The following is a 143,039-nucleotide window of genomic DNA, read 5'->3' as shown; positions in this document are numbered from 1 at the left end:
TCAATGCTGCTTTCACGGAACCTGGCTTCCAGGACAAAAGTATGAGTGTGAGCAGGCACTGACTATTCTGCAGATCAGAAAAAATGTTTTTAATTGTGTGTGACCTATATAATTGTGTACGGACAGGCTGTGATTGCTGTGCTTGGATTTTTTCCCATTCCTCTACTGTCCCCCACATGTCCCTCCTACTTTTCCCTATCTGAGTACAGAAATTCTCTTCTTGGGTTTTTAAAATTTTTATTAATGTTTCATTTTATTTGAAAGGCAAAGAGACAGAGAGAGAGATCTTCCATCTACTAGTTCACTCCCCAAAAGCCTACAATGGCTGGGGCTGGGTCAGGCTGAAACTAGGAGGCTGGAACACCATCCAGGTCTCCCACATAGCTAGCAGAGACCTGAACTTGAGCCATCGTTTGCTGCTTCCCAGAGTGTGCAATAGCAGGAAGCTGGAATCAGAAGCAGAGTCAGGATTCAAGCCAGGCACTCCAGTTTGGGATATGAGCTTTCTATGCAGTGTGTTAACCACTCCACTGAATGCCCACCACTAGGATTTGCTTAACAGCAATTAAAGAATGCTGAAACAAAACCAGAAGTATAGGAAGAACAAATGAAAAATTGTCTGACAAGAGCCAGCTTCCAAAATATGAAAAATATAGGTGAAGCCAAATGACATCAATGCTGTCCTTTAGTGAAACAAGGTGAGGTATCCATACTGGCTAGAAATGAGGTCGTACCGTTAGAGTGAATTTGAAGCATCCTGAAATGCCATATACAACTGTATAAACACAGGATTGAGGGACTGCACAGGTCGGACCCAAGGATGTACATCCATGGATAAGAAACAGTGGTTAGCACTAGAATGTGACGGCCTTTGTCATCTCTAATTTTATTGATTTGGGTCTCTTTTTTTTGTTGTTGTTTTTTGTTTTTTTTGGGCCAATGATGTGCCATTTTTGTTTGTTTGTTTTTCCAAAAGCCAGCTCTTCATTTTGCTGATCTTTTGTATTATTTTTGGCTTCAATTTTGTTTATTTCTTCTCTAATTTATTTCATTTCTCCTACTAGTTTTGGGTTTGGTTTGCTGTTGTTTTTCTAGATCCTTGAGATGCATTGATAGCTCATTTATTTGGTGCCTTCCCAATTTCTTGATGTAGACATCAGTTGATATAAACTTTCCTCATTTTATTTTATTTTATTTTATTTTATTTTATTTTATTTTTTTGACAAGCAGAGTGGACAGTGAGAGAGAGACAGAGAGAAAGGTCTTCCTTTTGCTGTTGGTTCACCCTCCAATGGCTGTCATGGCCGGCGCACTGTGGCCGGTGCACTGCGCTGATCCGAAGGCAGGAGCCAGGTGCTTCTCCTGGTCTCCCATGCGGGTGCAGGGCCCAAGGACTTGGGCCATCCTCCACTGCCCTCCCGGGCCACAGCAGAGAGCTGGACTGGAAGAGGAGCATCTGGGACAGAATCTGGCGCCCTGACCAGGTCTAGAACCTGGTGTGCTGGTGCTGCAGGCAGAGGATTAGCCTATTGAGCCACGGTGCTGGCCATAAACTTTCCTCTTAACACTACTTTTGCTGTAACTCATAAGTTTTGATCTGTTGTGTTGTCATCTTCATTCGTTTCCAGAAATTTTTTCGATTTCTCTTTTGATTTCTTCTATGACCTGCTGTTCATTCAGGAGCATGTTGTTCAGTTTTCATGTGTTTGCATATGTTCTAGGGATTCCTGAGTTGCTGATTTCTAGCTTCATTGCATTGTGGTCCAAGAAGATGCGTGGTATGATTCTGTTTTTTTTTTTTTTTTTTTTTTTTTTTAATTTCTGAGACTTGTTTGAGGGTGTAGCATGTGGTCAAGCCTAGAGAAGTTTCCATGCACAGGTGAGAAGAATGTGTATTCTGCCACTGTGGGGTGAAAGGTTCTGTAGGTATTTGTTAGGTCCATTTGTTCCATAGTGTTGATTAATCCTGCTGTTTCCTAGCTGATTTTCTGTCTGGTTGATCAGTCCATTGCTGAAAGTGAAGCATTGAAATCAGCCATTACTACTGTAATGGAGTCTGTGTCTCCCTTTAGATCCCTTAACATTTCTTTTAAATAGCCAGGTTCCCTGTAATTAGCTGCATATACATTTATAGTAGTCACATCTTCCTGTTGAATTGATCCCTTATTCATTACATAGTGCTCTTCTTTGTCTCTTTTAACAGTTTTTGTGTTAAAGTCTATTTTGTCTGATATTAGGATGGCCACACCAGCTCTTTTTTGGTTTCTGTTTTCATGGAATATCTTTTCTATCCTTTCACTTTCAGTCTGCATGCATATTTGTTGGTGAGATGTTTTTCTTATAGGCAGCAAATAGATGGGTTTTGTTTTTTAATCCATTCAGCCAGTATGTGTCTTTTAACTGGAGAGTTAAGGCCCTTTACATTCCAGGTTATTATTGAAAAGAAATGACTTTGCCCTGCCATTTTCCCATAAATATTCCAATATTTTACTTTGGATATCCTTTGTACTTTTACTGGGAGAACTCCTTCATTTACCTTCTTCCATAGTGATGACCATGTTTCTGTGTTTCTTGGTGTAGCACAACCTTAAGCATCTTCCGCATGGCTGGACAGGTGGTGACAAATTCTTTTTTTTTTCCATGAAAGGTCTTTATTTCACCTTTGTTCATAATTGAGAGCTTTGTAGGTACAGTATTCTGGGTTGGCAGTTTTTTTCTTTTAAGATTTGGACTATATCTCACCATTCTCTCCTAGCCTGTAGGGTTTCTGATGAGAAGTTTGCTGTGAGTCTAGTTGGAGATCCTCTGAAAGTAATTTGGCATTTCTCTCATGCACATTTTAGAATCTTTTCTTATGTTTTACTGTGGAGAGTTTGACTACAATGTGTTGTGGTGAAGATCTTTTCTGGTCATATCTATTAGGAGTTCTATGTACTTCCTGTACTTAGACGTCCCTTTCTTTATCCAAATTGGGGGAATTTTCTGTAATTATTTCACTAGGAAGGCCTTCTGATACTTTCTCTCTCTCCATGCTTTCAGGAACTCCTGGAACCTGTATGTTGGGTCGTTTTATAGAGTCCTGTAGATTCCCAACAGTGTTTTTTAGTTTTCTAATTTCTTCTTGTATTTGTTCTGACTGTGTAATTTCCTGTGCTTTGTCTTCTAATTCTGATACTCTTTCTTCTGCTTCACCGATTCTGTTGATAAGGCTCTCCACTGTATTTTTCATTTGTTATATTGAATTCTTCATTGCCAAGATTTCATTTTAATTTCTCTTTAAAATCTCAATTTCATGGGGCAAATTTTCTTTCAGGTCATGTATGGATTTCATTGGTTCACGTATTTGCTTCTGATTACTTCTATGTAATCCTGTGATCAATTTTTTAAATTCCATTTCTGGCATTTCTTCAATCTCATCATCTTCACCATCTAGTATTGAGTGTTCTTTTGGGGATGGCAGTTGTCTTCCTTGTTTTTGTTTCTTGGATTGGTACATTTGTTATTTGGCATTTGTGGGGATCCTCGTTTATTTCTGATTTTTCGATGTGTCGACTTTTATCTTTGGACCATATCTGATTGGATTAGTGGAGTGTCTGCTTTCAGGGAATAACTAGAGAGGTGTGGTGGCAGTGGTCAAGGAGCTCAGTTCAGTGCTCCAGGGTGGAGGGCATGTCTGAGATGACACACCCAGGTTTGGTGTGGTAAATCTCTCTCTCTCTGTCTCTCTTTTTAATCAGAGGGGAGGTTTCTTCTTGTCTGTTGGTATAGACTCAGCTGAGCTTCTCTCCTTGAAGGAGACCTGTGCCTAGGTGGCAGCCCCAGTGAGTATATTATTCATCCGCCCTGCCACAGGGACCGCACAAAGGATCTGTGCAGTCCTCAATATAAGCACAGATTCCCCAGAAATGTCTCTCATCAGGTGACCAGGGAGGCCTGAGCGTGTGGAGCCTCCCACAGTGACTGCCCAATGTCCCAGCCACACCCTGAGTCCTCCCACGCATCCTCGGCATTTTCACAGTCCCAGCACACAAGCCTGCCACAATCAGGAGCACCCAGCCCCCGTCTGTTCTCCCCACTAGACTCAGGAGTTTCCACGTGGCTGGTTGCTGGGCACGGACATCAGCTGGCACAGCTGTTATGTATGTCCAAAATGGCACCTGCTCTCTGTCAGCTTGTTACAGGTCACATTTGCAGGATGATCAGGGAGAGAGAAAACATGCCCCCACTTTGTTTTTTTCTCCTCTAGTTTGGCAGGTACATTATCCCCCATGGGACTCCAAGCAGATTCCCTCTGGGGTCTTTCTGCAGCTGTTTTGCCAGTGGCTTGGGCTGCTACAGTCTGGTGTCACCCTGCTCGCCACTGCTGGTTCAGAGGATCTCAGCTGATGGGGTCCTAAGTTGTGCGCATCTTCGCCCTCCACGTGGGTCCACTGCATTGCTCCAGTTTACGTGGAGTTTCCCAATGTTTTCTCCCCAACCCCTTCCTGAGACTGCACTCGTTGCACTTGTTTAAACTATCGTCTCCTAGACTCGAGCAGCAAGCTCCTTCCCTACTCCGCCGTCTTCGTCCATGGATGCCAGGTTCTAAGCCAAATATCTCCTGCAAGATGATGAATCAGAAAACATTTATTTAATATGAAGATTCCCATTCCCCTTGAAAATGACTGTCAGATATTTTATTGGAAATTAGCAAAGTTATCGTTTATTTCAAGAGGCTAGTAGCAATATTAAAAAATCATCATCTGCATGAATGAACACATATAACTCATGCCGTCGTCTCATGAAGATTGATCAAGACAAGCCTCAGCATCAGTAGTGATGCAGAGCAAAGAGCCTGTTTCAAATAATGACCGTAGTTTTGGGGTTTTCCCAGCCCTTTAATTGTCTAAAAGCTTTATCTTTTTCATTTGAATTTGTTTAAACATTTTTTTAAAGATTTATTTATTTATTTGAAAGTCAGAGTTACACAGAGAGGAGAGGCAGAGAGAGAGAGATATTGGTCTTCCATCCACTGGTTCACTCCCCAATTGGCTGCAATGGCCAGAGCTGCACCAATCCAAAGCCAGGAGCCAGGAGCTTCTTCCAGGTCTCCCACGTGGGTGCAGGGGCCCAAGGACTTGGGCCATCTTCTACTGCTTTCCCAGACCACAGCAGAGAGCTGGATCGGAAGTAGAGCAGCTGGGACTTGAACCAGCGCCCCTATGGGATGCCGGCGCTTCAGGCCAGGGCATTAACCCACTGCGCCACAGCGCCAGCCCCTGTTTAAACATTTTGTATAAAATAGTTCTGGGCACTTTTCTTTCCAAGTGATTTTATTACACATGTAGTTCTTTAAAATAGACCTAACTGAAAACCTATAGAGTTGTCATTCCTTGTGTGTAATATCAAGACTTTTATTAGAAAATTAATTTGCTTTAGGGAAAAAGTAATCCCCCTGGACAAGACTCTGAACAAACTCCCTTCAGGGTGCTGTCTTCAGGTCTGGACCCTGGGTTCTTGGAGGCATCGTCCTCAGACCACAGCCTCTACAGCATTAGCCCACAAGCGTGGGAATCCAGGGCCATGATGTCTCGGTGTGGCCAAAAAGACTGAGGCCATTAACTCTGAGAAAGAAAAAGACTGAACAAACTTGGCTTTTATGATTTAAGAATGTATCACAGAGAACTGAAGGTGTCTCTTTCAACTTCCATCTTGGGTTTTGGAGGACACGAAGGGGGAGAAGGAGACTGCTATTTTTCACACATCTTATGCCTGGAAATTATCTTGGCAGATGCTCCCAGTCATCCCAATTTTACAGATGAAGAAACAGAGACACGGCAATGAAGAAGTCGCATTCTATTGTCTATAAACGAGTTACGTGGAGACCTATCAGCCCGGTTTACTTTCAAAGACGAGGAAAGGGACTCCCAGGTAGGGAGGAACTAGGGAAGTATTTGAAGTCAGGAAGAGCCTGATCAGAGGCGCCTTTGGAGCTGAGGGGAAGGCAGGAAGAGAATGGAGAAAGCAGCAGTCAGGAGATCTGCTAGGCACAGGTGAGAATGGAGCTGATGGCGACCTGAACTGGGCCAGAGGTGACCAGACTGCTAAGATGTGGGCTCCAGGGGAGTTTAGAAGGTGAGGACACAGTATGAGGGTACTTCAAAAAGTTTGTGGAAAATGGAATTAAAGGATGTTTACGTTAGTGCAAACACTTTTAGAATCCATGTATAGTTTTTTCAGAATACGTATTTTTATAGCCATACCAAGTACATCTTTTTTTCTATTTCATTTCCTGATGAACAAAAACTAACTACTGAGCTTGTGACTAATTAAAGTGCCTGCTCACCTCAACAGATAAGTAATGCTTCCGTAAGAATTCCAGAAACTGGCCAAGAGAAGGCAGCTAGCTGAAGCTGCAAGGTCATCTGGTCCTCCCCTCGGCATGACCAGAGGTTTGAATTTGTTCTAACAACTAAGGGCACATGGTAAGTGTGGGCTCCAAGCTCAGTGGGCTTCATCCCAATTAATGAAACACTGGAATATCTTAACACAACACTGTGCCTCTTTCAGATCTCAGCCAAATAGTATTTTGTAGCTACTTAGTTGTACAGAATATCCTGCCTTGTCCTCCTCATGATAAAGCCAATCCATGAAGCAAGTTTCTCAAGGAATTGCATCGATGTCTGGGATACTGTTATCAGACCTGCAACCAGCTTCAGCACCTGCCTCAGCAGCCCAAACTCTTTTTTTTTTTTTTAAGATTTATGTATTTATTTGAAAGGCAGAGTTACAGAGAGAGAAGGAGAGGCAGAGAGAGAGAGAGAGAGAGAGAGAGAGAGAGAGAGAGAGGTCTTCCATCCACTGGTTCACTCCCCTGTTGGCCGCAGTGGTCGAAGCTGCATTGATCTGGAGCCAGGATCTTCTTCCAGGTTTCCCACACAGATGCAGGGTCCCAAGGACTTGGGCCATCTTCTACTGCTTTCCCAGGCCATAGCAGAGAGCTGGATCGGAAGAGGAGCAGCCGGGACTAGAACCAGTGCCCATATGGGATGCCGGCGCTGCAGGTGGAGGCTTTACCTGCTATGCCACAGCACCCACCCCCCAAACTCTGTCTTACACTTCTTAAAAGCCCCAGGCCCTTCTCACTGAAGAGGGTGGAAGTTCTTGAGATCCCAAGGTCTGCTATTATACTCATCAACAGGTAGATTAAACTTTGTCTTTGCTTTAACCTCGTCCTCATTGTTTTGATGCGCACCATGACAAGAACAGAGCTTTCACTGACATTTCCCTGAAGTGTTTGGAGACCCCACATACGAGGGACATAGAATAAAAAGCAGGCATTCTGATCATCAGGGGTATGCATGCTGAGGCACTCCTACTAGATGGTTGAATGGAAATAAAGCAAGGAGCGTGCAGCAGACAAATATAATTGGAACAGGAGAAAATAGACCTGTAAACAAAATTCCTGATTTCCCATTTATCTAACATTGGTGATAGGAAATTTCCTAAGAATTGAGACCCTTTGTCTAAGCCATTTAGCCATTGTGGGCATTTGGTAACTATTAACTAAAACACTTTGCAACAAATTATTGGTCATCACCATGCACAGCAAAAGGCAGCACATTATAGCCCCACCTCTTTTTATACAGCATAGTTTTTACATTTTTCAATGGTTGGCAGAAAAGACTATTTAGTGACATGTGAAGATTATATGCAGACTTCATTATCTATAATAAATGTCCTGAATAAAGTTCTTTTTAAAGGTTTATTTTATTTATTTTGAAAGGCAGAGTTGCAGAGAGGGAGAGACAGAGAGAAAGGATCTTCCATCTGCTGGTTCACTCCTCAAATGTTCACAACGGCTGGGGCCGGGACTGGGGCTGAGGCTGGGCCAGGCCAAAGCCAGGAGTCAGGAGCTTCTTCCAGGTCTCCTACATGCATGCAGGGGCCCAAGGTCTTGGGCCATCTTCTGCTTTCCCAGGCCACAGCAGAGAGCTGAATCGGAAGTAGAGCAGCTGGAACTCAAACTGGTGCCCATATAGGACACTGGTGCTGCAGGCAGCAGCTTACTTAACCTGCCACATCACAGTGTCAGCCCCCCACCCAAACCCCGAATAAAGTTTTAATGAAACACAGCCAAGTTTGCTTATTCAGACGTCTACTGCTCCATTCCCAATACGATGACAAAGTTGTATGGCTGTGACAGAGACTTGCAAAGTCTAAAATATTTACTATCTGGCCTTCACAGTAAATATTTGCTTTATCTTGTGGTTGGCAGGATAAAATATTTGCTGCTTTCTCATTTGTCCCTTGCCTATTCTGATATTTGATATGGGTGACTTTCAAATTAGGTTTTAAGTATATAAAAGCCATTTAGAAATGAAAGAAATCTGGGGTGGGTATTTGGCATAGCAGTTAAGACATCGCTTGGGCCCCCCACATCTTATGTCAGAGTGCCTGTGTTGCTGTGCTGACTCTGCACTCCATTCTAGCTCCTGCTAGTGAGCACCCAGGGAAGCAGCAGGTGATGACTTGAGTACTTTGGTCCCTGTCACTCATGCCAGAGACGCAGATTAAGTTTTGGGCTCCTAGCTCCAGCCTTGCTATTGCTGGCATTTGGGAGGTGAAACAGTGGATGGGAGCTTAGTCTGTCCATGTCTCAAATTAAAAAAATAAGTAAATTTACAGTAAATGGATAAATCAGAACCAAGTGACATGGCTTTTTCCAGAGAAGGAATTTGTCAAGTGGCAACATGACCATAATTTCAAACCTGAGTAGAATTTCACACAGTACAAAGATGTGGGATTTTTTTCCCCTAAGATTTATTTATGTATTTACTTGGAGGGCTAGTGACAGAGACATGGTGGGGGGGGGAGGGGAGGAGAGAGAGAGAGAGAGAGAGAGAGAGAGAGAGAGAGAGAGAGAATGAGAGAATATCTTCCATTCACTGGTTAAATTGCTAAATGCTTACAATAGCTGTGGCTGGGCCAAGCTGAAGCAAACATCCAGGAATTCCATCCAGTTCTCCTTCCTTCTGCTGTTTCACTCCCCAAATGCCCATGGTGGCCTGGGCTGAGCCAATCTCTAACTCTGCCTTTCAAATAAATGAATAAATCTTTTTAAAAATTTTAATACCTCCACAATGGGGACAAAGCTTCCAACCCCTGAAACTATGGGAGATGGAATCAAGCCATATGCAAACCATTGCAACTACAAACAACCCAGATGTTCTTCAATGGATAAACTCTTAAGCAAACTCTAGTATGTCCATAACGTGGAATATGACTTAACAATCAAAAGAACTATTCATGCAACAATTTGGATGAATTACAAAGGAGTTACACTGGGTAAAAAAGAAAAACAAAAACAACAATCCCAAAATGGTTACATACCATTTATATATACTTCCATTTATATATTTAATATATTTATATTTAATATATTTATATATAATACATTATATAATATACATTATATAATATATAATGTATATAATAATATATAATATATATAATAATACATTCCATTTATATATACTTGTTTTTAAAAAAGATTTATTTATTTAAAAGGCAGAGCAACAGAGAGATGGAGACACAGAGACAGAGAGATCTTCCATCCACTCGTTCACTCCCCAAATGGTACAACATCCAGGGCTTGGCCAGGCCAAAACCAGGAGCCAAGAATTCCATTCTGGGGACCAGTGCTGTGGCATAGCAGGTGAAGCCACCACCTGCAGTGCCAGCATCCCATATGGGTGCCAGTTCAAGACCTGGCTGCTCCACTTCTGATCCAGCTCTCTGCTATGGCCTGGGAAAGCAGCAGAAGATGGCCCAGGTGCTCTTGCACCCACATGGAAGAACTGAAAGAAGCGGCTCCTGGCTTCTGGCTTCTGGCTTGAGATTGGTCCAGCTCTGGCCATTGTGGCCATTTGGGGAGTGAACCAGTGGATGAAGATCTTTCTCTGCCTCTGCCTTTCACATAAATAAATAAATCTTAAAAAAAATTCTATTCTGGTTTCCCATATGGGCAGCAGGGGCCCAGGAACCTGGACCATCCTCCACCACTTTCCCAGGTACATCAGCAGGCAGCTGCACTAGACAAGGAGCAGCTGGGACTCAAACCAGCACTCTAATTCGGGATGCAAGCAGCTGCCTAACTTGCTGCACCACACCACTGGCCTCATATATAATTCCTGAAATGACAAAATTATAGAAATGAGAAACAAACTGGTGAAGAGTAGAAATCACCCAGAGTTAGAGTAAAGGGCTACACAAGATCAACATGAGGTCCTTGGGTGATGGAAATACTCTGAATGTTGATTGTGTCTTCCCAGGCAGACGAATCAATTAATTCACAGGCTTTTATTGAGGTTCCGCTCCCGGGCGAGGTCCCCTGGTCCCAACAGAGCAACAGAGCAGGGGCCAGGGAAGTCGCGCGTCAGAGATTGGGAGAGCTCCTTTTATGGATTCAGGGCGTGGGGGTTAAAGGTTGAGGCAGGTCTGATCCTCATTGGTTGACCTTTAGGCACCTGCAGGGACCTTGACAACGACTTTCTTGCCCAGAAGTAGGCCTCTCCATTCCCGGAAGTGTAGGCCTTCCTTCCATGCAGATCCCAAAGCTATCAGTCAATACCCTGGTTGTGATATTGTGCTACCATTTAACTGGATGTTGTCATTGGGGAAAACTAGGTGAAGAGAGCTCAGATCTCTCTGAATGATTTCTTGCACTGGCAGGTGAGCACACAATTTGCTCCAGAAGATTAATTTTTTTAAAGATACAGTCTATTACAGGTGTATTACCTCACTCCTATTGTTTTACATACCCCAGCCCCCCCCCCCACATTTATGTTGTCCATAGGCATTTGAATTTCTGAACTCTTCTAAATCACAATTTAATGGCCAAATGATTAATTGCTTAAAAGACGACAGCTACTTGCTACTTTTAAAAGGACTTTCCTACTTTTATCCACTTCACCTAATTGAAGCACTCCCCTGTATACATACCACTGAGGACAAAGAGTGAGATGCTAAAGTTGCATAGAAGCAATTTTAATCATTGGAAGCCAGGATTCTGAAATGATTTTTGCTGCACATTTTATTATAGAATGACTAAGTAGGAGAAGTAGATGGAGCTGTGGTGATGAGACCCAGAGGATGGGAGAGAGGCTGCTGTCTAAATGAGGCAATGTCAGAAAATGAAATATTCCAAATGGGCAAGATTGCTCACAACGATGGGCCTACAATTTGCGGAAAGTACAGCTGAGGAATCCAGCGTCAGACAGTCTGCAGGGATGCGTGTAAAGGCTGTAAAGATTAGGAGCCGGGGCTGCGAGAAGGAGAATCGCAGCATAAAGTGCTATCTTCCATTTTCATCTCTCCTATGGAACATAAAAGACCCCAGTCAAAAATGAAACCCACAGCCCATGAATCCAGCGGAGCCATGGCTGTGGCTGAACAGACCTGAGGTGCTCTCAGTGAGTAACAAATGAATAATGAAACACTTGAAAGGCTAAGACATTTGTATAATTATGGATCCTGCTGAGGAAGGAACAGCCGTAATGAAGCCATGGGGATATGCGGCTCGGAGCATTATGGGTAATCCCCTAATCACATTTCTTAACGAGAGAAAAGCCCTTTCAGGCACGTACCTTTCATTCCTCTAGAAACTAAAACACTGAATTTCCAATGAGGAAAATTATTACAGCCAGTGACTGTTCTTTGGAATTTGTCTTTATTCATGTGGAAAGACAAATGGAGGATAAATAAAATTTATTTGGCCCAGAAAAATAATTAACTTCTACAGTTTTTCCTAAGGACCTTCCTTCTTGTTGCTTTGCTTTGGATGGGGTGTCCCCCAAGGGTTCATGTGTGGGAAGATTGATCCCCAGTGTGGTGACATCAACTAATGGGACCTTTAAGAGGTGGGGCCTAGCAGGAGGTCACAGGTATTGTGGGTGCTGCTCTTGGAACAACTTAACATCGTTTTTGTGGGAACCCTATTTTTTTAGATTTATTTATGAAAGTCAGAGTTATACAGAGAGAGAGAGAGAGAGAGAGAGAGAGAGAGAGAAATCCTCCATCTGCTGGGTCACTTCCCCAGGTGACCGCAAGTGGCAGGGCTGGAGTCCTGAGCTGCTTCTGAACCTCCCGTGTGGGTGCAGGGGCCATCTTCCTCTGCTTTCCCAGGCACTTTAGTGGGGAGCTGGGTCGGAAGAGGAGCAGCCTTCAGAAGGGTCTCGAACTGGCGCCCACCTGGGATGCTGTTGCTGCAGGCAGCAGCTTTACCTGTTACACCACAGTGCCGGCCCCCCGGCGGTTCTTGTGAGAGAGTTGTTATAAAAGAGCGAGACTTAGGGGCAGTTGTTCAGCCCAGTGGTTAACATACTGGTTAAGATGGCTGTGCCCCACGTTGGAGTACCTGGCTTCAATTCCTGGCTTTGGCTGTAGCTCCTGACTCTAGCTTTCTGTTAACACAGACACAGGGAAGCAGTAGTGATGACTCAAGTGACTGGGTTCCTGCCACCCATGAGACCTGAGGTGTGGGTGTACATGCAGGGCTGAGGGCTCCACAGGTACCCTGATGGTTGTAAGGTGTCTGGTGCGCAACAAATCTTCCCAGGCAGACGAATCAATTAATTCACAGGCTTTTATTGAGGTTCCGCTCCCGGGCGAGGTTCCCCGGTCCCAACAGAGCAACAGAGCAGGGGCTGGGGAAGTCGCGCGTCAGAGATTGGGAGAGCTCCTTTTATAGATTCAGGGCATGGGGGTTAAAGGTTGAGGCGGGTCTGATCCTCATTGGTTGACCTTTAGGCACCCGCAGGGACCTTGACAAGGACTTTCTTCCCCGGAAGTAGGCCTCTCCATTCCCGGAAGTGTAGGCCTTCCCTCCTTGCGGATCCCAAAGCTAACAATGGTGAGGGCAGAAGCGGCATGGCCTCTCCAGCCAAGGATCAGAAGTCACATAGGTTCACCCCCACCATACTTTGTTGCTCAGAGCAACAAAAGCCCACCAGATAGAAAGGGAGGGGACACAGACTTCATGCCTGATGGTAAGGGCTGCAGATAATTTCTGGCCAATTTTCAGGTTTTAGAACTGCCACCTGTCTTATATGGGCTCTTGATTTAACCTCCTGAGCACCTCTGGGCCCAGTTCTCTCTCTCTCCACCCAGACCACCTCAACACCCTGCTCACTACTGTTCCTGCACCTACCCTTACACATCACTCAGCCACAAGCTAATCACCCTGTACCCGGATGACTGCACAAACCCAAGTCTGCTTGTCACAGTCTTCTAGCCTTCGGGGATCGAGATACGGAGCGCTTAGCTTGGCCTGGAAGCCCCTGGTGAGTTATCCGGTTCCCCAGTGAGGCCCGAGGCCTCATTACCTTCCTGAATTCAGTGTGCTCTCTGGTGCCACAAGGCCTTGGCACATAACTATCCCTCTGCCTTGACTTCTTCTTGCAGGCCCCGCTGGCCTTCACCCAGAAAACTCCTATTCAAATGCCCCTGTGATGTGACTTTGCAAATCATCCTATCAAGAAGTAGTGTTTATGCATGGAAGTGACTGGGTGATTTGTTTTGTTCATGGGTCTAACACAAGAAGAGGGTTGAGGGTGCCTGTGCCTCAAGTTCAGAGTGCCTTGCTCTTTTACATGGACTAAAACTGCAAGACCACCAAGCCCAAATCAGCCCGCTGGATGATGGGAGTTCACGTGCAGAGGAGCTAAGACTTCCTGGCAAGCAGCTGACATGTTCAGGAGCCCATCCTCCATCAGCCAGCAGCCAACCTACTCCTGACTAACTGAGGACAGAGGAGGGAGTGACACCCGAGACCACCCAACCTAACGCAGCCTGGAAGACCAGGCCAGAAGATGACAGACTCATATGCCACCGCTCGAGGGTCCTTCACAAGGGCCATGGAAACCCATGGAATCATAAACTACTTTTTGAGTCAAAAAAATTTTGAAATTCATGCATAGTTTTTCTATAATATACAATTTTACAGGAACTTTTTAAAAAAAGATTTATTTATTGAAAGGCAGAGTTACAGAGAAGCAAAGGCAGAGAGAGAGAAAGACAAAGGTCTTCTATCCGCTAGTTTACGCCCTAAATGGCTGCAATGGCTGGAGCTGGGCCTATCCGAAGCCAGGAACCATGAGCTTCTTCCAGGTATCCCACGTGGGTACAGGGGCCCAAGGACTTGGGCCATCTTCCACTGCTTTCCCAGGCCATAGCAGAGAGCTAGATGGGAAGTGGAGCAGCCAGGACTTGAACCGGCTCCCAAGTGGGAGGCCAGCACTACAGGCAGCAGCACTGGCCCCTACAGGAACTTTTTTAAAAGCCCCTCTGTGTTGGGGAGCTGAGGAGTATGTGTGGATTTGGGTCAATACTTCATCACTGCTCTGTAGCTACATCATCAAACCGTGAGCTTCACAAAGGCAGGAGCCAGCCATAGGCTCAGCCAAGCCTCACTAAGGTTTAAAACAGTGCCTGACATACAAGCAGCTTCCCCACAATTATTTATTACTCAGTGAATTAAGTAAACAAATCTTAGTCTCCAATGTAGAGACAAAATTGGCCCTTGGTCAAAATTCCTTGTCTCATGAATGCAATGTTTTTCTCAGACTTTCTTGCCAAGCCAGGATTTTTCCAGGGTCACTTGCTGGGCTGTATGGACTATTCCTTTACAAACTGACCCCATTCTCTCTCCCTGCCAACTCTGAAGCCACTTCCTCCCCTGCCTCTCAAGGTGTTCTGTCTCTGTCTAAGTTTGAGTTTCCACTGTACGTTTCCAGTTCAGAGCCAGCCTGTGTGCGACACAGCAGTAAATGCGCCGATGTGGGCCTCCCTACAGGGAAAACACTCGTGCTAGAAGCCCTCAGGGCCTCCAAGGGAGCAAACAGGCTGGAGAACTGAGATCTTGTTGAAAGTGTCTCCCCCAGCCCAGCTTCTTTGACCTTGAGTAAAGTAAAACAAAGCACGAGGAATGGTGGGTGGCAGTGGCATTCTGTACACCTTAACAGTAGTGCACCTGTGGATGTCCTGTACGGCACTAGGGCACTTTCTGGGATGACTGAAACATTGTCCATGTCCACTGTGCTGCGATGACCCAAGTGCATGTATTTGTCCTAACTTAGCAACTGCACAATGGAACATTGGTACAATTTGCTGCTCACAAGCCATTCTTCAAAACAGTCGTTTCAGGGCCTGGTGTGGTGCAGCTGCCACTTGCAAGACCGGCATCCCATGTTGGAGCGCTGGTTCGAGTCCCAGCTTCTCTGCTTCCCATCTGGTTTCCTGCTGACGTGCTTGGGAAGACAGCAGATGATGGCCCAAGTGCTTGGGCCCCTGCCACCCACGTGGGAGAACTGGATGGAATTTCTGTCTCCTGGCTTTGGCCTGGCCCAACCCTGACTGTTGCAACCATTTGGGGAATGAACCAACTGTTGGAAGACCTCCCTCTCTCTCTGCCTTTCAAATAAATAAACCTTAAAAAAAAAAAAATAAGTGGTTTCACAGGCCACAAGTGTTCCTCTTTCCTGGCTCCTTCTCTGCTCGCCCACCAACTGCACTCCACAGATGACTGAGTGGAAAGGATGTGAGAGTCTTCTACTCACCCTGGTCCAGGAGGAAGCTGGGTCACCTTGAAGCCCAGAGACATGCCCCCAAGCCACAGCTTGCGACCCTCTGCCCTTAGGGTTCCAGGACCAGGAATTATGCCCCAGCCCACTGCACCCTTCAGAGTGCAATAGTTCAGTTGGGCTTGAGGCGAGAAGGCAAGCACCCTTACCCACACCCTCACACAACCCTGAAAGTCCCCCCCCACCCCCCTTCTGCAATGCACTTCTACATTGCGTAACTTCCCTCTCCTGGTCTGGCGGCTCTTACAGGCATGCACCCTCCTCGGGAGGCTCAACATTCACTTCCCACCCCAAATAGCAGCTGTGATGGTGACCGCTGGGACTTTTTAAATTTTTGCTGTTTTCTGCCACCCAGCATCCCCTGTGACAATGACAGCCTCATTTTGCTTTGGTGACAGATGTTGTCCCAATTCAACCCAGCTGGTTGTGGTAAAGATGACACCCTAGGTACATCAAAGACAGACACCTGACCCAGGGCCAGGGGCAAAGGGCTTGGCCTTGCAGATACCCAAGGGAGAGCATGCTGAGCAGAAGGGACTGTTAAGGACTGGATCCTCTACCCCGCACCCCAGATTCCCAAGCTGAAGCTGTAATTCCCAAAATGTATTTGGAGGCAGAACCTATAAGAGGTTATAAAGGCCATAAGGGTGAAGCCCTGCTCCCATGGGACTGCATGCATGTGGGAAGAGACAACACTGTCTCCACCATGGGAAGACAGCTGGAGGGCAGCTGTCCGAGGCTGCAGAATTCATCTACACTTTGACCTGGGTCTTCCAGCCTGCCGCACTGCCTGCGAGAAGCACGTTTCTTTCGTTTAAGCCGTGCAACCTGTGGGATTCTGTCATGGCAGCCCAAGCTGACCAACACAGGTCCCAGCAGGGCAAAGGCCCAAGGGTGGAGCTCAGGAGCCTTGAGTTAAGGCAGAAAGGTCTGGGCCAGAGGGGGCTTCACAGATGTGGTTTTACTTAGTGAGGCGGGTCGGGAGCAGAGCAGGCTGTTCGCTTGTTATTTAAACAGACACTGGGTCCTGGAGGGCTGGCGTAGTACAAACCTCCAACTATCTTGAGACGAGAGGCCGGTGGACAGGGTGTGAGGCGAAGGAAAAGAGTGGGCTCAGGGATGACCAGAGGACTCGTTCTGGGCACCAGCAAGGACAAGGGCAAGGACAAGGACCCGGGCAGGCGGCGCAGGCGCAGGTGAGGTTCCAGACGTCCAGGTTGGGGTGGGCCAGGAGGCTCACAGCGAAGGTGGCTGAGCCGGAGCAGCTAACCTAGGCAAGAGGGCGCCCAAGAGGGCGTCTGGACCACCCAAGAAGGGCCAGGTGCTGAGATGAAGCGCCTGATGGGGGCTGGCCTCCGCCGGTCCCGGGAGAGTGCGGCCAGACGGGATGGCCAGGCTAGGCGCGAGAGGAGGACGAGGCGGAACCGGGAGGACGGAAAAAGGCACGGCAGAGAGACGGCCTGGTGGGGCGCGGGTGGAGCCGCAAGATCCCCGCAGGCTGCCAGCGGCTTCGGGTCTGGAGGAGAGCGGGGGTGGGGCCTGCAGGGGCTGCAGGGTGGGGGCGGGGCGGGGATAGGAGAGACGTGGTAGCAGGTAGCCGAGGGTGGGAGACCGCCGCGGCGCACTCGCTCCTGGGGGGGGTGGTGGTGGTGGTGGTGGTGTCTCCTATCGGCGACTTCTTTTTCCGTTGTCGGGGAGGGTGCCAGAGGAGGCGAGGGCCACCGAGAAGACGACTGGGCTGATACTGGCGACTGGGAGGGGCGGGAGCCAAAACACCCAGGTGACGATGGGCGGGGTCTCCCCGGGGGGAGGTGGAGGCCGGGTTGAGACCCCGGGACTGGGAGGCGGAGAGAGCTAGCCGAGGAACGGAGGTGGACCAGCGCCTGGCTCCATGGGTCGGACCCGGGGCCAAGGGAGCGGGGAATCTCGGGGGGCCTGGCCTGGGGACGGGGATCTGCTGCAGAAACTCCACAGGGCCTCTCCCTAGGGTGACACCGGAGCAGACTCCAGGAGCAGAAGATGCCCAGACGCGCGCACCCTCGCAGCTGCGCACTGCGCGCGGCTGACCCGCACACCGGGTGCACCTGTGCAGGGGCGGGAGCGCCGGGCCGGAGCTCAGGGCCGGCCGGGTGGAGGCTGCTCGTCTGGGAAGCCGCGCGCCGGGAGTGCCTAGCGCTGCATGTACAGAAATAAATCCACAAAGCACCCGTGGGCCTCTGCTTGGACATACGGGGGTCTGAATAAAAGAGCATTGGCGATATTAGGAGGAAGAAAGAAGGGAAGAGGGAGGGAGACCGAAAGGAAGTGAGGGTGGGTGGGAGAGGAAATGACCGGAGCTTCATTCTGAGCTCCGTTGCCGGTGCTGCAGCCCTCACTGGTGTTCTCAGAATTTAGCCAACAGCGGGTCCTCGGCGTCCATCATAAAACCCGTCATCGAGGGCTGACGGGCTGCAGCTGATGAGGTATAATTCGCTGCGTTGATCGGTATTTGAGTGCTTTGTGGTTAATCTCTGCCTTTGTTTCTATTCTGGCCACGTTCCAAGTAAGGCATTAATAGATCTCTGATGGTATGCAATTCGTATTCAGTCATCTTAGCAGATGAAACCCAGAACATTCAAATATGCTTAGAAAACTGGACTAAATTGTATTTACCTTGACTATATAAAAATACCTAAAGGTATCCTAGGCTGATGGGAAGTTTCTAAAGCTGGATTGTGGCATTGTACACTGACAATGGGTGGACTTTATGAAAAGTAAATGATATGAGCTGTAAAATGGAGGGTGGAGAAAGCAGTATGTTGGTTTTTTTTTTTTTTTTTTTTTTTTTTAATGCATGCTTTGCTGGGAAGACTTAGGCTAGGCTGCGAAGGTGCTGGAGAAAGTTTCAAGAAAGGAGGTGGGAATGGTGAGACCCTCATTTAGCATTTCGATAGGGCAATTACTGCACCTAAACATACTACTTGAAGCCTTGGGTTCCAGTCTGGCTTTGCACTGGATTCCACCTCCTGCTAATGGTCACCTGGGAGGCAGCAGGTGATGGCTGTGGGCTCTTGCCACCCACCTGGCACTGCCCCATCTGCTGCAGGCATTTTAGATTTAAAAAGATAGATTTCTGTCTCTCTGCCTTTCAAATAAATAAATAAGAATTTATATATATATAAGCTAGTTCATTCTAGGAAAATGGACTGTAATGTAACCATAACAAACTAGAAGGAAGAGGAAAAGTAGTCTAAATTAACAGCTCCTTTATCTGATAATGGAAAGTCGCTCAGAAAAAAAAATCAAAATTGATAAACAAAGGTCAGTAAGTATATTGTTATTTGGAAGTTTGAATTTTGGAAGTAATCGCCTACAGAAACTAAAAACATTGATGGTCAAAGATTGTCTTTAGGGAACTTCCCATGCATTTCTGAATTGGCTTTGCACTGGTGTTGTCTGGATAGAGGAGCTGGTGAAATGATGTATCCCATTCCCATTGTCCTGCACTTGGCATGCTCCAAGTGTGTGTGTGTGTGTGTGTGTGTGTGTGTGTGTGTGCTGGTCTGTGCAAATGTGTGCCCAGGTACATATGTGTTTTAATGACTTAAGAGATTCATACAACCAGAAGGAAAACTAGCCTCAAGGTAAAATTACAAAGATTTCCTGTATACATTTACAGTGATCAATGACTTGAAATAGTTCATCTTTCATTGTTGCCCCGGCCCGCGGGGTAATCAACCAGGACATGAGGAGGGCAGACCTGAATGGAGAGACAAACCAGACACGAGAAGGGAGACCAAGACAGTACTCTGATCAAGGTCTCACTTTACTGGAGAAGGAGGTAGCTTACATAGTACAAGGCGAGGATTGTAACAGTCGAGGGTAAGCAGGGGTCATCTCACAACATAGATCAAAGGAATAATTTCACAGGAATCAGTATCAATTTGACAAAGGGAGTTACAGCAAGGTCTTACAGCTACCAGACGTGCTTATCACGGTACAAGAAAGAGAGCACTGAAGCCAGATGGCCAAGCGCTAACCATATCAGTGAGCTGTACAAATGGAATTTTCTAGTGAATCCTCCTTACAGGAACACAGTTGAAGGTTAGTCTAAACAAAGGCCTATACAGGGAAACCAGCACAGTGGCTCCCAACAATTGTTAAAGTAAATATTAAAATTTGATGATATGGGATGGTTTATATTTAGGAAACTAGTTGATTCAAGTTATATGACATTTCTGTATTTCAAGTATCTTTCTAAATCTTTATGACTTTTATTGCTGAATCACCTGTTAAAGATCCTGGTTAAAATTAAATTTTAAAACTTTAAAATGTGATTTTTAAAGTGGTCACACTGAAGTTGTATCCAAGTGTATCAAGTAAAATTGAATAATCATGGGGCTGGCACTGTGGCGTAGCAGGTAAAGCTGCCGCCTGCAGTGCCAGCATCTATATGGGTGCCGGTTCGAGTCCTGGCTGCTCCACTTCTGATCCGGCTCGCTGCTATGGCCTGGGAAAGCAGTGGAAGATGGCCCAAGTTCTTGGGCCCCTGTTCCCACATGGGAGATCTGAAAGAAGATCCTGGCTTCTGGCTTTGGATTAGCTTAACTCCAGCCGTTGCAGCCATTTAGGGAGTGAACCAGTGGATGGAAGACCTCTCTCACTCTCTCTGTCTCTCTGCCTCTGCCTCTCTGTAACTTTGCCTTTCAAATAACTAAATAGATCTATAAGAAAAAAAAAGATTTATTTATTTGAGTGGCAAAATTACAGAGAGAGGGAGATACAGAGAGTGAGGTCTTCCATCTTCCAATCTAAAGCCAGGAGCCAGGAGCCAGGAGCTTCCTCTGGGTCTCCCACGTGGGTGCAGGAGCCCAAGGACTTGGGTCATTTTCTAGCGCTTTCCCCAGCCATTAGAGAGCTGGATTGGAAGAGGGGTAGTCAGGACTTGAACCGGTGCTCATACGGGATGCCAGTGCCTCAGGTGGAGGCTTGGCCTACTATATACCACAGCGCTGACCCCTATCCTGGCTTTTTATACTTTTAATTTATAAATGCATAAAATCTTGTCTCCTTTGCCTTTTTTCTGCACAGAAAAAAAAACACCTTGTAGCTTTGCCCAATTTGCCTGGTGTGGAATCCCATAGATAACTTGCCCTAATAAACCCTTCTGTTTTTCTGTGGCGCTTCTTTCCTCTTCTTCACTCTCATGGCTCTTTCTCAATCCAGGGGATTTTCCATGCTGTGCTGGCATTCAGGAAGATGGCAGGCTGTGACCACAAGGTAAGTTGGAGTGGAAGTTAAGTATATAGCTACTAAACCCGGAGGTATATGCGCAGTAGGACGGACATCCCACCAACTACGAGTGAAAACCTCCCCCTGGTTACAAAAAAGGTTTTGTAAAGGAAGGGGGCAGGAATTAGGATGTGTTCTAGAAGAAATACTGACTTTGCCATTAGCCTGGGAATCTCAGCATTTATCTGGCTGAATAAAAACTGTTGAGCCCATCTTGCAGCAGTGTGTAAAACGTGTCAGCACTCCTTATAATTTCACTTAGACCAGACACAACAGCAGGACATCTGGTGAGAGATTGCTTTAATTTAATTCTGAATTTGCAAAATCCCCCAGAGTCCCTACATGAAAGAAAGCAGTGGTCTTGCAAGATCTAGTAAATGATTATATTTAATCAACGTGTAAAAATGTGAATTTTGCGAAAGATAGCCTCCCCAGCCTGCCCTGGAAGACAACATACCAGGGAGTTCTTTTTGGGATGGGGGCAGCCCTTCTGTAAGACATTAGCCCCAGGATGTGTAAATCATCCCTTCATATGACACATCTTGATCTCACATTTCTGCACCTCCGTGATCAACTTTGTGTTGAATAGCTGGGGAATAAAGATTTCAAGCCCCATTCAAGGCTATGTAAAATACATTGCAGTTTTGTATGTGTGTGTTCTGAGAAGCATGCCTTGATTAAAAAGAAAAATTCCACCTGCTCTTGTCTGGCATCCAGGAGAGGCAAGGAGGTGGAGCACCAGGCCTGAAACAGGCTCTCAGCATCCCAGCAGCCATCTTCGGTTTTCTGTTTGGTTCCTGAGTAAAACTTGAGTGCCATCTTTTGTCTTCCTGTATATTGGTTCTAATGCTTCCCCATCTCTAAAGAGGCTTAGTTCCTCCTCCTCACATCTGGACAAGCACCTGGTACTGTAGCAAGCTCTCCTGGGGCCCTGCATGAACAGAAGCTATTGTAATTAGGGCAATGATTTCTTGGATCCCAAACCATTCTACCTCATCACTTCTGATGTCAAGTTCTCTCCACATAAAACAAAGGTGGGAGGGTGTCTGGCATGTTTACTGAAGTCCTGTCGGGTCTCCTGGTCTCCAGCTTAGACTTTTCAGCCTGCAATGTTGCATGAGCTAATTCCTTACAATAAATCTCTTTCTATGTATGCTTACCTCATATTGGTTCTGTTTCTCTGGAGAACCCTGACTAAAACAAAGGCAATATATATTAATTTTAAAAACTCAAAATATCAAAAAATCATCTCTCACCTCAATTCTTAGAAATAGCTAAAGAAATTTAAATATATTTCTTCCCAATCTTTTTTCTAAGTATAACTGTATAGTATCATAATATGTACTTTTGTAATCTACTTTCACATTATTACATTTTTGGGAATATGCTTTAAAACATTACTTTTCTTCAAATGAAAAAATACAAGTGAGGGGCTGGTGCTGTGATGTATTAGGCTAAACCTCCACCACCGTCTGCAGCACCAGCATCCCATATGGGTGCCGGTTCATGTCCTGGCTGCTCCACTTCTGATCCAGCTCTCTGATTATGGCCTGAGAAAGCAATGGAAGATCACCCAAGTGCTTGGGCCCCTGCACCCACATGGGAGATGCAGACTAAGCTTCTGGCTTCAGACTGCCCCAGCTCCTACCACTGCAGCCATTTGGGGAGTGCACCAGTGGATGGAAGATCCTTTGTCTGTCTCTCCTTCTCTGTAACTCTGTCTCTCAAATAAATAAATAAATAAATAATATCTTAAAAAAAAAAAACAAGTGATACAAAAAAAGACCCACAAAAACAAAAAAAAAAGAGAAAAAGAAAAAAAAAACCCACAAAGAATAACATAAGCGAGCAACATTTGATGCATCCCTAAACATAGATAAAACAGAAGAAAATTTTTACAGAAAGCTTCTACGTTCATCCATCCCTGTAGTGAGAGAGACTCTCATCTCAGTGGGGACTGCGCCCCCTCCGGACCTCCTCTCAAAGTCCGTTCTCTCCCTCTAGTTTTGTCATGATCCTGTCTCAGCTTGAGCCACAGCTCAGTGTGCTCAGATGGACAGTGCCACCCTTGCTGCCTTAACCACGCGTCTGGCTTCTGTGTGTGGATGGTCTTGTCCACCATGTTCTTTTTTTTTTTTTTAAGATTTATTTATTTATTTGAAAGAGTTACACAGAGAAGGAAAGAAAGAGAGAGAGGGAGAGAGGGAGGGAGAGAGAGAGAGAGAGAGAGAGGTCTTCCATCCGCTGGTTCACTCCCCAATTGGCCACAACGGCCAGAGCTGAGCTGATCCGAAGCCAGGAGCCTGGAGCTTCTTCCAGGTCTCTCACGCAGGTGCAGGGGCCCAAGGACTTGGGCCATCTTCTACTGCTTTCCCAGGCCACAGCAGAGAGCAGGATGGGAAGTGGAGCAGCCGGGACTCGAACCGGCGCACCAGGCAGTGGCTTTACCCACCATGCCACAGTGCTGGCCCCCACCACGTTCTTGACAGCCACGTCCGCTGTGGAGCGTGGCAGAGGCACTGTTTATCCTTTCCTTTCCTTTTTGTTTGTTTGTCTTTGGTGAGCCAAACCCCAAATATGCCCAAAGTATGGGACCACCCACGTTTATCCTGCACAAACTTACCTGTGGGGATATAGCAAGGGTAGGACGAAAATGTTCTGCCGTGGGTGCAGGTGACAGGGAGGCACATTTCAGTAGAGAATGAAAAAATAATGACTTTTATTGAAAGGCTGACTGCGTTACCGCATGGTCTGACTGTTGTGAACAGTGTCGGTAGTGAAACCCTCTCCTCCCAGGGCGTGCTCTCCCTGTCACCCTGCTTCCTCCATGACACCCATCCTTCCTGGTCCCTGACATTTAGCCAAGGCCTGCAACTCAGCATAGGCCTCTCCTCTTCCTGGCAAGGTGGACCACGAGTTCTGTTGACACCCCATGTTTTTATCCCCCCCCCCACCATTGCTTTCCGTTATTGGGGGTTAAGAATAAAAATGTCCTTACTCTAGCTGCATTCCAGGTGATGGAAGCATCTTGATTTGCTCCCCCACAAAGCCTACATCTGGAAGGGCAGCTTCAGTTATGCGTGAGTCTTGATCCTGTATCTGATCCACTTGTAGAGTGGACAAGCTGGAGGTTAAGCAGGATGGGCATCCTGGCAACCTGGCCGCTGACATCGCCAACGTCCTCTGAAATCCCCTCACCTGTTTGGTACTGCTTTTGGCTTTTTTTTTTTTTTTTTTTTTTTTGACAGGCAGAGTGGACAGTGAGAGAGAGAGACAGACAGAGAGAAAGGTCTTCCTTTGCCGTTGGTTCACCCTCCAATGGCTGGCGCGGCTGGCGCACCGCGCTGATCAAAGGCAGGAGCCAGGTACTTATCCTGGTCTCCCATGGGGTGCAGGGCCCAAGGACCTGGGCCATCCTCCACTGCACTCCCTGGCCACAGCAGAGAGCTGGCCTGGAAGAGGGGCAACCGGGACAGAATCCGGCGCCCCGACCGGGACTAGAACCCGGTGTGCTGGTGCCGCAAGGTGGAGGATTAGCCTAGTGAGCTGCAGCGCCATCCAGCTTTTTTTTTTTTTTTTTTTTTTTTGTCAGTGGTAAGGGAGGTTCTCTGAAACTTTCTAGCATAGCAACTTTTACCTCTTCTTCAGAGGACCTGTGGGGAATCGCACCAGTTGCTGAGGCCGTCTAAGCACTACTTCCTTCAGGAACCAAGGAAATAGGAGCCGGCAATGACTGCAGGATGGAGGGACCACTGTGAAGCAGACTGCGGTCCTTATTCCACCTGTTGTATTAGTAACCCTCTATCCACCCCTGCGTGACTGTGGACCCCAGTGGCTTTGCTCACATACAAAAAGCCGTGAGTAAGGTCTTCTGACCTGCTTGAATGTCTGGCACAACGTCTGCTTTGACAGTGCCTGCGGCTTGTGTCACACAGAGGCTGTGCTGGCCTTGGATTGGCCTCCTCTTCTGCCTCCCAACACTGAGGCACTAGCTGAGTGCAGATACAGAAGGAACACAAGGCAGAGTAGGGCACCTAAGCCCAAGGAGTGTGGCAACTGCCACTGGAGGAACACCTGTGCCTTCCACATGGCGTCAAGGTCGCTCTGCCCTTGGGAACAGCTCTGCCACCCCTACTGGATCTTACTCCACAATAGCAGATTTCTACAGCAAGTAGATCTGCAGGAAATGAGCACATACATTTGTTTCCATTAGACCCACAGTGAGATAGGCAAAGGATGTGAGCTTATCTCTCTCTTTCATTTCAATTATCTTTTTGCTTATGTCTTGGAAAAGAGAAAATTCTGACGCCTCAATTTCTCACCTACATAGTTAACACTTCTAGAAAAATGCCTGCCCATAAAGGACAGACTCCTGAGTTTAAGGACTGTCCTGGTGCAGGCATTTGGGGTAATGGTTAAGACACTGCTTGGGTCGCCCACATCCCATATTGGAGTACCTGGTTGTGATGTGAGCTAGGTTTCCCGCAGTCCCTGTGCCTTAGCTCTGCACCCTGACCCGACCCTCCATGCCAACTCAACACATCCACTTTCCTGTGATGTGCCTGAGCCTCCTCCGTCACGAAGAAGACGCCATGATGAGCACGTATAAGCTGAACTCCACATGGAGGTGCCTTTAAACTCCCCCAGAAATCATCACACATACTAAACCCCACCCAAACGCCACCTCATTTGTATATTCAATTAGAGCACCACCCCTTATCCAATAAAGGGGCCAGCTAAACTGGGCTGCAGGTGCCTCTCCTCATGGCTTGCAGTTCTTCTCAGGGGACCTACAGTCACATCTGCATGTATATTACCTCTGTCACTTCAAATAAATCCTACTCCCATTCTTTCACTTTTATCTATGTCTCTGCTTTGAATTGCTCTCTTACTTGGAGACGAGAACTTGGAATAATGAGGGACCAGGACACCCCAACACAGCTTCCCATCCAGCTCTTGCTAACACAGACCCTGGGAGGTGGTGATGAGGGCTCAAGTACTTGGATTCCTACCACCCCCGTAGGAGACCCAGGTGGAGTTCTTGGCTCCTAGCTTTGGCCTCACCAGACTCCAGCTCTTGAGGGCATTTGGGGAGTGAACTAGCAGATGGGAGATTTCTCTCTCTGCCTGTCTTCCTGGTTCTGTCACTGTCTCTATCCCTCTGCCTTTCAAATAAGTAAAAAATACGATTGGAAAAAGAGAAGAAATCCAGAGATACCATCGTTGGCTTTCCTGGAAAGCTTGGAGGCCCCAGGTATCACAGGCCTGCTTCTTGCCCCTTCCCTGTGGCTGAGTCATCTTTCTCTCATGCCTTTTGGAGGACTTGGAGGACCAAGCATGACTCCTAGCAACAGTGTGACATCGAGCCTGACCTTTCTGGCAAGTGTGGGACAGGACACACAGTGGAAGAGGCTTCTCAGGTGAGAGAGATGGCACTGCCATCACAGGTCGCGGTGCTGTCTTGGTGCTGTAACTATACCTGAACGTATCCAGAGGAGAAAAAGCAGGAGGAACAGACACAAATCCAGGAAGTCCGTCTTTCCGTGGCATGTGGTGTTCTCAGCGGAGACCAGCCGCCGCTGCCACCCGCACTGCCGCGTGGAGCCAGCAGCCCGCAGCTTAGACAGTGTGCCTGGGAGCCTGGGGCACGTGCCCCAGAGCCCTCACCTGCTCACCAGCCTTGCTTTGTTCTCTCAAGGGCCTCCCTGCCAGTCAGGCCTCTCAAGATGTACTTTGTAATAGGAGCTGGAAATAGAAGCCTCTTAGAAATCCGCTGGGCCCCAGATACAGAAAGGAAAGGAGGCGTGGGTTGGAGAGCTCTTCCCAGGAGGGCCTCTGCACACACAGATGGGCGCCCTTCCAGGGGTGTCGTCAATGGTCACTTTGCGGTCCTTTGAAGGGAAGCCTGAGAAATATTTAAGGTTTGGCCGCTTGTCCCTAAGATGAGTGCCTTTTGTGAGAGCTGGGAGTCAATTATCCCAGACTCTGCCTTTTTTTTTTTTTTTCTTTTTGGTAAATTTTTGTTTGTTTATTTATTTTATTTATTTATGAGAGGCAAAGAGACAGAGAGAGAAAGCACACGCTCCCATCAACTGGTTTACTCCCCAAACGCTAATAATGCCTGGGCCTGAGCTAGGCTAAAGATGTGAGCAGCAGCCTCCAGCTGAGTGTCCCACGGGAGTGGCAGGGTCCTGGCTACTTGAGTCATCACCGATTGCCCCCCCACCCCAGGGTCTGCAGTGGCAGGAAGCTTTTAGTACCATTTAATGTACAAAAGATATATGGGGGCCTTCCCAAAGTTCATGAAAACTACGTATTATGAAAAACACACGCGTGGATTTTAAAATCCCTTTGCACCCAAATAAATTTATCTTTCAATTCTATTTCCCACGGACTGATGAGAGCCCCCTTGTATGTGTAATGTAAATGTTCAAACGTGGCAGTTAGGCCATCAGAGACGGTGAAGGATCCTCCAGGAGTAAAAGCTTACGGGAAGGACTCCTGTGTGCGCTGAAGATCATTCCTTCCCCATTGCAGCTAGCGTCTGGAGATGGCTACCCAGGAAGGCAAACTGTTTCCCTCAGGGTACCCCATTCTCAACCTGGCACATAGAACTGGAAGATATTTCTAGAACAAGCCCCTGACCCTTAACACCTTCCTCTAGAAGTTCTCGTCATGTTGCTCTTAGCATAATCCCAGAACCCCCTGCCTTGTTCTTCAGGACCTGCACCACATGGTCCGGTACAATTTTCTAGGCTTCCCTGCATCACAGCAATGCACATCCCTCCAGGCTGGGATGGACGACCCTCCTTCCTGAAATGTGTCACTTTCACGTGGTCCCTGTGGTGTTAACTTTATGTGTTGACTGGCCAACATACCCAGATAGTTGATCAGACATTCCTCTAGATGTTTCTGTAAAGATGTTTTTAAGATGACATTAAAGTTAAATAGGCAGAATTCGGGGCCAGCATTGTGGTGCAGCAGGTAAAGCTGCCTCCTGGGATGCTAGCATCCCCGATCAGAGTGCCAGTTTCAGTTCTGGCTACTCTGCTTCTGATCCAGCTGCCTGTTCTTGCTCCTGGAAAGGCAGTGAACTTGGTTCAGAGGTGCAGCGGTGCTGTGGTGTAGTGAGTAAAGCTGCTGCCTGCAGTGCACATCCCATATGGGCACCACTTTGAGACCTGGCTGTTCCACTTCTGATCCAGCCCCCTGCTAATGCACCTGGGAAAGCAGCGGAAGATGGTCCAAGATGGTCCAAGTACTTGGCCCCTGCACTCATAAGGGAAATCAGGAAGAAGTTCCTGGCTCCTGGCTCCTGGCTCCTGGCTCCTGGCTTCAAATCAGCTGAGCTCTGGCTGTTGCTGCCATTTGAGGGGTGAACCAGTGGATGGAAGATTCCTCTCTCCCTGTCCGTCTTCCTCTCCTTCCCTTTCTCTGCCTTTCAAGTAAAATAAATAAATCTTAAATAAAAAGATGGTCCAAGTGCATGGACCCCTGCCACCTATGTGGGAGACCCAGATGGAGTTCCAGGCTCCTGGCTTCAGCTTGGCCCAGTTCTGCCTGGAAGAAGCTCCTGGCTCCTGGCTTCAGCCTGGCCTATCTTCAGTTGTGGGCATTTGGGGAGTGAACAAGTGGATGAAAGATCTCTCTTTTTCTCTCCCTCTCCCTCTCTGTAACTCTGACTTTCAAGTAAATAAATAACCTTAAAAAAAAAAAGAAGCTATGGGATTTGGCTAATACCATTTTATTTTTACATATTTATTAGTTTTATTTCACAGGTAGAGAGACAGATGGAAAGAGTGAGACCCCCCATGGGCTGGTTCACTTCCCATATGCCCAAGAGCCAGAAACTCAATCCAGATCTGCCTCAGGCATGCAGGGACCCCGATACTTGAATCATCACCTACTGCCTTGCAGGGTGTGCATTAGCAGGAAGTGGGAATTGGATCAGAGCTGGAATTTGAACCCAGGCACTCCAGTGTGGGATGCAGGCATTAGCATCTTAACTACTGCACCTCCTCAATGCAATTTAAAGCATAATCATATGTGAAAATTCATTCCAGGTTTCTTATTTTTAGAAACTTGGACAGAGACCATATGAATTAGAATTAAAAGGCGTTTCATCAATAATCTAAAACTCTAATAACTTGTTAATTCATTAATAATTATTAAAACCTCTTAAGGACTGTAACTACTCATTGGTTCTCAGGAGAGAACATCAGACCACATTGCTACCCTTCATGAAGTGGAAAAGTTGTACGTGGAGCTATCATACATCGAGGGTCATCTGTATTAGCACTTGCTGCTCCCAGGCCACATGGTGGCATTTCCTACCTCTCACCAGCAGCACCACGTCTGGCATTTGTCGCGGTTAGCCCACTCCCATTCTAAAAATCTGTAACCAGACTGGGGTTGTCCAGGATTTGTCTAAGTACTGCTTCTTCAAGAAAAAAAATCAATACACAGTGATTATGTTATATTGATCACTATTGTAAAAAGTGGTCTCTATCAACCCAAGAGAAAGAGTTTCCCATTGTGGATGTGTCTGAGTATCTACATCGCCGGTGAGTTGATTTCCTCAATTTTCCCTACAGTGCTAGAGTCTTTGGAGTGGTATTTGATGAGTATAACCCTAATCAGCATGAAGGCTGTACAGAAAATCATCAGCTCCAAGAGCCAAAGCAAGCATGACTCTCAGTTCCAACCTGCCAAATAGAAGTGTGTTGAAAATCCACGTAAACGTGCTGCATTTTCTCATTGGTAAGGATAAAATGTACTGTTTCCTCTCTGTGTTGAATCTTAGGTCAGATTCTGCTCAGGAAAAGGAAAATGTAATCTTTTTTTTTTTTTTTTTTTTTTTTTTTTTTTTTTTTTGGACAGGCAGAATGGATAGTGAGAGAGAGAAACAGAGAGAAAGGTCTTCCTTTTCTGTTGGTTCACTCCTCAAAGGCCGCTGCGGCCGGTGCACCGCACTGATCTGAAGCCAGGAGCCAGGTGCTTCTCCTGGTCTCCCATGGGGTGCAGGGCCCAAGGACCTGGGCCATTCTCCACTGCCTTCCCGGGCCACAGCAGAGAGCTGGACTGGAAGAGGAGAAACTGGGACAGAATCCGGTGCCCCAACCGGGACTAGAACCCGGTGTGCTGGCTCCGCAGGCGGAGGATTAGCCTATTGAGCTGCGGCGCTGGCCAGGAAAATATAATCTTAAAAACTCATCAGACATTAGGGGCTAAGGTTTCCTATTTATCATTAGACATGCCACTGAGTGGAACAGAATATACTTCATCTCCATTTCTCTGTACAGTAACACATTGGTGAAATATCCTTTGACCCTCCCAGACCCTTGGCCAATGAATACCTTGAATCCAAGATTCAACCAACCTTGGTTGCTTGTTCTTATCTGGCATAAACACACTTTTTCCTCTGCCTCCACCCCATCCACATGTTTAAGGTACTTTAATAACCATGGGTAGTTCTGTCTGGTTCAGAATCCAGCCCAGGTCACTGCAAGAGCTTGTTCTCCTACCGTTCTTGAGCAAATCCCACGGAATGTCACTGGGGCTTGATGCATAGACCTGCTGACTGTGCACATTCAGGCAGAGACCCCGATGTAGAGCAAGGGCTGAGCCACTTGTGAGGAGCTGACGAATGCACTTGTGAACTTGGGTAAGCTGGTGGGCTGGTCACAGACGAACCTCCTTCCCTATTAGCTACAAGCACTAAACAAACAAATAGCAGACCCATGCAGTTTTTATTTGGGGGGACATTTTTTAATCAATCACGGAACTAAGAAGCCACAAATGTGAATAGCGGAGGACATGTAGGTGAAACAGCAGACAGAGACAGTCGAGAGGTGGTGAGACAGAAGGCGACAGGGAGATGCGTGTGAGGTCCACACTTTGTTGCTGCTAACCTGGGAAACAAAGTTCATGTGGTCGATAAATGTACTGTGGCTGACTCCGAATTCCATAATTGTGCTCTGTGGCACCCTGCTCAGGCACAGCTCCTAAACAGAGGTCAGTGTAGGCAGCCCATAAACAAGTCATAGACAAGTCAAGGCCAGTCTTGGCTTGTGGAATTCCTGGGAGGAAAAAAAGTCACCTATTCCCATGCTCTAGGAGAAGGATCAAACAAGAACACTCCGCTAAAATTAACTATGTTATGATTGTGTTGCAGAAAGCCTGATAAGTTGCTTGCCTGTGTTGTTAACTTCTGTGTTGCTTTGAGCTGCAGCTGGTTATGTATAAAATGTCACTGAGACACTGGAATAAACGAGCCTTGATCAGCCTTGTTGTCTTGGCTCATTCTCTACGCCCTTGTCCCTCTTTTCATTCCCACTCCCTCCTTCAGGTTCCGTTTGACAGTGCGGCTGGTCCGCATCAGGTCAGGACAGCCTGGTCGGCACAATCTCCTGTGTTTATCTGCTGCCCAAGGTTGACCTCAAAGTCCAGGCTATTCTCTGAGACCTCCACAAGTGTCCCTTTGATAGTAGGAGAGCGCACAGTCCAGAGCTTGGCTGTGGTTTCTGACACCCAGAGATGTGCTGTCTCAGGGTCTTTCTAGTGCCTATTGGTAACGATCACACAGGTGGGTCTGGGAGATGACTGTCCTCATCTTCCCTACACTTGGAGAACCCTCGTTGGAGGCAGAGTGAAAGGTGACCCTCTTGATTCTTCCTCAGTGGGGACAATAGTAATGCTTTCAGATAACACTGCAAAAGCCAGATGACATCTTAATTCGAAGTGTTTGAGGTATGTGCCTAAGGACAGAGATGGAGGGACGTGAGAGCATTAAGCTTGCAAATGCTGAAAGGGCAATAGTCCCTCTCTCCAGTAATGACTGTACCGTGGTGCCTCAGTAGCCATGGGGACTGGCTCCAGGACCCCTGAAGAGATAAAAACCCGTGATATTCAGGTTCCTTACACAAAGTGGAGTAGTGCGTGCATAGCACCTATGCACATCTCTCATCTCTCTGCACACTTTTTTTAAAAAAGGTTTTACTTATTTCTATTAGAAAGGCAAGCAGAGAGAGAGAGAGAGAGAAAGAGAGAGAAATCTTGCATCCTCTGGTAAATTCCCCAAATTCTTTCAAACAATCTGGGCAGGACCGGGCTGAAGCCAGGTGCCTGGAACTCCATCTGGGTCTCCCACGTGGATGCAGGAACCTAGGGGCTTGAGCCATCTCCTGCTGTTTCCAAGGTGCTTATTAGTAGGAAGCTAGACCAGAAACAGAAGTGAGACTTGAACCCAGGCACCCTGATATGAGTTTAACCACTGGTCCCTTTCTGTATGCTTTAAATCAGCTCTAGATGACTTATTGTATTTAATACAACGTAAATGCCATGCGACTGGCTGTTAGGCTGTATCATTTAGGGGACAATGACACGAAAAAACGTCTTGCAGCACAGATGCAATTATTTTTTTTCCTGAGTTTTTCTGATCCAAGGTTGTTTAAACCCACAGATGTGGAACCCACAGGTCTAAAGGACATGTCCAGAGTGAGCATATGGCTGCGTGTGTCTGGTTGCGATAAGCTGGCACTTAGATTCAGAGGAAAAAGTCTGCAAATATGTTAGAAAAGGGAGGAGAAGGAGAACAGGACGAGGAGGCCGTGGAAACAGGCATCGTGGTTCGCTGTGCTCTGTGCTGCAGAGCTTGTGCGGGCAGTCTTTGTGCCAGCAATCCTCAAACCCGAGTGCATCAGAATTCCTGGGCGCCGGGCTTTCAGACAAAATATAGGGCCCCCACTGAATGTGAACTTCAGCTACGTGATGAATCAGTTTTGAGCATTGAACCACGCCCTGTGCAATAATTGGGATGTTCTTACACTAAAAATTGACTCATTGTTTACCTAAAATTCAAATTTAATGGCGCTTAATATTTTTCCTTGCTCTACCTGCACAGACACTGATTGTCCAGTGACTACCCCCACCCCAAGTTCCTGATTCGGTGGACTGGGGCTGGGTCCAGGACTCTACATTACTGACTGTTTTTTTTGTTTGTTTGTTTTTGTTTTTTGACAGGCAGAATGGACAGTAAGAGAGAGAGACAGAGAGAAAGGTCTTCCTTTGCCGTTGGTTCACCCTCCAATGGCCGCCGCGGCCGGCGCACAGCGCTGATCCGATGGCAGGAGCCAGGTGCTTCTCCTGGTCTCCCATGGGGTGCAGGGCCCAAGGACCTGGGTCATTCTCCACTGCACTCCCGGGCCACAGCAGAGAGCTGGCCTGGAAGAGGGGCAACCGGGACAGAATCCGGCGCCCCGACCAGGACTAGAACCCAGTGTGCCGGCTCCGCAGGCAGAGGATTAGCCTAGTGAGCCGAGGCACCGGCCTGCTGACTGTTCTAAGAGTGATGCTGCTGGCTGAGGGTGTGCTTCTTCACAGTCCCTCCCAGCTGGGTGCTCCCTGCTCCGGGATTGCCCACCCGAGGGGTGCTCTTTGAGCACTCAGGCTGCGCTCTTAGCTTTCTGGGAAGGGTGCTTCTCTCCACTTCTTGGCAGAAGCACCCAATGCACTTATGAATTTACCTGCTAGTTTAATGCTCATTGACTTGAAATGCTCACCTCCACTTACAGGGCTCCTTTTCTCACACTCACCCATGGCCCCACCCATGCCTACTCTCTTTATAATACTTGGTCCAGAAGCACACAAAAGCTCTGTGGGTGACAGGCACACAAAAATACTGTCCCCATCGCATTTCTCAACACTTGTTTCATGTGAATGTGTATCACTCTGCACGAAACACATCCACCATTTCTTAATGAAAGACATTAGTGCCTCATCAACATATGCAATTTAGCTGTTGCTAAGCATCAAGTTCTTTGGAAGAACACCTACCACTGATTTCCCATTCCTATAATTAACCAGCGGCGGCTCACATGAGTGGCTGGACTTTATGTCCTTCAGAGGGGACACGACGCTGCAGCTGCCATTATTGAAATTGAACCCCTATGCAAGCATCCCTAAAAGCATAGGCAAGCTTTCGCCAGGATCCACCCTCCTACCTGTGCCGTACTTCCCGTAGGATGGCTAAGGGAATCACTGAATTGAGGGCATTGTACAGCCAGCCCTACAAGACTCAAGACCCACTGGACCCAAGAAGTCATTTGCTTCTCCAATGGATAAAAGCCTTGTTGGTCAGTATTTTCAGGGAGGAGTTGTAGGTCCGGACAGGGAAATGGGGCAAAAAGTGACTACCACCGACATGTAACCCCCAGGCCAACTGAAGCCCACCTGGCCACCATAAATTCTCTAAAGAGTAGGGCCTCACCAGCAAATCAGAGGAAAGTCTCGAGTACCACAGACCAACCAGGAACATGGACATGAGTTGATCACATGCCTCTCAGCCCCAATTTCAGCCTCTAAGAACCTTTACCAATAACTCCCCGGGGAGCCCAGGAATTAGGCAATAGCTGCCCGACTCCTTGCTCTGGGTTTTGCAATAAACACCAGCTTTCTTCCACCAACCCCAGGTCAGTAATGGACTTTCTGTGCATTGGGTGAGTGGACCCAAGTTTGAGGGTTCTGTTGCAACACCCCCAGCTGGCTTAGGGGTTGTTCTGCAACAATATCACGCAGTTACTCCCTGACCGAGGCTCCTCCAAGGTACCCTTGTCTGGAAGCTCTGTGTATAGTTAACTAGGGCTACTGTAGCACCTTGCTGTCTGGACTCCCTGACTCACATGTTGAAGTCTAAACTCCCCCAGCCTCAGCATGTGACATATTTGGAGACACGGACTTTTTTAAAAAAAAAATTATTTATTTATTTGAAAGTCACAGTTACACAGAGAGAGGAGAGGCAGAGAGAGAGGTCTTTCATCCGCTGGTTCACTCCCCAGGTGGCCGCATCTGAAGCCAGGAGCCAGGAGCTTTTTCCAGGTCTCCCATGCAGGTGCAGGGGCCCAAAGACTTGGGCCATCTTCTACTGCTTTCCCAGGCCATAGCAGAGAACTGGATCGGAAGTGGAGCAGCCGGGTCTCGAACTGGCGCCCATTTGGGATACCAGCACTTCAGGCCAGGGCTTTAACCTGCTGCGCCCCAGCGGCGGCCCCTGGAGACATGATGTTTAAGGGGTGATTCAGATTAAACAGGGTCAGTAGGGTGGAACCTCATCAATCTGACAGTGTCTTGTAGGAAGACGCGATTAGGGCACACAGGCACAGAGGGACTGCACTGGGAGGACACAGGGAGAAGGCGGACTTCTGCTAGCCCAGGAGAGGCCTCGGGAGGAGCCCAGCCTGCTGACGTCTTCATCTTAGACTCCAGCCTGAGAGGGAGGGATGCGTCGTTTCAGCCGCCCGCTCTGGGGTCTTTGTTGTAGAAGCTGGAGCAGGTGCCTGCAGCATGAATGCCGGCTTTCTCTCATGGCAAAGAGGCCTGGGTCCCACCTGAGTGGGCAGGCCTTCCTCCTCTGGAAGTGTCCCATGGTGCAGAGGCTCAGGTTGCCTCCCCTGACCAGATGTTACTGTCTTCTCGGGCTAAGCAGAGGCCACGAGTGAGCACACATCAGGAGGTGGGCCCCGGGACGAGGGACAACACCGTCCCCCCCCGTGGCCACCTGCCGCTCACTGTGTTACCACTTGCTTCTGCCAAGCTTCATCCTGTAAAGGGGAGTCTTGCTTATCATTATTTTTCTTCCTCCTTGAACATTCAAAATTCAGTCCTCTTCTTCTTGGCATTGACAAACGGTAGTATTCGTTGCTAATTTGAAGTGTGAAGAAACGCACAGAAAAGAGGTTTCTGATAAATTCTCTGCCAATTGTTTAGAAATCTGCTAGTACTGAAATAATTTTTTTTTTTTTTTTTTTTGACAGGCAGAGTGGACAGTGAGAGAGAGACAGAGAGAGAAAGGTCTTCCTTTTTGCCGTTGGTTCACCCTCCAATGGCCGCCGCTGCAGCCGGCGCACCGCGCTGATCCTGGCAGGAGCCAGGAGCCAGGTGCTTTTTCCTGGTCTCCCATGGGGTGCAGGGCCCAAGCACCTGGGCCATCCTCCACTGCACTCCCTGGCCATAGCAGAGAGCTGGCCTGGAAGGGGGGCAACCGGGACAGAATCCGGCGCCCCAACCGGGACTCGAACCCGGTGTGCCGGCGCCGCAAGGTGGAGGATTAGCCTATTGAGCCACGGCGCCGGCTCAGTACTGAAATAATTTGACATTTCTCCCTGTGCAGTAATTTCCTCCAGTAGAAGCTTGTTTTTCCTCCACAAAGGTGCATTCCTCAACATTGTTTTCTCTGCATCACTAAGAAAAATGATAGAAATCACAATTTAAAATTATTGAGTAATTATATAGTCTTCATTGAACACTTAAGATTCTAGGACGAAGCCATGTATATAACCAGACCAATTTTTTGGAAGACTTTGATTATGCATCCTTCTGTCTGGCTAATAAATATGGCATCTATCCATGACTCTCACTTTAAATCACCATACCGACTTATAGCACTCAAAATTACAATCTAACTATATTGGTTTTCTCTAATATGTCTAATTACTTAGATATTTAATCAGCTTCCCATCTCCCCAAATAGCAACCATTTTCTTTTGATTAACCTTGCTGAGTCACATGAAACCTTATGCTTATCTTGCTGTCAATTGCAAGCATATTTGAGTTTTAAATAGAAAGAGCTCACACTTCACTGTGCAAAAAAATAAAGAGGATGAAGGGTGGCAGGTGGTTAGGTGATTAATTTCACAAGTAACTGGCTCCTCTCTTGGCTCTGATGGATAAAATGTAAGAGCGAGAAGCAAAAGAAAGACCCTCAGCTCTATTTGGCATGCGTTGGGCACTGTAGTACCCAAAGGTCCCTTATTTTAGAAAGACTTATGGTTTATTACAGTTTTTTTTAATTGCCAATTTATTTCATTTGAAATTTTACTGTTTTTGAAGTCTGAATGCCACAGCCAAGGCTAGGTGATAAAGTGAGTCCTCCTACCTGGGCCAGGGTGTCGAAAGGAGACTGGGAGAGTCACACAAGGCTCATCTGAAACTGGACGGCTGGAAATGCTGTGGGAGCCCGGGATGCCCATGCAAAGGCGCTTCCAGGGCTCCCCCTGGTGGACAGGCCCTGGAATAGACAGGTGAGCTGCTTCTCTGTCATTCTGGAAGTCTGGTCCCTGGACCCAGGAGCTCCTCAGAGATGTAAACTCTCAGGCCTACCCCAGACCTGCTAAGCCAGAAACTAGGGGTGCAGCCCAATGATCTGTGCTTTAATGAGCCTTCTGGATGATGTTGACACGGGCTCAAGTTTGAGAACCATTGTGCCATTCCAAGTAGGGGCCAGAACTTTAGCTCTACGTTCAGTGAACATGGCCACAACATATAAAGTTTCAAAACCCAAACTATCCACATGGGAAAGTACACCAGCCTTTTTAAGGAAAAACATTCTGGACATCTGAAAACAAGTCTTCAGAAGTGGGGCGCCAGCAGAGCGGAGACTATGCAATACCCAGGTGATGAACTGTGATGAACTGAAGCTGTGTCCCCCAATGTCACATACTGATGTGGTGAGACTCAGAACATCAGGATGTGACTGGATTTGGAGATAGTCTTTTTTTTTTAAAGACTTGTGGGTTTTAAAAATTTATTTGAAAGGCAGAGTAGCTTTCAATGAGTCATTATCCTGTCCTCAGTGTCTAGTAAGTTCACAATATCTGCATATAAGTTGATGAATGCAGTTTTCAAGGGAGTCACACAAGTAGAATGTGTGACTCCCTCATTTCCCATGTCACAGGTGCAGTCAGGGTTAGAGCAAGAGAAAAGGGGGCTCCTTCTCCATAGCACACACCTGTGGTCCAACAGATGCCAGCCAGACATCTAGCCATGGGGAAAGTCGGGAGGCAGCCTCTGTGGGATGCTCTGTGATCTGTACAAGGTTTTTCACCGGAGGGACTCTTCTACTGACATTGATACATCCATCCCAAAGGAAATAGCTTTTGAAGAAATCGTCCTCCCATGAGGTGTTAACTTGTGTCGGGCATGAAGGAGTCCAAGCATTATGAAACAGATAAAGGACTGGAGATTGCAAGCATAACCAGGAAATACCAAGACTAAAAAATAACAGCAACTTCCTGGAAGAGCCAGGCCATTCACTGGATGAAGTAGACAATTTTTTTTTTTCGTTACTACAACAAAATACCTGAGGCAGTTAACTTGATGAAGAGAAGAGGTGTATGTAGCTCACAGTTTTGGAGATTCAAATCTGAGGCTGGGCAGCCTCTGATGAGGACAGCAGTGGGAGCATGGAGCACAGGGGAGGTGGGAGTGGCTGATGGGGTGGAGTGGGGATGGGGCAGGGAATCACATGCAGAGCCGGGGAGCAGAGCGAGGGCGGGGCCTCCGCAGGCTTTCAGAACCCACCCTCTTGCAAGAACTGCATTCCAAGAGCATGCTCCGATGAAAAGACCTTCTCGAGGACCCACGCGTAATAACCTCTTTTTTTTTTTTTTGAGGTTTTATTTATTTGAGAGGTAGAGTTACAGACAGAGAAAAAAGTCTTCCATCTGCTGATTCATTCCCCAAATGGCTGCAACTGCAAGAGCTGGGTAGGTTCAAAGCCAGGAGCCGGGAGCTTCTTCCAGGTCTCCCATATTCATGGAAGGGGACCAAGCACTGGAACCGGTGCTTGTATGGGATGCCGGCACCACGGGTAGAGGCTTAGCCTACTACACCACAGCACCGGCCTCACCACCATTATTTTCGTTGTTTCCATCTTCCTAGTACCGATAACTTATGACTTTGAAGTTGAAGTCCTGCATGAGCTCAAGGCACATCATTGGTTAACTGTAACATTGAGTATCTAAAGGCCTGGCCACCCACAGGTACTAAGCTGCTCTCCTCCAGGACCAAGGCCGTCCTCCTAGGTGTGGTGGAATGAGAAGGTGACTGACAACAGGTCCCTGTCTCACAGACAACTGTTGACAACTTAGGGAGAGAGAACTCTGACAGTGAAAATGACATGACAGCAGACAAGGTAGCAATGCCTGGTCAGCCACCCCCCAAATATCCATGGGATGAACTTAGACGACCTCAAGGCAATAACCCATGCGAGGTCATCCCATCCACACCCAGTGAGGATCCCCACATTTGTGGCAGTTCCCAGGCACCCCAGGCTCTCAGGCTAGCTACTAGACCCCATCCCACCCACATGTTTGCCGTTAATGTAGGAGTGGATGCAGAATTCAGGCCCTGGATTCCAACAACTGTAAAATGGCTTCTGCTAACCAAGGGTCGAGGATATGCTTGTGTCTTTCCAGAGAATGCAGAACAGCCCACTTGGGTATCAGCCAGAAACATCAAGCCTGCAACTGACAGCCAACCAGAACCAGCTGAACAAGACTGAGAGTCTACCTTGTTAGCAGCTACACCTGCCCTATCATCCTACCCCGAGAAACTGCCCATAGCCACATCCATTACTGCTTTATACCCCACTAGCTCTGGTCAGCCACTTAAATGGCCCACAGCCTGCATGTGGTCATCCCATTCCTGATTACCACTGTTCCACATTCCTACCCCTATCTGAGCAAGCAATCCTGTGGTCTCCCGTTTTGAGCACTGATTAGTCAATGACAGGTAAGATCCCCTAGGGGACAACCTAAGACAGGCACAGCTGCGTACGGAGACCACATGGAAATGGGGTCAACAATGGTATAGCCAAGAATCATGCCTCCCGTTGCTGAAAAATAAGGGAAAAGGGAGAAATGTGGTGGAATGAGAAGGTGAGAAGGTCATGAGAAGATGAGAAGGTCATGCCAAGATGGCCGCTGACAACAGAGCCTGACTGACAACAGGCTGTGATTGGATGGCTTTGGAAACTGCCTGGCAACAGGCTGTGATTGGTTAGGGCATAGACTGCACCTTGACCAGATTGGCTGCATTGGCTATATAAGCAGCTGTAGCAACTGAAATAAATGAGTCTGTGGGCTGCTTGCCTCTGGCCCGCTTTCACCCGACTCCCGGGGTCTGTGAAGTGACTCTGTGCCTCTTGCCCCCACCACGCTCCTCCTCTCAGAAACGAATCCACCTCAACACCCCGGGAATTGCCATCTGTCCGATTTTGTCCCTTTTCTGTATATGATGACTGTTACATGTGGGGTACAATTCTGGACAATCTGGAAGGGCCAATATGACCCAGAGTGCATTTCCTGAAGGCCAGCTGCAGAAAGAGGTGAACAGCTGTCTGCTGGGGCAGCACCAGGTCTGGGAAGCACTGAGCGTCCTTCAACAGGGCTGCGTGGAGAGTGCTAAGTGGTGTTGAACAGGACTGTCGGGCCTGGGGCCTCATGCACACCCCCACCCACCCCTTCCCCTACTCCAGCTTTCCTACAGGACATTGCATTCTTCTCTGGAAATGGAGAAAGAAACACACAATAACTGTAACTGCCAAGCATGTGTTTCTGTCCGGAGCCAACAAGTGCTGGACTGAAATGCAGGAATGTTTGCAGTGAATACTAACAATCCTTAGGGTGTGAATTGGTTCACGTTAGGCCTTCAGTGGGTCAGCGTTGTGGTGTAGTGGGTAAAGCTACCACCTGCCATGGGCACCATATGGGTGCCGGTTGAATTCTGGCTTCTCTACTTGCAATCCAGCTCTGTGCTCATGTGCCTGGAAAAGCTGTGGAAGTCGATCCAAGTGTTTGGGCCCCTGATATCCGTGTGGGAGTCCCAGATGAAGCTCCTGGCTCCTGGTTTCAGCCCGACCCAGCCCTAGCCATTGTGGCCATCTGGGCAGTAAATCAGGAGATGAGAGATCTCTTTCTCTGTCCCTCCCTCTCTCTCTGTAACTCCAACTTCAGATAAATAAATCTTAAAATAAAGTGGGGCTGGTGCTGTGGGATAGCAGGTAAAGCTGCCACCTGTAGTGTCAGCATCCCATATGAGCACTGGTTGAGTCCCAGTTGCTGGACTTTCAATCCAGCTCTCTGCTGTGGCCTGGGAAAGCAGTAGAAGATGGCCTAAGTGCTGTGCCCCTGCATCCACATGGAGGACCTGGAAGAAGCTCCTGGCTCCTGGCTTCAGATTGGCCCATTTGGGGAGTGAACCAGCAGATGGGAGACCTTTCTCTCTCTCTCTCTGCCTCTGTCTCTCTGTAACTCTGCTTTTCAAATAAATAAATCTTTAAAAATAAAATAAGAATTAGGCCTTCAAGTGAAAACCTCTCAATTAGATAACTTCCCATTTCCTGTAGATGCCTCTTTTCCCATACAGAGATAATGAGGTATTTGGCCCTGAACTACCAGCTTTGAGAACCAGGCTTAAAGGGAAGTGAGCCATGACCAAGTCAGCCATGGAGCAGATGTTGACCTATTGAGTGCTAGCACAGTCAGTTCAAGAGGTAAAACCAAAATAGTTCTGCATCTGAGCCTGTCATGTGAAACCTGAGTCTATTTTCACATAGTCTTCAATGATCACAACGTTATCCATGAAAGGGCCCCTTCCTTATCCCCAGAACATATTTACTCTCTCTTCCTATTGCTTAATGGTTTGACATGAATTTGTATGAAGGCTCTCCTGTCCCCCCTGTACCCTAATAATCTCAGAAGCCCTTTCTAATCACTGTCAATCAAGGCAGTTCTGACTCTGGTGACCTGTACTACGTGGCTCCTGTGACATCTCTGGCTAACCCCAAGTCTCTGCTGAGCCTCTCTGTCTAGATTCTTCTTGGCCTCTCCGTGTAGTAGTCCTTCCTCCAGCGTAGGGGACAGGCCTGTCACTCCCCCTCTTCGTGGAGGAACGACACTAAACCCTGCCTAGGCTTCACATCCGAGTCACGGCACCATTATGTCGCTCCCCCTATTCGTGGAGGAACGACACAGGACCCTGCGATGTCGCTCCCCCTATTCGTGGAGGAACGACACAGGACCCTGCGCTGTTCTTTCGTCTGCTCGGCCCTCCCCGGGTTTGCTGCTGGTTCTTCCCGGGTTGGCTACCGACCCTTCCACCTCCGTGGAAGGGCGGTTCCCCCTGCCACATTCCCCACTTCTGCGGGGGAGCGGCACACCGCCGGCCGGCTCTCTCGGGGGCTGCACAGGTGTTCCTCTTAGATGTTCCTGGTGCATGCCGTCTCTCTCCTCCTTTATAGTCCTCCTCCGCCAATCCCAACCCTGCTACCCGCACGCCGAGTACGCTGCTCTCCTCCAATCAGGAGCAGGTCCTGCTGTTTATTGGTTGAACTGGAGGCAGCTGTGTAGAAGCTGTTTCCTCCTCTCCCAGCGCCATATTGTGGGAGAGCAGATGCATAAAATAAGTCTTAATTCGAGTAACAGTCTAGTCCGAGTTGCTCCCCACAGGCCACTTCTAGAATGAGAGCCTTAACTTCTTTCTTTTTAAGATTTATTCATTTATTTGAAAGACAGGGGGACAGGGAAATACACAGAGAGCCCTTCCATCTGCTGGTTTACTCCCTAAACGGCTGCAAAAACCAGGTCTGGGCTAGGCCAAAGACAGGAACCAGGAACTCAGTGTGGGTCTGCCTATCGATGGCAGAAACCCAATTACTTGAGCCATCACCTTTGCCCCTCAGGGTGCGCATTAGCAGGAAAGTAGTCAGGAGCCGGAGGCAGGTGTGAAACCCAGGCAGTCCACTGTGGGATGCGGGCCTCTTAGTCATCACCTTAACCTCCAGGGCTGGGAACATTTTTTCTGCCAAGGGTCGTTTAAATATCTATAACATCATTTGTTAACCATACAAAATTATCAACTTAAAAGTTAGTCTGCTGGGGCTGGTGTTGTGGTGTAGCATCTTAAGCTGCTGCCTGCAGTGCCGGCATCCCATATGAACACCAGTTTGAGACCCGGCTGCTCCGCTTCCGATCCAGCTCTCTTCCGTGGCCTGGGAAGGCAGTAGAAGATGGCCCAAATCCTTGGGCCCCTGCACCCACGTGGGAGATCCAGAAGAAGCTCCTGGCTCCTGGCTTTGGATGGGCCCAGCTCCAGCTGTTGTGGCCAATTGGGGAGTGAACCAGTAGATGGAAGACCTCTCTCTCTGTCTCTGCCTCTCTGTAACTCTGCCTTACAAACAAATAAATAAATCTTTTAAAAAAGAAAAGCCTACTGTGGATTTATTGAGTTTGAATTCCACCTGTGCTTGCATGGCAAGGCCAGACCAAATGGCTTTGCGGGCCTTATACAGCCCACGGGCCAGGCATTCCCCACCCATGTGAATCTAGGCTAAACGCTCACCCTCAGTTACAGATTTTTATTTGCTTGCTATTACTTCCATTGCTTATAGTTATAAAATGAAATTTAAAGAATAGCAAACCGGGGACTGGCATTGTGGAGCAGCAGGTGTGATGCTGGTGTCCTGGACTGGAGCAGCAACTCAAGTCCTGGTTGCTGTGCTTCCTATCCAGCTCCCTGATAAAGCATCTGGGAAAGCAGCAGAAGGTGGCCCAAGTACTTGGGCTCCTGCCGCCCGTGCAGGAGACCTAGATGCAGCTCCTGGCTCCTGGCTTCAGCTTGGCCCTGCCTCAACCATTGTGGCCATTTGGAGAGTGAACCAGTGGATGGAGGATCCCTCTCTTTCTCTCTGTGTTTCCCTCCTCTGCCTCTGTCACTCTATATTTCAAATAAATAAATTTTATGTTTTTTTTATTTTCATTTATTTATTTATTTGACAGGCAGAGTTACAGAGAGAGAGACAGAGAGAGACAGAGACAGAGAGAAAGGTCTTCCTTCCATTGGTTCACCCCCCAAATGGTCGCTACAGCCGGCGCGCTGCGCCAATCTGAAGCCAGGAGCCAGGTGCTTCCTCCTGGTCTCCCATGCGGGTGCAGGGGCCCAAGCACTTGGGCCATCCTCCACTGCCTTCCTGGGCCACAGCAGAGAGCTGGACTGGAAGAGGAGCAACCGGGACTAGAACCCGGTGCCCCTATGGGATGCTGGCGCCGCAGGCAGAGGATTAACCAAGTGAGCCATGGCGCCGGGCCCAATAAAATAAGTTTTTAAATATATATTTATTTTTTGAAAGGCAGAGTTATAGAAGAGAGAGAGATACATAGATGGAGATCTTCCTTCTGCTGGTTCACTCCCCAATGGCCGCAATGGCTGGAGCTGGGCCTGTTGGAAGGCAGGAGCTAGGAATTTCTTTGAGGTCTCTCTCATGGATGCAGGGACCCAACTACTGTACCATCCTCCACTACTTTCTAAGGCACATTAGCAGGGAGCTGGATCAGAAGTGGAGCATCTGAGAGTCAAAGAGGGATATAAATGGGATACTGGCATTGCAGGTGGCGGCTTTACCTGCTACAACATAATGTCGACCCACTTCCGATCCAGCTCCCTGCTATGGCCTGGGAAAGCAGTAGAAGATGGCTCAAGTCCTTGGGCCCCTGCACCCACGTGAGAGACCCGGAAGAAGCTTCTGGCTCCTGCCTTTGATGGGCACAGCTCCGGCCGTTGCGGCCAACTGGGGAGTGAACCAGTGGATGGAAGATCTCTCTCTCTCTCTCTCTCTCTCTCTCTCTCTCTTCCTCTTTCTCTCTGCCTCTCTGTAACTCTACCTTTCAAATAAATAATAAATAAATCTTTTAAAAAATCACTATATTCCTAAAGTTGTATTAGAAATGCATGGAGTTTTTATTCCTTAAATAAAAGGTTTCTTTGGGAAAAAAAATAAAAGAGGGATGAAGAAGAAAAATAAAGATGTGTCAAAGATATGCCTATATACTGGCCATTAAAAAAAAAGACTGATGGAACCACCAAAATTACACTATTATATATTTTTTAAAGATTTATTTTTATTTTACTTGAAAGAGTTACACAGAGAAAGAAGGAGAGACAGAGAGAGAGAGAGGTCTTCCATCCACTGGTTCACTCCCCAGATGGCTGCAATGGCCGGAGCTGCACTGATCCAAAGCCAGGAGCCAGGAGCTTCTTCCGAGTCTCTCACGCGAGTGCAGGGGCCCAAGGACCTGGGCCATCTTCTACTGCTTTCCCAGGCCATAGAAAATAGCTGGATTGGAAGTGGAGCAGCCGGGACTTGAACTGGCACCCATATGGGATGCTGGCACCGAAGGCTGGCACTGTACCACAATGCCGGCCCCCAAAATGACACTATTATAAATTATACCATGTAATAATTCCAAATTTGATGGTTTTTCCTCATTGCCACAGATTTTTTAAATGCTATTTATTCTTTTTTAAAATATCTATTTATTTATTTGAAGGGCAGAGTTACTGAGAGGTAGAGGCAGAGAGAGAAAGAGAGAGAGAGAGAGAGAGAGAGAGAGAGGTCTTATATTCATTGGTTACTCCCAGATGGCCACAATGGCCAGAGCCACACCTATCTGAAGCCAGGAGCCAGGAGTTTCTGAATCTTCCACATGAGTGCAGGATCCCAAGCACTTGGGCCATCCTCCACTGTGTTCCCAGGCCACAGCAGAGAGCTAGACCAGAAGTGGAGCAGCCAGGACTTGAACTGGCGCCCATATGGGATGCCAGCACTGCAGGCAGTGGCCTTACCCACTACGCCACGGCACTGGCCCCCTACTATTTATTCTTGACTCAACAGATTTCCTTTCTTTTCTTCTCTCTCTTTCTTTTTTTTTTTCAAGATGTAACTAATTCATTTGGGAGACAGAGTTACAGGGAGACAGGGAGAGACAGAGAAAAAGAGAGAGAGAGAGATCTTCTATCCACTGGTTTACTCCCCAAATGGCCTCAAAGGCCAGGGCTGGGCCAGGCCAAAGTCAGGAGCAGGAGCTTTACCTGGGTCTCCTACACAAATGTAGGGACTTAAGCATTTGGACCATCTTCTGCTGCTTTCCCAGGCACATTAGCAGAGAACCGGATTGGAAGTGGGGCAGCTGGGAAATGAACCAGTGCTCATATGGGATGCAGGCATCGCAGGTGATGGCTTAACCAGTGACACCACAACACTGGCCCCATCATTGCCACAGATTAATTCACTTCCCCTGCACCCTGTCTGTAGCTTTCAAATGGTGCATCTTCAGATCTCCTTCCCTCCCCATGTGGCAGAAACACTGCCTGCCTTCCCCAAAAGGATCAATTTGTATTGATCTCAAAGGCTCTGGTTTCATGGGTGTGAGGTAAAGCTGAGGATGAGGAAAACACACACACAAAAAAAAAAGTAGAAAAAGGGCTGTGCTGGGACCTAGCCAGTAAAGCTGCTTCCTGCAGTGTCAGCATCCCATACAGGTTAAAGTTCCGGCTGTATGGGGTCCCTGTCACCTGACATGGGAGACCTGGAGGAAGCTCTTGGCTTCTGACTGGCCCAACTCCAGCCATTGTGGCCATCTGGGGAGTGAACCTGTGGATGGAGGATCTCTCTTTCTGCCTCCTTTTCACTCTCTCTAACTCTGCCTTTCAAATAAGTAATCAATAGGCTAATCCTCTGCCTTGCAGCGCCGGCACACCGGGTTCTAGTCCCGGTTGGGGCACCGGATTCTGTCCCGGTTGCTCCTCTTCCAGGCCAGCTCTCTGCTGTGGCCAGGGAGTGCAGTGGAGGATGGCCCAAGTCCTTGGGCCCTGCACCCCATGGGAGACCAGGAGAAGCACCTGGCTCCCAGCTTCGGATCAGCACGGTGCGCCGGCCCCGGCGGCCATTGGAGGGTGAACCAACGGCAAAGGAAGACCTTTCTCTCTGTCTCTCTGTCTCTCTCTCTCTCTCTCACTGTCCACTCTGCCTGTCAAAAATAAATAAAAATAAATAAATAAACAAATAAGTAAATAAATCTAAAAAAAAGAGTGCTCTTTAAAATATTTAAATAGGGGCTGGCTCTGTGGTATAATGGGTAAAGCCACTGCCTATAGTGCTGGCATCCCATATGGGTGCCAGTTCAAGTCCCGGCTGCTCCAATTCTGATACAGCTTTCTGCTATGGCCTGGGAAAGCAGTAGAAGATGGTCCAAGTCATTGCAGCCAATTGGGGAGTGAACCAGCGGATGGAAAACCTCTCTCTCTCCCTCTCCCTCTCCTTCTCTCTCTGTAACTCTGACTTTCAAATAAATAAATAAATCTTAAAAAAATAAAATATCTAAATATATTCAATTTTTGGAAAAGATTATAGGTTCAAAATGAGGAGTAAAATACTTTTAGGGAGTACAATGAAAGATGGAAACCTGGAGAAGAAAGTAATCAAACTAGAAGACTGATTTGAGGGAATAGGTGTTCAGCCTGGTTGTTAAGATGCTCGCATCCCACACCAAAGTACCTGGGTTCAAGTCCCAGCTCCTCATCATACTCTAGCTTCCTGCTATTGCAGCTCTTGGAAAGCGACAGTAAGGGCTCATGGAGATGGGCCTCTGCCACCCACATGGGAGACCCGGATTAGGTTCCTGGCTCTTGGCTTTAGCCCACCAGTCATTACAGGCATTTGGGAAGTGAGCTAGCATATGGAAGTTCTTTGCCTATCTCTGTCCCTCTCTCTTTAATAATAATAATAATAATAGGTTTGGGAGGCAAAAAGCCAAAACTGGAATCCTAAAAGAGAAGGCAAAGAAAATGTAAGGGCAATAATCAGAAATACAAAGAGATTTTTTTTTAAGGTTTTATGTATTTATCTGAGGGACAGAGCCAGAAAGAGAGAGAAAAAGAGAGGCCGGCGCCGCAGCTCACTAGGCTAATCCTCCGCCTTGCGGCGCCGGCAAACCGGGTTCTAGTCCCCGTTGGGGCGCCGGATTCTGTCCCAGTTGCCCCTCTTCCAGGCCAGCTCTCTGCTGTGGCCAGGGAGTGCAGTGGAGGATGGCCCAAGTGCTTGGGCGCTGCACCCCATGGGAGACCAGGATAAGTACCTGGCTCCTGCTATCGGATCAGCGCAGTGCACTGGCCACAGCGCGCCGGCTGCAGTGGCCATTGGAGGGTGAACCAACAGCAAAAGGAAGACCTTTCTCTCTGTCTCTCTCTCTCACTGTCCACTCTGCCTGTCAAAAAAAAAAAAAAAAAAAAAAAGAAAGAAAGAAAAAGAGAGAGATCTTCCATCCGCTGGTTGTTCTCCAAATGGCCACAATGGCCAGAGCTGGGCCAATCTGAAGCCAGAAGCCAGGAGCTTTTTCTGGGTGCAGGGGCCCAAGCAATTGGGCCATCCTCTGCTCTTTCCCAGGCCATAGCAGAGAGCTGGATTGGAAGTGGAGCAGTCAGGACTAGAACTGGCACACATATGGGATGCCAGCGCCTCAGGTGGAGGCTTAGCCCACTACACCACAGTGCTAGCCCCAAGGATATTTTCTAAAACTGAAAGATATGAACTTCCAAATTAAAAATGGGCACTAAATACACAGCAGAACAGGTTCCACACACAAAGGAACATTGGGGGCAAAGAGAAGATTCTAGCTTTCTTCACAAAGAAAGACAAACAGTTTACACACAGAGGGTGGGGAGTAGGATGGCATCGACATTCCCAAGGGCGAGCTGTAAATTACTGCATTTAGATCATGAGAACTGTCTTCCAGATTCTGAACGGACGAGACTGCCAGTAGAAATCCTGTAAACTGGAGATCTGCAGATAGGCAGTCTCAAAAAATTAACTCTTCTCCACCCCACCTCCGGGAGCTTCTTCTGACTACGCCTCACTCAATGACAGATAAACCCAAGAAAAAGCACCATATGGCTTCCAGAACATGTGAGCTCCAACAGAGGAAAGCAAGCCCCAGGATGCGGAAAAAGGAAAATCCCCGGATAACAGTGGGGAAGGAGCCAAGAAGCACGCGAGTGGAGCTCTCTGGAGCAATAGCCCAGAAAGAAGCGAGGAGGAGGGTGGGAGAGACCGGCGGAGAATTAGAGAATGATTTAGGCATAGAAAATATTAATTTTCGGGGCTGGCGCTGTGGTGCAGTGGGTTAACACCCTGGCCTGAAGCACCAGCATCCCATATGGATGCCGGTTTTAGTCCTGGCTGCTCCTCTTCTGATCCAGCTCTCTGCTATGGCCTGGGAAAGCAGTAGAAGATGGCCCAAGTCCTTGGGCCCCTGCATCCATGTGGGAAACCTGGAGGAGGTTCCTGGCTTCAGATTGGTGCAGCTCTGGCTGTTGCGGCCAATTGGGGAGTGAACCATCGAATGGAAGACCCTCCCCCCACCCTGTCTCTCCTCTCTGTGTAACTCTGACTTTCAAATAAATAAATAAATCTTATTTTTTTAAAAAAGGAAAATATTAATTTTCTACTTTTTGGTTATAGGAAGAGAAGTGTCAGAAAGAGAATGTAATCAGGATACATTATGAAAAGACTAATATTTTATGAATGATAGGATCACTGTAATTTTATGAATGATAGGATCACTGTAATTTACCCAGAAACTACTACATTTTATGACAAAAGATGAAAAAAGTAAATATCGGTAAGTGCCAAAATAATTAAACTCTCATCTCCCATGGTAAGAAGTCAACAGACAATTTACAAAATTAAAAATCCAAGAAACAAGGCTGGCATAGTGGCGCAGCATGGTTAAGCCGCCACGTATTACACCCTGAATCCCATGTGAGCTCTTGTTTGAGTCTCTGCTGTTCCACTTCCCATCAAGCTCCCTGATAATGCACATGGGAAAGCAAAGGAAGATGGCCCAAATGCTTAAATACTTGGGCCATTGCCACCCATGTGGGAGACCCGGTTGGAGTTCCTGGTTCCTGGCTTTGGCCTGGCCCAGCCCTGGCCATTGCAGCCATATGGGGAGTGAACCAACAGATGGAAGATGGATCTCTCTCTCTCTCTTTCTTTCTCTCTCTGTAACTCTACCTTTCAAATAAATCTATTTTTTTAAAAAAGGACAGGGGTCAGGGCCAGTGCTTCTTTAACACAATATACATCTTTTTTTTTTTTTTTTGACAGGCAGAGTTAGACAGTGAGAGAAAAAGAGACAGAGAGAAAGGTCTTCCTTCCGTTGGTTCACTCCCCAAATGGCTGCTACAGCCGGCGCTGTGCTGATCCAAAGCCAGGAGCCAGGTGCTTCCTCCTGGTCTCCCATGGGGTGCAGGGCCCAAGTACTTGGGCCATCCTCCACTGCCTTCCTGGGCCACAGCAGAGAGCTGGACTGGAAGAGGAGCAACCAGGACAGAATCCGGTGCCCCAACTGGGATTAGAACCCAGAGTGCCGGCACTGCAGGCGGAGGATTAACCTAGTGAGCTGCAGCGCTGGCTACAATATATATCATTTGTAACACAATATAAAAAGATGACACTTCACCATTTTAAATAGTGTAATTTTTTGTTTAAAATGACTTTTTCACTGTTTATTGCCCATTTATAAGCACATTTTCATTTGGTAGGGTTTGCTAGTCATCATTATCTGAATTTATTAATTTCTCCAGCATTATACATGCTCTAATTTAATTAACAAGTTTCAGTTTGTCTTTTGAATTTTGTCATAACTATCTTTCCTATGCTAACAGAGTTTTCTATCTATTTATTTATTTATTTATTTATTTTGGTGCTTTTATTACCCCTTGACTTTGTCAGATGTTCACATGGGACTTGGCAGTTAGGAAAACAAAAAGGAAGACACGTGACCCGTGTCCTTGGGTCTACACAGTGTGGGAGTTGGAATGGAAATAAGCTCATCCACAGGCCTCCCTCTACCACAGGTCCTCCAGAGCAGCCCGGGACCAGGGACAGGCCACAGGAGCCTGGAAAGTTTCAGGGAGTTGTGAAAAATGTGACAGAGGGGGCTGGTGCTGTGGCATAGTGGGTTAATCCACCACCTGCTATGCTGGCACCCCGTATGGATGTCGGTTCAAGTCCTGGCTGCTCCATTTCCTTTCCAGCTCCCTGCTGATGCACCTGGGAAGGCAGAAGATGGCCCAGGTACTTGGGCCCCTGCACCCATGTTGGAGACCTGGAAGAAGTTCCTGGCTCCTGGCTTTGGCCTGGTCCAGCCCCTGGCTATTGCGGCCATTTGGGGAGTGAACCAGCAGATGGAAGATCTCTCTGTGTTTCAAATAAAAATAAATTAAAATAGATCTTTTAAAAAATAAAAAGCTACAGAGGACAATGGTGCTGCCCCCACCAGTGCACATGTCCCTTCTAGTGCTCAGTGGGAAATCTGGAACCTCTCTCTTCTCCCAACAGTCACAGGTGGGGCAGATCCATGAGGATGACCCTAGGATACTAGGCTGTGGGGTTCTGCCTTTGAAGGGTTCCTTCTATAGGGAATTATGTAGCAACCTTCAGTTTAGACTACCAGGTAAGGAAGGAAAACAGAGAGGTGGTGCAGGGGAGCTGGGCTATAGCTAGAAAGTCATATATTGACCAGCAAGTGAGCAGTGTGCGTCTCAGCCTGCACTACCCACGTGGACAGGTATGACTCTGGGCTGTGGGCCTGGGCGTGTCTTTGTGTCAGACAGGTGGCATGCCAGGAGTCAAAACCCTGTCACATCCTCGGTGCATAGCCAGGTTTGTGCCTGTGTCCACTGTCTCCTAACCTCACAGAATGATGACATGCCAAGGGAGATAAAAAAAAAAAAAAAAAAAAGGTGAGTGACCCAGCATGTCTCCGGACAGGCAGCACTGTGCTTGACTCCTGGTTTTCTCTTTAAGCTCAGGTTGTGAAAAGCAGCTTACAACTCCCTGATTTCCTCTGCAACTTGGACCAGATCCTTCTTTGTAAGTTGAGTAAGGCTACACTGAGGCTACATTGAGTTTGGACCTATCATGAGGGACCCAGAGCTGGGCAGGAGAACAGTTATGAGGCCCACTGTGTGCACGAGGGGTCAAAGTGGGTGCTTTGGGGCCGGCTGGCTGCAGGGCAGGCTGGAGCATGGTGGTTTGCATCAGGCTAGTCAAGGGTTTCACTTTTATTCTAAACCCTAGCAGAAGTTTTATTTGACAGGTGTTTAGCCCTGGTTACATACTGCTTGGTGGTCCTCATGACGAGACTAGGCTTAATCAGAGAAGGTCCTTTTCCTCACTCCACCCCCACCCCCTCCCCACCTCCGTGTGTCTCTCTGGTGGAGTAGATGCTGGAGAGGGGAAGACCAGGAAATGCTCCATGATGCTGCACGGTGTGCATACCTGGAGAGAAAAATGCACCTGTTGCTCTCCCTCCCTTCAGACCCAATCTGTTGGCTCTGGAGTCTGCATGGAGCCCTGTCAGGGGAGTGGGGAGGGGAGGGCAAGGAGGAGTGGAGAGGGATGGGGACATGCCCAACAGTCAGGAAGAAGCCCCACCCCTCACCCCCTCTGGCTGGTACAGGGAGAAGAATGCTGGGGAGCTAAAGAGGGTACACTGTGACCAAGGCAGGTCACCGCTCCACAGGCAGACATGGAACCCACTGGAGTGTGTGGAAATGGCCACAGCACAAATCACACACTTTACTGTTTGTAGAAGGACGGCTTGCTAGCCAGCAGGCCTTATCTGGTCCTTGAGCCCCTTCTCTCTAGTATAGAGTTGGCCGGGTATCTTAAGTGCTCCACGCTTATCCAGTGAAGAAATGGAAGGACAGTTAAGGGGAAGAATGTCTCTTTTTTTCTCTCTTTAGGAAAACCCCTCAGCCCCTGCCTGCCCCATTTCCCCTGCATTTCCATCCTGACGACTTCTCCCCTTCCCTGAAAAGTGTGTGGGGGAGGCCTTTCCACGAAAAAAGTATTCAGATCCCCGAATTCCTTTTCAGCCTGCACAAAGTTAAGCATTACAGGCAAACCATGGCTCAGTCCATCTGTCACCCACAATGCACCCTGAGGTCATTTCTCGTTTGGCTGTGGCAGCAGCTTGAAGTGCAGACGTCCCCAGTGGCCATGGCTGGGGACCAGGGTGCTCTGGGGTGCCCCACACAGGTCTTCCCTAGAGAGGGTTGGGGGAAGCTGCTCCTGGCATCCAGCAGGCCCTGCTAGAGGCTGTTGTTGAAGCCAGAGGCAGAGAAGTGGGAGATGGGCAGAGCTGCTGGAGAGGGGTCAGTGCCGGCTGCTCCTGGGTCTCCGGGTATACAGGCAGCACCCCTGGTCCCACAGCCTTTGGAGGCTGCCGGCCTCACCCTGGCTGCTGGCTCCACGGAACAAAGCTGCTGCCCCAGTTCTTGCAGGACCCAGTCCCCCATGCAGGAGCAGCCCAGGGTGTGGGGAGGCCCTGGATGAACCTGAGTCCCCTACCACCAGCTGGGAAGGACTCTTGGGAAGCAGAGTGGCCCCAAGTCTCCAGAGGGCTTGGCTGGCACGCCGGCTGAAGTCTGCAGGTCAGGGGAGGCCCCACACATGCCCAAGTCATTGGTGAGCCGCAGGCAGACAGCTTGATGAGATGCCCCCTCCGACTCCCAGGAGAAGTGGCTCACTTCGCCGGCGGACTCCAAAAAGCCATGCTGGCCACAGTAGTGCAAAGGCTGGCCAGAGCCTGGGCCGGGGGCCTGTGCCCAGGCCACGGCCCTGTGAGGACTCTTCTGGCTTCTCTTTGTCATGCGAGCTCTGTGGTTCTGAAACCAGACCTGGGAAGGCACAGTGGAATGGGAGAGAAGAGAGGAGGAGAGGGAAAGGAAAGACATTTTCGGATTAAACCCAGTCCCATCATTAGTATCACCAAACAGTATGTGACCAGGGTTAAACATCTGTCAAATAAAACTTCTAGGGCTGAGAATGAAAGAAAATCCTTAGCTGGGAAGATCCAAACCGCCCTGTGTCCCAGCATGCCTCAGCTAGTTGTCCCCACAGCACACCCATGTGCTACCCTGGCAGGCCAGGGCCTCAGTGCGGCTCTCGTGCCTGACCTGGCCCTCAGGTCAGCCTCAGTACTGGCACTTCCAGTCCCTCCCCTCTATCTCGTCAACCACAGCTTAGCCTTTGTAACCCAGACCATGTCAAAAGTGCCTCTCCAGGGGTCAGTGCTGTGGTGAAGCAGGTAAAGCCGCCACCTGCAGTGCTGGCATCCCATATGGGCGCCAGCTCGAGCCCTGGCTGCTCCACTTCTGATCCAGCTCTCTGCTATGGCCTGGGAAAGCAGTAGAAGATGGCCCAGGTCCTTGAGCCCCTGCACTACGTGGGAGACCCAGAAGAAGCTCCTGGCTTCAGATCAGCACAGCTCTGGCCGTTGTAGCCAACAGAGGAGTGAACCAGTGGATGGAAGACCTCTCTCTCTGTCTCTCTGCCTCTCCTCTCTCTGTGTAACTCTGACTTTCAAATAAAAAAAAAATTGCCTCTTCAGTCCTATCAGGCAGGCAGAATTTAAAACTTTCTAAAATTTATTTCTTCTTTTTTCCCAGAATTTTTTTAAAAATTGTTTATTTACTTATATTAAGGGAACAGATTTCATGTATTCCATACAGCTTTAAGAACATAATATTATGTCACACCCTCCCTCCTTCCCACTCTCACTCCTTCTCTTATTTTCTTGTGTTTTTTGCAAGGACATACTTTCTTTTTTAAAAAAAAAAAGATTTTATTTATTTATTTTAACAGCATACTTACAGAGAGAGAAGGAGAGACAGGGAGAGAGAGAGAGAGAGAGAGAGAGAGAGAGGTCTTCCATCCGCTGGTTCACTCCCCAAATGGCCGCAATGGCCAGAGCTGCGCCGATCTGAAGCCAGGAGCTTCTTCTGGGTCTCCCACGTGGGTACAGATAAGGAACAAGGAGGCCCTGCAGTCACTACTCTGCAATCCAGCAGATGGTCAGGATGGGTTTTGCCAGTGTGAAAATGAAGTTACTCTTGTTAGACTCAGGCAACATTGCGAGCCAGGAAAGCAAGCAGGAGGAGAGTCCACACTCCTCTGCCCCTGAAACGAGAACTGTCTCAGTGACTCCCCAGAAAACGCCCCCAGAAAGTCCTTCTGTAAGCAAGGTTACCTTTGCACCCTTTGAGCCTGCAGCAATTCAGGTCCAGTGTTCTCCCATCACCAGCAGCATCTCCACCAGTGAGCGGATGCCAACACCTGCCTCGGACCTCCAAGACCATGAGATTGTACCTCCGAGTTGGTCCCCCTTTCTTTAAAGATTTACTTATTTATTCGAAAGGCAGGTTTACAGAGAAGAGGAGAGAGAAAGAGAGAGAGGGAGGGAGAATCTTCTAGCTGCTGATTCACTCCCCAGATGGCTGCAATAGCCAGTGCTGGGCCAAGTGGAAGCCGGGAGCCAGGAGCTTCATCCAGGTCTCCCAGGAGGGTGCAGGGCCTAGGTATTTGGGCCATTCTCCTCTGCTTTCCCAAGTGCAATAGCAGGGAGCTGGACTGGAAGTGGAGCAGCCAGGACACGAGCCAGTCCAGATGGGATGCTGGCACTGCAAGCAGCTGCTTAACCTGCTATGCTTCAGTGCCAGCCTCCCCCCATTTCTCCCTTTTGCTGTTAAACGCTCCCCTTACCCTTCCCTCTTGGGGTGCACCTGGGTTTGTTATCCTGTGCATCCTGCATTCTAATCAATTTGCTCATTCTTTGTTTTTCTTTTTTGAATCTTCCATCTTATTTATTTGCGAGGTGGAGACAGAGAGAGAGGGAGAGAAAGAGAGAGAGAGAGAGGTCCTCCATCTGCTGGTTCACTCCCCAATTGGCTGTAATGACTGGAGCTGCACTGATCTGAAGCCAGGAGCCAGGAGCCTCCTCCAGGTCTCCCACATGGGTGCAGGGGCCCAAGGACTTGGATCATCTTCTGCTGCTTTCCCAGGCCATAGCAGAGAGCTGGATGGGAAGTGGAGCAGCCGGGACTTGAACCAGCACCCATATGGGAAGCTGGCACTGCAGGCGGCGGTTTTACCTACGCCAAAGCACCAGTCCCATTTTGCTCATTCTTGAACAGGTTCTTTATCCTTGAAGATTTTTTGTTTGTTTCTTTTTAGCTTTGACACCAGCTTTTTCATGCACACATACCTTCCAATCCTGGACCAAGAAGAGAATGTTAAATGTGCCCCCTAACAAACCCTACAGGGCACCCTGTCCCCTAATCAGTCACCTCCAGCTCCCCAGGCCTATGCCTCCGTCAGGGCACACCCGAGCCTTCGTTTTCCCGCAACAAAATGTCAGGCTCCCCTGCAAGCTTGTGAGGTCTGCCAGATGCAGCAGATGCAAGTGACTAGTTGGCTCCCTTGCCGCACCATGCTCTGTATGCACAGCTTTCGTTAGTTATTATAGGGTGCTCTCATTTCCATAATCATAAGAGGCAGCACAGACACCTCTTGGTAGATGTCTGCTCCCACCACAAACCCTGGTTTGATTTTCATCCCTCTGTGTGCAAAACACACCCCCTCTCCTTTTCCCATCAGACTGCTGCCTGCTCAGCATTTTGGGGCAAGGCGCCCCATAAAGCCCAGTCGCCAGCTCCTGAACAGGCTCCCACTCACTCCCCAGTCCCAGAAACACCAGGGCAGCCCAGGCCCCTGTTGGCACAGTGCCAGCCCCAGGCTGCCCTGTGCACTTCCAACAGCAAGGAGATAACGACTTACCCAACATGTTCTTTGCAAGACAAAGGCTCAATTCTTCCACTTTCCCAGAAATACAGACCTGCTCTCCACCAGACACACTGCAGCCCCGGGCAGGGCCCAGCTGCTGGCCCTTTGCCAGAAACAATCCTGCTTTTCTTCCCAGCAAGGAACCTGCAGCAGTGTCACAGTAAGTATCTGATCTACAAAATGTCAGGATTTCCTGCGCTGGTTCCAGGAGCTACAAGCTGTCACTGGGAACCATTTGCCTAACTTCTGAAGCTATCCTTTTGTCTGTAAAATGGTCATGAGGTTGTCCTACACAGTAGGGTTGTCTGGGCTTCAAGGAGACAAGGATTAGAAAGTGTTCAGGAGGGGGCCAGCACTGTGGTGTGGCAGGTAAGGCCGCTGCCTGCAGTGCCAGCATCCCATATGGGCACTGGTTCAAGACCGGGCTGCTCCACTTCCCATCCAGCTCTCTGCTATGACCTCGGAAAGCAGTAGAAGGTGGTCCAAGTCCTTGGGCCCCTGCACCCATGTGGGAGACCTGGAAGAAGCTCCTGGCTCCTGACTTTAGATCGGCGCAGCTCCAACCATTGCGGCCAATTGGGGAGTGAACCAGTGGATGGAAGACCTCTCTCTCTCTCTCTCTCGCTCTCGCTCTCGCTCTCTCTCTGCCTCTCCTTTTTCCCTCTGTGTAACTCTTTTCAGAAAAATAAATAAGTCTTTAAAAAAAAAAGTGTTCAGGAGGTCTAAAGGGTGCCTGCTCCTCCCTCCCTTGCTTTGTATCTCCTGAGGCCAAATGATAAAAGACTTTCAAGACTTTCTCTGCTCTTTGCTTCCAAACCTGGGACTGTCTCAACTTCTGGTATCTGGCTCATTTTGTATAAACTGGAACAGGAGGGTTCCACAGGAAAGAAGATAGAGAAGTTAGCTTGGGAAACTCCTAAAAACAGAAAGTCCTGCCCTCACCTTCCAGGTCTCCTTCTATCTGGCCTTGGGAATTTGTCCAGCTTTCCCCTTTTGGGTTGTGATAGGTTTAAATCTCTCTGGGGTTATGCAAGTTTTTTAAAGTAAAACTCTTCACATGCAAGAGTGCATGGTGCAAAACAAACCCTCCCAGGATGCTGCCCCTTTGCTCAGGTCCTGATTTACTGCACCATCTTGATCAAGCACCTCCCAAAGGCCAGGGAAGAAAACAGGCATTGAGACACAAGGCCTGCCTGGGAGAAGCTGACAGACCACAGGGGACCATTGGTGGGAGGGGGGAAGACAGAGCAAGCAGAGACAGCTGCTAGAATGGGGGACCCCTCTCTCTGTAAGGCGTGCTGTGGACAACCACCTGGGAGTATTTCAGAACTCCCTAGGACCAGATCAATACATCAGATATAGGTCTTATAGGTCACAGGGGAGTCAGGGGGTAGGAGGGGACAAGGCCAAAGGCAGCACAGAACAGGTGGTCTGAAGACTGGGGTCACCCAGGAGTTGGTAAGCTTCCACACCCCCAGGCGCTCTGTGTGCGGATTCAACCAGCTGCAGAATGAAAATGTTTGGGAGAAAAATTGCATCTGTACTAATACATACAGATTTTTTTTCCTTGAACAGTAGAGTATAACAGCTATCTACACAGTACTTATATTGTATTATGTATTATAAATAATCTAGAGATGATTTCAAGTATATGAGAGGATGTACCTAGGTTCTATGCAAACACTAAGACCATTTTATATAAAGCACCCAAGAGTCCACAAACTTTGATACCCACAGCAGGTTCTGGACCTGATCTCCTATAGACACCAAGGACAACTGCCCATGCTGGGGCCACACTCCTAATGCTGATTCAAACACTGTGGGATAGGGCACTGATGGAGTCCAAGGTTGACCATCGCTGCCCTAGGGCAGAACCCTCAGGAACAGGCGGGAGCTCTTCAATGAACCTCTGCGTTTCGGGGCTCCACTCTCAGACAGTTAATGTAGGGCAGCGGTTCTCAGGCTTTGCACACTTTCCCTCACACTTCAGTCCCCTGGGAGTATGGGAAAGCCAGTTCCCAGGCTGGTCAGAGAGCCCCATCAGAACTGCCTTTACAACAACATCCAGACATGATTTGTTTTTCAGCCTCCATTCTCTCCATGCAAAAACGGAGTTGGGAAGCTGACCCAAGAATCCAGTCTCTGTGACCATATACTGCCAATCCACTAAATTTTCCAGCGTTGAGAACATGGTTCCTTTGCTGGAAAAATTGTCACTTAAGAGGTAATGGTTGGCCGGCGCCGCGGCTCACTAGGCTAATCCTCCACCTTGCGGCGCCGGCATACCAGGTTCTAGTCCCGGTCGGGGCGCCGGATTCTGTCCTGGTTGCCCCTCTTCCAGGCCAGCTCTCTGCTGTGGCCAGGGAATGCAGTGGAGGATGGCCCGAGTATTTGGGCCCTGCACCCCATGGGAGACCAGGAGAAGCACCTGGCTCCTGCCATCGGATCAGCGCGGTGGGTCGGCCGCAGCGCGCCGGCCGCGGCGGCCATTGGAGGGTGAACCAATGGCAAAGGAAGACCTTTCTCTCTGTCTCTCTCTCTCTCACTGTCCACTCTGCCTGTCAAAAAATAAAAAAATAAATTAATTAAAAAAAAGAGGTAATGGTTTTTATTATAATTATTTTAAAATGCATCAGTGAGTAGTTTTAAGTGTCTCAGTTTTAATTTCTAACATGGTAACTGACAAATATAGGCCACACAAATTGATTTAGACACTATCCCTTGCCAGAGCTGTAACCTAAATTATGAAACATCTCGATCCTTTATTTTCCCAGTCCACTGAATGGGGATGATGTGAACCTCCCTGGGGTATGGATAAGATTAACTCAAAAGTGATGTTTTAAGTTTGTGGAAAAATAGGTACCCAATATACACACAGTTCCACTTCTTGCGTCACCCCAGGGACCAGAGCACCCTAAAGAGCCACATCTACACTTTACCTGGATTTGAGGCTCAGGAATCTGTGTCAATATGGCCAATTCTCTTCGGACAGTAATACCAGGATACTGGTCCTTTTCAAAGGCTCCAATAAGAATCTTGCATTGATCTTGATCAAACTTGGTCCTCCTGCACCTCTGGCCTCTGAGTGCTGGGACAGCCACAGTGTAAGAGAAAACACTCAAGAGGGGCCCAAGCAATTTCTTCTCCTAAGCTCAATGTAGGACCTGCAGCCTCCCAATGAGGGAGGAATCTGCAGCCCAGTGAGAAAGCTCAGGCCACTTTGCAGGGGTCTTGCCACGCTGCTGGAGACCTCTGCATAAACCCAAGGAAGAGCCCTAGAGTCTGCCCAGACTGTCTCCTTACCACACTATTGTGAGTTCCATGCATATCATAAATATATCACAAAGTCAGCATGCCTCACACAGGTTTGGGGACATCTGAAATGTGAATTGTGACCACAGCTTGTAGGCACTGATACTGATGTGTCAGTGACGGGCTGGCTATTCCAAGACACCTATTAACGTGCAGCCTGTTAACCTGTGGATTATGTCAAATCTATCAAGGCTTGTCCTTTGCTTGCCACCAAAATACAAATAGGAGGGTACTTCAAAAAGTTTGTGGAGGGGCTTGGATGTGGCACAGTAGGTTAAGCCACCTTTTACAAGGGCCTACATCCCATATAAGCGCTAATTCAAGTCACAGCTGCTCCTTTTCCAATCTAGCTCCCTGCTAATGCACCTAGGAAAGCAGCAGATGATGGCCAAAGTACTTGGACTCCTGTTACACTTTTGGGAGACCTGGATAGCATTCTGGGCTGCTGGCTTCTGCTGGCCCAGCCCCTCTCATTGCAGACATTCGGAGAGTGAGCCAGGGATGGAAGATGTCTTTCTCTTGCTCTCTCTCTCTTCTCTTCTCTATGTCACTCTGCCTTTCAAATAAATTAATAAAATCTTTTTTTTAAAAAAAGTTTGTGGAAAAATGGAATTAAAAGGTAAGTTTATTTTGGTTCTAAAAAATTTTGAAATCGATGCATAATGTTTTTACATGTGTATTTCATGACCTTTATGAAGACCCCTTTTTACATGGATTTCAAAAATTCTTTTGCACCAATATAAACTTGATTCTAATTTTTCCATGAGCTTTTCAGTGTCTTCATACTAAGAGAAACCAAAAACCAAAACCCAAGTAAGTTTCATGAGAGAAAAATCTGAAGTCAAAGAATTTCCACACATTAATGCTTGAATTTTCCCTTGTGAGCTGAGAAAGCCCCCAACCCTCGATTTTAGCGTGGCCCCCTAAGTCCATCGGAGTTGGTTAGACTCCCCATTGACTTGGGAGTAAGCTCAAAACAGAATTTAGTATGAGGAAGAAAACAGACAAAATACAAGATCTAGGCAAAACTCTAGCCTCTGCCCAGGCTGACCTCCTGCTCTTCACAGCCATTCAGAGCCCCCAGGAGCATTTTCCCTTTTCTGGGCGACTGCATTGAAACGCTCCCATCACTCATGCCCTCTTCCTCCTCCCGAATGTCTGCAAGGTGGCTTCCAGGTTCCCCTTGGTCTTTTAGCCTATATGTGTTAAGCTGAGTAAAGTAAGCTTGAAGGCAGCCACACCAGGTGGGACGTGCTGCCTACAACACATTATCAAAGAGAGGCGTCTGGGATCCCCAGCTCCTCCCACTGCCCACCCCAGAAAGGAGCCTGCAGTCCTTGGAAGGAACTCACGGTCTGAAGCCGTGGTTAGCAGAGAGCTTGCCCACGGGAGTGGGAACAGATGGTGGGAGACCTGGAGGAAGCTCCTGGCTCCTGGTTTCGGACCGGCCTAGCTCTGGCCATTGTGACTGACCATTTGGGTAGTGAACCAGCTACTATTTTTGACTTACATTTTAAAAACCAGAATATATATTTTTCTGCAAAGGGAAATGAATTCATATGTTACATATGTCCTCATATTTTTAAAGCATTATAAATACACAGAAAAGTGCCAAGTCATAAGTTTGTCACTGCTGCCAGATTCTCAAACCCCCTCATGCCCTTTCCAGACACTTCCTGAGGCTTACTGTGTTTCTGTTTTCTTACACCGAAGATTAATTTTTTTATATATAAATAATACAATATACATTCTTTTTGCCCAGTTTCTCCACTCATTATTGTGTTTTCAGATTTATCTATGTTGTCAGCAGTAGTGACACTTCATTCATTCTTATTTCTGTTTAAAACTCCATCAGGTAAGCACTGCACAATTTATTCATTCTTTGTGGACTGTTTCCAGGTTTGTGTTATTTAAAAGAGCCCTATGCTATACAAGAATTCTTGTGTGTCTCTGGTGAACATACACTTTGGTCAACATTGCATCACGTATACTATGGTGGTTTCACAAGTTGATAGTAATGTCATAGCCATCTTAGTTTGTGTAAGTAAATTCTATGATGATGTTCACATAATGACAAAATCATCTAAATATGCATTTCTCAGAATTTATCCCATCACTAAGCAACACTTGACTGTATATATGAATACTTTTCTTCTTCCTCTTCCTCCTCCCCCTCCTTTTCTTCTTCTTTATACAGTCTGTCAAGTTAAAATCTCAGGAGTAGAACTAGGCCATAGGGTGCATTTATATATGTATATATGCTAATATACACACATACATACATATAATAGTACTTCAAAATTTCATGGAAAAATTCCTATTATGAAAAACTATACATGGATTTAAATTAAAAAAAATATTTATTTAAAAGACAGAGTTACAGAGTGAGAGGGAGATCTTTCATCTGTTAGTTCACTCCCCAAATTTGGCCACAATGGCCAGGGCTAGGCCATGACAAAGCCAGGAGCCTGGAATTGCATCCCGGTCTCCCACACTGGTGGCAGGGACCCAGGCACTTGGGGCATCTTCTGCTGTTTTCCCAGATATATTTAGCAGGGAACTGGATAGGAAGTGGAGTGGCTGGGACAAAAACCAGCACTCATATGGGATGCCAGCATCACAGGTGGCAGCTTAACCCGCTATGTCACAATGCTGGCCCATACTGCTTGTTTTCTAAGAGTTCCTTACAAATTCTTTGTCAGATATATGGTTACAGTTTTCTTCTTCTTCACCATCGCTTTCCTGCTCACATTCTAATGGCATATTTTGATGAATAAATGTTCTCACTATACAGGGCCAGTGCTGTGGGTTACGCCCCAGCCTGCAATGCCATGTCCCAGCTGCTGCACTTCCAATCCAACATGGGAAACCTTGGAAGAGGCCCAAGTGCTTGGGCCCCTGCACTCATATGGGAGACCTGGATGAAGCTCCTGGCTCCAGGCTTCTGTCTGGCCCAGCCCCGGCTATTTTGCAGCCATTTGAGGGGAATGGACCAGTAGATGGAAGATCTCTCTCCGTCTTTGTGTCTCCTTCTCTCTCTCTGTAACTCTGCCTTTCAAATAAAAAAATAATAAAATGAATCTTTAAAAAAATGTTCTGACTATTGATGAAGTCCAATTTCCCTTATAGTGTTTCATTTCCCTTATAGTGTTTCTGGTAACTTAAGAAACTCCATCTACCTAATCCAAAGCATATAAGTAAGATGCTGTTTTCTTTAAAAAGCTTCATTATTTACCTTTCCTGTTTAGCTCTGCAGTCCATCTGGAGTTGGTTTTGGCTTTGCGATGGTATGAAATCTGGATCAATATCCAGCCCCTGCCCCATGTTATTTTCTGAAAACCATCCTTTTCCCATTCTACTACCGTATCTATCTTCATAATTAAAATATTTTTAAAAAAGTTTATTTATTTCAGAGGCAGAGAGAGAAGAGAGTGAGAGTGAGCGAGCGAGAGATCTTCCACCTCCTTACTCCCCAAATGCCTGCAAGAGGGGGCTACACCAGGTGGAAGCCAGGAGCTCCCATCTCAGTGTGAGTCTCCCAGGTGGGTGGCAGGGGCCCAAGTACTCGAGCCATTAACTGCTGCCTCCCACAGTGCACATTAGCAGGAAGCTGGAAGCGGGAGCAGAGCCGGGACTCGAACCCAGGCACTTTGACATGGGATGCAGGCATGCCGCGTGATTTCTTAACTGCTGCACTAAATGCACACCCCAATTCATATTCTTTCTTGCTTTTGTTATGCAGTCGGTGGCACTCTATTTATCAGGTCCTGCAGCCTGCCGCCTTTACTTAACAATTTTAGCAACTTCCCATCCCTGTACATAAAAAAAAAATTTCACTCATCTGTAAACCCACATTATATTGCATTGGCGAGGTGGGAAACAGTGGATGCATTTTGCATTTGTCTTACTGTGTGTAATAATGTTGAGCGTCTTTCCATAGAGGCGTCTTGTGTTTTCGGTCCTTTCAGGGTCAGAGTCCGCCCTCTGAAAGGTATGAGTTCACGGCGCTGATGGACCATGGTCCAGACAGGAAGCGCTCACCTCCCCACGCCGCAGGCCGAGCCCGCCTGCCGTCACCACGGGCAGAAAGACATGCCTGTGGCGGAGACCCGCAACACGCGTGCTACAGGCCGGTAGCCTCCGGCGTGCGGGGTGAGACACCCACCCCGCCCCCTCGCCTGGCGGCCCCGCCCCTCCTCGCAGCCCCGCCCCGCCCCGTCACGTGACGCGGGGCCGGCGGCCATTGCTCCGCGGCCTGGCGCTGGGCAGTTCTCCGGGCTTGGGTGACCTAATGCGGGGTTAAGCCGCCCTGCTGCGGGACAGCGGAGAGAAAGGAAAGACAGTCGGGCCTAGGACGGAGAGCGTCCCTGACTGGGGCCGCCTAGGTCCCCGGTGGCAGGCTCGGGGGCCCGCCGCGGTGTTGCTAGGCGACCGCGTCGGGCTCGGAGCGGCTGGCCGGGCTGGGAGCCTGGGCGCCCATGGACCAGTACTGCATCCTGGGCCGCATCGGCGAGGGCGCCCATGGCATCGTCTTCAAGGCCAAGCACGTGGAGGTGAGAACGGGTGCCCCCCTGCTCGGATCGCGTCGGGGGGCGGTGCCCGGCCTGTGTTCGGACAGGTTGTGGGCGCGGCGCCCGCGCCACCCGTCCTCTGGCCCCGGCTTGAGCCCCGGCGTGGCTCCCGTTTACCCGGCTAACGAAGCCTCCCCGTCTCACACCTGTCTCTCGCCCTGCCTGCCTCCGTCCCGGGGTCGGGCTGGCAGTGTCCGCGCTCTTTCCTGTGCAGACTGGCGAGATCGTCGCCCTCAAGAAGGTGGCGCTGCGTCGGCTGGAGGATGGCATCCCCAACCAGGCGCTGCGGGAGATCAAGGCTCTGCAGGAGATCGAGGACAATCAGTATGTAAGTGGGGGCCCGGCCTGGCGGAGCGGGGCGTCGGGGCGTCGGCGGGCATCGCCTTCGCTTCCTGTCTCCCTCATCCCCACTCTCTCCTGCCTTCACTCACTCACCCCTTCAAACGCCTCCAGGATTCCCTCTGTGCGCTCCTCACTCCGCCCTTTCGTCTGCCTCCTCCGTATCCCTTAGTTAGGCCGTTTGTGTCTGCTTGTTCACCCTCGTTCATCCAATTCCTCACTCATTTACTTTCTGGTTTAGCACCTAGTTCTTTATGATCTCATTTTCTTATTCTCCTTCTCGAAGCATTTAGTGATTTCTGATGGGGATAGAAAGCGCTCGCTGAGCTCATGTGTCCTGCAGGCTGTGCCGAGGGCTTGACACCACTGTGGTCCGGAGCCCTCTGCCCCTGTGCGTGGTGTGTTTCAGAATGTGTTTCTCAGGCAGTGGGAGGAGGTTAGGTCACCTGCTCTTAGGCCCACAGCTGCTCAGTGGAGTCCAGACATTCAGCCCTTGTGGCCTCCTGTATGTAGCAGGCTCTTTCCTGGGTTTGTTCTGATGGTTCAGAGAGGAGCTGGCCCAACCCAGCTCCTAGGAACTTAAGTGTGGTGTCGGGGGTGACGGGATCCGTCTGATGCGGTTTGTGCTGTGACAAGTTGCCAGGAAGAGTTATGGCAGTGAGAGGGACCTCTCACACCCCCAGCGTCATTACTCTCTATGGTCCTCTCTTAATCTATGTTGGAGTACAGAGCTGGTCTCCTGCCAAGTGACAGAGTCTCTGTGGTCGCGTGACTTGTGTTCATTGTCTTCTGGAGATGTCCATGATACACTGGGCGATAAAAGGATGTTCTAAAGCTTTCTGTGTCATCCTTGTTTTGTATGAAAACACTTACCTGTGTGTATATGTGTGTGCCTACCTACTGTAAAGTCTGGTAGAGTGTACTCCAAGATGGACTGCAGGTACTTGAGTTTTTCTTTCCCTTATAATTTTGTGTACTGTCTGTGTGCATGTGTTTTGATCTGTGAAATGAATATGTACTACCAGAAAAGCAGCAATACAGCCATTCTAATTTTTCAGGCAAAACAAAAGAACTTGCAGACAGCTGATTTTGGGAGAGAGAGCTCCATAAGGAGGGCAGTGATGTGGTCCCTGTGCCCAGTGGTCAGCATTCCTGAAGGTTCTTTAAAACATGCTCTGGATTGGTTCCTGGCCTGGATCACCCTCACCACTCACCAGAAAGATTGCACCAACCTGTAGATTGCTCCCCAGGCGAGAGTTCAGAGGGTTCTGTCCAGAATGGAAATTGAATCGTCCTCTCCCCGCTTAGAGAACCCCAGGGGCTTCTCTTCACATTTGGGGCAGAGTCGCTTTGTGCCCATCTCCAGCCACTGTCCCTGTTCAGTCCTATCCTAGAGCTTCCTAGGCACAGAGCGGAGCAGACCCATTTCTTCCCCCAGACCACCTCCAGTGTCCATGTCCCTCCCCGTCCTGCGCCCACTGAGGTCTTGCACCTGGTGTCCCACTGCCCACTGCTTTTTCCCAGTTCTCTGCGTAACTGGCTCCCTGAGGAGCCCCTCCCTGCCCCTGCCCCATGTAAATAAGGAATCCTTTTCTCCAGTTGAAGAATTACACCACCTTAGTATACAAGAAGTCTTCAGAGAGTTCTTGAAAAGGTACATGTTGTGAAAAAACTAGATTTCAAACATTTTTTGTACTAAACTTTTTAAAATTCTATTTCCCACAGACTTTTGGGAATTACCTTCATATGTCTGTCTTGTGTGTATCAGCCCTGAACATATCCCTTTGTTTATTTATCAACCGCTTAGCACACTTGGCACCCTTGGCACTTTGTTAGTCCTGTCTTCTGATTCCCTGGACTCACTGGTAGCCTCAGGGCGTGTGATGTGTCTTTAGCTCTCCCAGCACTGGGCAGGTGTGAATCTTGGCACCCTGCCCTTGGTGCTTGCATTTAATGGCTGCCAAGGAAACAGGAAGAACTCTGCTTGTGCCGTGTGTATGTCCAGGTGGGTGGGTGGGGATGCTGCCCATCAAGTAACCTTCTACAGACCTTTTCCCTGGGTGTCCCAGGAGCATGGGGTTCCCTGAGTGTCCCAGGAGCATGGGGTGGGGACCTGTGTTGGCTCAGGAGGGCAGAGCAGCATGAGCGCTAAGCATCCTGGTTCTGAGGTCAGGTCACGTGTTGCCATCTCTGCCCGCAGAGGGGGTTTACAGGATGCCTGCCCACAGGTGGTGCAGCTGAAGGCCGTGTTCCCGCATGGTGCAGGCTTCGTGCTGGCCTTTGAGTTCATGCTGTCGGATCTGGCCGAGGTGGTGCGCCATGCCCAGAGGCCGCTGGCCCCCGCACAAGTCAAGAGCTATCTGCAGATGCTGCTCAAGGGCGTCGCCTTCTGCCATGCCAACAACATCGTGCATCGGGTCAGTCCCAGCATGGGCCGGGCTGGGCTAGTCCTTATAAGGCTGTGGTCAGAAGGGGACAGAGGGTCCCAGGGCCTTCAGGTGAGCATCAAGGGTCTGAGCTGACCTAGGCCCTCATCCCCAGGCATTAAGAGACTGGTGCCTCCTTTTATACCCCCAGGACCTGAAACCTGCTAACCTGCTCATCAGTGCCTCAGGCCAGCTCAAGATTGCGGACTTTGGGCTGGCCCGGGTCTTTTCTCCAGATGGCAGCCGCCTCTACACACACCAGGTGGCCACCAGGTAGGGGCAGCAGATCCCCTGCCCTCCCTTGGGGGAAGAGATGCTCTGGTTTCCTTGCCCGACATTGCTTGTGGGTTCAGATGGGGCTTGGGTGACCTAGGACAGCCTCCCATCTGACTGGTGGCCTGGCTCTGACCTCCAGCTCTCTTCCTCCCAGGTGGTACCGAGCACCGGAGCTCCTGTATGGTGCCCGCCAGTATGATCAGGGTGTTGACCTGTGGTGAGACTCCCATGCCAGGCAAGGGGCACCGTGGTCGTAGCCTCCTGCCAGGCTCTGGTGTCCTCTCCGTTGTGAGCTCCAGATTGCCTGGCAGGACTGGGATCTGCCCTCATTAGGGTTTTGGAGCAGCCTGGGGTTGGGAGGGAGGAAAGTGGTTGTCCCAGAGGGCAGCCTCTTGTCTGGCTGGTGTGTGTAGGACTAAGACCCAAGCATGTGACCTTGCCCATCTAGTCCAACGCCTGTGTCCCAGGGTGTGAAGTCCCTGAGCCTTCTTGGGGAGCAGATGGTGGTGGTACCCCGGCATCTGAGATTCAGAGCTGTTTTGTAGATTTGCTGTGGAAAGAGGAGTGTGTGTGTGTGTGTGTGTGTCCCAGAGCATGAGGCTCTGAGAGGTCTCAGGGCTGTTGGGGTTTGCTTTGTGTTCTAGGGTTGAGGTTCTTGATTGGGAGTCTGCACCTGTGGACATGAAGCCCTGGTGTGCAGTGCTGGAGCTGGTCTGGAGGTCTGTCCCATGGCGTGAGATCTGCTCGGTGTTCTGTATCCGCAGGGCTGTAGGCTGCATCATGGGGGAGCTGTTGAACGGGTCCCCTCTCTTCCCGGGTGAGAACGACATTGAACAGCTTTGCTGCGTGCTTCGCATCTTGGGCACCCCCAGCCCTCAAGTCTGGCCGGTTTGTAGGGGCCCCTGGTGGGGAGGGTTTGGGGGCAGATTTGCTCCAGTCCACAACAGCAAGTAACTGCTCCCTGCCCTGCACCTTCTCTCTCATGACCCCAGCCTCCCTTGACCAACAGGGACCACTGTCTAGGCCCAGTGCCAGGGTCCCCCCTCCTGTCCTGCCCACCTGGCATACACAGCACCTCAGCAAGCTGGGCCTGGGGCAGATGCCCAGGAGGGTCAGGGAGCGTGAGTGGATGATGGGGGGGCCGGGTGGATGAGAGAGCAGACAGCGAGGCCCTGAGACCTGGTACTGAGCAGTGAGGGCAGCACGGGCTCTCAGGTGCTCCCTCCTCTTTGCGTCTCAGGAGATTACGGAGCTGCCCGACTACAACAAGATCTCCTTCAAGGAGCAGGCACCTGTGCCCCTGGAGGAGGTGCTGCCGGATGCGTCTCCTCAGGCCTTGGACCTGCTGGGTCAGTTCCTGCTGTACCCGCCTCGCCAGCGCATCCCGGCCTCCCAGGTAGGCTGGAGGCCCTGGGCTGCTCCATCAGCTCCCTGTTGACCTGACTCTGCACTTGGTAGCCGTGGTTCCCCAAGTCAGCACCCTTTAGAACCTATTGTACATGGGTATACCCAGGACAGGGGCCCCAGGCCAGTGTGCCTCTCATGAGCAGAGCCCGCTGGACACCCCCAGCAGGAGAGAGAGTGACCTGTTGGAGGGTGCATGCCTGTCCGCAGGGAAGTGCACGTCTGGTGTGCGGGGTTCCAGGCTGCCCTGAGCCTTGAGCCACGCGGCAGGCGTAGCCGAGTCACTGAGGGCTCGCGTGCTCTCTCCTCAGCAGCATTCACTCAGCTCTAGCGTGTGCCGGGCATCGTAACAGCAGCCCTGCATCTGGGGCTCCAGGCAGGCAGGAGTGTGGTAGCCCCAGGTGCAGGGCGGGCCAAGGCAACCTGCCTGACAGGTGAGGTTTAAGCTTGAAGAGGGGTTTGCTGAAGCGGGAAATGGTGAGCAGTGGCCTAGAGGGTAAGGACCCCGAAAGCTGGTTGTGACTAGAAGGCAGGGAAGGGTGGTGAGCACCGAGGAGCCCTCCCTGGAGGGTGTCAGGGCCTAGCTGTCAGGCAGACGGGACCTGCGGGCCTGCTGGCCTCTCATTGCCTCTGCTGCTGGCACCAGCAGCCCGTGCTTGTGCATACCCTGGGGGGGTCCCCACTTGTGGCAGCGCCTGTGGGCTCTGTTCGCCTCTCTGCGCAGTTGCCTCCCAGAATCTGCATCCCTCCTCGTCCCCTGTACTCTCTCTTCCACCTGGCAGAGGAGTGACCTTGACTGAGCAGAGCAAGTCACACCCCGTCCTGTGCCAGGCCCTGCTGTGGCTCCACCTCACTCGCAGGGAAAGCCAGGGTCCCCCTCATGACCCACAGGTGTTGCAGCCTCAGGCGCAGTCACCTCTGGACCTTGCCCACTCTTGTTCCCTGTGCTGATTCCTCTCCAGCCCCAGGATTGCTTCCATGTCCTAGAACACATCAGGATGCTGCCCTGGGGTCCGTGGACATCTGTTCCTAGCCTGCAGCACTCCGATCAGGCCCTCCTGTGCCCCTCTCCCCCGCCCTGGCTCACCTCGCAGGCCTTTGCTCACTCGCCTCGTGGGAGGCCGTCACTGCTCAGCAGCCTGCAGCCTCCCCAGCCCTTGTTCCCTTTCCCATAGCACTGATCCTTTTCTGGTGTACCATGCATGTTACTCGATCTTATTTATTACCCCCCCCCCCCATTCTATCCATGAGCCCGAGTTTTTGTCCGTTTTGCTCATTGCTGTGCCCAGGCTCTAGAATGGTGTTTAGACGTAGCAGTTAACTTAGCAAGGTTTGCTGCGTCACCTGAATGCATGGGTCAGCCCCTTGCCCTTGGCTTGAGGCTGCGGACAAGGCAATAATGGTTTTCTTCTGGTGTTCCTTCTTGCTTCCCCCAGGCCCTCCTGCATCAATACTTCTTCACAGCTCCCCTGCCTGCCCACCCATCTGAGCTGCCCATTCCCCAGCGCCCAGGAGGACCTGCCCCAAAGGCCCACCCAGGGCCTCCTCATGTCCATGAGTTCCACGTGGACCAGCCTCTTGAGGAGTCACTGCTGAACCCAGAGCTGATCCGGCCCTTCATCCCAGAAGGGTAAGATGCTGGCCCAGGTCCTACTCACCTGCCTCCAAGGATCACGCAGGCTGTTTGTCCTCAGCTTCCTGCCAGACAGCCTTCCAAGGACTCTCGCAGCCACACTGGGCCGCTCTCGTCATGTGCTGCTTCTTAGCCTTGTAAGGTTTGGTCTCAAAGAGGCCATGCTCCTGGCCAAGGCGATGAGGATGTCCAGCTCAGCCGAGGAGACCTGTGGCCCCTGCTCTGTGGCCCTCACATCTGCGTGCTGCCGACTTCAGCAACACAAACAGCGAGCTGCACCTGCTGTCCAGGACTACCACATAGAGTGGCGACACCTGCCTGGGTGCAGGTGCCCAGGGCACTGCCTCCTGATCAAGAATCATCCAGGGAAAGAAAAGAAATGTCCTCATCCTGAAAACTCAAGTGGGATGAAGTTTGGGTTTGGCTTTGTTCTCAGGACATTAAACATCCTAGTTCAGTATTTGGGATTTATTATGAAAGCCTTAAGCGGCTCTGGCTCTGTCTGTGTCTGCTCCTATCAAGGGAAATGGCATCGTTTAATGGCCCTTGTTTTCTGGGGGATCACTGGGAAGTAACTGACCATAGTTACTTCTTCCCTGAGGGCTTCCTGTGGGCAGCACTTGTCTGAGTGTTTATTTGCACGTGAGGTGGACAGAAGTTCAAGCCCAGGATGGGCAAGTGGGGGATGCAGCCACAGCCACCTGCATCTCCCTTGGGGTGAGGCTGAGCCAAATGCAGCTATGCAAATGAAGAAACTGGCATTCCTGGAATTTACTTACTCAGCAAATCCCAATACAATATGTGCTACCTCTGTTTTTTTCTTATTTCATAATTATTTGATAAGATGATTCTAAAAAAATAAATGGAGGGACTGGCGCTGTGGTGTAGTGGGCTAAGCCTCCACCTGCAGTGCTGCCATCACATATGGATGCTGGTTTGTGCCCTGGCTGCGTCTCTTCCAATCCAGCTCTCTGCTGTGGCCCGGGAAAGCAGCAGAAGATGGCCCAAGGACTTGGGCCCCTGCACCTGCGTGGGAGACCCGGAAGAAGTTCCTGGTTCCTGGCCTCCAATGGGCACAGCTTTGGCCGTTGCACCAATGGATGGAAGACCTTTCTCTCTGTCTCTCCCTCTCTCTGTAACTCTACCTCTCAAAATAAATGAATAAAATCTTTTTAAAAAATGGAAATGCAGAGAGCTAAGAGGAGGAAGCAGAGGGGAGATGTGGAAAGGACTTACCAACCAGGTGTCAAAACGTAGTACAAGGTTATGTAAGGACTAAGAAGGTGTGGATTAGTTCAGGGATAAAAGCAGACCAGAGAAATTTAATCTCAGCGAGTCTGTCTTCTTAAAGTGTTTGTTTTATGCTTCACATCTGTTGACTCCTCTGTGAGCACTGGAGATGACTGACACTAGGGTAGCCACTGGCCTCAGCATTCAGCGGGAAGCTGTTGCTTTCAGGAGAGTCCAGCGTCTTCACAGTCTGGCCCCTGTTCATCTCTCCGCCTGTCTTCTGCAGACTGTAAACTATGGTGGGTAGAGATACCAGCCTGCTCAATGCAGGGTGATGTCCAGAGTCAGTGCCAAGAATAGGAAAAGACGAGGGTGGGACCCAGGGTCAGTGCCAAGGTTAACAGAGCCCAAGGAGGACGAGAGTCGGGCTCGGGTGAGAAGGACCCTGAGAGTCACCGTGAAGGTCAGGTGAGGATGGGGCTGAAGTGAGGAGCAGAGGGCTAGGCTCAAGTTCAGGTGAGTGACAGTGAGGCAGTGAGGGCCAATATAGGAGCCAGGGCCAGTTCTGTGGTCGAGGGAAAAGACCTGGGATAGGTATTGGTATGGGTCAGGATTATGGGCAAGGCATGAGCAGAACCAAAGCCAGAGCATAAAGGCTGATTGTAGGGAGATGGGTCATTGAGGGTTAGAACCAGGGCCAGGATGTGGTCAAGGCTACAGTGGAAGCCAGGGCCAGGGGAACGGCAGAGTGCACTGAAGGCTCACTTGCTGGTAGGAACAAGAAAGCTAAGAGGGCACATGTGGTAAGGTCAGGGCAAGACAGGGCAAGCCTGGGACCTGTGCTGTGGCACAGCGGGTTGAAGCCCTGGCCTGAAGTGCCAGCAATCCATGTGGGTGCTGGTTCGAGACCTGGCTGCTCCACTTCTGATCCAGCTCTCTGCTGTGGTCTGGGAAAGCAGTGGAGGATGGCCCAGGTCCTTGGGCCCCTGCACCCATGTGGGGGACCCGGAGGAAGCTCCTCCTCTTCGGATCGGTGGCCAATTGGGGAATGAATCAGCGGATGGAAGATTCTCTCTCTCTCTCTCTCTCTGTCCTCTCTCTCTCTCCTTCTCCCTCTCCTCTGTGTAACTCTGACTTTCAAAAAAAAAAAAACAAAAAAAAACAAACAGGGTCAGGACGCGGTCACTGGGTGGGTGAGGTCCAGGGGAAAGGCCTCAAGCACGATCTAGGTGAGGGCAGGTGCAAGTGCAGAGAGGAACAGGGGTTGGGTTAGAGGAGGGTCAGTGTCGGAAGAGGGGGTGGGGGCAGCGGAGGGTCCGGCAGAGTAAGGCTGGGGTGGCAGCGCTTCAGGCTGCGAGGCTGTGACGCAGGCCTGGGGGCGGAAGCAGGCGCGCGGCGGGGTGGGCGTGGCTTAGCCGAGCGGGGCGGAGCCGAGGCGCGTGCCGGCCGAGGCGCGGCTGGGAACGGACGAATTGCTGGACGCCCGGGACCTGCTGTGTGCGGCGCAGGTGGACGAGGTGACCCGGTGTGCCCTGGGCGGGTCCAGGGCGGGAGCTTCTCCGCGTCTGCAGTGGCCCGTCCGTCCGTGAGGTAGCGCCGTCCGTGAGGTAGCGGCGTCCGTGGCGCGCCGGAGGCGCTCGTGGTCCGCGGGCGGGGACCGCGCCGCCTCGGGAGTTCGGAGAGTTCCTCGGACAAGACCGGCTCCCCGCCTGAGGGTGGCCGAGGGAGCCTTGTACCTTCACTTTCACGCACTGTTCTGGGACCCCACCCCGGGAGCTTGGCTGTCCCCGCTCTCTGGCGGTGGCGCCCGGCTGCGGTCCGAGGTGGTCCTACGGGGTCGTCTGGGACCCCACCCCGGGACCTTGGCTGTCCCCGCTCTCTGGCGGTGGCGCCCGGCTGCGGTCCGAGGTGGTCCTACGGGGTAGTCCGGGACCCCCACCCCGGGAGCTTGGCTGTCCCCGCTCTCTGGCGGTGGCGCCCAGCTGCGGTCCGAGGTGGTCCTACGGGGTCGTCTAGGACCCCACCCCGGGAGCTTGGCTGTCCCCGCTCTCTGGCGGTGGCGCCCGGCTGCGGTCTGAGGTGGTCCTACGGGTCGTCGCAGCCCGCGCTCCTCCCCGGCCTTGGCCGTGCTCCCGAGACACCTGCTGAGGGACCTGTCTAGGCCGCCGGGTCCGCACTCCAGCCTGAGTCCCGGGCGCTCAGCGTGGCTGTCCTAAGTGCCTGTATCAGGCAGGTGCTTTGTTTTTCCCTGTCGGGAGGGATTTTGTTTTGCGTCCCTCTGTCTAGCACAGTGTGTGCTTTACACGGGGCGCTGTGTGCTTGGACGCTTGGCGTCCCCTCAGTAAATATTTGCCGTGTAAATGGATTTCCCCAAAGAACTTAAAAATATTTTATTATACGCTCTTGCAAAAAGATGAATAAACAGCTCTCACATGAGTAATTTCTTTAAATGCGTACAGTAAAATACTAGATTTTCATTCCCATTTTTACGGATAAGGAATAGCACGGTGTTTTGCCTGAGGTGTGCCACGGAGTCACACACAAGGCTGGAATGGGATCCCTGGCTGTTTTCTCAGCAGTGGGCTAGGGGCAAGTTAGGGAAGAATTTGAAAGGGAGATGCCTCATACCCTTTGGCAGCACCAACTTTTCATGCTCATCGTTGCCTCCTAGGTTTCATGAGGCCAGTAACCCCTGTCTCTCAATTTCCTTGTGAAGGCAAGGGGCTAACAAAAGGATTCTCACAGGTGGTTAGCGTTTATTTTTCAAGGTATAGTACATACTGCAATTCTCTATTAGAGAAACATGAGGGCATTTCACAAAGTTCCTGGAAAATTTGTGTTATGAAAAACACTGCATGAATTTCAAACTTTTTCGCACCAAAATAAACTTTTTTGTATATTCTGATTTTTTTTAAAAAAAGGATTTATTTTATTTATTTGAAAGGTAGAGTTTCAGAGAATCTTCCACCCACTGGTTCACTCCCCAAATGGCCACAACAGCCAGGGCTGTGCCAGGAGCTTTTTCCAGGTTTCCCACGTGGGTGCAGGTATCCAGGCACCTGGGCTGTCCTCCACTGCTTTCCCAGGCGCATTATCAGGGAGCTGGATCAAAAGTGTTGTAACTGAGACTTGAACTGGCATCCAAATGGGACACTGGCCCTGCAGGCGGCAGCTCATCCCACTACGCCACAACACCGGCCCCTCAAAATGAACTTTTAATTCCTTTTTTTCCCCACTGACTTTTTAAAGTACCATCATGAGACAGTACTTGGGTTTTGTTTAAAACATTTTAAAAAATTATTTTTTTAAAGATTTATTTATTTGGAAGGCAGAGTTACACAGAGAGAGAGATACAGAAGAAAGAGAGAGTTCCTCCATCTACTGGTTAACTCCCCAATTGGCCAGAACAACTGGGCCTGGACCAGTCAGGAGCCAGGAGCCAGGAGCTTCTTCAAGGTTTCTCATGTGGGTGCAGGGGTCCAAGGACTTCACCCATCCTCTGCTGCTTTCCCAGGTGCATTGCAGGGAGCTGGATTGAAAGTGGAGCAGTGGGGACTCAATCAATCATCACTAGCCCCTAAAAATTATTTTTAAAAAATTAAAAAAAAATTATTTAAAAAAAATATCCAAAGGGCTGGTGTTGTGCTGCAGCAGATTAAACAGCTGGCTACAATACCAGTATCCCATGTGAGCTCCAGTTTGAGTCCCAGCTGCTGTATTTCTGTACAACTCCCTGCTAATGCGCCTGGGAAAGCAGCAGAAGATGGCCTGAGTATTGGGACCCATTGCCACCAACGCATGAGACCCAGATGGAGTTCCTGGTTCCTGGCTTGTTGTGGCCATTTGAGGAGTGAACCAGCAGATGGAAGATCAATCTGTCTGTAACTTCGTCTTTTAAATAAATCTTTAAATATATATGTATATTATGTGTGTGTGTGTGTGTGTATGTATGGCCGCAACCGCCAGAGCTGGGCCAATTCAAAGCCAGGAGCCAGGAGCTTCATCTGGGTCCCCCATGTGGGTGCAGGGGCCCAGTGTTCTCTTGGACTTGGGCCATCTTCTAAACACTCACACACACACACACAAACATACACGTATATTCAAAAGGCAGAGTAGAGTGCAAGAGATCTTCCAGCTGCTGGTTCACTCCTAAATGCCCATAACTCAGGGCTGGGCCAGGCCCAAGGCAGGGGCTAGGAACTCAGTCTGGGTCTCCCATGTAGGTGGCAGGGACCCATTTACTTGAGGCATCCTCTGCTGTCTCCCAGTCTACATGCATTAGCAGGAAGCTAGGATCAGAAACAGAGCCAGGAATCAAACCCAGATACTCTGATTTGGGATGCAGGTGTCCCAAACACCATCTTAATGCCTGTGAAATGCCCACCCCTCAGTTGGCTTTTGAACCAAGAACTATAGAAAAGGGAAATGCATGGATCTTCTTACTTGGTTTTATTTTATAAAATATAAACTTTACATCCCTAGGTGTCCAAAAGACTTCTCAAGGGCTGAGAAACTCTGATGCAAGGCTTACTTCTTTACTATCATTTCCAGTGTTTCCTTCTCACTGCAGCCGGAGTGATCTTACTAAACAGTTTGACCCTCCCCCTCCCTTGTTCAGAGTTCTCAAGGGGCTTGTCACTGCTTTCGTCATTTGCTTTTGGGAGTTAGTTTAAGCCCATCTCCACCTCTTCTTTCTATTCTTCTCCAACCAGAAGCTTATGTTGTAATTAAAGCAGATTGCTCACCCACCCTTTTTTTCTTTTTCTTTTTAAAAGACAGATTTATTTATTTTATTTGAAAGGCACTGTTACAGGGAGAGAGATGGGGGGGGGGAGAGAGAGAGGGAGAGAGAGAGAGAGTGAGTCTTCCATCCACTGGTTCACACCCCAAATGGCTGCAACGGCTGGAGTTGGGCCAATCCGAAGCCAGGAACCAGGAGCTTCTTCCGGGTCTCCCACGTGGGTGCAGGGGCCCAAGGATTGAGCCATCTTCTACTGCTTTCCCAGGCAATAGCAGAGAGCTGGATCGGAAGTGGAGCAGCAGGAGATTAGATTAGGCACCCATATGGGATGCCGGCACTGCAGGCGGCAGCTTTACCAGCTACACCACAGCACCAGCCCCTCGTCCACCTTTTTCATATGTAATTCTTTGCCCAAGTGTTCTCTCTCTCCTTGCAGTGCTTCAGCTGTTCTCTTAGACAAAACATCTCATCATTTGACATTTGATCAGTAATTTTTTCTAGACAAAACTTTTCATCCTGTGGCACTTGATCAATAATCTTTTTTTAAATAGGAATTAAAAAAAAGATTTATTTATTTATTTGAAAGTCAAAGTTACACAGAGAGAGGAGAGGCAGAGAGAGAGAGAGAGAGACAGACAGACAGAGATAGAGAGGTCTTCCATGCGCTGGTTCACTCCCCAAATGTCCACAACAGCCGGAGTTGTGCCGATCCGAAGCCCGGAGCCAGGAGCTTCTTCCAGGTCTCCCACGTGGGTGCAGGAGCCCAAGGACGTGGGCCATCTTCTACTTCTTTCCCAGGCCATAACAGCTGGATTGGAAGTGGAGCAACCGGGGCTCGAACTGGTGCCCATATGGGATGCCGGCACTGCAGGCAGCAGCTTTACCCGCTACGCCACAGCACTGGCCCCTTGCCCACTTTTTTCACAAGTGATTCTTTGCCTGAGTGTTCTCCCTCTCCCTGCAGAGCTTCAGCTGGCCATTCATTCCCACTGAGGTGGTCATTCTTAGGTTTCTTATTCCATTTTGGTTGTCCAGTGTGTGTCTTGTTTGCCAGGGTGAGTTTTCCTCTGTTCAGTGACCAGGTTGGGTTTAGTTCTTCATTCCCTTTGCTGCACCTGTCTAGGAGCTAACAGCCTGTGGGCTGAGCACATGCTTTCTTCTCTCCTTCCTTGTTCTAGGTGTGGAATGAGGCTTCAAGGACCAGGGAACTGTGGAGGTGAGTAGAGGAGGAGCACAGGCGGATCCACAAAGGAGAGATGGTGCACCAGATAACTGGGAAGGTATCTTGAACACTGCGTTTCTGGCTCTGTTAAGTATGAAAAGAATATTATCCTCTGCCTACCAGCAGGAAACTCCTCCCTGGTTAGAGATGTAAGACTTTACAGTATTGAAATATGAGACATTTTATTAATCAGTTGGGAGCTTAATATAGGAAAGGTTTCCAAACTCAGGGGCAGAACGGTGCAACTAATGAATGTAGCAGGCTGATCGAAGATAAAGCAACAGAGATAGGATCAAACTACTTTATTTTAATTCAGCCTTGATATAACAATGTAGCATGTATGATTTTAGAACTTATAAAAGTTGAAAATAAAATATTTTAATCATTAAGTTATTCAAATTTCTCTCTTTTGGAAACTTTTTCAAAAAAATATTTATTTATTTATTTGAAAGTCAGAGTTATAGAGACAGATCTTCCATCTGCTGGTTTAACCCCTAAATGGCTGCTGTAGCTAGGGTTGGGCCAGGCTGAAGCCAGGAGCCAGGATCTTCATCCAGGTCTTCCATGTGGGTGGTAGGAGCCCACACACTTGGGCCATCTTCTGCTGCTTTCCCAGGCCATTTTTCTGGGAGCAGCTGGGATTCAAACTGGCACCTGCATGGGATACTGATATCATAAGTATTGGCTTTACCTTCTATGCCACAGCACCAGCCCTGAAACCTAACACTTTTATATTGAGATATGACTATCTAAAACTGGAAAAAGAAGAAAAAGAAAAAAGAACTCTAAGCTCCCAATCTCTTGTTGAGAACAGTACAATCTTGCCTATCAAGTAGGTGCTATATTTAATTTCAGTCACTCATGATGGAAAATACCTGTACCCATGTGAAAGTTTGTCACAACATAGAGAATCCCTGTTTTTATTTTTAGGATGATTATGCTTTGAGATACTTGAGAATTCTAGAGCACTGATCTTGCCATCTGTTTTTCAGGTTCATATAGCACTGTTCTGTTTGTTGCTTTTTATTCACTTTTTATTACTAATAATATTAATCAGAAAAACACTATTAATCTCTTTAGTCAGTTTTGAAGTTAAAGAACATTTATTGGAATTCAGTCTTTCCATAATTTGGGGAACATAGTCTACACCTAACATTCAATTCTGGAAATTGATTTTTCTGTAGATAAGTTAATAAGCATTTGTCTTGATACATTCTTTTCTCCAAAAAATTGTTTCAATAAGAAGAAGCAGATAGAGTCATGAGCTGGTCTGTTTGGAGAAGCCCTTGCAGAGGAATATTTACATTTAAATGGATAGGATCTCAGCCCCAGTCTTTTTTTGTGTGTTTTTTTTTTGTTTTTTTTTTTTTTTTTTTTTGTTTTTGTTTTTGTTTTTTTGACAGGCAGAGTGGACAGTGAGAGAGAGAGACAGAGAGAAAGGTCTTCCTTTGCCGTTGGTTCACCCTCCAATGGCCGCCGCGGCCGGCACGCTGTGGCCGGCGCACCGCGCTGATCCGATGGCAGGAGCCAGGTACTTATCCTGGTCTCCCATGGGGTGCAGGGCCCAAGCACCTGGGCCATCCTCCACTGCACTCCCTGGCCACAGCAGAGAGCTGGCCTGGAAGAGGGGCAACTGGGACAGAATCTGGCGCCCCGACCGGGACTAGAACCCGGTGTGCCAGCGCCACAAGGTGGAGGAGCCGCGGCGCTGGCCAGCCCCAGTCTTAATCTTATTTTTTCAGATGAGATAGGAAAGAATTTTCTGTTATGGTGAAATGTGTATTTCTTTGAACAGTTCAAAAATTTTTTCTATAGTGCATGACCTAACCACATAATGTCACTGTTATCATGTTTTGTTCCTTGTGCAAATTGTTCAGCTGTCTGAAGGCTAAATCACAAATGTGTTTGCAGTAATTTTACTATTCCAAGTGTTCAGTGAACTTTTTTTTTAAGATTTATTTATTTATTTGAAAGTCAGAGTTAGTGGCCGGCGCCGCGGCTCACTAGGCTAATCCTCCGCCTTGCGGCGCCGGCACACCGGGTTCTAGTCCCGGTCGGGGCGCCGGATTCTGTCCCGGTTGCCCCTCTTCCAGGCCAGCCCTCTGCTGTGGCCAGGGAGTGCAGTGGAGGATGGCCCAGGTGCTTGGGCCCTGCACCCCATGGGAGACCAGGAAAAGCACCTGGCTCCTGGCTCCTGCCATCGGATCAGCGCGGTGCGCCGGCCGCAGCGCGCCGGCCGCGGCGGCCATTGGAGGGTGAACCAACGGCAAAGGAAGACCTTTCTCTCTGTCTCTCTCTCTCACTGTCCACTCTGCCTGTCAAAAAAAAAAAAAAAAAAAAAGAAAGTCAGAGTTAGAGAGAGAAGGAGAGTGAGAGAGATAGAATGAGAGAGAGGTCTTCCATCTGCTGGTTCACTCCCCAATTGGCCGCAACGGCCGGAGCTGTGCCGATCCAAAGCCAGGAGCCAGGAGCTTCTTCCGGGTCTCCCACATGGGTGCAGGGGCCCAAGGACTTGAGCCATCTTCTGCTGCTTTCCCAGGCAGTAACAGAGAGCTGGATCATAAGTGGAGTAGCTGGGACTCGAACTGGTGCCTATATAGGATGCCAGCACTGCAGGTGGCAGCTTTACCCGCTACGCCACAGTGCTGGCCCTAATAACTTTCACCCCATGTGATTGTATCCTTGATCTGTGTCATTTATAAAAACACTGAATTTTTTGGTTTGTTTGTTTCCTAACCATGACAACTGCATTCCAGCGGAATTATTACCTCTGGTCACATGAACATGTCATTTCCTGATGCCATGCGTGTCATAGGTATCTACCTTGTCCAGAAGCTCTCCAGATCCATGAAAATTCTCATGGACACAGCAAATAAACATGGCCAGCTGTGTCATGTACTTTTAATCTATTCTGAATAATTGTGATTGAAAATGCAACAAGTTACTTTAAGTGCTTCATGACCTTTTAAATCCTGTCATTTCTTCCGCACACTAAGTATTGACTTTTTGGTTAGATGTAACGTTGCACCTAATTGCCCTTGTTTAAGGTACATAATTTCTGTTGTGTGCAATATGTTTTGTTATTAATTACTATCTGTGAAAAGTTTTGGGGCCTATTTTTTTCACTTCATACTTAATTGTATTTCAGAGGCATTACACATATCTGCTTTATTCATATTCATACTTTAACCTTGTCAACATTCAACTTGTTTGTTTTTTGTCAAATCGTTTGATTTCCTCATCTCTTTGGAATATTGGTCATAGTTTGTACAGTGGTCGAATGTGTAAAGGCTTTAAATATGTAGAAATACATTTCATTGCCACACACAAAAAATGTGCCATATCTCATTTTTCTTAAACTATACTATCTTTTTCTCCTCTAGCATTTATTTTTTACACTGTTTAGATTGAAGTATAGATATAAGAAATAGCTCATGGGGTTGGCATTGTGGGTTAGCAGGTTATGCCACTGCCTGAGATTTTGACATCTCATGAGTGCTTGTTCGATTCCTGGCTGCTCTACTTCTGATCCAGCTCCCTGCTAATGTGCCTAGGAAAGCAACAGAAGATGGTCCAAGTACTTGGACCTTGATACCCAAGTAGGAGAACTGGATGGAGTTCCAGGCTCCTGGCTTTGGCCTGAGCTGGCCTCAGCTGTTGCAGCCATTGGGGAGTGAACCAGTAGATGGAAGATCTCATTCTCTCTGTTTCTCTCTCTCTCTCTCTCTCTCTCTCTCTCTCTCTCTCTCTCTCTCTCTGTAATTCTGCTTTTCAAATAAATAAAAGTAAATCTTTTTTAAAAAAGAAAGAGTTCTGTGGCTCAGCGGGTTAACGCCCTGGCCTGAAGCACCTGCATTCCATATGGGCACTGGTTCTAGTTCTGGCTGCCCCTCTTCCAATCCAGCTCTCTGCAATGGCCTGGGAAAGCAGTGGAAGATGGCCCAAGTCCTTGGGCCCCTGCACCCACATGGGAGATCCAGAAGAAGCTCCTGGCTTCTGGATTTAGATCGGCGCAGCTCCGGCCGTTGTGGCCATCTGGGGAGTGAACCAGCGGATGGAAGACCTCTCTCTCTGTCTCTACTTCTCTCTATAACTCTGTCTTTCAAATAAAATAAATAAATCTTAAAAAAAAAAGAGTTGGGGCCTGCACTGTGGCATAGCCAGTAAAGCTGCTGCCTACAGCGCTGGCCTCCCATATGGGCTCCAGGTCAAGACCCGGCTGTTCTACCTGATATAGCTCTCTGCTATGACCTGGGAAAGCAGTAGAAGATGGCCCAGGTGCTTGGGCCCCTGCACCTACTTGGGAGTCCTGGAGGAAGCTCCTGGCTCCTGGCTTCGGATCAGCCCAGCTCTGGCTGTTGCAGTCATCTAGGGAGTGAACCCGCAGATGGAGGACCTCTCTGTCTCTGCCTCTCTGTAACTCTGCCTTTCAAAAAAGAAGTCTGCTTTCTTTGGAATAAGCTGAAATCAGTTGTATGAAAGCAATGATATGAGACAACTGACTATAAACCTCCAAGTCTAGGTGATGGATGGGATGTGAAGACCATGGTGAACCATCCTACTCCGATGGGTACAGCTCTATGGGGCTCTAGACATATTTTAACAGATGAGAGTTTGAATTCAGCATTGTTAGACCTCGTGCTTTTTTCTGGCTTTTTAAATTAGATTATTTATTTACTTATTTGAAAGGCAGAGTGTCAGAGAAAGAGGGAGAGTCAGAGATACCTCCCATCTGCTGGTTCACTCCACAAATGGCTACAACAGCCAGGGCTGGGCCAGGCCAAAGCCAGGAACCAGGAACTACATCCTGGATGGCAGGAACCCAGGCACTTAGGCCATCTTCTTTTGCCTTCCCAGGCTCATCAGCAGGGAACTGGATTGGAAGCAGAGCAGCTGGGACTAGAACTGGCACTCTGATATGGGATGCTGGTGTCATAATTGATGGCTTAACGTCCTGTGCCACAGTACCAGCCCCTTTCTTATCTGTGTCCCAGTTATACATAAGCACATCATCTGAGGCCTGTTCTGCTCACAGGCAGTGAGAATGCTGCTTGTGGAAAGACTAAAGATTCAGCGAGTGCGGGCAACCTTCATCCCATGAGCACGGGCATCCTCCGCGTGTGAGAAGCTCCCAGGGCCTCGCACAGAGTCTGACATGTAGATGTTCAAAGAACTTGCAAGTTGTGATGGTACAGGCTTTCTGTGTTGTACTTGTTCTCACCATGGGGCTATGAATCAGTTATTTTCCATCTGATCTGATTTTTCTTCTCTTGAGCTGTGACTGTTAGAGTGGAGTCAGAGGATGCTACATCAGCTCTGGCATATCATAAATGTTGAAAACGTCCATCTGTGAAGTCATCCTAACTCTTTACAGCCACATGTCCACTCAACTTCTTTAGCATTTTGAGCTACTTTTTTTCTTCTAGGATGTAGCAATCCTACCCTGAATTTTAGTTTTGCTTATCCTCTTAGCTACCAGCTGAGAGTGCCTTGACAGAACAGCTATGTCTAATTAACTTTAGGGCCCATAGATAGGTTGGTGTTTAGTAAATTTTTTTTGACAAAGTTAGACAGTGAGGGAGAGAGAGGGAGAGAGAGAGAGAGAAAGGTCTTCCTTTTTCCATTGGTTCACCCCCAAAATGGCTGCTACGGCTGGTGTGCTGCAGCCGGTGTGCTGGGCCGATCCGAAGACAGGAGCCATGTGCTTCCTTCTGGTCTCCCATGCGGGTGCAGGGCCCAAGCACTTGGGCCATCCTCCACTGCACTCCCAGGCCACAGCAGAGAGCTGGACTGGAAGAGGAGCAACTGGGACAAAATCCAGTGCCCCAACCGGGACTAGAACCCGGGGTGCTGGCGCCGCAGGTGGAGGAATAGTCAAGTGAGCCGTGGCGCTGGCCAGTAAATTGTTTACACTATGCATGATCCAATATTTTATCCTCGACAACCATGTTGGGAAGGTGCTGTCAAAGAAATGACAGTAGTCACCAGAATTGAAGAACGTGAGCTCTTAGGAGTGGGGATTTAGCTCAGTGGTTAACAGGCTTCCCTCCCACACTGGAGTAACTGGGAAAGATTCGCAGCTGTGGCTCCTGACTCCAGCTTCCTACTAATGCAGATCCTTAGAAGGCTGAAATAATTAAATTCCTGCTACCCACTTGGGAAATCTGGATTGCATTCCTGTCTCCTGGCTTCAGCCCCAGCTGTCACAGGCCTTTGGGAAGTGAGCATTCTCCCTGTCTCTCTCTGCCTTTCAAATAAATAAAAATTTTAAAAGCAAATGCAAATTCTCAGAAAAAAGTGGAGTAACAACCTCTGAAAATTTTCTCCTTGAAAACTGATCAAAATCAACTTTTTAATAAAAGATTTATCTCTTTATTTATTTGAAAGGCAGTTCAGAGAGAGGGAGAGGTGTTCTGTCTCCTGGTTCACTCCCCAAATGGCTGCAACAGTCAGGGCTGGGCCTGGCGAAACCAGGAATCTGTAACTCTATCTGTGTGTCCCATGTGAGTGGCAGGGGCCCAAACACCTGGGCCATATTCTGCTTTCCTAGGCATATTAGCAGGGAGCTGGATCATACGTGCAGTAGCCAAGACAAACTGGTACCCATGTGGGATGCTGGCGTTACAGGCGGCAACTTAACCTTCTGAGCCACAATGCTGGCTGCAATGAACTGTTTCTGGACTCTAGAAATAACCAGAGTCTTATAGCATTTTGGGAAGTACTTATTCAAGAAAAATGACTGATTCTCCAGAATAGCTCTATTCCCATAATCCCCATCCAGCTCTGTTAGCCTTGGATATCAGTAGCTCATAATCACAGTGAAAATTGGAGCCTGGCAGTAACTGGAGGGTGAAAGAATGTGTTTAGAGATCCTTAAAAGCCTCACTCTCAGAGAATTGCCCTTATTTGACCTGTCTGGAATTTCTTGGAAGACTCCATTTGCAAGATTGTCTTTATTTGACTTAAGTTCACTCAGTGTAAAAAAAGAAAAAACAAAAAAACCAATTACTTTGGAAATTTGTCAAAACACTTACAGACTTCTGATTAAGTTTATGGCTGCCTAATCTGATGGATAAGAGTTTGGCAGACAATAGAACAACCAAAATTTTGAAAAACTGGGGAATGAGATGCCCTTAGGGGCTTTTAAAGAGTAAGTGCTGTCAAATCTATAGGGCTTGAGGGTTACATGCATGCCTAGGGTTGTGTGCAATCTCAGGGAAAATCTTTTTTTTTTTTTAAGATTTATTTTATTTATTTGAAAGACAGAGTTATGGAGAGAGGAGAGGCAGAGGCAGAGACAGAGAGAGAGGTCTTCCATCCGATGGTTCACTCCCCACGTGGCCGCAACGGCTGGAGCTGCACTGATCCGAAGCCAGGAACCAGGAGCTTCTTCTGGGTCTCCCACGTGGGTGCAGGGGCCCAAGGACTTGGGCCATCTTCTCCTGCTTTCCCAGGCCATAGCAGAGAGCTGGATGGGAAGAGGGGCAGCCAGGACTAGAACCAGAGCCCAAATGGGATGCTGGCACTTTAGGCCAGGGCTTTAACCCGCTGTACCACAGTGCCGGTCCCTCAGGGAAAATCTAAGAAAGCCCCAGGTTCTTACATCCTGCTGTCGCTGAGGTTTTACATAAGCAGGCAGAGAAGGCTCAGGTGAAGGCATCAACCACCCTGTACAACAGCTCCTTAACAAGGACTGGGAGACATGTTGGTTCCAGGTATTTAAGGAGCTCTGTCAGTCATTAGTAGGCACTAATCTTACTGGGCAGAGATTTCAGTGACAGTACATAACACAGAGGGCAGACTTTTCAGATTTGGTACAGAAACAAAACAGCAAACAGTAAGAACAAGTGAGGGGTGATCTTATTTCCCAGAGTTGTCACATTCTATTATTTAAAATGTTCTGTTTTCATCAAAAGTTATGATACATGCAAAAAAATTGAAGTGTGGTGAACACACAGAAAACACTGCAACCAATAGTATAGAACCTGCCCCAAGGAAGCCCAGGCACTGGACATAGAAGACAGAGTCTTTAAGGAAATATGACAATGTCTTAACCAATCGAGAATGTCAGTAAAGAAAAATAAATTATAAAAAAATGTATAGAAGCTTGAGCTGAAGATCATAACAAATGAATTCAGTAGAGGGGCTTAATAGCAGGGAGAAGAAAGAATCTGTCATTTTGGCAATAGCTAGGATTATCCAGTCTGAGTAACAGATGAGTAAAATGAATAAAGAAATCTGAACAGGGGCCAGTGCTGTGCTGTAGTAGGTTAAGCCTCCACCTGCGGTGCTGGCATCCCATATGGACACCTGTTTGTGTTCCTGCTGCTCCTCTTCCAATCCAGCTTTCTACTTATGGCCCAAGAAAGCACTGGAAGATGGCCCAAGTGCTCCTGGCTCCTGGCTCCAGATCAGCTCAGCTCCAGCTGTTGCAGCCACTTGGGGAATGAACCAACTCACAGAAGACCTTTCTCTCTGCCTCTCCCTCTGGCTGTAACTCTATAATTAAAAAAAAAAAAAAGAAATCTGACAGTGCCTGGGGGACAGTGAGATACCACCAGACATGCCAACATTGCATAATAGAAGTCCCAGGTTTAGAGGTAAAGGGGAAAAGGAAGAAAGAATATTTGAAGAATTGGTAACTGAAAACTTTCCAGATTTGGTTAAAACAGTTCATTTATACAAAGTTCAATGGACGTCAAGCTAAAGTAAAATATATTCGAGTTCCACACTAAGATATACTATATTCACCTGTCAGAAGCTCAAGACGGAGTATATTGAAGGCAGCAGAAGAAAAGCAACTCACAAACCAGGGGAGCCCCAAACAAATTAGCAACTCATTTCTCATCAAAAACCATGGCACCTAGAGGGCGATGAGATGACATTTTCAAGTTGCTGAAAGAAAGACTATCACTAAGAATTCTATATTCAGCAAAAACTATCCTTCAGTTTTTGTTGCTAGCAGACTTGCTCTGTGAGAAGTACGAAAGGAGTCTACAAGAAAGAACACTGGGTTGGGTGGGTATTGTGGTGGTTAAGCTGCTGCTTGGGACACCCTTGTTCCATATTGGAATTCTGTATTGATTCAGATCTTCTACTTCTCTACTTCCAATCCAGCTTCCTGTGAATGCGCCTGGGAAGGCAACAGATGATGGCCCAAGCACTTGAGTCTGTGCTACCCACATGAAAGAGCTGGATGGAGTTCCTGGCTTCAGCCTGGGCCATCTATGGCTGTTGGGGGCATTTGGAGAGTGAACCAGAGGACAAAAGTTCTCTCTGTCTGTATCTCCCTGTTTCTATCACTCTGCCTTTCAAATAGGTAGGTAGGTAGGTAGATGATAGATAGATAGATAGATCAATCGATCCAAGTGAATAAACAAAGACCACCAATAGAGATGGATATTTGGCACAACAGTTAAGATGCTGCTTGGGTCAACTGTATTGGAGTACTCTGTCCAAGTCCTGGCTCTGATTCTGATTCCAGCTTCCTACCAGTGTGCATCTTGGGAGGCACGATATTATGGGTCAAATAGTTGAGTCCTTGCCCCACTGTGGGAGCCCTGGATTGAGTTCTGGGTTGGTGGCTTCAGCCTGGCCTTGCCTTAGCTGTTGAGAGCATTTGGGAATCAAGTGGTGAATTGAAGATCTCTCTCTCTGTCTTGTGGTCTTCAAATAAAATAATAAATTCAAATAATTTTTAAAAGTCACCAATAAAGTTAGCTATATAGGAACATATAAAGGTGTTAATATGCTTTTTGTTTCTTTTTTCTATCATTTAAAAGACAGCTGCATAAAGCAGTAAGTGTAAGTTTCTGTTGATTGATACACAATACAAAATGATGTAAGTTTTGACAGTAACACAAAGGAGACAGGGAGGAAATAGGGCTATGTACAAACAAAGGTTTTATATACTATTGAAGTTAAGTTGGTATTAATCAAAACTAGATTTTTAAAATATTTATTTATTTATTTAAAATTCAGAGTTGCACAGAGAGAGAGAGAGGTCTTCCATCCGCTGGTTCACTCCCCAGGTGGCCGCAACGGCCAGAGCTGCGCCGATCCAAAGCCAGGAGCCAGGGAGCTTTCTACGGGTCTCCCATGCGAGTGGGGTCCAAGGACTTGGGCCATCTTCTCCTGCTTTCCCAGGCCATAGCAGAGAGCTGTATTGGAAGCAGAGCTGCCGGGTCCCGAACCGGTGCTGATATGGGATGCAGTCGCTTCAGGCCAGAGCGCTAACTCGTTGCACCACAGTGCCAGTCCCCAAAACTAGATTATTATAAACTAAGATTTAAGTTGTAAGCTCAAGGTGGGCATTTGTTGGTTCAAATGCCACTTAGGATGCCTGCATCCCCTGTTGGAGTGCCTGGGTTTGAGTTCCAGCTTTGTTCTTTATTCCAGCTTCCTGCTAATGTGCACCCTGGAAAGCAGCAGATAGTGGCTCAGTAGTTGGACCCCTGCCACCTATGTAGAACATTGGAATTGCATTCCTGCTTTCTGGCTCTGGCTGAACCCAGCCCTGGCTGTTGCAGGAATCTGGAGAGCAAACCTGCAAAGGGGAGATCTCTGTCTGTCTCTTTCTTCCTTTCAAATAAATAAATAAATGAAAATTATTTTAAGAACTGTAGACAGAGACATAGAGATCTTTCTTAAAAATTTTATAATTTCTGAAGTAATCACTAAAAAGTAACTGAAGAAATATGATAGAAAAAATGCAAAAGGAATTAAAATAATATGCCAGAGGATATTTAACTCCACAAAGAAAGCAGTTGGGTCAGTGTTGTGGTCCAGCGAGTTAAGCAGACATTTGTGATGCCAGGATTCCATATGGGAGTGCCCATTCAAGTCCTGGCTGTTTCACTTCTGATCCAGCTTCCTGCTTATGTGCCTGGGAAGGCAAAAGAAGATGGCCCAAGTAGGAGACCTGGGTAGAGTTCAGGATTCTGGCTTTTGCTTGGCATTTGGAGAGTGAGTCAGCCAATGGAAGATTGATTTCTCTCTCTCTCTCTCAAATAAGGAAATTATTTTTTATTTATTTTAGAATGCAGTCATGGAGAAGGGAGGAAAGCCATAAGATCTAGAAAATAAATATCAAAATGACATACATATGGGGCTGGCACTGTGGCATAGCAGGTAAAGCCACTGCCTGTAGTACCGGCATCCCATATGGGCAGTGGTTCAAGTCCTGGCTGCTCCACTTCTAATCCAGCTCCCTGCTAATGTACCTGGGAAAGAAGCAGAAGATGGCCCAAGTTCTTGGGCCTCTGTACCCATGTGGGAGACCCAGAAGAAGTTCCAGGCTCCTGGTTTCAGATCAGCCCAGCTCTGGCCGTTGCAGTCAACTGGCGAGTGAACCAGCAGATGGAAGATCTCTCTCTCTCTGCCTCTACCTCTGCCTCTCTGTAACTCTGCCTTTCAAATAAATAAATAAATCTTTTTAAAAAAGTGACATACATATACCCTTTTTTTTTTTTTGACAGGCAGAGTAGACAGTGAGAGAGAGAGAGAAAGGTTCACCCTCCAATGGCCGCCGTGCCTGGTGCGCTGTGGCTGGCGCACCGCGCTGATCTGATGGCAGGAGCCAGGTACTTCTCCTGGTCTCCCATGGGGTGCAGGGCCCAAGCACTTGGGCCATCCTCCACTGCACTCCCTGGCCACAGCAGAGAGCTGGCCTGGAAGAGGGGCAACCGGGACAGAATCCGGCGCCCCGATCAGGACTAGAACCCGGTGTGCTGGTGCCACAAGGCGGAGGATTAGCCTATTGAGCCGCGGCGCCAGCCAATATATCTTTATTATTGACAGCTACATTAAATTTATATGTATTACGTACTCTAATAAAAAGTTAGAGATTGGTAGAATAGATAAAATAAAAATATATGATGTATGTGGTCTACAAAAGACGTAGTTTATATTAAAAGATGTAGATAGATTAAAGATAAAAAAATGGGAGCTGGTGCCCTGGCATAGCAGATAAAGCCACCAACTGCAGTGGCGACATCCCATATGGGTACCAGTTTAAGTCCCTGCCGCTCCACTTCCAATCCAGCTCCCTGCTATGGTCTGGGAAAGCAGTGAAGATGGCCCAAGTGCTTGGGCCCCTGCACCTGTGTGGGAGATCCAGAAGAAGCTCTTAGCTCCTGGTTTTGGATCAGTGCAGCTCCAGCTATTGCGGCCATCTGGGGAGTAAACCAATGGATGGAAGACCTCTCTCTCTCTGCCTCTGCTCTTTGTAACTCTGCCCTTCAAATAAATAAATAAATAAATCTTTTAAAAAATAAAACAATGGAAAAAGATATACCATGCAAACAGTACCCAGGAGTACTGGAATGGCTTTACCAACACCAGATAGAATTGACTACAGGACAAAATGTGTTATTAGAGATAAAGAAGAATTTTTTTTTAAAAAAACGATTTATTCATTTATTTGACAGGCAGAGTTACAGAGAGAGAGGGAGAGACAGAGAATCTTCCATTCTCTGGTTCATTTCCTAGATGATCACAATGGCTGGAGTTGAGGCAGGCCAAAGCTTGGAGCTTCTTCCAGGTCTCCCACATAGGTGGTAGGGGTCCAAACACTTGAACCATCTTCTGCTGCTTTTCCCAGGCCATTAGCAGAGAGTTGGATTTGATGTGGAGTAGCTAGGACTTGAACCAGCATTTATATGGGATGCTGGTATCACAGATGGTGGCTTTAACCACTATTACACAACACCGTCCCCATAACACATTAATGGGACACAGTTCTACAGCTCAACACAGGTATACAGTGCTCAGATCCATCAATTAGTATTTCAAGTTGCTTATCTTTATGTTTGGAGCCTACCAGCTCTGCTCTTCTACTTCTTCATATAGTGGATTATACATATTTTGAACTACGGTTGCCCCACTGTCCAGGTTGCGTAACTTTGGCTAAGTTGTTCAACTTCTTTCTGCTTCTGTGTCTTCATGTAGAATGGAAATGAGGTCCTGCTTCATAGGGTTGTTAAGAAGATTGATTGGATATATAAAGAGCATTTCAAGTCTGACACTTAGTGAGCAGTCATTCAATTCCCTCATTTTATAGGAGAGGAAATTGAGGCCTTCATTGGCAAACTGAGTTGTAGGTTTCACAGCCAATAATTGGTCATTCAAAGCTAGGTCTGTTGGTTCCAAAAATCCATGATTGCTGTACACTTCCTGGAATTGTGGGTGTTTTTTAGGCAGCTGTGTCTGAGACGCTGGTCATCCTACAAGGTCTCCAAGCTGGACCTGGGCGCACAAACTTGGAAAGAGTATTATCTCTGCCGATCTGAGCTGGAGTTCCGAATGCATTCTGGGAGACCGGGGAAGGGCTTCATCTGCAGAGCACTTTCTGGGCATACAGGTACGAACAGGATAACGTAGCAGCTGTATCCATGCCTACTGCTCATCCCTCTGGCTGAGTCTCATGGGATCCGGCATGTCAGCCAGTCACTTGGAAAATGCCAGGTGATGAGTGCATGTTTGCTATCCACGTTGTCCCCTGCATGAGCACCTGTTTTGCTCCTGAGTCAGGAAGAGAGGAGTGGTTTTTCTGTCTGCCCCTTCACTACATTGAATGTTCAAATCCCAGGCCTTCTGTGTATGTGTGTTGTCTTCCAGGATACATAGATAAACTGGTCTACATCTCATCCAGTGAGTACCGGTTTGATGGGAGGGAGAAGCCCGTGGTCTATATTGTGTCTGTGGACCGTACTGTTCGTGCCTGGGATTTACTTGAGGTAAACTGGCCCCCAGGAAGGAAGGTGAGAATGAGACTGAGTCAGTCCTAACTGGGTCCTTCATCCCAGGTCTTCTGTCTTTATGAGCTCGTGTAATCAGCATGGAGAACAGAGGTGAGAGTGGGAGTTCCATATTTCAGATGAGAAATCTGAGCTTGCAAGAGACTCAGTTACCAAGCCAGGTAACTAGCATGGTAACTAGTGTGGCAGACCCATGTTTGAAACTCCAGTAAGAATGACGTCAGATGACATGCTCTTGGCTTTGTACTGCTTCAGGGAGGCGGACTTCACCAGCAGTGCCTTGTGGGGGCTGTGTTGGCACGTGCTTGGGAGGACAGCTGTGGTGCTATTCCTTGTACCTTTGTTGTGAGCTGGTTGGACTTTTTTGTTGTTGTTGTTTTTTTTGGACAGGTAGAGTTACAGACAGTGAGAGAGAGAGACAGAGAGAAAGGTCTTCCTTCCGTTGGTTCACTCCCCAAATGGCCGCCACGGCCGGTGCTGCACCAGTCCAAAACCAGGAGCCAGGCACTTCCTCCTGGTCTCCCACGCGGGTGCAGGGGCCCAAGCACCTGGGCCATCCTCCATTGCCCTCCTGGGCCACAGCAGAGACCTGAACTAGAACTGGTGCCCATATGGGATGCCAGCGCCGCAGGCAGAGGATTAATCAAGGGAGCCATGGCGCCTGCCCCAAGCTGGTTGGACTTTTTTCTGAAACCTTTCAATCATGTAATGCCCCCCACTGGGGCTGGTGCTGGCCTACGGGGTGGTTTTTCCCAGATAATTACAGCTTGTAGTCACACCTCTCTGCAAACTAAGGGTTAAAATCTACATAACTTGATTAATATTTCCAACTTTGTTGGCGCTTATATATACTTTTCATATCCATTCTTACTACAACAGCCAAACTTTGGATTTTCTTTTAAAAGATTTATTTTGATTTTTTTTGAAACACAGAGATACAGAGAGAGAGAGAGAGAGGGAGGGAGGGAGGGAGGGAGGGAGGGAGGGAGAGAGAAGGGGAGGGAGGGAGGGAGGGAGATCTTCCATCCACTGGTTCATTCCTTAAGTGGCTGCAGTGTCTGGGGCTTTGCCAGGAAGAAGCCAGGAACCACGAGCTTCCTCCGGGTCTTCCACATGGGTGCAGGGCCCAAGCACTTGAGCCATCCGATGCTGTCCTCCCGGGTGCATAGCAGGATGCTGGATCAGAAGTGGAACAGCTGGGTCTCAAAGTAGCACCCATATGGGAAGCTGGTTTCTCAGGTGGCAGCCTAGCCTGCTACTCCACAACACCAGCCCCCAAATTTTGATCCAGCCCTCTCCCCTGATTACCCCTTTCTTTCCCTGAAGTTAATGATTATCTTTCTTTTTTGAAAAATGGGCTCAGGGGCTGGAGTTGTAGTGAGACAGGTTAAGCTGCCACTTGCAACACCTGCATCCCATATGAGTGCTGGTTCAAGTCCCAGCTATACCACTGCCAGTCCAGTTCCTACTAATGTGTCTGGGAAAGAGGTAGAAGATGGCCCAGAATACTTGGGCCCCTGTAACCCATGTGGGAAACCAGATAGGGTTGCAGGCACCTCTCTTTGACCAGGCCATTGCGACCATTTGGGGAGTGAACCAGCAGATGAAAGCTCTCTCTCTCTCTCCCTCTCTGTAACACTTTTATATAATAAAATCTTTTTTTTTTGACAGGCAGAGTGGACAGTAAGAGAGAGACAGGGAGAAAGGTCTTCCCTTGCCATTGGTTCACCCTCCAGTGGCTGCTGAGGCCGGCGCACTGCGGCCGGCGCATTGCGCTGAACTGAAGGCAGGAGCCAGGTGCTTATCCTGGTCTCCCATGGGGTGCAGGGCCCAAGCACTTGGACCATCCTTCACTGCACTCCCTGGCCACAGCAGAGAGCTGGCCTGGAAGAGGGGCAACCGGGACAGAATCCGGCGCCCCGACTGGGACTAGAACCCGGGGTGCTGGTGCCGCAAGGCAGAAGATTAGCCTATTGAGCCACGGTGCAGGCCATAAAATCTTTTTAAAAATGTGCTCTGTTTTCTGTATACTTATAATGTTCCTGTACTTTAGACTGCTTGCCTATATTGATTTGTGTTATGTTTTCCCATGCTGTTTTGTCCTCTGATCCTGGAGAATTCTTAGTTTTAAGGTGTCTCTGGCATCACTGTGTCTGGTGCCAGCAGAAGCGTCATCTGATCCCAGCCACCATAGTCCTCATGGGTCGTAGCCTGGGTTTCCCTCCCATGGGAAGCATATAGGTTAGGGACAAGTAGCAGGAACTGCCTGGCACGCTCCAGCATTCTGCTTCCCTGAATGTCCTTTTACATTCTGAAACAGGAAGGGAGTTGTGTTGCTTTTTGCTCACTTTAGTACCAGCCACTGGTAAATACTCTATATTTCTCTGAGACTCATGTGCCATTAGCCCAGTCCCTAGTGCTAAGGTCTGTACTGGTGATTGTTACATTACTTGTTTAAGCAACAGAAATCAGCTTATGGGGAAGGGAGAAATTGACAGAGGAATACTAAGGTATCTTGATTGGAAAAAGATAGAGAAATTATGATAAAAGTAACAAAATGTGTTAAAGAGATCATAATGACCACAAATTGGGAATACCTCTTCCCAGGCAGGCCTGGGGACTAGGGAGGAAGTCTTGGGCAGTGTCACTGGGCTCGAAACCTCTGTGTTTCCATTTTCAAAATCCCAGGAGAGAAAATGGAGTGGCGTCAGCTTACGGTGGTTGTTTTCTTTTGGTCAGGGCTGGCTGTGGCTGTGTCTCAGGGCACATCCCAGAAAAGACAGAGGTGGCGTGAGCAGGGCAGCTGCTGTCTGTGCAGCAGCAACTGTTTATTCATATCAACAAGCCAGAATTTACTTACAGATGAAACTGGGCTGCCATGAGAACCAAGTGAGGTAATGCGTGTGACAGTTCTTTGCAGACAGAACAGTGCATAGCCCAGGCCCCTGTTGCATCTGCCCTCCCTGTTCAGCCTGCACCTGCCTCTCCCCATCTAGTTGAGCTCAGGTAACCACTGGAAGTACTTCAGACACAGCATATGAACAAATGCCACACTCACATGCTTAGCCACCCTGGTGTTTTGCCGAGTCTTCATGGGGTAACCCCAGCTAGGTTACTGCCCTTCATTGATCTAGGACTCTCTTCTTTCCTCTACTGTTCTCCTATGGTGCTGTAGGGAGGGGTCATATCCTTTCAACCTGTGTCACCTTGAAGTGTGTATACTGTGGAACCTGGCACAGGGTAGGCACAGGTAGATGTATGTGGGTTGAATGCACAAAACTATAACATGTTTACAAAATGAATGGATCCCATGTCAGTCCTTATGCTAATTTTGTCATCACCAGGGCACGGAGATCTGGTACAGCCCTCTGTAGCCTGCCGCTCTGGTGAATTTGGTGACCTACCCTCAGCTGCAGCTGGTTGTCACAGTGGACACACAGGGATTGATCAAAGCATGCAAAGTAGAGACGGGGCAGGAGTGGGCCTCCTTCTTCCTACCAACCTACCTTTCTTCATTGGGAGCCTGTGGCCATCCAGAGGGCCGCCTCCTGCTGGTGAGTGGCTCTCAGAAGTCCTTTCAGGGTCTTGCCTCCTCCCAGGCTGTGGACACCACCATGAGCTAGGTCCCTGTCCCAGGGGGACCGTGCCTCTGTCCTACGCAGATTCCCTTAGGCTGTTCCTTGCCGACCACGAGGAGCGCAAACTCTTGTCCTCACTATTGGTTTCACACATGGCAGCAGCAAATCTCTGCAGATCTACTAGTGTAGCTCTCCCTTTCTTTCACCATGAGCTCCAGCTCTGTGGGCTTCTAGGGTTTTTGTTCCCACTCCCCTGCCTTCCTTTCTCTAGGCCTTTGCTCACACTTTCTTCTACCTACATTTTCTTCTGACTGCTGTATTCTTTTTGTTGTTGTTGTTGACTTCTGATGCCAGTTATTTCTGTTTAGATTCATCTTGCAATCATTTTCATTCAAAGGGAAGCAACCTTGGATTCAAAAGTAATGCTAGAAATCAAGTTAAAAAACAAGCAAACGAAAGTCTGTTTCAAAATCTTGCAAGAGATTACAGGCTAGGTATGGGCTGTCTTTGAAATACACTAAGTTGAGGTCAACCCAACAGTATTTTCTAAAACTCTGTGGATGAGGAAGGCAGATGCATACCCTCTAACACATGTACAAAGAGCACTGTCTAATATTAACATAGAAAGGAAAGGTAAGTTTTAATCAGCAGAGTGGAAATTTGTTGGGCAACATGTGGAACCTGGCACCTGACACCCTCTCCAGTTCCTGCCTCACTGCCTCCCACGAGCCCCAGCTCTAACTCCTGCCAGGCCCCTGCTTCCTTGGCAGTTCCCCTGCTCCCTCCCAACGCCCACTGCCAAACACACATCCATTCTTCCTCTTAGCTCCCCATACCTTCCATACATTTAGTTTATTCTGCATCAGTATTCATGAGTCTCTGAGCTTCTCACCCTGACCGCTGCATTCTTATCCTTCATCCCTGTTTTTCAAGTCCTTTCTAAGGCCCAACTCAGGAAAGCCTCTTTGACCAAATGCGATCCTTTGCCCAAGATGTTAAAGGCCTCCAGTTTCTGGGACATTTAGTTTAGAGACTGTTCTTCGACCCTGGAGAACGTTTGACCAGGGAGAAAAGTAATGATGGTGTTTATACCAGGTGAAGGACATGGTTCTCAGATGGAAATAGATCACTCACACATGGAGAAGGAGTATCAAAGGTGTGGGCACCTGGTATTCCCCCCAAAAAAAGGAGAACAGACATCCAGGAACAATTTAATAGTTAAACAAATCTAATCCTATAAAGGAGAGGAACTTAACAAACAAGAATATTAAATACATAATGAAATATTTATTTTCCTCCGAATTTGCTTTATGCAATTGAATGAATGTAAATTAATGAACAGAAATTTAAGTAAGTTACATGTAACAGTGAAACAATATGATAATGCAATTCCTTTCCAATTTTTCTCAAATTCATCTTTCTTTTTGAAATATTTATGTATTTGAAAGTCAGAGTTACACAGAGAGAGAGGAGAGGCATAGAGAGAGGTCTTCCATCTGCTGGTTTACTCCCGAGATGGCCACAATGGCTGGAGCTGGGCAGATCCGAAGCCAGGAGCCAGGAACTTATTCCGTGTCTCCCACGTGGGTGCAGGGCCCAAGGACTTGGGCCATCTTCCTGCTTTCCCAGGTGATAGCAGAGATCTGGATCAGAAGTGGAGCAACTGGGACTTGAACTGGTACCCATATAGGATGCTGGCACTGCAGGTGGCAGCTTTACCCACTACGCCACAGCACTGCCCCTCAAATGCATCTTTAAATCTTTCCATCATATGACTCATAAGGAAATTAACCAACATATTATGTGGATACTACAGGTAGATGTGAAATTTTAAAAGGTACTTATGACATATAAATTCCTCTAATGCATTAACAAGAACCTTCAAGATACTTGTGTTTTGGGTATAGATAAATGTTAGAAACAATTATTCAGCTTAATACAAAGTAAGAATGCTTCTGATTGCTGTGTCAGGTTGAGACTGTTTCTCCTTTTTTGCTAATGAATGATTTTTAACTGTAATATCACTGCATGAACAAATATGTCTGTCACCTTTGAGTATGTAAGAAAAAACAAACACATGTTAAATGGACAAAACATTGCCCTTGAATCTTTACCAGACTCTCTGTACATCTTAACACTTTGAAATTTTGGAAACTTATTTATTTATCTAAAAAAATATTTGTTTAGGGGCTGGCCCAGTGGCATAGTAGGCTAAGCCTCCACCTGCAGTCCTGGCATACCATATGGACACCAGTTTGTGTCTTGGCTGCTCCTCTTCTGATCCAGCTCTCTGCTTATGGCCTGGGAAAGCAGTGGAAGATGGCCTAAGTGCTTGGGCCCCTGCACCTGCATGGGAGACCCAGGAGAAGCTCCTGGCTTCATATTGGTCCGGCTATGCGGCCATTTGGGGAGTGAACCAGCAGATGGAAAATCTCTCTCTGTAACTCTGACTTACAAAATAAGTAATTATTTAAAAAGATATATTTATTTCCCCCTTTGTCAGTTTATTTTTGGTATGTGTATGCTTTCTTTTAATCTTTCCTTGATTAAGCAGTGGCTTGTTCATTTTTTAAAAAAGATTTATTTATTTGAAAGTCAGAGATACATAGAGACAGAGAGACAGAGAGACAGAGAGGCAGAGAGAGAGAGAGAGAGAGAGAGGGGTCTTCCATCCACTGGTCACTCCCCAATTGGCTGCAATGGCTGGAGCTTTGCCAATCCAAAGCCAGGAGCCAAGAGCTTCTTCTGGGTCTTCCACATGGGTGCAAAGGACTTGGGCCATCTTCCTCTTCTTCTTCTTTTTTTTTTTTTTTTAAGATTTTTATTTATTTATTTGACAAGTAGAGTTACAGACAGTGAAAGAGAGAGACAGAGAGAAAGGTCTTCCCTCTGCTGGTTCACTCCCCAAATGGCCACAACGGCCAGAGCTACGCCAATCTGAAGCCAGGAGCCAGGTGCCTCCTCCTGGTCTCCCATGCGGGTGCAGGGGCCCCAACACTTGGACCATCTTCAACCGCTTTCCCAGGCCACAGCAGAGAGCTGGACTGGAAGAGGAGCAACCGGGACTAGAACCTGGCGTTGGGCCATCTTCTACTGCTTTCGCAGGCCATAGCAGAGAACGGGACTCGAACTGGCACCCACATAGGGTACTGGCACTGCAGGTGGCAGCCTTACCCACTACGCCACAGCGTCGGCCCCCTACTTTTTAAAAAATCTGATTATTGATTTCTACTTTGTCTCATTTTACCTTATAGAATGTATTGAGATTTCCACACAAGTGGACTGTATATTCAGTTTTTGTGACTGTCTGATGTGTGCGTGCAAGGAAGGTGTATTCTCTATTACTGGGGTACAGAGGCCCAAATGTATGTTGTAGTCTTTATTAATTGTTTAATTCTTATTTATTTGCTTTTTGTCTACTTGACCTTAGACTGTGAGCAGAATTATCATTATTTTTATTTCATAACAATAGTGAAAAATATTTAAATACTAGTTTTATTGATGTATTCCACTAATTCTCCTTGTGTATGTTTTGTAAAGGTGATGTGGTGTTTCTTTGATTATAGGTGCTTGCAAATATTTCTTCTTTGTGAATTATAGCCTTTTGAATACATGGTAAAGTGACTATGGTTTCATTTCATGCTTGGGCTTGAATCCTGCTCTCTGCACTGTCAGGGTCTTACACTTTTTTTTTTTTTTAAGATTTATTTATTTATTTGAAAGTCAGAGGTATACACAGAGAGAAGGAGAGGCAGAGAGAGAGAGAGGGAGAGAAAAAGAGAGAGAGAGAGAGGTCTTCCATCTACTGGTTCACTCTCCAGTTGGCTGCGATGGCTGGAGCTGTCCTGATCCAAAGTCAGGATACTGGAGCTTCTTCCAAGTCTCCCATGCAGATACAGGGGCCCAAGGACTTGGGCCATCCTCCACTGCTTTCCCAGGCCATAGCAGACAGTTGGATCAGAAGTGGAGCAGCCAGGACTCGAACCAGCGTCCATATGGGATGCTGGCACTTGACGCAGTGGCTTTACCTGCTGCACCACAGCGCTGGCCCCTACACTTACTTTTTAATTGCACTTGCTTGGTGTGCCTTTACTTTTTCCTTCACAGTTGACCTTTGTTTTCAGTGCTTTCTTTAATATAGCACAGAGTTGTGGAGTGTGTCTTGTTAACCTGAAAATCTTTTATTTCAGTAAATAAGTTGTCATTTATTTTTTTAAAGATTTTATTTATTTGAGAGGTAGAGTTACAGACAGTGAGAAGGAGAAACAGAGAGAAATGTCTTCCGTCCATTGGTTTACTCCCCAAATGGCCACAATGGCCGGAGCTGCGCTGATCTGAAGCCAGGAGCCAGGTGCTTTCTCCTGGTCTCCCATATGGGTGCAGGGGCCCAAGGACTTGGGCCATTTTCCAATGCTTTCCCAGGCCACAGCAGAGAGCTGGATTGGAAGAGGAGCAACCAGAACTAGAACCAGTACCCATATGGGATGCCGGCGCTTCAGGCCAGGGTGTTAACCCGCTGTACCACAGTGCTGGCCCCTAACCTTGTGTTTTATTTTGTTAGGTTTACTGCATGATGTGGCTTGTTTACTGGCTTCCGTTCTCTGTATCTGGTTGCTTTCCTTTTTCACGTATAGGCTGGGGAAGGAAGAGGTAATACCTTTTGTTATTTAGGGAGCCTCTCATATTTTTTATTGTAGTGGTTGCCTTTATCATAATACATTCTGTGGTTCCCTTAAACTAGTTTTTCCTTTTTATTAGGCTTGCACTAGTTTATGTTGTTGGCTTTAAATGGTGTTCTGTTATACCCATGGCAATCAATAAACTGTTCTGTGATATGTTTCTCCCTTCTTGTGCCATTTAATGATGCTTTATTTCTTCTTTTTTGAGAACATGTAACATTTATATGCTGTTCTTACTTTTCCCTACCTCTAGTTTTAACTCTTCAGTTTACAGTTTAATGTACTTCATACACTGCTTGTGGTGAAGTAGTCCCTGTCCTCTCTTGTTTTGAGGAAGCTTATCCTGGGGAAGGGCTCATGAACACAGTTCTTGGATTTTTTTAAAAAATATTTATTTATTTGAAAGGCAGAGTTACAGAGAGCCAGAGAGAGAGAAAAAGACAAAGAGAGATCTTCCATCTGCTGATTCACTCCCCAGATGGCTCTGCCAGCTGAAGCTGGACTGTTCTGAAGCCAAGAGGCAGGAGCTTCTTCCAGGTCTCCCACATGGGGGCATCTTCTGATGCTTTCCCAGGTGCATTAGCAGGGAGCTGGATCAGAAATTGAGCAGCTGGGACTTGAGCCAGCACCTATATATGATGTCAGCACCAATGCAGGTGGTGGCTTTACCTGCTATGCCAGAGCACTGGCCACGGTTCTTGGATGTTTAAAACTGCTTGTTTAAATGATGTTAGTCTGGCTGAGCATGAAGTCCATGCCTCACACTTCTCTTGAGTTTGATGAAAGCATTATTTCATTTTTTGTATTTTTATTGAAAAGTATAATGCCAACCTGACTCACTTTCTTTGTTAGATTTTTGAGCTTTTAAATTCAAGGCCTCAGGGACTTTTTTTTTTTTTATCAAGTTAAACTTGAGTGGTTTAATTACAGTATGTCTATCTTAAACTTCAGTAGTTTAATTACTTAGGTGACCATCTGAGTCACTTTTCCCAGGAACATGGTGAACCCGTTCAGTGCATAGATCCCAGGCTCCTTCCAGTTTTATTACATTATTTTAAAATATTAGTTGTGTAAAATATTTAATTTTTCCTTGTAGGAACTTCATTTCTGTGTTTACTGGATATTCATGGCCTATTTTATCTGATTATTTTTAGTTCCTTATTTCATTTTTGTTATCTGTTTTCATATTTATCTTTTTTTTTAAAGATTTATTTATTTATTTGAAAGAGTTAGAGAGAGAGAAGAGAGACAGACAGAGAGAACCATCCCCTGGTTCACTCCCCAGATGGCTGCCTTGTCTGGGGCTGGGCCAAGCCAAAGCCAGGAGCCCAGAGCTGCTTCTAGATTTCCCACATGGATGCAGGGGTCCAAGCACTTGGGCCATCAACTGCTGCCTCCCTGGATGCATTAGTAGGAAGCTGGATTAGAAGTGGAGCAGCCAGACTTGAACTGGGTCTCTTAAGAGATATGGGTGTCAAAAGCAGTGGCTTAACCCTCTGGGTCACAATGCCCTCCTCTTTCTTTATAAACATGCTCTAGCCAGTTTTTTTTTTTTTTCAATTTTTAAAGCTTTTATTCAGTGAGAGAAATGCATAGGAGAGTGAGGGCTCTATCTAAAAGAGAGAGGAATCTGGATTCATACCGAGTATCAGGAGCCAGCCACATGGAGGAGCATATAGGCCAGCAAGCATGGGGTGGGTGGCCTGAAGGCCACACCCCCTGGAGGCTCAGAGCAGCATGGGCCCACAATGTCTAGCCAGTTTTATTAAAGAAAAATTTTTATGATTTTCATTTCACCAGCTTGTTCTGGTAAGCTTCGAGTAGTAATGGAGTCATCAGGATCAATGGTAACCAGGGAGCATATGCTAATACTTGGGGCATGCTGAGCCCAATTCAATATTATTGCCACTGAAGTGGTGGACACTAATTTTGGCCAACATGGTATGAGACTCTCCAGGTGGTCCCCAACTTTCAGGGATTTGAGTTGGGATTTTATGACTTCCTAAAAGATTTACCCACCGTAAGTCCAGGAACATCTGGACTTAGAATGTTCAACTTTGAGTTTTTTAACTTCACAATGGGTTTAGTGGAACCTTAGACCTATCTTAAGTCCAGGTGCCTATGTGTTTGTATTTCCTCAATGCTGGACAGTTGGTGACAGCATGAAAAGTTTTGCTCCGTTTCTTCTGAGCATCCTTAGCATCTCCTTATACTCCAGCATGTGCTTTCCAGTTTTCACAACAACATAGAGCCAGACTTGCTCAACTGTAGTGAAAGCTTCTTTGTCTTTGTTGTGGCCACCATCTCCAAGCAGGGTGTCCTCCCAGCAAGAGCAGCACTAAGACAGCAGGGGCAAGAGTGGATGAGTATTGAATTTCTGACTCAGAGTGTTATGTCATATCTGCAAATGCTAATTTTATGTTATTTCATATGGGGTGTGGCTATAGATCTCTTCCTGGTCATTCTTTGGAGAAAGATTTTCATAAACTAAGTGTTTCTCACTGTTTTTATTTGTGTGAATGTTACCTGCCATTTCTTGCACATTTAGAAATATTTGTATTTTCTTGGATGGTCATAACAGCCATTTCTAGGTAAGTTACAAAGAAAGAAAGTCCAAAATTGGTTCCTTGTGTGTCTTAGTAAAGAGTAGGTTTTTCTTTTTTAATATCTTGTGTTAAGCCTTTTTTTTTTTTTTTTTTTTTTTTGACAGGCAGAGTTAGGCAGTGTGAGAGACAGAGAGAAAGAAAGGTCTTCCTTTTTCCGTTGGTTCACCCCCCTAAGTGGCTGCTACAGCCAGTGTGCTGTGCTGATCTGAAGCCAGGAGCCAGGTGCTTCTCCTGGTTTTCCATGCGGGTGCAGGGCCCAAGGACCTGGGCCATCCTCCACTGCACTCCCGGGCCACAGCAGAGAGCTGGACTGGAAGAGGAGCAACCAGGACAGAATCTGGCGCTCCAACTGGCGCCGCAGGTGGAGGATTAGCCTAGTGAGCCATGGGGCCAGCCATGTTAATCCTTTTTATTAATTAAATTTTTTTATTTGAGAGACAGATTTACAGACAGAGAGGGAAGGACGGGAAGGTCTTCCATCTGCTGATTCACTACCCAAATGGCCACAGTGGCCGGAGCTGAGCCAATCCAAAGTTAGGAGCCAGGAGCTTTTTCGGAGTCTTCTACATGGGTGCAAGGGTCCAAGCATTTGAGCCATCTTCTTTTGCTTTCCAAGGCCATAGCAGAGAGCTGGATCAGAAGTGGAGTAGCCGGGGCCGGTGCTGTGGCTCACTTGGCTAATCCTCTGCCTGTGGCGCTGGCATCCCATATGGGCGCCGGGTTCTAGTCCCAGTTGTTCCTTTTCCAGTCCAGCTCTCTGCTGTGGCCCGGGAAAGCAGTGGAGGATGACCCAAGTGCTTGGGCGCCTGCATCCGCATGGGAGACCAAGAGGAAGTAGCGGCCATTTGGGGGTGAACCAATGGAAGGAAGACCTTTCTCTCTGTCTCTCTCTCTCACTGTCTAACTCTGTCAAATAATAAAAAAAAAAGAAGTGGAGTAGCCGGACTAGAACTGGTACCCATATGGGATGCTGGCACTGCAGGTGGCAGTTTTACGCATAAAGCCACAGCACCGGCTCCTTTTAACAAAATTTGTAAATAAATTTCCATCAGTGTAGTAGATGAAAAAGTCATAAGAAGATATTCCCTAATGCAGAAAGATTTCTAAGGAGTAAGTTAAATCCGAAGTATGACAGGCAGGACACAGAGCAGCCTGTAGTACAACCAGGGTGCTTGCACCAATGAATAGCAAGGGCACGGGGAGGTCATGCATACTGCTGCAGGGTGGGGCTCAGGGCTTCTGCTCTGGAGACTTACGTGTTGTTGAAGTGTGTTCATTTTTTCCCATGTATTTGAAGAAATATTCTAAGGCAGATCTACAATTTACTAGCGGGTGCCCTCCTGTGAATAGGCAGTAGCTCCCTCAACAGATATTTCAGGACTTGCTTGCTGCCCTCATGTTGGGGTGTCATTTGGTTCATTTTGTGTGTGTGTGTGTGTTTTCCATTTCTTTTTTTCTTATTTATTTAGGGAATACAAATGTCATACATTTCATATATACACAGTTAGGAACATAGTGATTCTTCCCACCCTTCTTCCTCCTCCCTCTCCCATTCCCATTCCTATTTCTTTACAAAGATCTATTTTCAGTTAACTTTATACTCATAAGACTAACTCAACACTAAGTAGAGAGTTCAACAAACAGTATGAAGAAAAAAAAACAAGCAAACAAAAAACATTGTTCCTCAATAGTCAAGACAAGGGCTGTTCAAAATTATAGCATAAGAAAGTGTCAATTTCACTCCTATAGATTACTTTTTAGGTACTCTTAGTTACTACCACAGATCAGAGAGAACATGTGGGTTTTGTCTTTTTGGGACAGGCTTATTTCACTGAGTGTAATGGTTTCTAGTTGTATCCATTTTGTTGCAAATGTCAGGATTTCATTTTTTTTTTATCACTGTGTAGTATTCCATAGTGTATATATTCTATAATTTTTTTATCCAGTCATCAGTTGATGGACATCTGGGCTGATTCCATATCTTAGCTATTGTGAATTGAGCTGCAATGAACATGGGGGTACAGATAACTCTTTCATATGCTGATTTCATTTATTTTAGGTAAATTCTCAGGAGTGGGATGGTTGAGTCAAATGGTAGGTATATATTCAGCTATCAGAGGAGAAAGAAAGCAACAATTAACTCCACAAATGCCTAAAAATAAATACAGAAATTCAAGAAATAAGAATAAGGAATATGGCATTAACTGATCCCCAAAGGAACATAACAACATTTTAATATTAGAATGTGAAGATAAAGAGATTGATGAAATGCTAGAAATGGACTTAAAAAATTAATAATAAGAATACTCAAAAGCAATCAGAAACAAATACATGACATGAATGAAAATTTTTCCCATGAGATTGAGATTTTTAAAAGAGAAATCAAAATGAAATAGTAGAAACCAAGAATTCAGTAGATCAAATAAAAAATGTGGTGGAAAGCCTTAACAATAGAACTGGTGAGGCAGAAGAAAGACTTTCTGAGTTAGAAGACAAAAATCTTTGGAAATCTTTCAGTCCAAAAAAACAAAACAAACAAACAAAAAACCAAGGAGAAATTAGAAAACTTAAAGACAGTGTTGGAGATTTATGGGATACTATCAACCCAACATACAGGTCTTAGGACCTCCTGAAGGTGTGGAAAGAGAGAATGTACTAGAAGGCCTATTTAGTGAAATAATTACAGAAAACTTCCCTAATTTAGAGAAAGAAAGGGACGTCCAAGTACAGGAAGCACATAGAACTCCTAACAGACATGACCGAAAAAGATCATCAACACGACACATTGTAGTCAAACTTTCCGCAGTAAAGCATAAAGAAGACTCTAAAATGTGTGGCTGGCACTATGGTGTGGTGGGCTAAGCCTCTGCCTACAGTGCTGGCATCCTAGTGCTGGTTTTGGTCCTGGCTGCTCTACTTCTGATCCAGCTTTCTGCTATGGTGTGGGAAAGCAGTAGAAGGTGGCCCAAGTGCTTGGACCCCTGCACCCATGTGGGAAACTCAGAAGAAGCTCCTGGCTCCTGGCTTCAGATCGGCTCAGCTCCAGCCATATCGGCCATTTGGGGAGTGAACCAGCAGATGGAAGACCTTTTCATCCTTCCCTCTCTGTCTGTAAATCTTCCTCTCCCTCTGTCTGTCTGTAACTCTACTTCTCAAATAAATAAATAACATCTTTAAAATGTGCATGAGAGAAACTCCAGATGACTCTCAGAGGATCTCCACCTAGACTCACATCTGGCTTCTCATCAGAAACCCTACAGGCTTGAAGAGAATGGCCATTCTTAAGAGATATAGTCCAAGTATTAAGAGAAGAAAACTGTCAACCCAGAATATTGCATTCTGCCGTGTGGATGGCAGGGGTCCAAGTACCTGGGCCATTTTCCTCTGCTTTTCCAGGCATATTAGTGGGGAGCTTGATAAGAAGTGGAACAGCTGGGCCTCATACCAGTACTCACATGGGGTACCAGCGTTGCAGGTAGTGGTTTATTCTGCACCACAACACTGGCCCCTGTGTATTGTTTGTTCATAACCTGCATTTTGTGAACTTCTTATATACATAGATTTCAGAGTTTTGGCACCAAAATAAACTTATCTGTCAATTATATTTTTCCATGATATTTTTGAGCCCCTCAGATACACAGTATATTATTATCTATAATCATCCTACTGTGCAGTAGGACACCAGTTCTTTCTCCTGTTACTTAGAACCTGTTAGCCAGGTTGGGTTGTTTTCTGTTGCAGGTGGCCTGTGCTGAAGGGAACCTCTATACTCTGGTGCTGCCTCAGCTGCAACTGGTCTCCGAGGTGACTGCATTTCCCAACAGCCCCATAAAGCTCGTGTGCTCTCCTGACTGCAAGTGGGTGTGTGCATCCACACAGAATTCACACCCGGGCCCAAAGGTCAGTGCTTGCTCAGCTGTCTCTCTGTGGATCCTGGCTGCTTCATGGGAGGAGGACAAGGCTGTGAGATGTGGGTTCAAGGCAGCTTGACTCCACAGCCTGGCACGTGTGGCTTGGTTGAGTGCTGCTCACTGCGAGTCACATTCTGCCCCTTGCCTGGGTCTGTTCCCCACAGCAGAGTCCACTCCTGGGACCTGGCTCATGGCCCACAGCCTGAGCTGTTTGGGCAAGGCTCCATTTTGAACAGTTTGGGGCCATAGGGACATCCTGAAGTAGCACCTTGACAGTAGGGACTCCATTTTGGAGCACTTGAGACTCCATTCTGAGAAAGCACCCCCCCACCGTGAGACTCTGGTCTGCAACTATGATCTCAAACAGTCGGACAATAGCAGTGCACTACATCACCCTTGGCAGAGCACAAAAACCCCCCAGCATGATCACTCAAGCTTGAAAGTAGAAAGGTTGCACCTGGGTTAATGATAAAGATGTGATTTGTCTATGTCTTACACATAATTTGAATTAATGTCAAGATCATAATTAATAATTGTAAAATTATAACTGGTATTGTTAAGATTATAATGGATATTAATTTCACTCAGGTCTTGGGTTATGTTGACCCCAGTAACTATGTACTCTCCTTTGATCTTAGCAACCGTGTATAGCAACCGTGCATTCCCCCCCCCCACCCCGATTTTGTGGTTTTTGCCTTTATAAACCCTATACTTTAGTTCCTCAGGGCTGCTCTGTTCTGGCATGATCAGAGAGCCCCAGCATGCTGGAAAAATAATAAACCCTTTGCAATTTGCATAGGAGAGTCTCCTGGAGTCGTTTCTCGGGCGGTGGACGTACCTCGACCTTAACAATCCCGGTGAAACATTCAGGAACTGCTTGACAGAGAGAGCTCCTGTGAGGGTGAGGGTGGGAGTGGGCAGGTCAGGTGTGGAGGTGATCCTGGTGACATGGAAGGTGCATCTGCTTATGTAGAAGGAAGCATTTGTGAGAGGGTGCCTCATCCCCTGTCTACCCGTGACTCAGAGTCCTGACCACTTGTAGGCAGAGACAGCTAGTCAATGACAGGAGATAAGGCACCTTTTGAGTGACAGGCCCTGAATGAGATATTATAGCACAGTAGACAGCAGACTGCTGGCTGTGGTCTGTAAAGGAGGAGGGCAGAGAGAGTAAGGACCTGCAGCTGAGGGGCTGAGCAGTCACAGAAGAGCAGCCAGCGCAGAGAGGCTACAGGAAGTCAGTCCTGGGGCCAAGAGGAGGGCCTTGGAGATAGGAAGGACAAATGCAGGAAAACACTGGGGATAACAGCAGAACAGTGACCACACCTATTCAAAAGCGGAAATCTCATTTACTTGGTTCACCTCTGTACTGACTTCACTGGGGCCAGCCCAGCCTTGTGTTTCCAGTGGAGCCAGATGTGGACTGGGATCAGCCTCAAAAAACCACTGGTCCAGACCTGATCTGGAAAGGATGTGCCGGGGGCCTGGGCTGCCCTGCAAGCCCAGTGAGGTGGGTGTGGGCATGAGAGGTGGTGTTTCCACATGCTTTGGGTCTGGGAAACCAGCCCCTCGGCAGCCATGTGACCACGCAGGGTGTTCCCCCAGGTATTCTACACACCGTCTCTGCTGTTCCCATCTGAAGATGAGACTCCTGCCTCTACCGCCCTCTCCATCCGGCTGAGTTTCCATGCCTGCTGCGCCCCTGATGAGGCATCCAGATTGATTGCTATGCACTGAAATGACAATGGCATGCAGCTGATTATCTCCACCTATGAGCTAAGGGCTGAGAAGTCCAGGGAAGAAGTGGACATTTTGGGTAAGGGCCCTCTGCTGGCCCCAGCAGGTCTGTGTGTCCCACCCTTACAGTATAACACTTGCAGCACAGGTTTCTCAGATTCCCTTTGGGACATTCTCTTTTCTTCACAGTGAAATACTCAGATGATGGCATAGTGGCCCTGCAAAGGTGTTGTGATTGTATGCACTGGTCGAGTGGTTGAGCTCCTGGTAAGAGTTGGGCAGCCTGCATGGTCCTGGGATTCAGACGCTCTTAGCCTCCCTTCTCCTAGCTGATATTTCTGCTTCCATCCATTCTGACTTCTCTTCTCTCAGCACTGAGTGCATACAGAGGTGAATAAAAGCCATAACTATCTCTTCCCCAAGGAGCTCTTGGTCCAGTAGGAAAAATAGAACCCCAGCCTTCTCCATTCCGTCCACTTTATTTCCCAAGCCCTATATTGCTCCAAAAGGCCTTATTTGTGGTCTTTAGCATGTTTTCTGTGATATTATGTCTATTTGTTTTCATATCATTATTTGACTACAAATTTTACTCTGAGCTTCCTGGCAGCTGAGGAAAAAAGGATAATAGGATGTGTACTGTATATCCTTGTCTGATAAGAGAAAACACATGAAATCTTCATGAGAGGACCTTTTTTTCCTGGTGAAAAGGACTGCTATACGATGTAAAAGACAATTTCTTCAACAGTAGTTTTTGGAAAATGTCATATAGGTCTCATGTGGCCATTTCTTTTATCACCCAGTCGTAGATGGAAAGGGGTAGAAGGGAGGGAGCCCCATTTCCTGAATAGTAAGGTTGAGTATCCATGATCCAAAGTGCTTGGGACCAAAAGTGTTTTGGATATTGGATTTTTTTTTCTGATTTTGGAACATCTGCATATACATAATGAGTTATGTTGGGGTTAGAACCCGAGATTAAACAGAAAGTGGATTTGTTTCATATATACTTTGTATTCAAGGCCCAGTAATTGTTTTATATAAGTACTTTAGATAATTTTATGCATGAAACAAAATTTGTGTATGGTAAAGCATCAGAGGTCAGGCGTGATATTTTCTACTTATGGCATCCTTTTGGCCTTCAGAAAGTTCCAGATTTTGGAGCCTTTCTGATTTTGGATATTTGGGTACTGCATTTAATCTTTCTGCTCCCTGTAACTAAGGCATCATCAGTATTTTAGAGCTAATGAACTGGTAATTTGGGGGAGGAAATGTATGGGTTGGATTGAATGCAGTTCTAACTACAAAGCTGTTTTCGAGGCCTGTGTTTATTCCAGGGAAATCAATCTGTTCTCTCTCTCTCTCTCTCTCTCTTTTTATTTCTAAAAGTACAACAGATTGCCAGTTTCCCATTGCCAGACACTGATACCTCCACACCTCATGAAAAGCCACAGCTCACAGGTGCTCCTACTGGTGTTTGGACTGAAGCTGGTGCTGTTCACCATATACGGCCGGCAGCTGGCAGCCTTCCAGGACCACCAGAGGCCCATCACGTCTGTGTGCGTGGTGAGTGCAGTACCCCTGCCTACGGACAGCTCCCCACCTTCAGCAGTCCACACTTTGTTGTTGTTGTTGTTTTTTTTTTCCCTTTTTAAACAGTTATTTATTTGAAAGGCAGAGTAACAAAGAAAGGAGAGACAGAGACAGAGATCTTCCATCCATGGGTTCACCCTCCAGATGGCTGCAGCAGCCAGAGATGGGCCAGGCTGTAGGCAGGAGCTTGTGACTCCATCTGGGTCTCTCACTTGGGTGGCAGGGCACTTGGGCCATCTTCTGCTGCTTTCCCAGGTTATTAGCAGGGGGCTGGATCAGAAGCAGAGCAGCTGAGACTCCAACCAGTGCTGCAGTATGGGAGGCCTGTGTTGCAAGTTTAACCTGCTGTGTCACAGTACTGGCCTTCCTGCCTTTTCATCTACAGGACCCTAGCCGATCATCATCCCTTGACTGCTCTTTGTGAGTCTATGTGTGGAATAAGAAAAATAAATCCCCAGTTCTCAAAAGCTGCTGTCACTTGCTTGAGGGATCTCACAGATGGGCCAGGTAGTTGCCTTTGTTATCCTTTACTCTGCTTGTAAATGGTTTTTCATGGCATTTGTAAGGTAATATTGGGAGAATATCAGAGAACTCAGGGAACTCAAACTAGTTAATGGGTCTGAGGCAAGTCACTGCTCACATTCAGTTCCCTGTCAAAAAACCAATTGACAGTCAGAACTGTGTATTACATACGTGACTCCTGTAGTGTGCAAGCTACCACATGCAGCTGGCATCATCCATGTTTTGCAGGTGAAAACAGGCTTATAGATATGGATGTTTTGCACAAAGCCCCATAGAGAATTGCAGCTAGGTCTGGGCTGGGCCCTGACTTTGACTCCAGGAAAATGACTGCACCTGTCAAGCTCATGTTGTTCCATCTCCTTTGTCAAGAGAACATGAGGCTGCTCAGGAAGTCATAATTCTAAATTGTAGGGAGATGGCTCAGACTCGCCAAGATTAAACCAACTGCCCTTCTCCTCTTTTAGAATTTTGTGGGATATCTAAAATCATTGTAACTCAGGCAGCCACTGTCAGGAGGACCCAGAACCACTATTCTAACAAGAGAATGTGACAGTACTTGTTTACAGAATCAAATCCCAGAGTAAAGGAGAAGTGGGAATGGGTCTGATGGAATGGAGGCTGAGCTCCCTCTTCATGGGAAGACTTTTGCCACTTAAATGTCTGTCTTTTTCGGGCCGGCGCCGCGGCTCACTAGGCTAATCCTCCGCCTAGCGGCGTCGGCACACCGGGTTCTAGTCCCGGTCGGGGCGCCGGATTCTGTGCCGGTTGCCCCTCTTCCAGGCCAGCCCTCTGCTGTGGCCAGGGAGTGCAGTGGAGGATGGCCAGGTGCTTGGGCCCTGCACCCCATGGGAGACCAGGAAAAGCACCTGGCTCCTGGCTCCTGCCATCGGATCAGCGCGGTGCGCCGGCCGCGGCGGCCATTGGAGGGTGAACCAACGGCAAAGGAAGACCTTTCTCTCTGTCTCTCTCTCTCACTGTCCACTCTGCCTGTCAAAAAAAAAAAAAAAAAAAAGTCTGTCTTTTTCTCATCTTAATGCCCAGTCTTCCCCTTCTCTTTGCAGGGGATATACCCACGTGGAAAGTGACAGCATGAATATTGTAGGCATAGAAGCTAGAAGCAGTGGAACAAGAGTTCTAAGGTCATACTGCTTCAAAGTGGAGCATGGCTGAAATGATTACACCAAGTTGAAGATGCCATCACTTTGGTAATGGGTTTGTAGACATCCAAGGACTAAATAGGTTATGTTATCAGTGTTGGAAAAGAAATTAGAAATCCCTAGATGCCTTCTGTGTGCCAAGCATTGGGCTTTGGCTTTAATCTGAAATCCTCACAATAAGCCAGTGAAGTAGTTGTTACTGTTCCTGTTTTCCAGACAAAGAAAATGAAATTCAAAATGAGAGTAGTAGCCAATGAATAGCCCATCTTCCAGCTGCTAAGCAACCTGCCCGAAGCTATGCAGATAGTAAGTGGCAGAAAGGAGTTGAATGTGAGTCTGTAGGTACTGCAAAGCCCACACTTAACGTATTGGGATTATAACATTATTGTTTTTGTTGTCCAAATATGTAACTAAGTAAATATTTTTATCTTTCTAGTCTGTGTTATGTGCTATAGACACACATTAGTATGTAGTTCGTGCTGCCACGTTGATGACTTTTATGGCACCATGTTGCATGACTTAAGGACCGCCATTTTTACTTGCATCAATGGTGCCCTCTGGAGTTGGTCAACAAAACAACTCTGGATTAATGGGCATTTCAGAGTTTTTAATTTCAAGCAACAGGAGGTGACACTGACCAATTAAAACCATAAAGGGAATTTCTTGGAAGAAAATGGAGCAGCCCACTGGGTCCTTGGGAAGGCTGGAGAAACCAGGCAGAAGACAAGCTAGATCTGCTCTGGTGGTCTGGCTTGGGCAGTCCCAGGCTGTGTTGTGTCGTCATCCTCTGACTCTGCCCTTTGCTGCCACTGGGCTGCTGTCACGGTTAGTGAATATGCACCACAGCCACCCTCTGAAAAACTTCCCTGCTGCTCCTAGGGAGGGACAAGATTCAGAATGCCGTGTGTGTGTGTGTGTGTGTGTGTGTGTGTGTGTGGTGGGGGGAGGGTTGCACATGTATATGCACATGTGCATGCTTGTGATTGTGCTGTACCTAGGTCATGCACCCATACCATTGAGGCCAGGGTAGGAGAAAGGGAGAGCCTGCCCCCTTCATCTGCAATAGTAGGAGCTCCCAACCAAGATTCGCAATTCAGAATTCTTCAAAAATAGGAAGGAAAAATCTCTCAAAAATAGAAAATAGTAAAAAAAAAAAAAAAAAGCAGCTGTTTACTACAGTCTACTACTTTTGGTTGCTCCATACACAATATGTTCAATATTGCTCTTCTAAAAATTTTACTTAATTATTTCAAAGGTGGAGAGACAGAAAGATCTCCCATCCAAATGTTCACAATGGCCAAATCAAAGCCAGGATCCTGAAACTCCATTCAGGTCTTCCACATGGGTGGAAGAAACCCAAGTATTTGAGCTATCACCTGCTGCCTCTCAAGGTGTGCATTAGGAGGAAGCTGGGATCAGAAGTACAGCCAGGACTCAAATGGATTATGGATATCTCAAGCAGCTGCTTGACCACTGCACCAAATGCCCATCTTCTATACTTGTCCTTTAAGGACAGTTATATGCCTACCATAGGCAGCTATATCCTGTGTTGCCAACACTTGACACAGTCTTGCCCAAGTCATTCATTAGCTCTTGAAACCGGTGGGTTGAGGGCACTGCTCTTCTAGTTCATCATAGCATGTTCTGAAATGCTGAACTCAAGTGTTAAGATGACCAGACTGAGGCACTCCAGAGATGGCACTGAGGGCAGGGGAAGAAGACGAAAGAGAAGTAGTTGTTAGACATCTGTACAACATGGCAAAAAAGTAAGAGCTGTTACATTCAGATGAAGGGAAATGTTAGGTAGGGATTATAGGGTTTTTTGCTGAAAACATGGTGAAGGGATTGAACATCACAAGGAATGTTGAGTTTACAGGCCTGCCTGAGGGACATAGGAGCAGTTCTTAGGGAAAGGGGCTGGTCATGTCCAGCCCCGTCTTCCTTGGGAAATGTGTCAGCTCTGCTGTTAGGGTAGAGTCATACCTGCGTTGCTGCCTTTATACAAGAATATGTGCAGCGCTAGGAATTCCCTCCTTTGGGGAATGTGGCAATCTTGTAAGGATTGGGGGTGGGGGTGTCTTAATAGGAACACAGGAAGCTCTGGGACCACCCGTAAATCTTCCCCAAGGTGTCTGCTGAGTCTAGTAGCTGGTTCTGACCAGCGCATGGTCTTTGAGGTGCAGTACTCCCTGCCTGGTCAGGAAGTACCTGGAGAGTATGCCAGGCCCTTGCATCTCTGATTTCTGAAGCTACTTCCCCTAGCAAAACTAATGACCTTAAAGTGAGTACAAAAAGGTCTCATTATGAATATAGAAGAGGACATTAATTATCTTGCAATAATTAAGGAAAAAAGGTAAAATTATGAATAATTTTATGCCAATAAATTTTTAATTTGGATGACCTAGATAAACTCCTATAAAATAATCTACAAGAAGGGTAGGAAACCTGAATAATTCTATAACCATTAAAAATGAAATTGAACAGAGTTGAGAGTTTCCCCAAATATTAAGAGAAGATGTGTGAGTGGCAAATAAGCACCTGAAAAATGCTCAGTGTCATTAGTCACTGGGGAAGTACAAAGTAAAGCCACAATTACTATTCTTACAGGTAATTTTTAATCTTATTTTTAAATGTTTATTTACATTTATCTACTTGACAGAAAGAGAGAGAGAGTGAAATATCATCCATCTACTGGTTCACTCCCCAAATGGACACCTCAGCCAGGTCTGTCCCAGGCTTTGAAGCCAGGAGCCAAGAATCTCATCCAGGTGGCAAGAACCCAAGTGCTTGGACCATCATCCAGTGCTTTCCCAGGCACATTAGCAGGGAGGTGAATCGGAAGCAGGACTCAAACCGGCAATCTGATATGGGATGCCAGTGTCACAAACATCAGCTTAACCTGCTGTGCTATCATGCCAGCCCCAGGTAAAAAAAAAAAATTAAAGATTCATTTATTTATTTATTTGAAAGGTGGAATTACAGAGAGGGAGAAGCAGAAGCAGAGAGAGACAGAGAGAGAGAGAGAGAGAGAGAGAGAGGTCTTCCATGTACTGTGGTTCACTCCCCAAATGGCCACAATGTCCAGGGCTAGGCCAGGTTGAAGCCAGAAGCCAAAGTTTCATCCAGGTCTCCCATGTAGGTGCAGGGGCCCGTGTACTTGGGCCATCTTCCACTGCTTTCCTAGGCACATTAGCAGGGAGCTGGATTGGAAATGGAGGGGCCAGGACTTGAACCAGTAGGATGCTATAGGCAGTGGCTTAACCTGTTAATGCTACAGTGCGGGCCTCAACTCAGGTACAGTTTGAAAGGGAAAACACAATACTGGTAAAGATGTGGAGCACTCTTACTTGGCTGATGGGAGTGCAGAACAGCTTAACCACTTCAGACAACTTTGGCCATTTCTTATAAGTTAAATATATATTTACCATACAAACCAACAATTCCCTTCCTATTCATTTGCACATAAAAATATGTGTGCACTGCAAAAAAGTCTAGCTCACTTTTTGTGTGTTTGCTATGACACTTTAGGCTTCACACCTCTTTTCCCCTTTTATCACACCTTTGGGTAAGCTGGCATCCTCAATCTCAACATCCAAACTTGGCAAATTTACTTCTACAGAGTGACCACAATATTCACATAAAGGCTTATGCATGAATGTGTATAGGAACTTTATGGATAATAGCCAGAAACTTGGAAAAACCCTAAGGTTCATCAACTGGTGAAAGAATAAACAAATTGTGATTTATATGCACAGTGCATTACTACTCAGCAATTAATAGAAACATTCCAATGAATAAAAAAATCTCCTAAGTTTGTTAAGTGAATGAAATCCCATCATAAGGGCAACACACTGTAAATTCCCATTGAAAGGGCATTCCTTTTTTTTCTTTTAACGATTTTTATTTATTTGAACAACAGAGTTAGAGAGGAAGAGAGACAGAGAAGTCTTGCATTTTCTGGTTCACTCTCCAAATGGCTGCAATAGCTGGGGCTGGGCCAGAACAAAGCCAGGAGCCAGGAGCTTCTTGCAGGTCTCCTTTGGGCCATCTTCAATTGATTTCCCAGGTACATTAGCAGGGATCTGTATTGGAAGTGGAGCGAAACATAGATAATCTAAAGGCCTTTTGAAATTGAGTCAATAATTAATGTTCCAAAATAGAAAGTCTTGATGGATTCCCTGGTTAGTTCTATCAAATATTTAAAGAAAATTATACGTATTCTCTACAATCCATTACAGAAGATAGAAGCAGAAAAAAAGACTTCTCAACTCACTCTAAGAGGTTAATATTACCCCAGCACAAAACTGGGAATTCATTACTAAAGAAAACTGCAGACCAGCATCTCTCATGAAAATAGATGCAGAAATCCTCAGCAAAAGATTGGCAAATGCATACCTTACAAATATTTTCTTCCATTCTAGAGGTTGTCTCTTTACTCTGTTGTTTCCTTTACGGTACAGATTTTTATTTTTATGAAACCTCATTTCATAAACGAGGAGTGAGAGCCCCCAAATCCTTTCCCATGCCAATTTTTCCCTTTAGTGACTTCATGGTTTCAAGTCTCACATTTAAGATAGTAATCCACTGTGAGTTGATTTTTGTGTATGTTGATAGATAGGGGTCTGATTTCATTCTTTGGCATGTGGATATCCAATTTTCCCAGCATTATTTATTGCAGACTGTTGTGGTTTTTTGGTTTTGTTTTTAAAGATTTATTTATTTATTTGAATGACGGAGTTACAGAGAGAGAGAGGGAGAGAGACACTGAGAGATCTTCCATCCGCTGGTTCACTGCCCAGATGGCCACAACAGCTAGAGATGAGCCAGGCCAAAGCCAGGAGCCAGGAGCTTTCTCTGAATCTCCCACGTTGGTAGCAGGGGTCCAAACACTTGGTCCATCTTCTGGCTTTGCCAGGCTGCGATCAGGAAGCTGGATTGAAAGTGGAACAGCTGGCACATGAACTGGTACCCTTACGGGATGCTGGTGTTGCAGGCTGCGGCTTTACCTGCTGCACCACAAAGCTGGCCCTGAAGACTTTCCTTTCTACATTGTGTGTTCTTGACGCCCTGACAAAGATCAGTTGGTTGCGGATGAATGGGTTTCCTTGTAGGCTTTCTATTCTATTCTACCATCAGTGTCTGTTTTTATGCCAACACCATGCTATTTTAATGACTGTAACTTTCTGGTATATTTTAAGCTCAGGTAATGTAATGCTCCTTGTTCTGTTCTTGTTAAGAGACTGCTTTGTCTATTCAGGGTCTTTGTGGTTCAATGCAAATTGTGGTAGTGTTTTTTTTTTTTTCAATTCTATGAAAAATGGCATTGGTATTTTGATAAAGATTACCAAATCTGTAAACTCTTTTGGGTAGAACAAACATTTTAATGATTTTGATTCTTGTAATGCATGAATGTGGGATATCTTTCCATTTATTTGTGTTCACTTGAATTTATCTCATATTTTAAGGCTTTCATTGTATGATGTTTCACCTCTTCAGTCAAATTTACTGAGACAGTTATTTGTAGCTGGTAGAAATAGGACTATCTGATGTCTTTCAGATGACTCATTACTGGTGTATAACAACTCTACTGACTTTTGTATGTTGACATTGTATCCTGCAGCTTTGCTAATTTGTTCATCAGTTCCAGTATTTTCTTAGTGGAAACTATGAGGCTTCCTATACCTCAGATCGACATCTATAAACAGTAACAACTTTATTTCCTTCTCTCCAAGTTAGATGCCTTTTACTTCTTTCTCTTGCCTAATTGTTGTGGTTATGACTTCCAGTACTGAATAAATGTGACGAAAGTGGGCATCCTTGTATTGGTCCAGATCTCAGAAAGCCTTTGGCTTTTCTTTGTTACAATGTTGAGATGTTTCTTCTGTACCTCCTTGTTCAGTTTTATCATGAAGGGATGCTGAATTTTGTCAAATGCCTTTTCTGCAAATATTGAGGTGATCACATGATTTGTCTTTCATTCTGTTGATGTGTATCATATTATTGATTTGTGTGTGTGTATATATATATTCAAATATTTATTTTATTTTTTGAAAGATAGTTGCACAGAGAGATAGAGCCAGAGAGAGAGAGAGAGAGAGAGAGAGAGAGAGAGAGAGAGAGAGAGAAGTCTTCCATCCACCAGTTCTCTCCCCAAATTACTTCAATGGCCAGAACTGAGCTGATCCACACAGGTATAGGGGCCCAAGGACTTGGGCTATCTTCCACTGTTTTCCCAGGACTCAGCAAAGAGCTGGATCAGAAGTGGAGCATCCAGAACTCGAACCGGAGCCTATATGGGATGCCGGTGCTGCAGAGCTTTAACCTGCTGAGCCACAGTGCTGGCCTTGGCTTGCATATGTTAAACCATCCTTGCATCCCAGTATGAATCCCACTTGATCATGGTGAATAATCTTTTGGTTAGCTAGTATTTTGTTGAAGATTTTTGCATCTTTGTTCATCAAGGATATTGACCTGTAGTTTTCTATTTTTGTTTCTGGTTTTCATATCAGGTAGTACTTTAAATATTGGACATGTGAAAAAATATTCTTGTTTCTGTATATTCATATTTTTGTGTGTGTTTTGTTTTAAGATTTATTTATTTATATATTGGAAAAGCAGGGTTACACACGGAGAGAGGTAAAGACAGAGAATCTTCCATCCGCTGGTTCACTCCCCAAATGGGCACAATGGCTGGAGCTGGGCTAATCTGAAGCCAGGAACCAGGAGCTTCTTTTGGGTCTCTTATGTGGGTGGCAGGGGCACATGCACCTGTGCCATCTCCCAGGCTCTTTTCCAGGCACTTTAGCAGGGAGCTGGATTGGAAGTGGAGCAGCTGGGACTCAAACCAGTGCACCTGTGGTGTCACTGGTGACAGCTTTATCCATTACACCACAACAGTAGCCTCCATGTTTTGTGTTTTCGATGACACTTACAATTACTAACAATTAATTTTAGCTCTGAAAGTACTACAACAAAGAATAAAGTTCAGATAGACATGTCATAAAGATTATTACTTTTCTATAGGGGTATTTGTGTTAAAGTTGTTAACTGTTCCAAATCAGATAGTTTCATTTTTACATTGCCCTTATTATATTTGGAAATACGCTCCATGCCTTGATGTCATTGCTTTTTATTAAATTGTTCAGATATTCATATTCATCCTTAGACTGGATGGAGCTTTTTGGTTTATAATATTACATGGACATGGGAAGCACTTTTCTCATATAAACATTGGTATGTGAAATTGCGTGAGATGTTTCCAAGGAAAAAGATTAATAGTGTACATCCTTTCTTTTTCCTTCTGTTTTCTGAATCCTGACCATTCCATTTTCAAAGATTCTGAAGAAGGGAGTGATGGTGATAACACAGTTTCTTTTCTAGCTGAGCTTGAGAAAAAATTAAAAATAATGGGTGAAGAAGAGATTAATTAGGGAAGATTGTACTTTTTTCCCTATTGCTGAACAATATTAAAACTACTTGAAGTTATAACATTATCTTTTTAATAGCAGCAGTTATCCTGTCCTTTTAAATGCTGAGCTATGTATCTGAGATTTTCAGTGTCCATACCATGATAGGAATTATTTATCTGTACTTTTGCCCAAGCTTTTCCCCATTTTTTACCATGTTGCGTATTTTTCAGGAGCTATTTATATATTCTGTTAACCCCTTTGTAACTTTCATGTTTTACTAAAATTATAGTATGGAGTATTGATCACCATCTACATTTTTGATAAAGTATTCAATTTTAAGTTATTTTCAAACAGGGCTATTTATTCATTGCTTATGATATCTTAAAATTCTATTTCACTTTACTCTTAAAAATCAAGGTGAAATTCGTATTACATGAAACTCATGTTAAATGAACTATTTCAAAGTGAACAGTTTAGAGATATTTATGTATTCACAGTGTGGTGTAGTTACCACCTTTACCTAGTTTCAAAACGTTGTTATCACCCCTAAAGAAAACTCTATACCTGCTGAGTAGTTACTTCCCGTTCCACAGCCACATATCCCCAGTTCTTGACAACCACCAATCTGCTTTCTGCCTCTATGGACTTACCTATTCTTGTTATTTCAAATAAATGAAATTTATTGGTCTGTAAGAGGTCATTATATATTCAAGTTACAAATGCCTTTTCAGATATACTTACATAATTTCCAAAGAACTTTTATTGTGTGCATTTTCTTTTCACTTTTTTTAAATGTCTTTTGAAACCCAAACACTTTTGCCATCTAATCCAGGATCATAAGACTTATATACCTATATTTTCTAATACTTTCTTTTCTTGCATTTATGCTTATGATCTCTTTTGAACTAACTTTTGTATATGGTGTAAGGTCTTTTGCATGTGAATATTCAATTGTTTTGGCACTGCTTGAGATAAAATAACCATTTTTTTTTAAAAAGATTTATTTATTTATTTGAAAGTCAGAGTTACACAGAGAGAGGAGCGGCATAGAAAGAAAGAGAGAGCGGTCTTTCATCTGCTGGTTCACTCCCCAGATGGCCTCAACGGCCGGAGCTGCGCCGATCTGAAGCCAGGAGTCAGGAGGTTCTGGGTCTCCCACATGGGTGCAGGTGCCCAAGGACTTGGGCCATCTTCTACTGCTTTCCAGGTCATAGCAGAGAGCTGGATTGGAAGTGGAGCAGCTGGGACTAGAACCAGCGCTTCAGGCCAGGGTGTTAACTAGCTGCGCCACAGCGTCGGCCCCAAAATTTCCTTTTCCCCATTGAATTTTCTTGGAATCCTTGCCAAAAGCAAATTAATCATGGTTTTATTTCTGGATTCTCAGCTCCCTTCTCTTTATGTCTGTGTCTGTCCTTATGCACCACATCTTGACTACCATCACTTTATAATGCATGTGTTTAATTTATTTACTTAAAAGGCCGAGGGAGGGAGAGAGGGAGAGGGGGAGAGAGGGAGAGAGAGAATGGGAATCTTCCATCTGCTGGTTCACTCCCCAAATGGCTCAACAGCCTGGGCTTGGTAAAGCTGAAGCCAGGAACCTAGAACTCCATCTGGGTCTCCAAGTAAGTGGCAGGGGCCCAAGCACATAGGTCATCTCTCACTGTTTTCTCAGGTGCACTAGCAGGTAGCTGGATCAGAAGTTTGAATGAGCATTCATGGGATGCTAGCATCACAGGCGGCTGCTTAACCCACTAGACCACAACACCAGCCCCTGTAGGATGTCTTGAAATGTGGCAGTGCATATGCTCCAACTTTGTTGTTATTTTTCAAGACTATTTTGAGTTTCCTAAGTTTATATAAGGATTTTATGAATAGACTGTCAGTTTCTATTAAGAAAAAAAAGGGCAGCTGGGATTTAGATAGGGTTTGCACTGAATCTGTAGAGAATTTGTAGAGTATAACCACCTTAAAAATATCGAGTCCTCTAATCCGTAAACACAAGATGTCTTTCCACTTATTTAAGACTGCTTTAATTTCTTTCAACATGTTTTTCCCATTATACAATAGTCCCTCCTTATCTGTTGATTTCCACTGTTTGTTACTTGCTGTCAATCAGAGTCCTAAAACATTAAGTAGAAAATTTTAGAAATAAGTAACTCATATACTTTATATTTTTTAGATAACATGTTTTTTTGACAGGCACAGTGGACAGTGAGAGAGAGACACAGGGAGAAAGGTCTTCCTTTTCTGTTGGTTCACCCCCCAATGGCCACTGCGGCTGGCACACCGCGCTGATCCGAAGCCAGGAGCCAGGTGCTTCTCCTGGTCTCCCATGGGGTGCAGGGCCCAAGGACTTGGGCCATCCTCCACTGCACTCCCGGGCCACAGCAGAGAGCTGGCCTGAAAGAGGAGCAACTGGGACAGAACCGGCGCCCCAACCAGGACTAGAACCCGGTGTGCCGGCACCGCAGGCGGAGGATTAGCCTAGTGAGCCGCGGCGCCGCTGGCCTTAGATAACATTTTTAATTTACATTTTAGTCAGAGACTTAGTGCTCCACCAAATAAAGAGTTCAACGAGTAAAAAGTAAAAGGACCATGGTTCAATAGAAATATAGGCAAGGGCCATAAACAATAATCAGATTAAAATATGTCAATTCATACATATTAAGTAACTTTTATTATAATGTTATGATTACTGTATTTTATTAGCTGTCAATCTCTTACTATGCCTTATTTATGAACTTTATCATATATATGTATGTATAAGGAGATATGGTATATACAGGGTCCACTACTACCTGGAGCTTCAGAAATCTGCAGAGCATCTTGTACAAGTGTACTGGGGGTTCCCAAGACCATCTCCAGATTCAGTGATTTGGGAGACTGATGATATAGTTGTACTCACAACTATTGACTTGTTATAGAAAAAGGAAACAAATCAAAATCAGTAAAAGGGGACTGATACATGTAGCAAAGTCCAGAGGAAACCGGGCACAAATTCCTAAAAGTGCTTTCCCAGTGGAGGGGACAGGAAATAGCCCACTAGCAACAAACTGTGATCACATATGTGATATTTTTTTTATTTTTTATTTATTTTTTATTTTTTTGACAGGCAGAGTGGACAGTGAGAGAGAGAGACAGAGAGAAAGGTCTTCCTTTGCTGTTGGTTCACCCTCCAATGGCCACCCAAGCCGGCATGCTGCGGCCGGCGCACCGCGCTGATCCGATGGCAGGAGCCAGGTACTTCTCCTGGTCTCCCATGGGGTGCAGGGCCCAAGCACTTGGGCCATCCTCCACTGCACTCCCTGGCCACAGCAGAGAGCTGGCCTGGAAGAGGGGCAACCGGGACAGAATCCGGCGCCCTGACCAGGACTAGAACCCGGTGTGCTGGCGCCGCAAGGCGGAGGATTAGCCTAGTGAGCCGCGGCGCCGGCCACATATGTGATATTCTATCATGGAATCTCATTAGAGGTTTAGTTCTCAGTGTTTTTTTTTTTTTTTTTTTTCAATTGGGAGAAGTCACGTAGATACCCTCTGAATATCATATAATAAAAACTCCAGATTCCAAGAAAGAATAGGTATTATAAACTACATGGTTTATATAGTCTAGGCAATAGTGGGTCATTTTTATCAGTATGAGAATGGTAAGAACAATTCCATTTCTAAAAGTCATCTTCCCAGGAGCCAGCCAAGGGCCAACCTTGTGGGCAGATCTCTTTAAGAGTAAAAAAATTTTTTTTAAAAAATATTTACTGTTTATTTGAAAGGCAGAGTTACAGAGAAACAGAGCTGGGCTGATCTGAAGCTAGAAGCCAGGAGCTTCTTCTGGGTCTCCCACGTGGGTGCAGGGGCCCAGGCACTTGGACCATCTTCTACTGCTTTCCCAGGCCATAGCAGAGAGCTGGATTGGAAGTAGAACAGCCAGGACTCGAACCAGGGGCCATATGGGATGCCAGCTACACCACAGCGCTGGCCCCAAGAATAGAAGCTTAGGCCCGCTAGATTAACTTTGTTTCTGCATGAAAGTCTTAGGCTTTTTGTTTTCGGTTAAATTTGTTCCAGATATTGTTTTTTCTAAATATGCTACTATAAATGGAATTCATTTCTTTACCTTTGGGTTACTAACTGTGATTCCATAAAAACACAACAGATTTTTGTATTGATCTCGTATCTACTTTATTGAACTCATTTATTAGCTCCAGTAGCTTTCTATTTGTAAAATCATCAGTTTTTTAATATACAAAATTGTAATGTTCAAATAGAGTTATTTTTACTTCCTCGTTTCCAAACTTCAGGCCTTTTATTTATTTGCCTGATTGTTCCAGCTACAATATCCAGTACATGCTGGAGCAACGTAGTAAGAGTGAACATACTTGTATATTGCAAGTTCCTGATCCTAAGTGGCAGTTTTCACTCTTCCAGCACTGAGTATGATGTTAGCTGTGGATCTCTCATAGATGTCCTTTATGAAGTTGAGAAAGTAGCAAACTCCAAGGAGATAAAGTGGTCAATTAGAAAAGTGAGACAAACCAAAAAGTAATAATCAAGTTCTTATTTATTTACTGCTACAGGGTAAGAGGGAAAAATCGCAGAGGTTCCAGCTTCTGTGCTGTTCCAGTGCTGTCCAGTTCCTGCTAGGGAGTGGCACTGGGCAACACAAGGTGGATTAGCATGTACCTGGAGCAGGGCGTGGTGGGGGGAATATCTCAGTACCAAATATCACTGGAAAAAGGGACACCTGTCTTTTAATAGACTCCGAGGACTGGGAGGAAGGTGAATGGAGGGGCTAAGTGTTAAAAAAATATATGACAATGGAGAAAACTGCCTTAGCCAAGTCCCCTCAATGAAGAGGTCTCAGGGGAGGTGCCTGAAAAGCACTCTCTGATAAAGACTTCTGAATGGAAACATCTGGATTTTCCTTAACTACAGCTCCCCCCAGTGGCAGCAATACACTGGTTGTGCAGCAACTTTGGTGTGAACAGTGCAGCTTCCCCACTGAGGATTGTCAGGAAGTTTTTTATAATAGCTTATGGTTGAGATTAAAAGATCACACAGAATTGGGAGTGGGGCTCCTTAGGGTGTTCTTTTCTATACATAGTTGTGTGTGGTTTTAATCATGAAAGGGTGTTGGATTTTTTTTCCAAATATTTTCTCAGCGTATATTGATGATTTTGCCCTTTAATATACCAATACAGTATATCATGTGGACTGATTTTGAACATATGTTGAATCAACCTTATGTTCCTCTGATCAATCACACAGTGATGTGCAAAACCTCTTTTAAATGTTGTATGATTTGATTTGCTAGTATTTTGCTGAGTAATTTTGTGTTTCTTCATAAAAGATATTGGTCTCTAATTTTCCTTTAATGTTTGCCTGGTTTTGGTATCAGGATAATAATGGCTTCACAGAACGAGTTGAGAAGCAACCCATCCTCTTCAATTTTATTTAAGAATGTGTGAAAGATTGGTGTTAATTTTTGAAATATTTGGTAGAAGTCACAAGTCAAACTTTATTGTCCTTGGCTTTTCTTTGTGGGTAAGTTTATTTTTTTTAACATGTTAAAATATTTGTAACATAAAATCTACCACTTTGTCACTTTTAATTACATAATTCAGTGGCATGAAATACATTCATACTGTTGTGTAACCATCATTGCTATATATGTCTAGAACTTTCAAAATATCCCAAACTGAAACTCTGTACCCACTAAACAACTTCCCATTTCTCCTTTCCCTCCAGGCCCTAGTAACCACTACCCTACTTCCAAACTCTAAGAATTTGACTTCTCTGGATGACTCATATAAGTAGAGTTATACATTTATACTTTTGTTTCTGTCTTACTCCACTTAGCACATTTTCAAGGTTTATCCATTTAGCAAGTTTCAAAATTTTGCTCTTTTTTATTTAAAATTTGAGAGGCAGAGAAAGAGAAGGGGAGAAAAGAAAGAGAGCAGAGCTCCTTTATGTTGGGTCACTTCCTCAAATCCCTGTAATATTGGGTGCCAGAGACCTAACCACTTGAGCCATCACCTACTCCCTCCAAAGCAGCTGGCATTGGGAGTGGAGCAGGGACTCGAACCTAGGCACTTTGATATGAAATACAGGCATCCCAGGTGGCAAGTTAACTGCTAAGCCAAACGCCTCATGCCTTTATAAAGCTGAATAACACAACATCGCATGTGCATACCACAGTATTTACCCCTTCATTTACCAGTGGACATTTGGCAATTGTGACTAATGCTGCTAAGGACATTGGTTTATAAATATCTGCTTTGCTTCCTGCTTGTAATTCTTTTGGGTATATTCTGCAAGTGGAATTGGTGGATAATATTTAGTTTCTTGAGGAACCACTACACTGTTTTCTGCAGTGGATATACCATTTTACATTTTTAGAGCAATGCTCAAGCGCCCCAATTTCCGTACATCTTTATAAATGCTTGATACATATGTCAAGTGTGAAGTGGTATCTCATTGTGGCCTTATTTTGCATTTACTCAATAATTGGAGATATTGTACATCTTCTCATATATTTATTGGGCATTTATTTATCTTCTTTGGGGCAATGTCTATTCAAGTTTTGGTCCATTTTTAAATTGGATTGCTTGTTTTTTTTTGTTGTTAAGTTTTAGTAGGTCTTCATATATTCTACTTATTAATTCACAGATATTTTCTATTTTGTAGTTTCCCCTTTTATCCTCTTGATATTGTCCTTTGATGTATAAAGGACATGTTTTAATTCTGATGAAATTTAATTATTTTCTGCTTGCAGGGTGTCTTTAGACTTATGTTTAAGCCATTGATTTATTTTTAGTTAATTTTTGTCTATAAGATAAGGGGCACAGTTCATTTTTTTAACATGGGCATATCCAGTTTTCTCAACTCCATTTGTTGAAGAGACTGTCCTTTCCCTGTTGAATGATCTTGGTACCCTCACTAAAAATCATCTGACCATATACGTTAAGAGTTTATTTATGGGCTTTTTGTCCTATTTCATTAGTGTATAGGTATATCTTTAGGTCAGTACCACATTGTTTTGGTTGCTGTAACTTTGTAGTAAGTCCTGATATCCAGAAATATCAGACCTCAAACTTTATTATTTTTGAAATTATTTTAGCTAGTTAGGGTCTCTTAAGACTCTTAATGAATTTTTAAATTTTTGTTTATGAGACACAGATGGATAGACTGAGAAAGACAAAGAGATGGACAGCTCTCCCCCATCCACTGGTTCACTCTCTAAGTGACCATGATGCGTAGGTCTGGGCCAATGCCAAAGCTGGGAGTTAGTAACTCAATCTATGTTTCCCACGTGGATGGAGGGCAGGAGCCCAGTTACTTGACCCATCACTGCCGCGTCCTAGAATCTTCATTAGCAGGCAGCTGAAGTCAGGAGCAAGAGGAAGTTATCTGGCCAGTGCCGCAGGTCACTAGGCTAATCCTCTGCCTGCGGTGCCAGCACACCGGGTTCTAGTCCCAGTTGGGGCGCCAGTTCTGTCCTGGTTGCTCCTCTTCCAGTCCAGCTCTCTGCTGTGGCCTGGGAGTGCAGTGGAGGATGGCCCAAGTGCTTGGGCCCCTGCACCCTAATGTGAGACCAGGAGAAGCACTTGGCTCCTGGCTTCGGATTGGTGTAGCATGCTGGCCATAGCGGCCATTTGGGGGGTGAACCAATGGAAGGAAGACTTGTCTCTCTGTCTCTCTCTCTCACTGTCTAACTCTGCCTGTCAAAAAAAAAAAAAAAAAAAAAAAGAGGTGGTTAACAAACTCAAACTCAGTCACTTCAATATGGGATGCAGGAGTCTTTTTTTTTTTTTTTTTTTTTTTTTTGACAGGCAGAGTGGACAGTGAGAGAGGGGGGAGGGAGAGAGAGAGAGAGAGAAAGGTCTTCCTTTTGCCGTTGGTTTACCCTCCAATGGCTGCCGTGGCCAGCGAACTGCGGCCGGCGCACTGCGCTGATCCGATTACAGGAGCCAGGTACTTATCCTGGTCTCCCATGGGGTGCAGGGCCCAAGCACTTGGACCATCTTCCACTGGACTCCCTGGCCACAGCAGAGAGCTGGCCTGGAAGAGGGGCAACCGGGACAGAATCCGGCGCCCTGACCGGGACTAGAACCCGGTGTGCTGGCGCTGCTAGGTGGAGGATTAGCCTAGTGAGCCGCGGTGCCGGCCCAGCAGGAGTCTTAGCTACTAAGCCAGTGTCTGCCCCTCCATGTGAATTTTAGGAATCATTTTTATATTTCTATAAAAATATTGGGATTTTAATGGAAATTATGTTGAATTTGTGGATTGCTCTGGTGGTATGGATGTCTTAACATTAAATATTCTGATGTATTTATTTTTGCCTTCTTTAATTTCCTTCAGCACTCTTTTGTAGTTTTCAATGTATATGTCTTTCATCCTCTGGCTAAGTTTATTTGTTAGTCTTTTATTATCATTGATGCTATTATAAATGGAATTATTTTCCTGATTTCCTTTCCAGTTTGTTCATGGTTGGTGTTGGTCTTACATTCTCCAGCTTAGGAGATATTAGGGCTTGAACAGGATTTGGCTTCTCAAACTCATGCAGATGTTTAAACTCCAAAGTTGTATGTTAATGGTTAATGAATTAAGGATGGAGGTTTTATCTTACTATGGCATCTGGAAGCTGAGGTTAGTGGGAGGTCTTTAGGTCATTAGGGGCTAGTGTTCAGAAAGCAATATTTCCATATTAAAAATAGTTTTTAAAAATTTATTTAAAGGGCAGAGTTAGAAAGGAGGAGGTGGATGAGAGAGAGAGAAAAAATATCTTCCATTTGCTGGTTCACTTCCCAAATGGCCACAATATATTGCCAGGGCTAGGCCAGGCTAAAGCCAGGAGCCCAGAGCTTCTTCATGGTCTCCCACATGGGTACAGGAGCCCAAGTGCTTGGGCCATCTTCTGCTGCTTTCCCAGGCCAAAAGCAGAGAGCTGGATCAGAAGAGAAGCAGCCAGGACACAAACTGGCACCCATGTGGGATGCTGGTGCTGAGTTGAAGGCCTAGCCTACTACACTGCAATGCTGGGCACTTGGGCACTCATTTATCAGCTAGCCTTATGACCTGGAAAAAGAACTTACAGAAACTAAGGGAATAATGTCTCAAAAATAGAGACTGCTTTTAGGGGTTAGAAGCATGGAGTTGCCTAGGATGGAGGTTAGCCCACTGCTGGAGACACTCACTAGGCAGGCAGTGGGTGTTGTAAGACCCATAGGCTTATATAGAAAAAGGAAAGGAGGGTATAGTTTGGATTGAGAGTGGACTACTCCATAATACTCTAGAGCAAGAGATGTTTCCCATATTGAATCAGTGATATGGGGTACCCTGAGATGAGGGGATGTCCTTATCCCTGGGGGCTCTCATGATAGGCAGTGGATCCAGGGAGGCAGACATGGCAGGCTGATGTCATTCTCCTAAACAGTTGGGGGAGATCCTCTGCAAGCAACTAGCATGCCTCTGCTCTGGGGATAATCATGCTGTAATGGATGTCATTATTCTAGCCCCTCCCCCAGAGTGATATCCTAATCCTTGGGCTAAACTGGCTAAAGCATTACTTCCAAGAGACTAAAAGAAAGGAGGTTTAAACTCCTACCCATCCCCAGACTCTGAAGGATGAGGTTCCATCCTGCTGAACCAGTGCTTCCTACCCCAAGAATGCTTTGGGGTTACTGCTTCTCACCAGGATGTTTGGACAAGAGGATCTTGGACAGCAGAGGGGGTGGAGGACCTGGTGGAGACTGATGTCCTCTAGAGGAAAAGGCAGCACAATGTCCTCATGATAACGACTGAGATAATGCACCCTCTGCTTTCCCGATAACCACAAAAAATGTTGGAAAAGACAAGAGGGAAGGGGCAAGGAGATGTGGAGGGAGAGACACCTTCTCTTTCTTGTTCTGAGGCCCAGACTCTCCTTACAGATCTGGCCTGAGTATCGGATGGAAATCAGGTTCCCTGGCTGTAGGGAGTGTCTCTTGTGGAGAACAGCCTCCACCTAACCCAGGTTGCCATAATATGCAATGAAAACAGCGTGCCTCTCTGAAGAATCTCATAAAGTTAGTGTGCAAGACGGAAGTAACTCGCGGAAGAGGCTTTGGACCCTGGTTCACACGGACTGTGTTGGCACGGATTTTTATGGCTGGTAAGGCTGCCCATCCTACATTGTTACCACCAACCTGCCTCATAACATCCCAGGCAGATTGCCAGTGGAAACATTAGATGAGGCTAAAGATCAGCTGGGGGTGTTGGATTGAGTTGTCATTGTGGCAGAGTATATGTGTCATGATGACTTGGCAAGTCTGGAGGGGACTGAATTTAGGTATTGGGTCCACTCTGCTGTTTCTCAGGGAGGCTCTTAACAAATATAAGTCCTCTTGGGGCCGGTGCTGTGGCGCAGTGGGTTCAAGCCCTGGCCTGAGGTGCCGGCATCCCATATGGGCGCTGGTTCTAGTCCTGGTTGCTCTTCTACTGATCTAGCTCTCTGCTATGTTCTGGGAAAGCAGAAGATGGTCCAAGTGCTTGGGCCCCTGCACTCACGTGGGAGACCTGGAAGAAGCTCCTGGCTCTGGGCTTTGGATCGGAACAGCTCCAGCCGTTGCAGCCAATTGGGGAGTGAACCAGTGGATGGAAGACCTCTCTCTCTCTCTGTCTTTACCTCTCTCCAAATCAAAATTGCCATCACTAGTAAGGCTGCCACTTCCCTTAGGCCAAGCAAACTGCCCCAAACCATATACCTACCTAAGTGTGAATCTGTATATGTTAGACCCTAAAGGACAGAGGGATTCCAAGTTGGATGATCTCTGGGAAACAGATGGAGCACTTAACAATACTTACCAGGGTTAGCATACAGTCTCCATCAGTGGCAGGTACATCTTTGTATTTCATGGAGAGACCTGGTTGTTGTGGAAGCAGGCTACTTCTGTAAGACAGTTAGCCTTTTACATTAATTGTAGTGTGGGCTCCAAAAAATAAACAGTGGCAGCTGGCTCTGTTGGACACGGATGCTCATATCTCCCAGGAAGCACTCATACTTTAAAGGGATACCTCAAGGAGGTAACAAGCTCAGAAAGAGGATAAATAAGGGAGTAGTTACCCATTCAATTACTAAAATTGGTCCAGTTTTGCTAAGAGATACTACTGTCTTGTTTCCATCCCTGCAGTCTGCAGGAGACCTCAGGAAACAAAGATAAAGTTTTTACACTGTTGGTGGGCACCACCCTAGTGGAGCCAATTAGCTTTCCCTGACCTGGACCAGGTGGTAAATATGCCACAGTACTACAAAGGCAAGGTACTGAAGGTAACAGCCTGTTAGAGCTGATGTGGGTTAGAAGGGTGCCATCTCACAAATCTCTGCTCTGGTGTGGCTGTGCTTAAGCCACTACTGACTAGAGGTTGTTATAGACTCTCCAAAGTTACACAAGGCTGTTCTTATTAGAGCATCCCTGCCAGACACTGTCACCACGTGAGTGACATTAAACACAAGGTGGGTAGATGGTGTCGCTCCCCCTCTTCGTGGAGGAACGACACAGGACCCTGCGTTGTTCTTTCGTCTGCTCGGCCCTCCCCGGGTTTACTGCTGGTTCTTCCCGGGTTGGCTACTGTCCCTTCCACCTCCGTGGAAGGGCAGTTCCCCCTGGCCACATTCCCCACTTCCGCAGGGGAGCGGCACACCGCCGGCCGGCTCTCTCGGGGGCTGCACAGGTGTTCCCCTTAAATGTTCCTGGTGCATGCCGTCTCTCTCCTCTTTTATAGTCCTCCTCCGCCAATCCTAACTCGGCTGCCCACAGGCCGAGTACGCTGCTCTCCTCCAATCAGGAGCAAGTCCTACAGTTTATTGGCTGAACTGGAGGCAGCTGTGTAGAAGCTGTTTTCTTCTCTCCCAGCGCCATATTGTGGGAGAGCAGATGCATAGAATAAGTCTTAATTCCAGTAACTTAGTCTAGTCCGAATTGCTCCCCACAGATGGTATGGACTTACAGACTTAGTTAACATGTTCTATCCAGTAAAAATTTTACAGGAAAATCAACCACAAATTTCATTCATTGTTGAGAGTCAATAGCACCAGTCACCTGTAGATGAGGTTGTCTATAGAGTGCTTCAGTATCCCTGATATTTACATTTGGGCTTGTGGACAGAACTTCAATGACAGTCCCACACTTCCACCAGAAACTCAGCTTTAGCATCATCACATCAGTGACCCCCTCCTCACAGGCCATGAGACCCACCAGTAAGCCCCTCAGTGAGAAAGAATGTACAGATGCCTTGTATAGGTACAAGGCTCCTCCCAGGCTTCTGAACTGTTGGGCTATTATATGCAGAATTCAGAGGAGTTAACCAGTCCCCTTCTGGTAAAATACAAGTTCCTAGCACCACAACCTTCCACACTGATAAATGCAGCCAGCATCTGAGTTTAGCATCACTCTATTCTTTCTTTGCTGCCCCTGTTTATCCTATTTATCTGTAACTTTTACATTTTCAGTCATCAAAACTGAAGCCCTTACTGGGCAGAGCCAATTCATCCTATAAATCGAGATTTCCATTATGCCCTGGGTAAAGGGAAAATCTCCCTATAAAAAAAGGGGATCAGTTACAGAAACCATTAATAAATGAAAATGGCACTAGAGGATCAAGTTACATTCAGTCCTACTGCATTTACACATTTATGAGGAAATAGCCACATACTTTGCCATATGAGGTTAACTTGCCAAACAGCCCCCTCCGCCCTGCCCCATGCCTCTGCCTCTTGCTCAGTGGAGATAGCAGGATTGTCAGCACTCTTTTTTTTTTAATTTTTTGACAGGCAGAGTGGACAGTGAGAGAGAGAGAGAGAGAGAGAAAGGTCTTCCTTTGCTGTTGGTTCACCCTCAATGGCCGCCGCGGCCAGCGCGCCACGGCCGGTGCACTGCACGGATCCGATGGCAGGAGCCAGGTACTTCTCCTGGTCTCCCATGGGGTGCAGGGCCCAAGCACTTGGGCCATCCTCCACTGCACTCCCTGGCCACAGCAGAGAGCTGGCCTGGAAGAGGGGAAACCGGGACAGAATCAGGCGCCCTGACTGGGACTAGAACCCGGTGTGCCAGCGCCGCAAGGCAGAGGATTAGCCTAGTGAGCCACGGCGCCGGCCTGTCAGCACTCTTAAAACAAGAAAACCAATGCTCTTTCTTTACTGATTGAGAAACACAGGCCATAAGGGATGCAAAGAACAGCTGCAGCCTTTCAGCCATCTCAATACTCTAGTTGCCCTGTGTGCAACTATGGTTGTGCATAGCAACAGTGTGTGTCCTTGAAGGTTTCCTAAGGTTTATACCTTCACAGATTTTTGGTTGGTACCTAATGGCACCTACTTGGTTGGGTCTTAGATAAAATGAGAGCTGGAAAATAGAAGGTCAAAACATTTTGGGGCAAAAAGATGTGAGGAAGCTCATCACATTGGCCCTCATTCTGCCCATCAGGGTGCACCACACATTGACTTACACTAGAGAAGACCTGAAAGAGGCACACTCCAAGAGCAAAGCTGGTGAAGTGAACCAGAGCCAGCAAACTTTTCAGAGGAGGAAGAGCTCCAGAGCTTTGGGATGAGCCACACCACCCCTTTTGCCAGTGGCCACAAGAGGAGGTCAGAGCGTTTGGGCATCATTGGATTACAAAGATGAATTGTTCACCACAGAGTCCATACAGCAGAAAGGCATCCACACCAGGTCAGTAGGGAGCGTTCCACCTGCAGGAACCCTAGACTCTGCTCACTGCCTGGGAGGAGAAATTAACGAGAGAAAGGCCATGTCAGAGCTGACAAGCTGACTTCACATGCCATAATTACGGTTTCTATGGACATGGAGTTCTGACAAGGAACCACCTTCCCTTGTCCACCATATAGAAAAGAGCCAGAGCCTGACTGCTTCCTCCTTGATTCTGATAAGACCCCAACATGGACCATGGACCCTGGAAACTTTTGAACCTGGGTCTGCTCAACCAGCCTAAGCTGAGAATACCGCCCAGCACTCTCTGGAGAGGCATTCTCTGTCATCCACAAACACTGCTCCGTTAGTGATGCTATGGATAAACCACCATCCAACTGAGTAACAACCTGAGGGCGATCCTCGGGAAAGTCAGCTGTCTGGCTGCTGGCCACAGGTAACCTCCAGCTTTAACACTGACTCCGCTCCTGTGCCCCTTCTTTAACTGAGAAGTTTCCACATTGCCATTTCCAACTCCATGACCACCAGTGGGTGCCTCCCAACTTGGTCACCTGTACCCTACTGCTGATGGTAGTGTGCCAAATGTATACCCAAGAGAGAGATGTAACATGGATCAGAATGGGGCAACAGGAACCATACTGGTGGCTATCTGGACTGGTCAGCCAGCACCATGTTGGCACTCCTCTCCCATCTCTGCTGCTGCACTGACTCCCTTCTTATCTAGGTCTGATCTCACAAGAATACTGCTTATGACTCATAGGTGCCTTCAAAGTCCTGAGAACCAACTTGTACTTCAAAATATATGAAACCCACCATTATTAAGTAGGGTAAGTAGACAAATGGAGTAATGGGTCTAGTCTTTTGAATCTCCTTTTAGTAATTGCCAGAGATAGCATGTACCCAGTTATTACAAACAGGATGCTCATGATTAGTGCAAATTAAAAACACCAAGCCAGAGCTGATAAAAAATAATATAGATTTAAGGAGATAAAATTTTACCTCTTACCAATGATAAAGGCAAATCTTGTCGACAGTGCATAAACTTAGAAGTACTAGACTACTTCCTATTCATTATAATGATTTCTCTCCTCTTCCAGTATATGCCTCACTGACATGGGAAGAAACCACACTCACCAAGTGGCCTCCCTGGCTGCTCATCAATACATACAAGGAAGGCTGTATACACTATAGCAATACCTGAGCCAAGGATGTCTGAGAAATCAGGGACTACAGTCAGCTTTGGAGCCCTCCCTAATCTACCCTGTCACAACACCAGCTGCAAACTTTACACAACACTGCAGAAGCAGGCCCTAACACAATTGCAATGTTGGTTGTCCACAGAAAATAATCATAGCCCTTAAGTGTTACAGAAAAGATGATTCTCATTAAAACATACATTTGATCATATTAATGGAGAAATCCACAGCTTTTTTGTTTTTGACAGAGCTAGACAGAGAAAGAAAGAGAGAAAGGTCTTCCTTCCATTGGTTCACCCCCCAAATGGCCACTATGGCTGGTGCTGCGCCAATCTGAAGCCAGGAGCCAGGTGCTTCTCCTGGTCTCCCATGTGGGTGCAGGGCCCAAGGACTTGGGCCATTCTCCACTGCCTTCCTGGGTCACAGCAGAGAGCTGGACTGGAAGAGGAGCAACCAGGACTAGAACCCAGTGCCCATATGGGATGCCGGCGCCTCAGGCGGAGGATTAGCCAAGTGAGCCATGACGCTGGCCCCGACAGTTTTTTTTTTTTTTTTGACAGGCAGAGTGGACAGTGAGAGAGAGAGACAGAAAGGTCTTCCTTTGCCGTTGGTTCACTCTCCAATGGCCGCCGTGCCTGGTGCGCTGTGGCTGGCGCACCACGCTGATCCGATGGCAGGAGCCAGGTACTTATCCTGGTCTCCCATGGGGTGCAGGACCCAAGCACTTGGGCCATCCTCCACTGCACTCCCTGGCCACAGCAGAGAGCTGGCCTGGAAGAGGGGCAACCGGGACAGAATCCGGCGCCCTGACCGGGACTAGAACCCGGTGTGCTGGCGCTGCTAGGCGGAGGATTAGCCTAGTGAGCCGCGGCGCCGGCCCCGACAGCTCTTAATATAAGAATTTCTACACCCAACTGCTTGCTGATAGCTATTACAAGATTTGCTTGACCTACCAACACCACTCTTACTAAGAACTTGGGGACTCCACCCAGTGTTGTTACTCTTCTGGGATTTCTTTAAAAAAATCATCCAGTTTAGAAAAGATAGCAACAATAACAAAAAGGCCAGTAGTGAAGCCCCTCTAAGGGAAATTTATGATGATCCACATTGTCATACCCAAAGGGACCACCCTTGAGGCTACTAAAATCATACAAACTTTCTGAAATGGCCTGCCCTGGAATAGAGGTGATGTAGCAGATAGGCTCACAAATAAATAGAACCAAGCTACACTGCAACAAACAGGGACAGAAACGGCCAAATGTATAATACAATTGATGCCTATTTTTAATTTTTAGTTCATTCTTAAACACATTTCAATGTGATTTGTACATAAAATTCCCCATTTCTCCCCACCCTCTTTTCTTCTCCCTCCCTTTTTTTTAGTTTTTGAGGTGACATTTTAAAATTAGATTACAGTAAAAGGTATAATACTTCAAATAAGAAGTTAAACAAGTAAAAAGACTCATTTAGTGGAAATGTAGACAATGGCTATAAACAATAATTTAATGGAAAAATGTCCATTTCACTTATATACAGTAAATTTTAAAGTAATCACAGGTCATTAAAACTATAGTACTTTGGCCGGTGCCGCAGCTTAATAGGCTAATCCTCTGCCTTGCAGCACCAGCACACTGGGTTCTAGTCCTGGTCAGGGCGCCAGATTCTGTCCCGGTTGCCCCTCTTCCAGGCCAGCTCTCTGCTGTGGCCAGGGAGTGCAGTGGAGGTTGGCCCAAGTGCTTGGGCCCTGCACCCCATGGGAGACCAGGATAAGTACCTGGCTCCTGCCATCGGATCAGCGCAGTGCGCTGGCCGCAGCGTGCCGGCTGTGGCGTGCCGGCCACGACGGCCATTGGAGGGTGAACCAACGGCAAAAGGAAGACCTTTCTCTATCTCTCTCTCTCACTGTCCACTCTGCCTGTCAAAAAAAAAAAAAAAAAGAGTATAAAAACTATAGTACTACAACTTTCTTACCAATTGATTTGACAAACATATAAAATGAAGTTCTACAAAGCTATATTTGGAGCAATTGGTTCTCCACATATAAAGGGTAACATACCAGTATTTGTCTTTCTGGATCTGGCTTATTTTGCTTAACATTATTTACTCCAGTTGTATCCATTTTGCTACAAATTATAGAATTTCATTCTTTTGTATAGCCATATAATATTCCATTGTGTATATATACCACATTTTCTTTATCCACTCATCTGATGATGGACATCTTGATTGGTTTCAAATTTTGGCTATTGTGAACAGTGTTGCTATGAACATGGTAGTACAGGTATCTAATACAATGTATTCAAGTGTTTTGGGTATATACCCAGTAGTGGGATTGCTGGATCATATGGCAGGTCTATTTCTAGTTTTTAAAGAAATCTCCACACTTTTCTGCAGTAGCTGCACTACTTTACATTCCCACCAATAGTGTATAAGTGTTCCCCTTTGTCCACATCCTCACCAGCATTTGTTACTCTGTTTGGATTTTAGCCATTCTGACAGGGGTGAAATGATATCTCATTGTGGTTTTGATTTGCATTTCCCTAATGGCTGGTGATGTTGAGCATTTTTCATATATTTGTTGGCCATTTGTATTTCTTCTTATTTTTTTTAGCATACCTGCAGCTTCCTCATGCCAGCCTGCATTCAGAACTTATCTAAAACTTTCCCTTAAATTTTTTTTTTTAAATTGAGGCTGGCATTGTGGCATAGCGGGCTTACAATGCTGGCATCCCATATGGGCTCCAGTTCGAGTCCCAGCTGATCCACTTCCAATACAGCTCCTTGCTAATGGCCTGGGAAAGGCAGCAGAGGATGGCCCAGGTGCTTGGGACCCTACTACCCACGCGGGAGACCTGAAAGAAACTCTTGAGTCTGGCCAGATCTATCCCCAACTGTTGCAGCCATCTGGAGAGTGAATCAGCAAATGGAAGATCCACCTCTCTCTGTCTATCCCTCTTCCTCTGTAATTCTGACTTTCAAACAAATAAATAAATATTTTAAAAATTTATTAATATAAAGAACAGTTTTTATACGTTCCATACGTATAGTTCCAAGAAGACAACCACATCTCTTTCACTCCCTTGCTGCCCCCTAATCTCCCTCCTGCCCTCCTCCATCAATTTTTGCTAGGACATAATTTTAATCCATTCTATATTCACAGGCTTACTTCACAACTATGATCATAATATTCAACAAGTAAAAGGAAGGAAAGCCATAGTTCCAAGTATAAATAAGGGCTAAAAATGACTTTCATTCCTATACATTTTTTGGTATTTCGTATTAGCTGCCACATATCAGAGAAAGCATATGATATTTGTCTTTTTGAGACTGGCTTATTTCACTAAGCATCATGGTTTCCAGTTCATCTATTTTGTTGCAAAAGACAAGGCCTCATTTTCTTTTATGGCTGAGGAGTATTCCATAGTATATATATACCTCAATGTCTTTATCCAGTCATCAGTTGATGCACATCTGTGTTGATTCCATATCTTAGCTATTGTGAATTCAGTGGCAATAAATATAGGGATACAAATAAGTACTTCTTCTTTTGAGAGCTGTCTGTTTAAATCCTTTGCACATTTCTCGACTGGATTTGTTGTCTTCTTTTTATTGTTTTTAAGTTGCTGATATATATTTGGGATTTTAGTCCTGTAGTTTTCAAATATTTTTCCTCATTTTTTTTGGATGTCTCTTCACTCTATTGATCACTTGTTTTGCTGTGCAAAGGTTTCCAAGTTTGTATAGTCCCATCTTTTTAGTTTTCTTTTATTGTCTGTGCTTTGAGGGTCTTCTCCAAGAAGCCATCCCTTACTCCAATGTCTTAGAGTGTTTCCCTTACATTTTCTTCCAGTAACTTCATAGTCTTAGGTCTTTGATCCATCTTGAGTTGATTTTGTATATGGTGAGAGGTATGAATCTAATTTCATTTTTATACATATATACATTCAGTTTTGCCAGCACCACTTGTTGAGGAGATTATCTTTATTCTGCTGCATGGTCTGGGCATTTTGTCAAAAATCAGTTGGCTGTATGTATATAGATAATTTATGGGATCTCTGCTCCGTTACATTGATACCTATCAGTTTTTATGCCAGTGCCAAGCTGTTTTAATTACCATAGCTTCATAGTATGTTTGAAATTAGGTATTGTGATGCTCTTAGCTTGGTTTTCTTGCTCAGGATTGCTTCGGCTATTCAGGGTTTGTTGTGATTCCATATGAATTTTAGGATTGTTTTTTCTAGCTTTATAAAGAATGCCATTGGTATTTTGATATAAATTGCATTGAATCTGCAGATTGCTTTAGGTAGTATAGAAATTTTAATGTTATTGATTCTTCTGATCCATTAGCAAGGAATATATTTTTATTTTTTTGTGTCTTTGATTTCTTTCATCAATTTTCCATCAGCTTTTCACAGTTTTCATTATAGAGATCTTTCACTTTTTCAGTAAATTTATTCCTAAGTATTTGATTTGTTTTTTGACTATTGTGAATGGGATTTCTTCCTAAAATTTTTTTTTTGGTGATTTCTTTCAATGAGCTCATCATTGGCATACAAAAAAATTAACTGTTTTTTGTTTATTTTGTATTTTACTTTATTTTTCCCCAGAAACATTTTATTTAAGGAATACAAACTTTATGCATTTCATAATACAACTTTTGGAATATAGTGAATTGTCCCACTGTACCCACCCTCCCATCCACTGCTCTTCCTTGTCCCTCTCCTATTCTCATTCTCATTTTTTACTAAGATTTATTTTCAGTTAACTTTATACAGGTACAATTAACTCTATTCTAAATAAAGATTGTAAGAAAAAAAAGCTATTCCTCAACAATTGAGACAAGGGCTGTTCAAAGTCATTGCATCTCAGTGTCAATCTCACTTCTATAGATTACCTTTTAGATGCTATATTAGTTATCACAGATCAGGGAGAACATACGGTATATATCCTTCTGGGATTTGCTTATTTCACTAAGTATGATGTTTTCCAGTTTCATCCATTTTGTTACAAATGACAGGATTTCATATTTTTTTTACTGCTGTGTAGTATTCCATGGTGTACATGTCATAATTTCTTTATCCAGTTTTCAATTGACTGGCATTTGGGTTGATTCCATATCTTAGCTATTGTGAATTGCACTGCAATAAACATGGGGGTACAGAACTCTTTCATATACTGATTGCACTTCCCTTGGGTAAATTCCTAAGAGTGGAATGGCTGGGTCATATGGTAGGTCTATATTCAGATTTCTGAGGTATCTTCATATTGTCTTCCACAGTGGCTGAACCAATTTATATTCCCACCATCAAGGGATTAGGGTACCTTTCCCCCCACATCCTCATCAGCATTTGTTGTTTGTTGATTTCTATATGAAAGCCATTCTAACTGGGGTGAGGTGAATCTCATTGTGGTTTTGATTTGGATTTCCCTGATGGCTCAAGTGGTCCTGGGCATTTTTTCATGTGTCTGTTGACCATTTGGATTTCCTCTTTTGAAAAATGACTGCTTAAGTCCTTTCCCCATTTCCTTACTGGGTTGTTTCTTTTGTTGTTGTGGAGTTTCTTGATATCTTTATATATTCTGGTCATTAATCCTTTATCAGTTGCATAGTTTGCAAAGAATTTCTCCCATTCTCTTGGTTGAGTTTTAACTTTCCTGAGTGTTTCAATTTCAATGCATAAGCTTGTCAATTTGATCTAATATATGGGGTCTTTTCCAAGAAGTCTTTGCCTATGCCAGTGTCTTGCAGGGTTTCCCCAATGTTCTCTAATAATTTGATGGTATCAGGTCATAGATTTAGGTATTTAATGCATTTTGAGTGGATTTTCATGTAATGTGTAAGATAGGGGTCTTGCTTCATACTTCTGCATGTGGATATCAAGTTTTCCCAGTAACATTTGTTGAAAAGACTGTCCTTGCTCCAGGGATTGATTTTAGCTCCTTTGTGAAAGATAAGTTGTTTATAGATCTCTGCGTTGATTTCTGGCATTTCTATTCCGTTCCATTGGTCTATCCATCTGTTTTTGTACCAGTACCAGGCTCTTTTGATTATAACTCCCCTGTAGTATGTCTTTTTTTTTTAAAGATTTATTTATTTATTTATTTGAAAGTCACAGTTACACAGAGAGAGATATGGAGAGGCAGAGAGAAAGAGAGAGAGAGAGAGAGAGAGAGAGGTCTTCCATCCACTGGTTTACTCCCCAGTTGGCTGCAACAGCCAGAGCTGTGCTGATCCGAAGCCAGGAGCCAGGAGCTTCCTCCGTGTCTTGCCATGAAGGTGCAGGGGCTCAAGGACTTGGGCCATCTTCCACTGCTTTCCCAGGCCATAGCAGAGAGCTGGATTGGAAGTGGAGCAGCTGGGACTCAAACCAGCGCCCATATGGGATGCCGGCACTGCAGGCAACAGTTTTACCCACTACGCCACAGCACTGGCCCCATGTAGTATGTCTTAAAATCTGGTATTCTGATGCCTCTGGGTATGCTTTTGTTGTATAAGATTGCTTTAGCTATTCAGTGTCTCCTGTGCTTCCATATGAATTTCGGTATCATTTTTTTTCTATATCTGAAAAGAATGTCCTTGGTATTTTGATTGGTATCACATTGAATCTGTAGATTGCTTTTGGTAGTGTGGACATTTTGATGATACTGATTCTTCTAATCCATGAACATGAAAGATTTTTCTATTTTGTGTCTTCTATTTCTTTCTTTAATGTTTTGTAATTCTCATTGTAGAGATCTTTGACATCCTTGGTTAAATTTATCCTAAGGTATTTGATTTTTTTGTAGCTATTGTGAATGATATAGATCTTAGAAGTTATTTCTCAGCTGTGGATTTTCTGTGTATATGAAGGCTGTTGATTTTTGTGTGTTGATTTTATATCCTGCAACTTTACCAAACTCTTTTAAGAGTTCCAATAGTCTCTTGGTGGAATTTTTTGGATCCTCTGTATATAGAATCATGTCATCTGCAGATGGGGATAGTTTGACTTCTCTGATGTCTCTTGTTACATTTCCTTTTTCATCTTGAATTTTATTGATTTGGGTCTTCTCTCTTTTTTGGTGTGTTGGGCCAATGGTATGTCAATTTTGTTTTATGTTTTCAAAATCCAGCCTTTTGTTTTGCTGATCTTTTGTATTTTTTTGTTTTGATTTTGTTGATTTCTTCTCTAATTATTTCTTTTCTCTTACTAGTTTTGGGTTTGGTTTGCTGTTGTTTTAACTAGGTACTTAAGATGCTTTGGTAGCTCATTTATTTGGTGCCTTTTCAATTTCTCAATGGGGGCACAAATTGCTATAAACTTCCCTCTTAACACTGCTTTTGCTGTATCCCATAAGTTTTGATATATTATATTATTGTCTTCATTCATTTCTAGATTTTTTATTTCTTAAATGATCTACTGTTCATTCAGGAGCATATTGTTCAGTACGCATGTGTTTGCATATGTTCTAGAGATTCTTGAGTTGCTGATTTCCAGTTTCATTGCATTGTGGTCCAAGAAGATACATAGTATGGTTTTGATTTTTTTGAATTTTCTCAGACTTGCTTTATGGCCTAGCCTGTGGTCTATCCTAGAGAAAGTTCCATGCACTGGTGAAAAGAATGTATATTTGTTTTCTGCATCTGTAGGATGAAAAGTTTTGTAGACCATTAGGTCTATTTGGTCTATAGTGTTGATTACCTCTGATGTTTCCTTGCTGATTTTCTGTCTGGTTGATCTGTCCATTGCTGAAAGTGGAGTATTGAAGTCCCCTATTACTATTTTATTGGAGTCTATGTCTTCCTTTAGAGCCATTAACATTTCTTTCAAATAGCCAGGTGACCTGTAATTTGGTGCATATGTTTTTACAATAGTCACATCTTCCTGTTGAATTGATCCCTTAATCATTACATAGTGCCCTTCTTCATCTCTTTTAACAGTTTTTGTGTTAAAGTTTGTTTTGTCTCATATTAGGATGGCTATACCTGCCCTTTTTTTGCTTTCCATTAGCATAAAATGTCTTTTTCCAATCTTTCACTTTCAGTTTGCATGCATCTTTGTTTTTGAGATGTGTTTCTTGTAGGCAGCAAATAAATGGGTTTTGTTTTTTTAATTCATTCAGCCAGATTGTGTCTTTTAACTGGAGAGTTGATGCCATTTACATTTTTTTGACAGGCAGAGTGGATAGTGAGAGAGAGAGACAGAGAGAAAGGTCTTCCTTTTTGCCGTTGGTTCACCCTCCAATGGCCACCATGGCTAGTGCGCTGCAGCTGGCGCACCGTGCTGATCCGATGGCAGGATCCAGGTGCTTCTCCTGGTCTCCCATGGGGTGCAGGGCCCAAGCACTTGGGCCATCCTCCACTGCCTTCCCGGGCCACAGCAGAGAGCTGGCCTGGAAGAGGGGCAACTGGGAAAGAATCCAGCGCCCCGACCAGGACTAGAACCCGGTGTGCTGGTGCCACTAGGTGGAGGATTAGCCTATTGAGCCATGGCGCCGGCCGCCATTTACATTTACATTCAAGATTACTATTGGTAAGTAATGACTTGACTCCGCCATTTTTCTATAAATATTCCTATTGCATACTGTGGATTTCCTTTGTACTTTTACTGGGAGATTTTCTGCCTTCACATTCTTTTGTAGTGATGACCATGTTTCTTTGTGTAGCACATCCTTAAGCATCTTTTTGTAAGGCTAGATATGGGGTGACACATTCTCTCAATTTCTGTTATGGAAGTCTTTATTTCATCTTCATTCATAAATGTGAGCTTTGAGGGTACAGTATTCTGCACTGACAGTGTTTTCTTTTAAGGCTTGGAATATACCTCACCATTTTCTCCTAACCTGTAGGGTTTCTGTTTCTTTCTTTCTTTCTTTCTTTTTTTGACAGGCAGAGTGGACAGTGAGAGAGAGAGAGACAGAGAGAAAAGTCTTCCTTTTTTTCTGTTGGTTCACCCCCAATGGCCGCTGCAGCTGGCATGCCATGCTGATCCAAAGCCAGGAGCCAGGTGCTTCTCCTGGTCTCCCATGCGGGTATAGGGCCCAATGACCTGGGCCATCCTCCACTGCACTCCTAGACCACAGCAGAGAGCTGGACTGGAAGAGGAGCAACCAGGACAGAATCTGATGCCCAGACTGGACTAGATCCCAGTGTGACGGCGCCGCAGGTGGAGGATTAGCCTATTGAGCCATGGCGCTGGCCTGTAGGGTTTCTGATGAGAAGTCAATTGTGAGTCTAATTGGAGATCCTCTGAAAGTGTTCTGGTGTTTGTATCTTGCACATTTTAGAATATTTTATTTATGTTTTACTGTGGAGAGTTTTATTGCAATGTGTTATGGTGAAAATCTTTTCTGGTCATGTTTGTTAGGCGTCCTATGTGCTTACTATACTTGGACATCCCTTTATTTCTCCATAAGAGGGAAGATTTCTGTAATTATTTCACTGAAAAACCTTCTAATCATTTTCTTTTTCCATGCCTTCAGGAGCTCCTAAGATCTGTATGTTGAGTCATTTGATAGTATCCCTTAAATTTCTAACACTGTTTTTTAGTTTTCTAATTTCGTATTCTTTTTTGTGTCTTAATGTAAAATTTCCAAAGATTTGTCTTCTAAACTGGATGTTCTTTTTTCTGCCTTACCAAGTCTGTTCTTAAGACTTTCCACCATATCTTTTATTTGTTCTATTGAATTCTTTTTTTAAAATTTATTTAATGAATGCATTTTTACATAGATACAACTTTAGGAATATAGTGGTTCTTTCCCCCATTCTTCATTTCCAATATTTGGTTTTGATTTCTCTTTAAAATCCCAATTTCATGGGAAAAATCATTCATGTCATGTACAGATTTCTTTAGTTCATGAATTTGTTTTGATTACT

The 143,039-nt window shown here is 46.5% G+C and overlaps 1 protein-coding gene, 1 long non-coding RNA gene and 1 pseudogene across 19 annotated transcripts; all 3 read left to right on the top strand.

Annotated features, from left to right (window-relative positions):
* Positions 1-16,478: 16,478 nt before the first annotated feature.
* On the top strand, positions 16,479-31,199 carry LOC103348645 (uncharacterized). 11 transcript variants are annotated; one of them, XR_011385131.2, is made up of 5 exons: positions 17,189-17,400; positions 20,826-20,879; positions 26,212-26,311; positions 29,486-29,651; positions 29,772-31,199. It is a non-coding gene; the product is annotated as an uncharacterized LOC103348645 (long non-coding RNA). The 11 variants fall into 11 exon arrangements; XR_016222639.1 differs by lacking the exon at positions 17,189-17,400 and adding an exon at positions 17,407-18,082 and having other exon boundaries at positions 29,776-31,199; XR_011385127.2 differs by lacking the exon at positions 17,189-17,400 and adding an exon at positions 17,408-18,082.
* A 32,518-nt stretch (positions 31,200-63,717) lies between these two features.
* Positions 63,718-71,340, top strand: CDK20 (cyclin dependent kinase 20). Of its 7 annotated transcripts, none has more exons than XR_016222630.1 (8): positions 63,718-64,058; positions 64,291-64,404; positions 66,644-66,832; positions 66,993-67,114; positions 67,272-67,352; positions 67,882-68,005; positions 68,358-68,513; positions 69,958-71,340. XR_016222630.1 is itself a non-coding variant. In XM_002708284.5 (8 exons), exons 1-8 carry the CDS (start codon positions 63,984-63,986, stop codon positions 70,153-70,155), a joined length of 1,041 nt encoding a protein of 346 aa, XP_002708330.3. In that variant the 5' UTR covers positions 63,718-63,983; the 3' UTR covers positions 70,156-71,340. The 7 variants fall into 7 exon arrangements, 6 of the variants coding, with proteins under 6 accessions (XP_002708330.3, XP_089171730.1, XP_017197944.3 ...); XM_002708284.5 differs by having other exon boundaries at positions 67,272-67,334; XM_089315604.1 differs by lacking the exon at positions 67,882-68,005 and adding an exon at positions 67,762-67,836 and having other exon boundaries at positions 67,272-67,334.
* Positions 71,341-71,718: 378 nt separating this feature from the next.
* Positions 71,719-111,749, top strand: LOC149128656 (F-box/WD repeat-containing protein 12-like; annotated as a pseudogene). The gene is made up of 11 exons (XR_016214927.1): positions 71,719-71,847; positions 72,800-72,901; positions 77,304-77,341; positions 90,544-90,707; positions 90,965-91,083; positions 94,449-94,658; positions 105,709-105,867; positions 107,481-107,691; positions 108,996-109,172; positions 109,585-109,706; positions 110,783-111,749. The product of XR_016214927.1 is annotated as an F-box/WD repeat-containing protein 12-like (transcript).
* Positions 111,750-143,039: the final 31,290 nt, after the last annotated feature.

The sequence above is a fragment of the Oryctolagus cuniculus genome, chromosome 1 (genome assembly GCF_051225735.1).
Source record: "Oryctolagus cuniculus isolate XC-2025 breed Fujian yellow rabbit chromosome 1, ASM5122573v1, whole genome shotgun sequence".
Lineage (NCBI taxonomy): Eukaryota > Metazoa > Chordata > Mammalia > Lagomorpha > Leporidae > Oryctolagus > Oryctolagus cuniculus.
The sequence above is the reverse complement of the archived record's forward strand: the minus strand, read 5'-3'. Positions and strand labels throughout refer to the sequence as shown.

Bases quoted from the DNA above. Each gene is read 5' to 3' on its own strand.
- CDK20 (XM_017342455.4), top strand. From the start codon at position 63,984: ATGGACCAGTACTGCATCCTGGGCCGCATCGGCGAGGGCGCCCATGGC. The intron at 64,059-64,290 runs GTGAGAACGGGT...TTTCCTGTGCAG, and splicing joins TCAAGGCCAAGCACGTGGAG to ACTGGCGAGATCGTCGCCCT. The intron at 64,405-66,643 runs GTAAGTGGGGGC...GCCTGCCCACAG, and splicing joins AGATCGAGGACAATCAGTAT to GTGGTGCAGCTGAAGGCCGT.